The sequence below is a fragment of the Gossypium hirsutum genome, chromosome D08 (genome assembly GCF_007990345.1).
Source record: "Gossypium hirsutum isolate 1008001.06 chromosome D08, Gossypium_hirsutum_v2.1, whole genome shotgun sequence".
In the NCBI taxonomy this organism is placed as follows: domain Eukaryota; kingdom Viridiplantae; phylum Streptophyta; class Magnoliopsida; order Malvales; family Malvaceae; genus Gossypium; species Gossypium hirsutum.
This window is the reverse complement of record NC_053444.1, coordinates 9,008,187-9,152,365: the sequence shown is the minus strand read 5'-3', so window position 1 is coordinate 9,152,365 and position 144,179 is coordinate 9,008,187. Positions and strand designations below refer to the sequence as shown.

General features: G+C 33.6%; 6 protein-coding genes and 2 pseudogenes across 29 annotated transcripts; 3 read left to right on the top strand and 5 right to left on the bottom strand.

Annotated features, from left to right (window-relative positions):
• The first annotated feature begins 4,132 nt into the window (after positions 1-4,132).
• On the top strand, positions 4,133-9,064 carry LOC107915239 (uncharacterized). Of its 22 annotated transcripts, XR_005917481.1 has the most exons (7): positions 4,133-5,070; positions 5,156-5,348; positions 5,501-6,450; positions 6,539-6,594; positions 8,182-8,222; positions 8,725-8,846; positions 8,958-9,064. XR_005917481.1 is itself a non-coding variant. In XM_016844404.2 (3 exons), the coding sequence occupies exons 1-3, from the start codon at positions 4,648-4,650 to the stop codon at positions 6,109-6,111; spliced, it is 1,227 nt and encodes a 408-aa protein (XP_016699893.2). In that variant the 5' UTR covers positions 4,133-4,647; the 3' UTR covers positions 6,112-9,064. The 22 variants fall into 22 exon arrangements, 2 of the variants coding, with proteins under 2 accessions (XP_016699893.2, XP_016699914.2); XR_001689243.2 differs by having other exon boundaries at positions 8,725-9,064; XR_005917480.1 differs by having other exon boundaries at positions 5,501-6,594.
• A 22,332-nt stretch (positions 9,065-31,396) lies between these two features.
• On the bottom strand, positions 31,397-35,512 carry LOC107915229 (light-inducible protein CPRF2). Its single transcript, XM_016844397.2, has 6 exons — positions 35,052-35,512; positions 34,879-34,954; positions 33,467-33,668; positions 32,913-32,988; positions 32,699-32,824; positions 31,397-32,017 (listed from the first exon to the last, which is right to left on the bottom strand). The coding sequence occupies exons 1-6, from the start codon at positions 35,424-35,426 to the stop codon at positions 31,610-31,612; spliced, it is 1,263 nt and encodes a 420-aa protein (XP_016699886.2). The 5' UTR covers positions 35,427-35,512; the 3' UTR covers positions 31,397-31,609.
• A 22,374-nt stretch (positions 35,513-57,886) lies between these two features.
• Positions 57,887-59,143, top strand: LOC107915220 (splicing factor U2af small subunit B-like; annotated as a pseudogene).
• Positions 59,144-77,661: 18,518 nt separating this feature from the next.
• On the top strand, positions 77,662-82,206 carry LOC107915210 (transcription factor UNE12). The gene is made up of 6 exons (XM_016844378.2): positions 77,662-78,288; positions 79,519-79,638; positions 80,435-80,500; positions 81,078-81,143; positions 81,342-81,419; positions 81,502-82,206. The coding sequence occupies exons 1-6, from the start codon at positions 77,935-77,937 to the stop codon at positions 81,730-81,732; spliced, it is 915 nt and encodes a 304-aa protein (XP_016699867.2). The 5' UTR covers positions 77,662-77,934; the 3' UTR covers positions 81,733-82,206.
• A 2,041-nt stretch (positions 82,207-84,247) lies between these two features.
• LOC107915192 (calmodulin-binding transcription activator 5) lies at positions 84,248-89,684 on the bottom strand. Of its 3 annotated transcripts, none has more exons than XM_016844354.2 (9): positions 88,974-89,684; positions 88,458-88,583; positions 88,226-88,341; positions 88,050-88,138; positions 87,887-87,932; positions 87,654-87,759; positions 87,299-87,556; positions 85,445-85,530; positions 84,248-84,516 (listed from the first exon to the last, which is right to left on the bottom strand). In XM_016844354.2, the coding sequence occupies exons 2-7, from the start codon at positions 88,465-88,467 to the stop codon at positions 87,339-87,341; spliced, it is 585 nt and encodes a 194-aa protein (XP_016699843.2). In that variant the 5' UTR covers positions 88,468-88,583; positions 88,974-89,684; the 3' UTR covers positions 84,248-84,516; positions 85,445-85,530; positions 87,299-87,338. The 3 variants fall into 3 exon arrangements, with proteins under 3 accessions (XP_016699843.2, XP_040955736.1, XP_040955735.1); XM_041099802.1 differs by lacking the exon at positions 88,974-89,684 and having other exon boundaries at positions 87,299-87,357; positions 87,437-87,556; positions 88,458-88,947; XM_041099801.1 differs by lacking the exon at positions 88,974-89,684 and having other exon boundaries at positions 88,458-88,948.
• A 2,944-nt stretch (positions 89,685-92,628) lies between these two features.
• On the bottom strand, positions 92,629-94,045 carry LOC107915183 (auxin-induced protein 22D). The gene is made up of 4 exons (XM_016844345.2): positions 93,610-94,045; positions 93,323-93,528; positions 93,129-93,228; positions 92,629-93,035 (listed from the first exon to the last, which is right to left on the bottom strand). Exons 1-4 carry the CDS (start codon positions 93,831-93,833, stop codon positions 92,963-92,965), a joined length of 603 nt encoding a protein of 200 aa, XP_016699834.1. The 5' UTR covers positions 93,834-94,045; the 3' UTR covers positions 92,629-92,962.
• Positions 94,046-109,773: 15,728 nt separating this feature from the next.
• On the bottom strand, positions 109,774-111,636 carry LOC107908290 (uncharacterized). Its single transcript, XM_041099967.1, has 2 exons — positions 110,460-111,636; positions 109,774-110,381 (listed from the first exon to the last, which is right to left on the bottom strand). The coding sequence occupies exons 1-2, from the start codon at positions 111,634-111,636 to the stop codon at positions 109,774-109,776; spliced, it is 1,785 nt and encodes a 594-aa protein (XP_040955901.1).
• Positions 111,637-136,053: 24,417 nt separating this feature from the next.
• LOC121220682 (uncharacterized) lies at positions 136,054-136,244 on the bottom strand (annotated as a pseudogene).
• Positions 136,245-144,179: the final 7,935 nt, after the last annotated feature.

Here is a 144,179-nt window from a genome sequence, read left to right as displayed (position 1 = left end):
ATCCTACGTTCATTCGGCTCAAAACATATCATCATTTAACATCATTCGAAACAAATACTTACTCAATTCATAACCAATTTCACAATCAATATAACATTTCAAATTATACTAAACTAAACCGAACGAATTTACCAGAGCTAAACTATAGAGATAGTAAAGTTCAGGGGCTTGTCAGCAACTTTCCTTTTTCCTCGATTATCTACTAGTTCTTGATTTATAAAGTAATTTATCTCAATTCATTAGCCTCAATTTCATATAATATTCAATTTAATGCATTTGACTTCCTATTTACAATTTTTCACATTTGCCTCAAACTTTTACATTTTATACAATTTAGTCTCTAAACTCAAAACATTCAAATTTATCACAAATTTATAAATTTTTATGCTACCCAAATTTCCACTCATATTCGTATAGCCCATAATTATTCAAAATTCACAATAATTTCATGTCAATTTTAATATTTTATCAATTCAATCTTTTAACTAAAAACTAACTAAAATCACTTTACAAAATAGTCTTCATCAACAACCAAGATTAATATTCTACCATTAAACTTAAAAAAACACACCAAACTCATCAATGGTATCCTTCCAAAACATTTAACAGTTTTACAAATGAACCCCCGGGTTAGCTAGATTAAACTAAAACGATTACAAAAATATAAAAATTACTAAGAACGAGTGAAAATAAGCTTACATGCAAAGAAATGGACAAGACCAAAGCTTCCTTCTCCCTAACAATGGTGTTCGACGATGGAATGAGAGAAAGAAGAAGATGATACCACCTAATTTTTGTTTTCAACTTATATTCATTTTATTTTAACCTATTTAATTAATTCAAAACATATAAATTATAAAAACACTAAAGTTTAGCCGGTCATTAACCTTAACAATGGCATAATTTCCCTATGAAACCATCCACTTATACATTCATAACCAATTATCATACAATCCCTAATAACAATTACTATTTCAACTTTTACGATTTAGTCCTTTTTACTTAATTAACTATCTAAACGTTAAAAGTACCTAACCAAATTTTAATACAACAAATGACATTGTAAATATTAACTAATTAATTTTATGAACTCACGCATTGAAATTATGGCCCCGAAACCACTAGAAAACGGACTGTTACATGCCAGTAGCTTTAGAATTCCACATTGTTTCAATTTTTTTATTTTTCTTTTCAGAAGTGATAGGAACATAAGGGTGACTGGAATCATGGTAGGTTATAGTTAGACAAGCATATTTATATAAAAAGGGTTTGGAGGTAGATTTCCCTTGCACATAAAATTTATTGTTAAAATAATATATTGTATAATTATATATTTTATATAATCATTAAATTTAAACTTTATAAATTTGACTAATTATTAATTTTTCATATTTGTTATGCAAACATAATCCTTGTATTAAAATATATTTTATATTCATAATTAATATTATTTAAACGTATTTAAATTTATAATTTAACGTAAAAATTTCATATAAATACTTTTATTGTTAATAATTTTTAATATAATTATATAATATTTATAAATGCCTTTTTCATAAATTGAATAATTTTCATTTATTTATATTTTATTTTTAATTTAAATATTATCATATAATTATATTTATCCTCAATGTCTATTTAGTTATAAATTTGAGTATTTTGGGTTTAGGATCATAGCTATCTCAGACCTAAATCATTCTTTGCTTAAATTTTTATGGGCTCAACGTCGGTTTTCTTAGACTTTAATAAGCTAAAGCTCAAATTCTTTTAAGCTCTAATTTATTTAGCTCAAATTTTCTAGGAATTTCATCGTTATAAATTTAGATTTTTTTCGGACTCAAATTATTAAGGGTATACTTTTGGGCTTAATCCTATTTTGTCGACTTTACAATTGTGTTTGGAATTTTTTTTATTAAAAAATTATACATAAACATTTATAATTAAATTCAAATGATATTCACTATTATTAAATAGTAAATTTGGATTTGCCCAAATAAAACAATAAAGATAACAAAAATTTAAGCAATAAGCATATGGCATGGGGTTAAAGTAGCAAAAGATTTTAGAATTAGACCGATAATTAAATCAAATAAAATTAATTCGATTAGTTTATTCATTTTAGTTAAAAATTTATTTAAAAATATATTAAAAATAAAAAATCAATTTAATTATCGATTCAATCCACCTAATCTTTTATTTCAACATTAAGTGGTGGAATTTATATTCATTTGTCTACAAAGTCAAGTGAAGAAAAAGAAAATCCTAACTAGGGTGATAGGGTAAAACTAAGACCAAGGTTGGTGGATTGAAATAAAGAGTAGGCAGTTACCAAAATAATGATAATAAATTAATAATTATTTGCTTTTGTGGGTTGCCCTTTTTTCTCTTTTCCACTCCACACTCTCTAGACTTGGAATCGATATGATATCTGACCATGTTGTACAACCCAAATGTTGCGGAAGGCACATCAATATTATCGGCACTAAAATGCACATACCCTTGGCTTTCTTGTGGGGTCCACACTGTGAAACTCACACATCTTACCTCGGAGGTTTTTTTCAATTTCATTTGTAGCCCTTAAATTGAGGAGATATCATTTCTTAACAAGGCCCATAATGAGAGAGATGTGTGTTGGGATCAAAACACATGGCTCTCCTTTCTTCTCCTTGGAGCCCCCACACAATCATATATCAATGGCCCATCACATTCTCAATTACTCCCAACTAATCGATTTCATATCAAACATGTAGAAAGAAGATCAACAGTTTGTAAAGGTGGCAGATTGTCCTTCAAAACCAAATATATTTTAAACAATAATCAACCCAATTTTAATAAAATTCAATAACATTATTTTATAAGAAGATATATAAATATGAATACATGCATTTCACACCTATATTATTCATACAAATATAACAATTGATTTTCTTCTTTTCTAATAAAAAAAATGTGCCATTTAACCCCCAAATCACAATTTTTAAAATTAAAATGATTAAATTGTATTTTCTTTTATTTACTGACAACTTTTTAAGCAATTTTTTGTTTTGACTTTGAAAAAAAAAGAGAGAGAAAGATTAAATCGATTTGACTACATAAAATTTTAATAAAAATGTTACGTGTCATGTGGGACATCAAATAAAACTTATTTGCAAAAACTTGGAGAAAATATGTATGTATTATCCTATTAATATTATAATTTATACACAAACCCCCATCTCACTCCATCAAATACAATCCATGTGTTTTGATCAAGTTTGACATTAAGCCCATGTATTTAAAAAATTAAAAATTAATTTTTCAATTTTAAATTTTAAATTTTGAACTAACCATTAAAATTATTAATATTTTTTATCAAAATTTACCATAATAGCATGTTATTTAAACCATAATAAGGCATATGATGGTTAAAAAATAAATATAATATGATGACAATTTTTTTACAAAAAAAAAATACTAACTATTAGGATATTTAAATTGAAAAATAAATGACCTCTCATTCGTAACCCAAACAACTCGTGTCCACCTTAATCCGAAACGACATCAGGTAACTGGTTTAATGCATCAGAAGGAAAAGTCCACTGATTTCCCTATTTAGCCCCCCACAGTCTTCCCGTTTTACTTTAACACCCCCCTTTAATCCCAATAAAACCAACTGTCATTGATTTGTGGGCCTCACCTTTTCCCATGTACTTGTACTTTCCAGTTTTAACCTCCACTATCACTTTCCCATTACTTTACCATAATTTCCTGAAAAGACTATCCTACCCACACTCTCATTGCTTTTTCCTAGTCATGATGACTATTGACGTAACAAATTAACCACAACCTTTGAGGTCCAATTAGGTAATTTTATCTAAAGACTATATATTAAAATAACCCTATTAAATTAACTTCACTAATTCACAGCGCCTGAGTACCATGGGACTCCATCACGGAAACCGGTACCTTATCGTCACGCTCCTTTACGTGGCATCGTGTAAACACCACTAAAAACGAACCGGGTTCACGGTTCAACACGTAGCCCAAATTCAACGGATTAAATATTTCGCCACGTAGGTCTTCAAAAATTTGTCAACAGGTCCACGTCAGAGATCCCACCCCTCCACCCTTTATAAAGCCCTGGACCACTGCCCCTGCTAACAGTCTCATCTCGTTTCCATTTTCTGGCCTTTTCACCACCTCTTGTTTCATCGGTTTTTTTCTTAATTCTCGTTCTCTTCGCCGGCGAGTTGTTGCCGGAAAAATGGACTCGCTGGTCACTCACAATCTCGCTTGAATTCCCATGGCAATAACATTATGTTCTCGGGCTGTTGCGTGTTTCGGTAACTTTAACCGTATCTGAAAAAAAAAGGTGAAAAAGAAAAAGAAAAAAAAAACTCGTAAGCAAAGCGACTCTACTTAGCAGAGTTATGAAGTTATTCCATCCCTTGTTTGGCAAATGAGAAGCAAATAATTGTATATTATAATCAATGTTAAGACTTAAGAGTCTCGTGTCTTGATTAACTGCATTATTTTTTGTCTCTCCAACATGAATTTCTGTGTCAATTGCGTGTGCTGATCTCATCAGAAAGAGAAGAATCAACGAGAGTTTGAAGTGTTGCCGTAGTAAAGGTAGAAGCGGCTTTGTTTTTTTGAAGACTGAGAAACATGCCTTTCCCAATGAAGATCCAGCCGATCGATTTCAACACGCTAGAAGAGGCAGCGCTGCCGCGGTCGGAAACAGTAAAGCCGTTGGTGAAATCGCGGTTCAAGCGGCTGTTTGAACGGCCGTTCCCTAGCGTTCTAAGAAATTCCACGACGGATAAGATCGGTACCGTCGCCGCCGATGAGCTCCCTTTAAGCAAGGAATGCGCCGGTGAGTTCGAGCCGAGCTCTGTTTGCTTGGCTAAGATGGTTCAGAATTTCATAGAAGAAAACAACGAGAAACAACAATCTTGTGCAGTTAGATGCAGCCGTAACCGCTGTAACTGCTTCAACCGTAACTGCAGCGACAGCTCCGAAGACGATATGGATAGTTTCTTTGGTGACTCCAATCTTAATTCTCCCGCTGAAGCATCTGAAATCCTAAAGGTATTACAATATTTTCCGCCTTTTTCCTTAAATTGTAAAATTGTAGCTTATTTTTTAAATGTGTAGCTCATCTTTTATGGAACAGAATTTGATTTGTCCTATGAGTGTGAGTGAAAAGATTTTATTGGCGGATACGGCGAAGATTGTGGAGAAGAACAAGATCTGTAAGAGTAAAGATGATTTTTGCAGGAAAATGGTCACTGATGGATTACTGACCCTTGGATATGATGCTTCTATCTGCAAATCTTGCTGGGAAAAATCTCCCTCTTGCCCCGCCGGTACTTTCTTTCTCCCTTTTTATTTGTATTATTAACCCGTCTTCAAATTTGTCATACAGATATTTATGCTAGTATCCGATTCCTATGCTAATGGCTTGATTTCATTTTATTTTAACAATTTAGAAATAATAACACTTTCTATTTTTGTTTAGCAGGGGAGTACGAATACATAGACGTGATAATTGAGGGGGAACGATTGTTGATCGACACCGATTTCAGATCAGAGTTCGAACTCGCCCGATCAACGAAGACTTACAAATCAATCCTCCAAATGCTTCCCTTCATCTTCGTTGGCAAAGCTGATCGTCTCCAGAAGATAATTGTTACTGTTTCCGAGGCGGTAAAGCAATGCCTGAAGAAGAAGGGAATGCATATTCCTCCATGGCGAAAGGCCGAGTATATCAAGGCCAAATGGCTTTCTCCTTATAATCGAATCACGCCTTCACCTTCACCTTCACCTTCACCTTCACCTACTCCAACATCAACATCTATAACCGGAACGCTCAAAGCATTTGAGCTTGATCCCAAAGCTAAAGAACAATGCCAACCTTTGTTTGAATTGAATCCTGAGGGTAAAAACTCCGTGGACGATGCTGATTTGGGGGAACCCATATTTGCTTTGTCGGAGAGTTCTGAAGAAGAACGGAATGAAAAAAATGTGAAGAAAGAAGAAAGGAAGCCACCTCAGATAAATCCCAGGAGCTCACAGATTGGGGTTAAGATCGTGGCTGGTTTGGCTTCAGCAGTTGAAGATGAACAATAAATTTTGGACTATTTTTTTCTTTTCTTTTTTCTCTTTTACTTTTTTTCCCATTTGGGTTATTGGAAAATCGAATACACTATGGTACATGATTTAACTGTTTGAATCCCCTTCAGTTTTTTATGTAAGGGTTGATCTGATTTTTACTAATATGAATAATTTTTGTTATAAAAATAGTAAAGAACAAAGTGAAAAATATATATTATTTTCCCTTGGTGCCTCTGATTCTTTCTTCCATTTCAGGTTCATTTTTGTATTCTCATGTAATTGTATTCTTGTTGGGGTTTTTTTTAAATATATATATTATCTCTGCAGGTGTGGAACCAAAGCAAAGAGGAAAAGGTCATTTCGCCCCCTTCCATTTCATTTTATATTACAGAATTTATCATTTCCCGATCTTTATTTACTGTTCTTATCTTTAAAGGAGCAGAGGAACTAAATTTTATAATGATGGGAGCAGCATCGTGTGGTCTCGAGCTTTGTGAGGTTAGTCCTGACTCTTAAGCTATTTTTTATTTGCTTCTTCAACTGATTCTTTGCTCATTACATTTTTCTATGCATTATTTTATTTTATTGATGGCATGAAATAATTTTGCAATTATTTGTCTGGCTAGATGGTTTTCGATTAAGCTGCTCCTTTTACCTTACTTTCGCATCATTGGACTAAGTCCATTTCCTAATTACGTTTGCTTAGAAAGATAGATATGTGAACCTAACGGTCATTTGTGGCTGTGTTGGTCGGTGTTAAGATAAAGCGTTGAAATTTTAAAACTTCTATTGACGGTAATTAAAGTTTAAAGGGATATGATTTTGATAGTAATATTTCTTGCTTTAAAAGAATACAAGATAAGATATTCTAATTCCAGATTAATTTGGGTTCATTTCTTGTAGTACAAATTTAATATTTGGTTAATATTGGCTTCTGAATGAAGTTTTCTCATTTCTGTGTATCTAGTAGTTGGGGATTTTCTATATATTTATCCTGACTTTGATTTATTGCCAGATGCCCATATGAATGTGGCCTAGTGCCGGTTGTCTTACCTTTTTCTTTTTCCCTTTTTTTTTTCTTTTATTTTTTTGTCGCCCAATATGAAGGAAAGGATGTGAAACTGAAAACAGCATAATCTCCATTTGAATAATGGATTTTATCTATCAACTGAGTTCGAAGACCTGTGTTAGGTAGCTATTGAGGGGTGGAGCCACCTTGTGGCTTTGGTGGGTGTTATTGGTCCCCTACCTAGAGATTTTAGGAGTCGTGCTTCAGCTCCTACCTTTAGTTAACTGGTCCAAAGATATCCATAAGAATGTGAATTTCTGAAACTGCTTTTACCACAAGTTCCCTCGTTTTAACTTTTTGGATAATTCCCGAATTTAAGGACCTAATTTCACAGTGGGGATAGTGGGAGTGCTGCTTTTTGTAAAAACAAAATGTCTTTTACTTGCAAGTCGGGCAATCGGTTTGCAGTTCTGTGACTTGTGGAAGCTTCCCACCTGCAAGAACATATTAATTTTGTGATCCTGTAATTGTATGTAGTTATTGTTTCGGATATACTTGTTGACTTCTTTTTTCTTTTTCCCCCATATTTCTATAAATATATAAAATTAATTAATAAAATGGATGAAACTGAAACTACGCGCAATTCACAAAAGCAATTATAAATATATTACACAACTTCAACACTTTATATAAATCTATGGTTAATTTTCAAATTAAGCAAATAAAGAAATTAAAAAAAGAAAAGAAAAGAGAAGACATTAAATTTCAAAGCGGAGCAGAATTGGATCTTTCTTTGGTTTCAGTTATTAATTTATGTGCCTCGTACTGATGTAGGGGGAGGTCCACATAGTATCTTGGAAATTGCAGTAGAGGAAGGCCGTTTGATTATATATTTTATTTTAATTAAAAACTCCAGGATCAATCATTACGTTTGAGAAGTGAATGATATAAAGCTGTGTTATTTATTATGTACAAAGTTCGACATTATGCGACATATTATTTTATTTTACATTTATATCTGTGAAAGTAACCTCGCACCTACTCTCTATCTCTTTCTATATGTTGATATGCATCAGCTTTAGGCTGTCGTTGGATGCACAGTGGGTTGGTTTTGCAGGTGACTTTACTTCTTCTTCTTTTTTCTCTCTAAAATATAAAATATGGGATCATAACTAGTTTGTAAAAAGAAAAGACAAATCTGATTCCTTTTATTTTTGTCATAATATTGGTTTTTTATATCTGTCTTTGAGTGTCTTTTATTTGTGGCTCATTCTGTTTTTAGTATTTTAAAGCTTTCATTAAAGATGGAATTTAAAATAAATTAAATTATGATGAAAAAGTTACATTATAAATTAAATATCAAATGAAAAATTATGTTAATAACTTCACAAACACAATTAAAGCTTTACACATAATGTATATATATATTTTCTTTTATTTACTTAAAAGATGAGAATGATAGTGATATAATCCATAGCAAGTGTTGAAAATGAAACCAGAAAGTAGTAATTAAAAGAAGAAAAAAAAAGTATAGGATTAACGAAAATCTTAGCACAAAGTAGTTGGGTTTTAAAATTACTAATATTTTATTTGTTTATTTGGTTCTTGTCTATAAAAAGTCTGGAGTCCCTCCTTATTTTAAGTCAATAAGCAGACTTGCGGTTGTAAAGTCTGAAGAAGAAGATACTCCCTCAAAAAGCTTTCGCATGCAGTAGCAGCAGCGGCATCTGGAAGAAACAAGGTTATAATTTCTATAAATGTTTCTAAATTTTATGTTATTTTTATAAAGGAAATATTAAGTAAAAAAAGGGTACTGTTCTGAATGAATATATCACAATATTGTTTTAAACAGGTTGTATAAAATGAAGTGAAACGACTACTTGTATAGTTAGAAACAAATAATAAGAGAAAGGGTGGGTGGAAGTGTTGTGTCCACTCTCCCTCTCATTTAAGATTTCAGTCTTTCCATGAAGCTCATAAACTCACACTATAAGGTGAATCTCTCATGTTTGTCCTTTTTTGTTCTCACTGCATTTTATTGCTTAACGTTGCCTCCATTATTTTTTTGAAAAAACCCAGATTAACTGTAATATTCCTACTTAGAGCTTAATTATAGGATTACCTAAAAGTTACATACCTAATTATTCATAACATGAATGGTATGGGTCACCTACAACAAAGACTTTTATACTATTTTTTTATTTAATCATAGCCTGTAGTATTTATCACTAAAAGAACTAGAAAAATTAAGAATATTTTTAAAAAGAGGATGGATTTTCGAATATTTATAAATATAGTTTAGATTGGGTGAAAGAACCAAACCTTGACCTTGGCCTCATGCACAAGTAACCCACCTTCCAACCATTTTATTACTTTTTCTAACACGCAAATGTTTTGGCCAATTGGAATTTATTTTTCGATTCACATTACTTAACCTTCAAAATGTTTTTATACTCTACCCATTGGAATCCTTATATGTCGATCTCTTGTCGTAAGCAAATATATTTCAATTTTTTACATATTCATATTTCCTAATATATGAGCCTAAAGCATATGGTAAATAAATTTCCGTAGCTCTGTTACCTGTGTGTATTTACAATATATTGTGTTATATTAAAGTGATATGTTTGCTTAAAAATATTTATAATTTTTTTACGGGCACCACTAAACACAAGGAATTGCTATGTTTGCATAAAGAACAAACTGAACCCTACGTTTGGGAATTAATAATTGATATGATATGGCTTCCTTGAACTCATCAGTTGGTATTTATTGGACTATGATGATGGGTTTCGTCTCTAATAAAGGTGATTGCACACAGGAAACGCTTTTCAATGTTTATATATTTCATTTACTAGGTTATCTACAGTTTCACTAAGATCGGTTGAGTCTAGTTGCGAAAATGGCTCCCAACCAACCACTCCCAGCTCATAAATGACAAGGCTCAATGTTTGGTACTTCTAAATGACCCAGTTTATCAAACCAAATTCCTATTACGCTTAATCAAAGTATATTATTCTTTGAGGGGTACATCATGAAATTATTTGTTAAATTGCAGCCAATAACACCGTTTGTGATAATTTTTTTATTATAAAGTATGGGTGCATTTAGTAATTTAGTTTATTTTGGTATTAATATTTTTTTCACTTTTACTTAATATTAGTATGCATAAACTAAAACCATTACAAATCAGCTTGAAATGATGTGAGAAAGAAATCAGGGGTGAAGCCAGAAAATTTTTTTTAGGGGGTTCGAATAAAATTTTAACTTTTAATAGTCTATATCTTTATAATTTTGAAAGGATTAAATCAAATTTTTATAATTTTAGAGAGGGCAAAGTGTAATTTTACATTTACTAAGCCTAAATAGCAACTTTCTATTTTAGGGGGTCTGGGCCCCTACCAACCCCCTAGATTCGCCTCCAAAAAAAACAGTGAAGAATCATGCAAAATCTCTTCGCATATGCATTAACCTGCATTCAATGTTTTCTGTTTGTACTAACCAACTACGCATTAACAAACAAACTAACAATAACTGCTTGTAATTAACTATTTCTAATTGATTAACAATTGAATTATTTACACTCTTCCGGAGGGTGAAAAACATCTTTTACCCCCAACTTGGAAAGTAGATAACTGTGTTGTTGAACTCCTAGTGCTTTTGTCATAATGTGTGTTAATTGCTCCTTAGCACATGTTGCATTTGTGTCAATCCTTGTTATATCTTCTTTCTTATAAAATGACAATCTATTTTAATATGTTTTGTTCTTTTTCTTGGATATGATATCATATGAGAGAAAACCCACTTACAATAGCGACCCTCCAATACCTATTCATGTGAGAAAACTAGAAGAAGGCTTGCATTTGGTGCAAGCAGATGTGCGCCTAATGCGAGGTCAATTAGACCAAATTTTCCATATGCTACAAAGCAACGCTTCCTTTAGTATACCGAGCGATATTGAACTGAACCCGAAGAGGGAAAGGAAAGAACACGCTAAGGCCATTACCATTAGATGTGGAGTAATGGTTAAAAACCCTATTAAACTGGTGAGTGGAGAGGAGGAAGTAGAGAAGGAAGAGAGCACTTGCACTCTTAGTATTCGAGATGGGGTGGGAGAGAGAGTAGAAGCGGAAGTTGAAGCCAAACAACCCGAGCCTTAGGATAAGCCAGTCGTACTACCAAGTCAAGTGTCCGTAGCTTTTTCGACCCGTCTAGAGGAAAGAAAGAAACTAGAGAGTGAGGAATTTTTAAGTTTCCTCAACATGTTTAACGCATTGAACGTTAATCTCCCGTTATCAGAACTCCTAGAGAAAATGTCAAAATATGCTAAGTTCCTTAGGGAAGTTATGTCTAGAAGGAGAAAGATCGAGAGAGGAGAGCAAATAACTCTTAACTTCGAGTGTAGTGTGGTTGTGTTTAGAAAAGTTCCCCCAAAACTTAAAGACCCGGGTAACTTTAAAATCCCTATAGAAATAGGATGAGTGAACTTTGGGAAAGCCCTTTGCAATTTAAAGGCTAGTATCAACCTTATGCCATTATCGATTTATTAAAGGTTAGGATTAGGGGATCTTAAAGAGACCTCAGTGACTTTGAAACTTGTTGACCGCTCTTTAGTCTGTCCCAAGAGAATCCTTGAGGACGTATTAATGAGAGTTAGACAATTTATTCTCCCGGTGGACTTCATTATACTGGACTTCGAGGAAGATCTTGAGATTCTGATATTGCTAGGAATGTCATTTTTTGCCACCTATAGAGCTACTATAGACATAGGGAAAGGGGATTTGACCGTAGATATAGATAGTGAAGTGAAAATCTTTAAGTGCGTCGACCCTGAGTCTAGTTCTAGGGAAAGGTCACCTTATTGGGGACATGAGTGTCAAGTTGTCTATATACCATCTGATTATGCCACTAATCATGCAGTTGTTGTGAAATGGTGTAAACTTGCAGGTTTTAGCTCAATACGAAAAAGGAACCGAAAACTAAAGAAATTCACTAAGCCATGGCAATCCTCGAGTAGGCTCCGTCAAGTCATGAACGAGAGAAGCATCAAAGTATCGAGTACACCACATCAGTACCACTTCGGGGGCGTAACCGATCACCCCAAAGTTAATTTATAATTTTGTCGAGAAGGCAATTCAAACTAAAATTATAAATATTTGAATGATTCGAGCATTGACTCTGTTTACTTTTCTTGTTTAGTTTAGGTTTAAATTCATTGCAAGTTTAATTTTTGGACTTAGTAGGTTAGATTTTGTGTAATTGGGAGTTAAAGATGGAATTTTTAAAAGTTTTTGGGGTGTCATACAATGGTATCATGATATCCAAGTAGGGATATTGCGATATGATGACCAATTTCGATGGAAGGCCAAAAATTTTCTGGATATCGCAATACTGATCCCTTGGTATCACAATATCCTGAGTAATTTCAAAAATAAAAAAATTGGCAAAACACCCAGTGTATCGCGGTATTGACAGTGTCGCGCATGTGCACAAAAAAAATGATTTTCTAAAGCAATTTAAAAGTGCAATTTTAACTGTAAACAGACAGTGTCTGTTGTAATATTTATAGTTTTGATGGAACACGCAGTTTTCCAATGGGTCGAACCGAAAGGATTGCCAAGTGGGTAAATGTGTTTATCAAGTTAATTACAAGTTAAGCAATTACTAATCTAATCGAGTCAGAAATTATTATGCAAATCCAAATAAAATTGTTTATAAACTAAAATTGAACTATTAATTAAACTAACTAAGCGAAACTTTCTTCCTAATGTTTTAGAAAATGTAAATAATTAAATTATGGTCCACTGATTAGTTGAATATTATTTAAACTAATGAAGCTATACCGATTATATTAGTTGCCACTTTTAGTTAAGAATCTCTTTCCGGTCTCATCCTAGACTAAAAGATATCACCTAAGATTACCTCCCAGTCTCACCTAGGCATATAGATTACCTCTCGATCTCACTACTTGGCACAATCATATCGAACTATCTAAGGATAAACTCTCCTCTTGATCTCGTTTATCTAGGTTTTTCGTTAGAGGCATAAATTCTAATGTATTAAGCATTTCAATATAATCGAACAACCAATCAATTAAGAATAGACATTAACTTAAGCTAACAAACAACCAATCAACCAACCATCCAATTTTAGCACATACTCAAACTCAAATTCCAAACAAGCATTTTATCAAACATATTGTAAGCATAAAAAAAGTAAAAAGGTTTAAGAAAATGCTCATTCAATTGATGAAGTTCCATTGAAGCCCAAGAGTTTGTCCATCTTTGTTTACAAAATCATTAATAATAAGTAAAAAAGTAAACAAAAAAACTAAAATTTAACCTAAAAAGAAAATAGAAAACCTGATCTAAAAATGAAAAGAAAAAGAAAAGAAGCCCTAACCTTAACCTAAAACTAAGGAAAAAGATGATAGAAACAAAAGTGAAAAACACTTTCCTTTCATTTAGTCAAAAGTGGCTTTAAATAGATGGTTTTAACTACCCTAAACGCTTAATCTTGATTGGGTGGCCGTTGGAAAAAACTACCATTGCAGTCATTTTTTGTTGCATCAAGCTTTGATATCTCGATATCTTGTTTTGGATATCGCGATACCCAAGTAAGTATTAAAATTTGAAGCCTTAAGGTTCTCAGTATCACGATACCCATCCTCGGTATTGTGATACTACTATAGGTGGCCTCTATTCTCCTTATTTTAGCACTGTCACGGGTATCACGACTTCCATGTTTTCTCTCAATTTTTCTCTCAAATCTCCCTTTAATGTCTTCTCAAATTTTCTCCTTTTTGTTATTTTTGTTATCTTTTCTTCTTCTTTGCATATTTTATTTTTTCTTGCTTTGGGAACGACGAAGATACATTTTTCTCAATCCATTTTTCCATCACCTTCAACAAATTTTTACAGTTTAAAATTTATTCTCTTTTGTTTTCTTTGAAATTTTTGTTTTTGTTATTTCTATTTTTTATTGCATTGTTGTTGAATTGTTGGTTAGAGTTTTATTTTGATAATATTATTTGATTTAAGTTTGAGGAAATCTTATTGTTAAAATGCCGCCTAGACAAACTAAAAGAATAAGGTCCTAATCGGACCCTTCTTTGCCACCAACGGTGGTTCTGGAGCGATTTACAAATAAAGAAGTGGAAACTATTTTATATCAATCCAAGGGCAGATGTTCATTCTTGAATGTGGTTTCAACGGGGCTACCTCTTTTTCTAATGATATTTGGGACTTAGTTTATTACCACGGGTGGCTCGATTTTTGTCTAGTCCCAGAATCAACCATGGTTATCCCCATTGTTCTTGAGTTTTATGCAAACTTAAAAGTTTATGGTGGAAATTGTGTACCGATTTAGGGACAAGAGATTGACATTTCCCCAAGTGCTATTAGCGAGTACTATGGCGTTCCATGGTATTAACAAGATGATATTAAACAGATGGATTTAGAATTTTATAAAAATATTGACATAGACGTCATTCTTGCTTACTTAATGGAAGGTAGAGGGGAACGAAAGCGAGAACAATACAAAAAAATTCCTCTATCTTTTAATCAAGCAATAATGTTCTCGTTAGTAAAAATGTGGATGCAATTTATCTCGAGCCGTGTTAGTGTCATGCTCAACCCTAACACAGTTAACATTTTTTTAGCAATTTTATTTGTTTTCGATTTTGCAGTGAAAGCGGGTTTTTCTAAGGAGATAGATCCATTTCGATATGAAAAAGTGTGTTGGGTGAATCAAAGTCGGCATCTATTTCCCTCATCTGATTACAGACTTGTGTCGTAAGAAAGGGGTGAGAATGGGTGTGACTTTGTAGTTTCACCGCCCTACACAGAGTATTATAGGTGATACCAAGATGCTTCAATTTCGCAAGCTACAATAGAAACAAATTCAGAAGTGGAATCAAATGTGCAAACACAAAATGGAAATGCCTCCGACCCTAAAGAAAAAAACCACAACAAAGAAGGTCGACGAGTCATACAGTGGCAGCATAAGTTGTTCTGTGAGGTGAGCTACAACGCTCGACTGCTTGAGGGGATGAAACCATTCATGGACAGTTTTATGACAAGTCAGGGGATAAAGGGCCTACAGTTGCTCAAACAGTCGAGCGATGCATCCACTAGTGGTAAGGAAGAAGAAGAAGAAAGAGAAAAAAATGAAGCAGATGAAGATGATGAATAGACAGAGGACAAAGACCCCACACCGTATATTGACAATTTTGAGATGGTGTTTGCTCTCGAGTGACCCGCCATAACAAGGGTTGTCTTTAAAGGCCTGAGACCACCGACGCATCAACGCTACAAAAGTTTGGCTAACAATGGCAAAGGGAAAGGGATAACTAGACTGGAGTTGGGATCCATGATGATTAGTTATATGTTTTTGCATTTTTTATTTAATTTTATGTGGCATGTAATTATTAAACTACTGAATTATTATTTATTTGGATTTGAACTTGGTTTTGATTTTTATTTTCTTTTATTATTAGTATTTGTTTGTGTTTGTGTGTTTTTTCTTTTGTGCAGCCACTCACCCAGGGTTACACAAAACTTTCAAGCTTCAACGAGAAGAGGGACAACCCAGGCTAGTTTGATGCTCCTTTTGGGAAGTCTGGTACCTTCTAATTTTTTATTTTGGGCACTCATTAGGGACAATGTGTAACTTAAGTGTAGGGTGATGCACATTGTTTTTAATTATTTTGTTTTTGTGTGTTTAATTGCATGTTTTCCGTTTTTAGGTTAAATTTTCAAAAAAAATAAAAAATGTTGTTCTTTTGTTTCTTTGATTTTCTTGGTGATTGCATGGTGCTTGGACAATAATTGAGCAATAGGCCATTGGTTATAAATATTGAATAAGTACTTTTAGATTGTCGAGCATGTAAACTTTGAGAGATATTAGATAATTTGGCATTCTTAAAAGTAGACAAATTAGCTCAATAAGTTAATTTGCTTAATAGATTAGAGGCAACCGTTCTTAATGAAAAATGTGTAAATTGTGTCATAGGATAAATGGATTGTGTAGATACTTGTAGATAAATAAAGCTTGAATTGTTAATTGTTCATTCAAATAATTGTAAGCATGATAGAGAATGTAACTTGTGAAATATTTTGGGAAAGACTTTAGGCATTGTTTGATAAGCCTAGAGCCAAAAAGATTTACCCTTATACTCTTGACCATTAGTTCCCATAATTTGCGCCTCAAGTATCCATTTCTTGATGAGCCTTATCGTGGAAGCCTTGAGCCTAAATACACCCTTTTTGTCCCGTACTAAAATGCACTATGAAATGGACGGTAGACAATAGATATTAAAGGTAGGTAAGAACATTATAGTGGCTTCGAATTGTACATGAGAGAAAAAGAAAAGACTATATGATATGGTATGTATAAAACCTTGCTAAGAAAATTCGTATAAAATAATAATATAAATTGTTTAAATAAAAGCAATGTGAGAATAAAAGCATTGAGTGAAAGAGTGTAACAATTAGAAAAAAAAGAGCTCAGAAGAAAAGAAATCAAATTCGAGCTTCAAAAGAAACCTTTCATGACATAATGCATTAGTACTTGTATTTTACCATATGTGCCAATATAATGTAATATCTTATAAGTTTCTGGAGAGATAAGGAAGGCGGGAGAAGGAGAAATAAGGAGGTGAGATTTACGAATAATTTGGGGGCGAATGGGGGACAATGTAATATCCCAATTTTTAGTGGTAATGGAACAGTGGTTTCGAGACCACAAATTTTTGAAGTGTCGACTCGTAAATATTATTTTTAAAATATTTATAGTCATTAGAGTCATTAAAATTTGGTCAAGAAATTTTAACATTTAGATTGTTAATTAAAGAAAAAGGACTAATTTGAAAAAATGCAAAACTTAGTAATTATTCTATTTAGATGATTTCATAGATTAATTAATAAAGGTGGAAGGACCAATAAAGAATTTAAAGAAAAATTTAAAGAAAATTGGTTTGATGGCAATTTTGTAAATTATTCAAAATTAATAAAACAAATTGAATCAAAGGCTTTATTTTTTTTCATTTTTCTCTTCTTCTTAGCCGAACCTCACCATTGAAGACTTTGGAAGCTTTGTTCATCTCTTATCCTTGTATGGTATGGAGATTGACCAGTTTTATTGTAATTCTTATGTTTTTGAATTTATTAAAAATTTTAGAAGTTTCCATCGAAGAATCTTGAATTTTTTTATGATAACCATGTATTTAAAGCTTTGATTGTGTTGTTTGCTGATTTTGTAAAGTGATTTTCTTATATATTAATTTTAGGATTAAATTATGAAAATGTCAAATTTTCAATGTTTGATAGTGAATTTGATGTTTAATAGGGACTACATACGGGCTTGGTATATTTAGATATAATTTTAACTTGAGAAAAATAGTTAATTTGATATTTTTGGGTTAAGGGACTAAATTACAAAAATTATAAAAGTTTGGGGCAATTATATAAATTTAGAAATTAAAAGGAAATTAAATGTAAAATGAATTGGAATTTGAAATACAAGCTGATAATTGAGAAATTTTACATTTTAGACCAAGAACCAGTAGATACCCGTGGAAAAGGAAAAATTACAGAATAGTCCCTGAACTTCTATAACTACCACATTTCAATTCAGGTAAGTTCGTACAATTTAAAATTTAAAATATATATGAATTATTGAATAATTTAAGATGGTACAATAGATATATTTAATTGTTGTTAATGAAAGGTTAATTGAAAATTGTTATCAAATTTTGATGTTTAGATCGGATTGAACGCGGGGTAGAGTACTATCGAGATATTGTGTTATGGGGTTTGGAGTGGAGATTGTTGAGGAGACTGTTTCCCAAGTGGACCAAGATTCAGTATTTGTTGCGAACTCTCGTGTTATACTCTCTGTTTTCGTGTGATTCGATTGGACTAGCTCTTATGAGTATTGGTGTGTTTAGGAGGGACTAGCTCTTATGAGCATTGGTGTGTTCAGGAGGGATTAGCTCTTATCAGCATTGGTGTGTTTTAGAGGGATTAACTCTTATCAGCATGGTGTGTCGGACGGATTGGCTCTTGTAAGCATCTGGTGTGTTTTGGTTGGATTGTCGATGTACTCGTATCTGTAAGTCGTTCAACAAATTGAAAATCTTAGTACGGTAACTTTTTTTATGATTATGTTGTTTTTTCTATATATATTGGAGTATTGATTTGAACTTTTATGATTTATCGGTTGAGGTTGTGGATGTACAAGAAACATTCATGGTTGAATTATTATTATTTGAATTGTTGTACTTACTTCAGTAAGATTTATTGTTTTAACACGTCTAACTTACTAAGATTCATTGAGCTTACTTGTGTATTTATTGTTCTTATAGATAATCGAAAGGTTGGATGATCATATCAGCACACGAGTCATACTATTCATAAATCTCAGTAATTTTTGAAATGTTCATTTCGGATTATATGGCATGTAATAGGCTTTTGTGCTATTATTACTAATGTTTTGGGATATGTAAATATTAAGTATGATATTTTGTGTAAATTTCCAACTTATATGATACATGTGAATAAGGTAAGGTTCCAGTGCTAATATGAATGATATGTGTTAATGATATATTGTGATTGAGGTATTTATGATAGGTACATTGGTTTAGATGTTAGATTGGATGAATTGATAAGTTGTGTTTGAAGTTTTATTTTGATGTATAGTTGTATATACTTGTGGTATCTATAAGGATACATTGGTTAGGCATTTAAGATGTTGATTTGGCATGTTTTGGCTTGTGTAAAGTCACTTTGTATAGGTCTTTTGGCTGGTAAATGGATTGCCTAGAGTCCAAGTAAGCTTGAAATGGTAAACTTGTTGTTTAAGGTTCATTTTAGGTCCACATGGCCTGAGACACAGATGTGTGACTCAGCCGTTTATGACACACGGGCTAGCGACATGGCCGTGTATCCCCTGTAGGTTTTAATGCATGCAAGTCAGGCAATTACACGGCCTAGCACGCAAGCCTAGCATATGGCCGTTTGGGGCTATTTTTGGAGTTACACGACCTGGCACACGGGTGTGTGACACAACCATGTGACCCTACTCAATGAGTTACACAGGTGAGGACACGACCATGTGTCCCTAATTCGATTGTTACACGGCCTGAGACATGGCGTGTGTCTCAGCCGTGTGAGGCACACGGCCGTGTGACCCTTACAGTCAAATTTTTCTAACTTTTACATAAACTTTCCAAATGATTTCAAATTGGTCCCGAATTGTTTCTAAAGTAATTTTTGGGACTCTAGGGCTCGATTTAAGGACATTACGTATATGAATGATTGATTTATAATGTGTTTTGGATAATGTATGAAATGTACGTTTAAACATTTTGTTTGTACGGTAATGCTCTATAAGCCTAATTCGGTGACAGATATAGCTTAAGAATGTTACATTTAGTGGTATCAGAGCTACGTTTAGTCAGTTCTCAGACAGAACGTAATGTGTGAAATGTTTAAAATTACATGCCATATAACATGTGATAGTGTGACATGTTTGATCCGATCTAACATTTGTTTATCTTTTAGATCGTAAAGATGTTAGACGGATCTAATCGTGCTAACACTGATGAGATCAATAGTAATGTACCGACCTTTGATCATGGGACGAGTTATAATATACCGATTCCACAAGTATAGGAACATGAACTTAAAAACATGTTCTTTGGATTTATGAACCACTGGTTCAACGAATTTATGCAAATGAATACTCTTTCTCAACGACCTCCACCCCCTGTCATACCTCTTGTTATATCTCCGGTTGCACCTCCACCTCCTCTTTTGATTGAGCTTAGTCGACGTATTCCGATAGAGAAGCTTAGAAAGTGTGGTGCTGACGAATTTAGAGGTAAATCAGAAGATGGCTCGGTTAAAGTTGAGTATTGGCTTCAAAATATTTTGTGAGTTTTTGAAGAAATGGCGTGCCCTCCTGATGATTTTTTTTATATGTATCGTTTCATTATTAAAAGAGGAAGCATACAGTTGGTGGACTACGTTGGTAGTTGTAGTACCGAGAGAGAAAAATTCCTGGGATTTCTTTAAGACTGAGTTTAAAAAGAAGTATGTCGAGAAACGGTATCTGGACAAGAAAAAAAAAGAGAATTTCTTAATTTACGACAAGGAAATAAATCGGTTGCTGAATAGGAGAGAGAGTTTGTGTATGTTAGTAAATATGCTTGGGAGATTGTGCCTACTAAAGAAGAGATGTGTATCTAGTTTGAAGATGGCCTAAATGATGAAAGCCGAATGATGATTGGCGGTAATGAAATTCGAGAATTTATTTTTTTATTCGATCATGCACAAAAAATAGAAGAAGTGTACAACCGCAATATACAAAGGGATAGACGGATTAGAGAGTTTCACAAGAGAAGTTCTTCTAAGTAGTTTTCTGTATCACCAGCAAAGAAGACTAAATAAGATTTTAGTCAATCTACTTCAGTGTCTGAGTATCCGAAAAGAAATAAATCGATTCAGCATGATATTAAAACTCCTACTAAACCAGTTGATAGTGTGGGAAGTGTAAGAAATGCTCCAAAGCCCAGTTGTAGACATTGTGGAAAATATCATCCTAGAGAATGTATAGCTAAGTCGAGAGCCTATTATAGATGTGGGTCGACTGAACACTTTCTCCGGAATTGTTCTAAACAGTTAAAAGAAAATGAAAAATAGAATGAAAAACAAATGTCTACATCTCAGAAAAGTAAACGTCTGGGCTAGAACAGTACTACTGGGACTACTCGTACGGGAGCAATATATACCGTTGTTCGGTCAAAGGCTAGAACACCCACTTGTACATATGCTATTCAAGCCAGAGAGGAAGCTGCTTTACCTGATGTGATTGCTAGTATATTTCATCTATTTGATGTTACTGTGTATGCATTGATTGATCATGGATCAACTCATTCTTATATTTGCACTGCATTAGTAATGGAAAAGAAATTACCTGTTGAATTAACTGAATATGATATTCAAGTTACTAATTCGCTAGGTCAAAGTGTGATAGTTAACTTAGTTTATCATAAATGTCCGCTGAAAGTTAGAGGCCGTGAATTCCCTGCTGATTTGATGTTATCACCCTTTCGGGAATTTGATATTATTCTGGGTATGGATTGGTTATCATTGCATAATGCTATGGTAAACTGTAGACAAAAGCGGATTGATTTGAAATGTCAGACAGGAGAGATGATTTCAGTTGAATCTGATGGGCCGAATAGTGCTGTTAGAATCATTTCAGCTATTTCTGCACAGAGATTAATACGTAAAGGTAGTGAAGCATTTTTAGCATACATTCTTGATACCAGAGATTCAGAATCGAAGTTAGATGAGTTACCGATTGTTAGTGAGTTTATTGATGTGTTTCCTAAAGAGTTACCGGGTTTGCCTCCTGATCATAAAGTTAAGTTTGTGATTGATTTGGTTCCTAGAACTACATCGATACCGATACCATCGTATCGAATGGCACCAGCTGAATTAAAAGAGTTGAAAACACAATTGCAAGAGTTGTTAAACAGAGGGTTTATTCGACCCAGCATATCTTCCTGTGGTGCACCTGTGTTGTTTGTGAAAAAGAAATAAGGCTCTTTGAGATTGTGTATAGACTACAGATAATTGAACAAAGTCACGATAAAAAACAAGTACCCCTTGCCACGTATCGACGATTTGTTTGATCAATTAAAAGGTGTCACAATGCTCTCAAATATAGGTCTCAGATCTGAATATTATCAATTGAAGGTTAAAGACTGTGCTGTGTCAAAAACTACTTTTAAAACTCGTTACGGTCATTATGAGTTTCTGGTAATGCCATTTGGTTTGACAAATGCCCCTCTTACTTTTATGGATTTGATGAATCGGATTTTTAACCTCATTTGGACAGATTTGTGGTTGTGTTTATTGATGATATACTGATCTATTTTAAGACAGAATCTGAGCATGCTCAACACTTGAGAATCGTATTACAAACTTTGAGAGAAAAGCAATTGTATGCAAAGTTCAATAAATGTGAATTTTGGCTTTGTGAAGTTAGATTTTTGGCTCACATAGTATCATTTGACGGGATTCGAGTCGATCCGAGTAAAGTTTCTATTGTGATGAATTGGAAAACTTTGAAAAATATTTTTGAGGTGCGAAGTTTCCTTGGTTTGCAGGTTACTACCGTCATCTTGTTAAAAAAATTTCGTTCATTGCTTCACCGATTACTAGATTACTATAGAAAAATGTTGAGTTTGTTTGGTCTGATAAGTGCCAACAGAGTTTTGATCAGCTGACAAACATGTTGACAGAAGCCCCAGTGTTGACACAGCCTAAGTCTAAGGTAGCATATGCTGTCTATAATGATGCGTCTCTCAACGGTTTAAGTTGTGTGCTGATGCAGGCAGGAAAATTAGTAGCTTCTGCTTCTCAACAATTAAAGCCACATAAAAAGAATTATCCTACTCATGATCTCAAATTGGCCGTGATTGTATTCGCTTTGATAATTTGGAGACATTATTTATATGGTGAGAAATGTCACGTGTTTACAGATCAAAAGAGTTTAAAGTATTTGATGACTCAAAAAGAACTGAACTTGAGACAGAGACGTTGGTTAGAGCTACTAAAAAATTACGATATGGTTATTGATTATCATCTAGGAAAGGCTAATGCAGTTGCGGATGCACTCAGTCAAAATTCGTTATTATTTACACTTCGAGCGTTGAATGCTCATTTAGTTATGAATGAAGATGATTCTGTTATGGCAAAGTTGAGAACTAAACCCTTGCTTCTACAACGAATTCGGGAATTACAAAACGATGATTCCAAGTTGATGTTGAAATGACAACTGGTTCAGAATAATTTGAGTACTGAGTACAGTGTTGATGATAATGGTACATTGCGTTATCATGATAGGATTTGTGTTGCGAATAATCTAGATTTGAAACATGATATTCTGTCTGAAGCTCATAGTAGTACATATTCTATTCATCTAGGAAGCACGAAGATGTATTGTGATTTGAAACAGATGTATTGGTGGCCAAGTATGAAACGTGAAATTTGTGAGTTCGTAGCTAAATGTTTAATATATCAGCAGGTAAAAACAGAGCATCAAGTATCGTCAATTTTACTACAACCTATTATGATTCCTGAATGGAAGTGGGAGTGAGTCACGATAGATTTTGTGTCTAGTTTACCTATAAGTCTGGAAAAAAAAGATTCAATCTAGCTGATTATTGATAGATTGACTAAATCGGCAGACTTTATTCCAGTTAGAACAGATTTTTCTCTTGAGAGATTACCGGAATTATATATGTCTGAGATTATGAGATTGCATAGAGTTCTGACATCTATTATTTCTAATCGTGATCTGAGATTTACATCGAGATTTTAGAGTAAACTTTACGTTAATTTCAGCACAGCATTTCATCCTCAGACGGATGGGCAATCAGAACGAGTGATACAGATTATAGAAGATATGATGAGATGTTGTATACTCGAGTTTGAAGGTAGTTGGGAAAAGTATCTACCGTTAGCTAAATCCGCTTATAATAACAATTATCAGTCCAGTATAAAAATGGCACCATTAGAAGCTCTTTATGAGAGAAAGTGTAAAACATTTTTGTATTGGTCTGAATAGAGTGAATCTAAAATGGTGGGAATTGATTTGATCTAAGAAACTGAAGACAAAGTTTGAATTATTCGAGATTGTTTAAAACCTGCATCTAATCGTCAGAAATTGTACGCGAATCTAAAAAGAAAAGATATAGAATTTGCAGTTGGCGATTGAGTATTTCTAAAAGTTTCTCCATGAAAGAAAGTGTTATGTTTTGACAGGAAAAGAAAGTTGAGTCTGAGATTTATTGGACCGTACGAGATTTTGGCCCGGGAAGTTAAAAAACTGCGGCATAAACGAGTACCGTTAATAAAAGTCTTGTGGCATCGTCATGGAACAGAAGAAGTTAATTGGGAAACCAAGGAATCAATGAGACTATAGTATCCGAATCTACTCTCAGGTAACAATTTCAAGGACGAAATTCCCTAAAGGGGAGAGTTGTAACAGCCCAATTTTTAGTGGTAATGAAACAGTGGTTTCAAGACGATAAATTTTCGTAGTGTCTACTCGTAAATATTATTTTTAGAATATTTATAGGTAATTAGAGTTGTATTAAAATTTGGTCAATAAATTTTAACATTTAGATAGTTAATTAAAGAAAAAGGACTAATTTGAAAAAAAATGTAAAACTTAGTAATTATTGTATTTAGATTATTTAATATATTAATTAATGAATGTGAAAAGACCAATAAGGCAATTAGACCTTATTAGTTAGTAGTGGACGGTAATGGGGTTAATAATTAAAGAAAATTGGTTTGATGGCAATTTTGTACATTATTCAAAATTAATAAAATAAATTGAATCAAAGGCTTTATTTTTTTTCCATTTTTCTCTTCTTCTTGGCCGAACCTCACCATTGAAGACTTTGGAAGCTTTGCTCATCTCTTAAATTTGCATGGTATGGAGATTTACTTGTTTTATTATAATTTTTCTATTTTTGATATCGTTGCAACTAGGTCTAACTAGCCTGTACCTTTATTTTTGAATCTGTTAAAAGTTTTAGAAGTTGCAATTGATGAATCTTAATTTTTTTTTTATGATAACCATATATTTGAAGCTTTGATTGTGTTGTTTGATGATTTTGTAAAGTGATTTTTGTTATATTTTGATTTTAGGATTAAATTGTGAAAATGTCAAAATTTTAGGGTTTGATAGTGAATTTGATGTTTAGTAGGGACTGTATAAAGGCCTAGTATATTCGGCTATAATTTTGACTTGAGAAAAACAGTTAATTTGATGATTTTCGGGTTAAGGGATTAAATTATAAAAGTTTGGGGTAATTGTGTAAATTTAGAAATTAAAATGGTATTGAATGTAAAATAAATTGGAATGTGAAATGTAAGCTGATAATTGAGAAATTTTACATTTTAAATTAAGATCCAATAGGTACTCGTGGAAAAGGAAAAATTACAGAATAATCCCTACACTTTTACAACTACTACAATTCAGTCCAGGTAAGTTCGTACAGTTTAAAATTTAACATCTATATGAATCATTGAACAATTTAAGATGATACAATAGATATATATAATTGTTGTTGATGAAAGGTTAATTGAGAAATGTTATCGAATTTTGATGTTTGGATCGGATTAAACGCGGGGTAGAGTATTATCGAGATATGGTGTGTTATGGGGGTTTAGAGTGGAGATTTTTGTGGAGAATGTTTCCAGAGTGGATCGAGGTTCAACATTTGTTGTGAACTCTCGTATTATACTCTTTGTTTTCATATGATTAGGGTGGACTAGCTCTTATGAGTATTGGTGTATTTCGGAGGGATTAGCTTTTATGAGCATTGGTATGTTTCGAAGGAATTAGCTTTTATGAGCATTGCTATTTTTTAGAGGGATTAACTCTTATGAGCATTGTTGTGTCGGACGAATTGGCTCTTGTGAGCATCTGGTGTGTTTTGGTTAGATTATTAATGTACTCATATCCATAAGTTGTTCAACGAATTGAAAATTTTGGTAAGGTGACTTGTTTTATGATTATGATGTTTTTATTATATATATTGGAGTATTGATTTGAACTTTCATGATTTATCGATTGAGGTTGTGGATATACAGGAAACATTCATGGTTGAATTATTATTTGAATTGTTGTACTTACTTCGGTAAAATTTATTGTTTTAACACGTCTAACTTACTAAGCTTCATTGAGCTTACTTGTGTATTTATTGTTCTTATAGATACTCGGAAGGTTAGATGATTAGATCGATGCACGAGTCACACTATCCCTAAATCTTGGTAGTTTTTGAAATATTCATTTCGAATTATATGGCATGTAATAGGCTTTTGTGTTATTATTACTAATGTTTTGGGAAATGTAAATATTAAGTATGATCTTTTGTGTAAATTGCCAACTTATATGATACATGTGAATGAGGTAAGGTTCCAGCGCTAATATGAATGATATGTGTTAATGATATATTGTGATTGAGGTACCTATGATAGGTACATTGGTTAGATGTTAGATTGGATGAATTGATAAGTTGTGTTTGAAGTTTTATTTTGATGTATAGTTGTATATACTTGTGGTATCTATAAGGATACATTGGTTAGGCACTTAGAATGTTGATTTGGCATGTTTTGGCTTGTTTAAAGTCACTTTGAATAGGTCTTTTGGCTGGTAAGTGGATTACTTAGAGTCTAAGTAAGCTTGAAATGGTAAACTTGTTGTTTAAGGTTTATTTTGGATCCACACGGCCTCTGAGACATAGGTGTGTGACTCAGCCGTGTGTGATACACGACCTAACCACATGGTCGTGTGTCTTTTTTAGGTTTTAATGCATGCAAGTCAGGCAATTACACGGCCTAGCACATGGGGGTGTGGGGCTATTTTGGGAGTTACACGGCCTAGCACACGGGCGTGTGACACTACTCAGTGAGTTACATGGGTGATGACACGGGCTGGGACACAGTCATGTGTCCCTAATTCGATTGTTATACAGCCTGAGACACGAGCGTGTGTCTCAGTCATATGAGGCACATGGCTGAGTGACCTCTGCTGTCAAATTTTTCTAACTTTTGCATAAACTTTCCAAATGATTTCAAATTGGTCCCGAATTGTTTCTAAGGTAATTTTTGGGCCTCGAGGGCTCGATTTAAGGACATTACGTATGTGATTTATTAATTTATAATGTGTATTGGATAATGTATGAAATGTACATTTAAACGTTCTATTTGTATGGTAATACTCTATAACCCTAATCCGGCGACGAATACGGGTCAGAGGTGTTACAGACAATGTCATGTGTTTCACTGTTTCTAGTTCATAAAACTGTTTAGAGCGACATTTTGTTTGAATTTCGAGCCGTCCTATGCGTCTGAACATTACAAGCTTAGAAGACCTTTTTGGAACCTGAATATTCCACTAGCACGGTTCTCTTGACTTGTTGCATTATTTTGGATGAATGCTTTCAATTTGCTTTATGTATTGGTATTATATCCACATAGACCATTTTTATGGATAACACAATTGTACATATACTCATTTGGATTGCTTCTAGATTTTTTAGCCTTTTTAATTTTTTGAATTGATTTGTGTTTGCTTCAATGTGGGGAAGTTTGATCTACCGTAATTTGATATGTCAAATTAGGCTTCCCTGTTATACTTAAAGAGCTTTTTTTCGAGTAAATTAGTGTATTTTCTGTAGTTTAGCGTAGTTTTGAATTTTTCTATTTAATAAATGTTTAATGTGTTTTTGTACTCATTTCAAGACCCAAATTGGTCAAATGCATCATTTGGGCCCTAACAATTGATTGAGTGCTATAGAAATTCAATGGTGGCGTGGTTTTAAGCAAAAACATCACCAAGGAGGGGGTATCACGATATCAAAAACCAGGTATCATGATATTCTTAACAGTCTTGAAATGAAAAGAAGAATGAAGACCACCTATAGTGGTATCACGATATCTTCAAGTATCGCGATACCCAGCCTTCAAAGGAACTCCCAATTTTGAAACTACCAACGGTATTGCAATATCCAGACCATGGGTATCGTGATATCACTGTCATGGGAGGACAAAAATTAACATCAAAGGTAGTCTTTGTCCAACCGAAGCACCAATAAAAAAGACAGGTTGTGGGGCATTTTGGTCAAGAAAAATGAGTCAAAATTGTTGCTAAAAAGAGCCAAAAACTAGTTAGAGGGTGGGAAGAGGCATTAGACACAATTTTAGTTCATCTTTTTTGTTTCTCTCGTTTTTAGGGTTTTAGTTCTTCTCCTACATAGCTTAGGATTTTAATTTTATGCAATTTCCTTGTTCTTTTTTTTTGCATTTTTAGTGTTAGTTAAGTTAGTTAACATTGTAGCTTAGGTTTATTTGCATGTTTACTACCTTAAACTTGGTTGTAATCACATTTTAATCTCTAGTTTAATGTTATTTCAATTTGCTTTCTTTTCATCAGTCAAAAATCTTAACTTTAGTGTTCTTGGTTATTTATTTTGTTTCTAGTTGTTTGGCTTAACATTTTTCCAAGTAAAAATCAAAACTTTCATCTTTTTATTGAGTTTTATGTCAATGGATTTATTGGTTGCTTCCTTGATGTTTGTTAGCTTAAAAATGGGCATGGGTAACTAAACCCTATGGGGGTTGGTTGATGGAAATGTGGGTAACATAATTTCTAGGTTAGGAACTAAATTGCAATAAATTGGACTAAGTTGAATGAACCTCAAAACTTTGGATTGACGCCCCTAAAGGTAAATCAAGATAAGTTACCAAGAGGTAATCTTATTGGGCACCAATTCATTAGTCCCAGTTTAGTCAGGTGAGATCGAGAGATAATTTGTCTAATTTGGTAAAATTGAGACCAAGAGGTAAAATGGAGCCACTTTAGGAGTTCAAGCAATTTAGATCCCTAATTCGATTATTAATGAACCACATTGAAGTCAACCAACCACCGTTCATATTTGAATGGATAGTTTTATAACTTTGCATGCTTTACGATTTAGTCCTTTTGTTAAGTAGCTAATTAATTTGTTTAATTAAACTCAAATTCATGGTTTGTCGTACTATGCTATCTAGCGACTAGTTGTTTAAACTCTTTATTTGCATGTTTGTAGCTAGAATTCACCCAATCGCTGACTCCTATAAGTTTGATCCTCAGAGTATTCCTATACCCTGTTGTACAAATTATATTTTAACTGATTTGCCACACTTGTAGACACCGCACATAGTATTTCTTATTTGATTGTTGTATTAGTATTGATTCTCGCTCAGTCATGGTGTCCGCACGCTAGAGGCTGGCAAGGCGGTCAAACAATATAAAAGAAAATAAAATAATTAAAATATATATTTTTATAATTTTATATGAGAGATCGGTCTGTTATTGGTTGGAACTTTTTTTAATGGATATAACATTTTGGTGTAAAATGGGTAACGGAAGAATAGTTTAGGTATTACTTAGGACAAAAAAAAATTAAGGTACTAACTTGGAAAATGGTATAGTTTAAGTACTAATTTGTAGGTTAAGCATTTATTTTTAAAGTAGACTTAACAAGTTGACTAACATTGGACTATTGGAGATATTAGATTGCAAACAAAAAAAGTTGTTTTGGTCCCACTCACGACAAAAACAAAAAAAGTTTAGGTACCAAGATGAGAAAAAGGATATAGTTTAAGTACCAATTTATGGGTTAAGCTTCTTTTTCTTTTATCAGTTATGAATGTTAGCTTCTTCTTCTTTTCTTTTTTCTTTTTTTTTGAATAATCTCATTATAAGTACTGGCCATGTCTGTTCTTTTTGTTAGACAATACCTAAAACTACCCAAAGCCCCTCCCCAACCCATAAATAAGAGAATAATGCGCTTAAACGCACTCAAACTCACGTCCTCCTGCATTGGCAACAATGTCATGCCAATCGAGCTAAAACTAAATCGACATGAATGTTAGCTTTCAATCATGTTAAGATAGATTTTAAATATCACTTATGCTACGGCTGGTAGCAGTTTTTTTTTACATGTTTTAGTCACGAGTTAGGTATAAATTAATTACTATTGGTAATTTTTAGCAACACACATAACTTGTTTGTGATAAAGAGAAAAAGGTTTTATTTTTATTTTGAAGAGATCTTTTTTTTTTATTAAGAGTTCTTACTCATCATTCTAATTTCACATTTAAATTTTTATTCTTTATTTTATATCTAACTTTTTTAACACTTGTATTGAATAAGCCTTTTCCTTGTGTTATTATACTAGTAGCAAACTTCTTTATTTTTTAAAGAATTAATATACCATTTGGTATCTATATTCAGCTTCAATGTTCAATTTGATACTCAAACTAAACAATATCGTGTGACCCAATAAATATTTAACATATGTGTTCTGGTAAAAAATATAGATACTTAATTTGGACAAAAGCAAACTCAGGTACTAAATAAAACATTGAAGTCAAACTTAGGTACTTGTATAGGACAAAAAAAAACTCAATTACCAAATTAAACATTGAAGTCAAACTCGAGTACCAAATTAAAATAAAAAAAAACTTAAATGCCAAATTGAATATTAAAATTAGATATAAGTACGATATAGTATATTAACGTTGTTATTTATTTTTTTCATAATAGTTCAGATTCATTCTTTTAACCCTTTTTTCTTTCTTTATTTGTTTCTTGTCTTCCTTGCTTAATAATTAGAAATGGGTTTTCAGAGTTAATCATTAAATCCTATAACTTTACATGTTTTTACCTTTCATTTTCTTAAAATATGATTTTAGAAAAAAAAATTAAGTTGAAAAACTAATAAAATGCTCCAATTGACGTTTCTGTGACTTTACCATCTACAATTGTTTTTATTTCCTTCAATATTTCTTCATTTTTATTTTGCACCAACAGTTTTTCAATCACCAAATTGATACATTTTATTCGAAATATGCGCTGCCTGGCAGCAACTGTGGGGCTGCAGCAATGCTTCATGACCGAGCAGCAGTCTTGTTTCAAACTATTGGCATTGCTGCACTGCAATGCATTCAATCCCACGAGGTTGTTTAAACTGGTAAAATCAATTGGATTTTAGAGAGAAATTTTAAAACGGTTAATTCAAGAATCAGTCCGAATCGATTGAATCAAATAAAAGGTTAATTGAACTAAATTTTTAAATAATTTATTTAATTTTTAAAATTAATTAAATGCTGACATGTCATTCATATATATGTCATGTCAACAAAATTAATAAATATTAATTTTTTCATCCATTTTAAGGTGTTTAGACAAAAAAATACAAATTTAAATACTAAAAAAGCCAAAAAATAAATAAATAAATAGAGGGCTAAAATAAATTTTTATTTATAAAATTTGAAGGTAAAAAAAAATCATTATGCCTATATTAAATAATTTCACAAGCAAAATTGGGGTATGACAAGTTTACATACAATAAAAAAAATTAAAAATATAAAGATATTAAAAAATAGAATAGGTGGCAAATTTATAATTTTATTTATAGAATTAAAAGTAGTACATAGCTAATACTCACCCATAGAAAAATGGTGAAAATGTGAAATATGCCTTCCCCGCTTAAGAAAAAAAACCAAAGATATTAAGGTAAGAAGATACAATCTTACATTCACGTTTTCCGGGATTCAAATTTTGTCATCCCCTTTCCCTTTTTCAATACAATAATGATAAAAAGATTGCACTCGTGGATGATTTTTTAACTACTTAATAATTGAAACACTGGAGTGGAGTATGAACTTAATATGATTTTCATACATAATAATTTACCAAAATAAAGTTCACTGTCTGGACTGATAACTAAGTCGATGTTATGATGATGACAAGATGTTAATACAAAAATTTAGTCACTGGTTTTTTAACTAACACTACACCACCACCACCAGCTATGCTTCTTGAACCCCATCTCAGAAAACAGGACGGGAAGGACACCACCAACCTTCAATTTTGCTTCTTGTTCTTAGCAGCTGCATGTTGTTGAGGCTCCCACCCAGACATATGCTGACTGACACCAGGGCCGACCTGATCTTGAACGCGCTCCGACCTGGGTGTGTGCTGCAATGCAGATGTTTCATTGACATGTTTCACTCCCTCGGTTCGTGAATTCACGATAGGAGGAACCATGGTGTTCCCCATGAAACCGTTTTCCATTCTCTGATGATGCAAGGGAACTGGTTGGTGAAAAAACTGATTAGTGTTTGGCTGCAATGGAACAGGAGCAGTTGAAGATGTTTCCAATGGGCTGCTAACAAAAGGCATGCCAACACTTGCTACATTGTGCCTAGATAGAAGACCAGAGTTAAAGTTAATCCCCGTCACCCGCTTAACTGTTTCTTCAGCCATTTTTACCTGAAAATTTCAAGTATAACAATCAACATGATAGGCACGGAATTAAATTTGCATCAATCGGCATCAATAGTGATTCATAGAAAAAAAGTAAAATAGCTACAACCAATCGCAGCAGTTTCAGGCATCAAAGATGCAAGACTGTGCTTCACAGTTTGCAACGGTCCAAACACTGACATTAACATCTGATGTCCAACAAGGTAACTCCAGTGTATTAACACGACAGATCATGTCAGTATCCGTTATGTAAATTTCAGAGAGACATACAAATCATAAATAATTTCAAGTATATTAACAGTCGAACACACCATAGAACTGAGTGTGTCAGTACTGGACAAGTCCAGCAGATCCCTGAAATGGAGCACATACAGATCACCAAAACCAAATTAACCTCCCTTCACCGAGAGAATTTCAGCTACTAAATTCTGAAATCTCATTTTCTATTTAATCCTTTAATCCTAGATTAAGGAAAATGAATTACCCATGGCTTTTCAGAATTTGACCGACTAATCTTCACAAACTTCATGATGTCACAATAACATATTCTCCTGTCATTTATATGGAAGTAAATTTTGAACTTTCAGCAGGAACCATAAGCCAAACTAACTGAAGAATAACTGGACCAAAGTAAGAAAAGGCAACTTAGGCAATGGTGATGATGACGAACTGATGCTGATGGTTTACCTTTGCTCTTAATGTTTCAATATCAGCCTTCAGAATTCGATTGTCCACAGCAGCTTCATCATACTTGTGATTCGTGTCAGTGAGACTCTTGAGTAATGTAGAATGTTCAACTCTTAGTTGGCCAACCTAGAAAAAATCACTTACAGGATTAAAAATAACAATAAAACAAACTGCACCAGACCATTAAGGGGTTGGAGGAATGATGTAGTAAAACCTGCGTTTCAAGTTCATTCATATGTGCTTGCTTTCTTCTCCTTGAGCGTCTAGCTGATTCTCGATTTGACCGCATTCTGAGCCATCAACAATATACCAATTAATTCAGGGCAATTTTGTGATTTCATCACCAAATCAAAGATTGAATTTAGTGAGAATTTACTAATTCACATGTCTAGTAGTGAGATAAGTAATTACTGCTTAGAATGTTTGTGCTTTAAACCAATAATATTGATTTAAGAAAACACAAAAAGAAAAATCCCTGAGCCAAGAGCTGAGATTAATTCTTGAAAAAGACAACAGGACTATGTTCGACTAAGAGGTATAGAATTGAAAGTTCAAGATCTATTTGCAAAATAAATATTTGATCTTTTTAAAGATAAGAAATTAGTTCTTATAGCTGTTACTTAAAAGAGATGCTAGTCTTTTTAATTAGGATAAAAAGAAGAGAAAAGGAAATCAAACATGTTAAGCGAAAGAGAATAAATAACAGAAAGCATTTCAAACTCCTCAAAACAATCAATAATACAAGTCAAAAATAGAAAACATGATTACCTCCTTGCACGTTTTGCATCAGCCGGATCCATGTTATCAGTAGTTTCAGTATCTCTAAGTTCATCATCATCTGAATCTTCTCCTGATGACACACTTGTTGTTTGCCTCATTTGTACCTTTGATTTTGTCTGTGTAGTAGACATAGCCAAGACTTCACTAGGTGTAGCATCTAGTTCACCCTGTCCTTGAGCCTTTGAGGAACCTACAATGGTAGAATTTGTATCAGCTAGATATTATTATATGTAAAGCAGACATTGAAAAAGGAGAACGAAATTAATGCAAGAAGAGCTCCAAAGATCTTTACAATATTTTCTACAGATTAGATATTAGGAAATGTGAAGAAAAGAAGTAGGAAGGAAAATGGAGAAGTGGAGAAAAATGAAAAATAAACAGGATAATATTTCATTTCTTGTTTGAATGCCTATGTAAAGTTTATAAGAAACTAATAAAAATTATCAAATCTAGTAAAGAAAATTAATTCCATTTTTATGTATCCCTCCATCTTTCTTCTCATTTTCTTTCCCTTCACTCTTTCAGAACAAACATGAATTAAAGATTGAGTTACGTTGCACCTTGTGAAGACAGAAAACATTAGTAACTTGCAGTTATTATTTATTAGGAATAATCATGCATGATATGTGCAGGATGGCTCCAATAAAAACTAAATGAAAAACAATGCTTTCCTATAGTTCACCAAGAAGCAAAAAAAATCATTGATGTAGTTAACTTAAAGGATCCAAACTACAGAAACATTCATGTCATTCATTCTGCTACTATCTCACCCTCAACAAATCACAAACTAGATGAACTACATTTGATTCAAAACCATATAGACTTGTCATAGTATAGAAGGGCCTGACTGCCATCAGAAAAACTAAACCTGTTGAAGCAGTGCAGCCTCCTATTACAATGAAACATGCTTATGGGATAGAAACTGCTTATCTCCCAGTATAAGACTAGTGATCTTCCCAACTGCACTCCAACTCCAATTGAATTTGAGTAAGGCAAATGCCTTTATCAGTTTGCCGAAATACAAGTATTCAGAGCAAATTTTTACAGAAATCCTAGCTCTCCTTGGATAAGAAACACATATTACAAATAAAAATTGACTCCCTTAAAATCTAACTACTGCTCAGGAATAGAATTACCCCTTTGAACTAACATGAAATCGGCTCCTTAAAATTTGAAACGTACGGAAATAACTTAAATTAATTTACAGGGTTGCGTAAGTCGTATGCTTATATCACAGAAGTTGCATTCAAATATCAGAGTCAATAAGAAACGTGAACGGTCCTTCATCCTTACTCTAAACAAGTTCGATCTATTGCATTTGAGAAAAAAGGAAAGTCTAAAAAACTCGAATTCATTAAAAAGAACAAGTCAAATCAGAGGCATGCAAAGAAAAAGCTTACCTTGAACTTGGGATCTCGATTGAAGCGCTTGATCTTCAGCTTGCGCAGAGAAAACTTCTGCCTTCACAGATGATGCCTGAATAATATTTATTTTTCAGAAAAAATATCAAATATGACTTATAATATTTAATAATAAATCCAATTGGAAATAGAGATTGGAGAGAGAAGAATACACGAGAGAGAGCAACAGCTGCGCAGGCTTGATGGAGCTTGTCCTTGAGGATCGCGCGGTACTCATCCGAGTCAATCGAGAACGTCGGTGCCAGATCGGACGGCGGACTGTTATGATTCTGATTACCAGGTCTTTTGATCTCCACCACGTCACCTTCACCATCGGCTTCTTCAGATTTCGAAACGGACGGCCGAGGTTCCGCCAAGGATGGACCGATCACACTCTCGCCCGAACGCGACACTGGGATCGCCCCGCCCGAACCAGAAAACTCTTCAATAAAATTGTCAAAAGCCCACTCCGATTGGCTTCGGCTCATCCCCGGCGGAGCCGCCCAAAAGGAGTCCGAGAAATCGTCAACTGAGAACTCAGTATGCATCGTTTTCAGTGAAATCTTTTTTCCCTTCTTTTTCTCCACGATGCAATTAGCCTTCCTCTCTCTTTATTCCAGCTTGTTTTTATCATTTAAAATTATATGCGGAAACAAACAGAATATATCCACTAACATTCCACTGGTCAAATTTTGATTTTAGTCCTTTTACTATAATCAAACTAAAAATTCAGTTCATATATTATAATTCGATATTACTTTTTAATCTCTGTATTTTAGTAACACAATTAATTAATCCAAGTATTTATATATTTTAATTAATAAATTAGCGTAATAAGTTGAAAAATGTGTCTTCATTAAAAATAGAAGTCAATTAAACTAATTGATTAATAAAATCATAAAAGTATAAAGAAAATAAAACCCTTGAAGACTCGGATTTGAGTAGTTGTGATGTATGAGTCTCCTTTTTACTTTGTGGGTATGCCTTATATGAGTTGTGTTCGATTCGTTTTGAATTAGTCCTCATCCTCTTTGTATTGTATTGGTTGAAATCTATATTATTGTCCATGCAACATATATTTGTACCAATCTTGTGATGTTTTTGAACTAGTGAAACTTTAAAAAGAATATTCAGGGATAAAATCCTAAATTTGAGCACAATAAAAAGTACCAAAACCATAATTTGATCAGTTATTACAATTAATACACGTGTTAGTTAATAAATGGGTGGGGAGAGCGGCTATTTGAAGAAATTGGAACACTTGATGATGTGCGTGGGCTAAGACAGTAAAAAAGAGAAGATGGGAGCAAAAGGTGTAGCGTATGTATTAGGGAAAAGTTGAAAATAGGGCCCAATCGGTGGGGAGTTTTAACTTTCAACTTGGGTTTAGGCAAAAAGTAAATAAAAATTGTAGTTGTCATTGACGATAAAGAAAGAAAGCAAGACGATAGAACCAGTCATTTTACTGTACGGCTTCACACGTAATATCCGGCTATTTTATTAAAATAGTCCAAAAAATTATTATATTTATAAATATATTCCAGATTTAAAAACAATCACCAAAATAACCTGAAATGAACAGTAAAATGAGGTTGTGGCCTGTCAATGGCCGGAATCACCTCGCATTTTGTACCCATGATTGCCTGATAATTGTGTCAGACTTAAAAAAATAATTTTTTGGGTTTTGGTCTGTCAATGGCCGAAACCCGTGTATTTTTTTTAAATTGTATAATACTGATATACAAAAAAGAAAAAAATAAAAATTTTGGGTGCTGGCCTGTCAATGGTTGGCAACCCTGTACAGGAAAAAAATTTCAAATTTTGGTCTGTTAATGGCTGGCACCAGAGTAAGAAAAAAAAGAAAAAAAAAATTGGTGTTGGCCTATCAATAGCCGGCACCCCTGTACAGGAAAAAAAATTCGAGTTTTTTCGTATACTGATGCCTTCTATTGACAAGAAAAAAGTAAAAAAAAAAACAAAATTTCCCCCAAAAAAGGTGGTGCCGGCCATTAGCAGGCCACCACCAAAAAAAATTGTTTTTTTACTTTTTTCGTATACTGATACCTGCTATTGACACGAAAAAAGTAATAAAAAAATTTCCCCCAAAAAAGGTGGTGCCGGCCATTGGCAGGCCACCACCAAATTTTTTTTTCTTTTTTCGTATACTGATACCTGCTATTGACACGAAAAAAGTAAAAAAAAATTACCAAAAAAGGTGGTGCCGGCCATTGGCAGGCCACCACCAAAAAAATTTACTTTTTTCGTACTCTGGTTCCGGCCATTGACAGATCTAAACTCGAATTTTTTTACTGTACAGGGTACCGGCCATTGACAGGCCAGCACCCAAAAAAAATTTTTTTTCCTTTTTTTTGTACTCTGGTGCCGGCCATTGACAGACCAAAACTCGAATTTTTTTTCTGTACATGGGTGTCGGCTATTGACAGGCCAGCACTTAAAAAAAAATTCTTTTTTTCGTACTCTGGTGCTGACCATTGACAGACCAAAACTCGAATTTTTTTTCCTGTACAGGTGTGCCGGCCATTGACAGGCCAGCACCCAAAATTTTTTTTTCTTTTTTGTATATCAGTATTATACAATTTTTTTTAAAAAAATACACGGGTTCCGGCAATTAACAGGCCAAAACCCAAAAAATTATTTTTTTAAGTCTGACACAATTATCAGGCAATCATGGGTGCAAAATACGAGGTGATTCCGGCCATTGACAGGCCACAACCTCATTTCACTGTTCATTTCAGGTTATTTTGATGATTATTTTTAAATTTGGGTTATTTTTGTAAATATAATATTTTTTTGACTATTTTAGTAAAATAGCCGAAATAAAGATTTGGGCAAAAGGTGTAGCCTAAAAAGAGATGATGTGTGTGGGCTAAGATAGTAAAAAAGATAAGATGGGAGCAAAAGGTGTAGCGTACGTATTAGGGAAAAGTTGAAAATAGGGCCCAGTTGGTGGGGAGTTTCAACTTTCAACTTGGGTTTGGGCAAAAAGTAAATAAAGATTGTAGCTGTCATTGACGATAAAGAAATAAAGCAAGACAATAGACCTAGTCATTTTACTGTACGGCTTCACACATAATATCCTATTTCCCTATGTCTTAAGCAATGTATATTTTATCGTACCTTCGCTTTCAAACAAACATTTTTCCGTGCCTTCTTACCGCCATGCCGACACGTCCGGCCTTTGGGTTGCTCGTTGTCAACATATCTCCCTTTATTTCTCTTTTTCGCTTTTTTCCTACCCATTTCCATAAAATAACCCAAGCTCACTCCTTCCCTATGGCCTTTGGCGCCGGAAGGGAGGGAGAGAAACTCGACCACCTCGTGGCTTTCCACAACTTCTCTATGGAGTTGATACCTTTTCTTCGATCGAGGATTCCTTCGGCCTATTTTTGCTACTGCTCTTGACAAGATTAGTGGCTGTTGGGTAAAGCGTCGTCGCAGACAACTACCAGCCTTCGCAAGCTCGAATATGGTGAAGCCGATCTGGTGAAACCAAATCCTTGTAGTCTGGTGACTGATGCCGGTAACCAAGGTTGTGGCATCCTTTTTATTAGTGGTCCTGATGGTCTCCACGGTCATGACGGCGCTTCTTCTACCCAATCTTGCTGCAGTCTCAGCTTTCCCTTAGTGGTATTGGAGGCATGGCAACTTCCTTGTCTCTCAAGCATCTCCAATGGTCTTCTCTTCTCCCGCTGTGGCTACTGGCGGCAGGTGGTGGGCAATTCGGCTAGGGTTTGGGCTTGGGTTAAACCCATGTATTGACTGCTTGATCTCTTGAGCTTATTTAGCCCATCTGCTTGTAATCTTAACTAGAGAAATGAAGTTTATATTTCTTTGTAAAAAAAATTATATTTGAACCCCTTATACGGGTAAAATACTAATAAAAGCCCATTTTTTAAAAAATTTACTAAAATGGGCCCGATAAATAATTAATTATCGGAATGGCTTAATTCCTCGAAAGCGTGTCCATGTCAGCGCGATGTTAGGGAACGTAGCAGGAAAACACTTCTTCAAGGAAGCGCTTTGTCCACGTGGACAAAAAGCGCGCCCTCAAGGACGTGTTTTCCTGCCATGTCAGCGCTCCCCTGGGGACGCGTTTTGCCTGCGTGTCAATAGTAGCAACGGCTATTTTTTTACCGTTGGTGACCCCCAATGGTCAATTTTTTTCACAACTAAATCCTTTCTCTCAATTTCTCTCTAATATTCTCTCAAATTCCTATTTAAAAAAGCTTTAATTTTTTAATTATTTTTAAAAAAAATTTAAATTTTATTTTTTAAAATTTTTTTTAAATCGTAAAAATTTGATCGTGTTAGCAATGGTCAGAGAATTAATTCGTCTTGATGATATCCGTCGAACAAATGAAAATGGTAAGTGTTAAATTTAATTTTTAAATATTATTTAAGATATTTTTTATTTATGTAATTTTACATAATTATTACTTTATTATTTGTTATAAAAGTCTGCAGATCAGATATTGCAATGCTATATCTGAAATATTCATGGTCCTCCATCACCGTTGGTAGAGAATTACTTGCAGGAAGTGGGTTTTTGGCACGTGACGACGGTAGGCCGGGGATGCAAGTTGGACTCAAAACTCATCAGTGCGTTGATTGAGAAGTGGAAACCTGAGACGCACACATTCCATCTTCCATGTGGAGAGTGTACTATCACCTTGGAAGATGTCAATTTGCAATTGGGATTGTCAGTGGACGGGTACGCAGTCACCGGGTCTGTTTAATCTGGTGATTGGGGAGCGGTATGCTACGAGTTTTTGGGCGCTATTCCGGAGAATATTAACGGAGGTCGGATCGAGATGGGCTGGTTACGAGAAACATTCCCGGAACCAGATGATGATTCTACCGAACTAGAAAGAATCTTATATGTTCGAGCATACATTCTTCAGATAATTAGATGTTATCTCATGCCGGACTTGTCACGGAACCTTGAACATCTAAGATGGCTGCTGAAATTCGTTGATTTTAGAGCAGCTTGTAAATTTAGTTGGGGGTCTGCCGTTTTAGCCACATTGTACTGGGAGATGTGCAGGGAGACGCGACCGAATAAAGAGAAAATCGAAGGTTGCCTTTCACTACTGTAGTCATGGGCACGGTTTCGCTTTCTATTTTTACGTCGTCGAGTGGACCACCCATATACACTCCCACTCATAACGAGGTAAATTTTATATTAGATTTTACAATTATTACGTAGATTTAAAATATAATAGTATGCTAAAAATTTATTTAATTAGGTGGAACCATTCGGCAAGTTATGCTCGATTACCTACCTCTCTTGAAGATATACGGCTTCTATTAGACCAACAGTCGGAAGCACAAGTAAGTATTAAATAAAATAGATATTTCCTTCACGAGCTAGTCGATTGGTATTTAGTATTTAGTAGCTAGTCGATTGGTATTTAGTATTTAGTATTATGTATTATGTATATAACTAATATTTCCATCATGTTCATATAGTTTCAATGGACACCATACGAGGATCCGGTAATTCGGGTAGTAATTCCGGATGAGTACTTCCAAAATCCAAACGCTTGGCATGTGAAAGTCGCATTGGTCAACAATGCGACTGTGGAGATGCACTAGTCGGACAAAGTATTATGGCAATTTGAATTCCGACAACCGATCCCTGTGGCACCTGAGGTGTTAGATGATCATCACAAAATCGACCTACGACAATTGCATACGGATTGGCCGAGATTCTGGTCATACTACATCCAAATGTGGGAAGATCGGTATGATTATATACCTACTCGGGAACCGATCATCGTTCCAGAGTTAGCGTGCGTGTCGGAATACATGCCATGGTTTAGGATCCATGGCAAGTAGTATTTACTGTCGGCAGAGGAGAGGCAGTGAAAATTACGTGTCCAAAGGGAACGACGTGGCCCTTTAAATCCAAGAAGCAGGGACGACGACACAGTTTATCAACAAGGCCCAGACAATCACCCGGCCCATCATCAGCACCCATACAATCACCAGGCCCAGCAACAGCACCAATACAGTCACCCAACCCAGCAGTTCAATCGACAATACCCATGGCACAGCCTTTTCTGATGATGCCAGGTGCGTATCCTAACTCTTTTATGTATCCTAACCCTTATATGTTTCCTTTTTCCAGTCCTATTGCAGGTTAGAGTCCATGGCCCGGTTCATCTCCATTTTCGATTACGCCGAGTGGACCGCAGATGTATAGGCCAGTGCTGCACGAGGGATAGCAAGAGAGGCCGTCGGGGAGCTCTTCTTTTTACCAATCCACATCACCGTATGAGTTTCAAACAGCTTCGTCGTTGGTGATGAAAACACCTCCACAATTACTATTCTATCAGTGTGGCTCATCGTCCCAACACCGACAACCAGATCCTCTACCGGAAGAACCAGAATCCCTGCCGGAGTAACCACAACCCCTGTCGGAAGTTGGACAAAGGAGGAATCCAGCGTGTAACCGTCGACGGTCGTCATGTGGCACTGAATCCGGCGGGCAGGGAGATTGATTTTTATTTTAATATATTTGTAAAAACATTTTGAATATTTTGATATTATTTGATGTAATAAAATAAAATTTATTTTTACATTTTTAATATAATAGAAATTCTTTTAAATAAGGCAATATGTTGAATATTTCTATATTATTTCATTTAATAAAATAAAATGTTATTTTGAGTAAAGTAATTGTAATTTACTTTAATATTTTTAATGAAATAGATTTTCTTTTAAATAAGTCAATATTATGAATATTTGTACCAATTTTTGATTTAAAAAATATAAATAATACAAAGTTTTTTACAATAACGTTTAACTATTGCGATTTGGGCATGATCGGCTTGTATGGCTCGGGTTCCTACACCATCCGCACAACTTCTGTTGGCTGACTGTTTCTCGGATATCCACATTGTTACGTATTCTAGTGAGCAAGGTCGACCCTTTGGTTTGCGACGTAATTCTCTATCCGGTAACAGCTTAAAGGGAGCAAGCGATATAGACGGCCACTTACGTTCATTTGGGACCGGTGGGAATACGTATTTCCAAACGTTATACATGTTTTCTAATTTGTACACTTCGTCGACATAGCTCATCGGATCCAAACAGAGATTCTGACAAGCTGTAATTACGTGAGCGCATGGATAACGAAGTGCGTCAAACATCCCACAGTTGCAAGTCCTATTTCGCAAGTGTACACGATATTGCCCGCCAAGAACACCTTGGTGCGGTCTGTCAAACTCTGTCACGCGAAACCATAAGTTGTCTCGATCATGACAAACTGTGTGCATGGTGTTCGCCCGCGCCTTGGCCTTGTTAATTTCCCTGTTCGCTTTGGAAATAGTGCCGCTAAACGAAAATATGTCTCTCGCACAATCGATGTTATCGGTAGATGGCCTGTTCCTTTTAGAATAGAATTTATGCATTCAGCTAGGTTTGAGGTCATATGACCATATCATAGGCTGTCGTCGTATGCTTGTGACCACTGTTCGAAAGGTATGTTACAAAGGTAGTCCGCGCCTTCATCATTTATTGAACGCAAAATTGCCAACATCTCATAAAAACGATCTTTATTTATTTCATACCCATCCAATATAGAGTTCATAGCGAATATTACATACCACTCTTTTAATTAGAATCAATTACAACTAGTATGCCGATGCCCCGATCCGAAATAACACAGATATCAGGTTGGGGGCTCTTTGACCTAGATAGAAAGAAATCTCAGTCATCAGCTGACTCCTTCGGTATTATTGCAAATGCAATTGGAAGAATTCTCCCACTGCCATCTTATTCCACTGCTAGCAATAGCCGATGGGTATATCTATCAAACATAAAAGTACCGCCAATTTGTACCAATGGCTTGCAGTATGGAAATGCGACTCGGTATTGCTTAAAGGTCTAAAACAGAGGTTTGAACACTTGGCATCCACGTAGCAATCGGCTGATGTAGTACGCATGTTCCGTTTCAAGGTCTGTTATGCAACCTGGGACGTATCTCTCTAGCACTTGACACCACTGCTATATTTCATTATATGAAGTGTCCTACCCACTATGCATCTTCTCCAACGCTTTCTGCTTAGCTATCCAAGCCTTGCAGTAAGAGGGCGTGTACCCCATTTGGCTATGAATATTGGCAATTAAGACCGGCACTGAAATCCTAGGATTTGCCTTCACCTTGGGTAGTATCAAGCTAGCTAACATAGCTGGATTCATCTTGAGATGATCTTGTAAAATACCTATAAACGGAGTACATTAAATAATACAACAGTACATAAAAATAATATTATTCAGAAATCCTAAATACTGTACCTGTAGCACATGTATGTGGACTTTGTACTTTTTTATTTCCCACAACCCTGTCATTTTCCTCAACGAGGCGTAGATTTTCCATGAACATGTATCGTCCTGCACTGCACACTTCGCCTCAAACTTATCAGCTTTGGACTTAACGATGTGGTAGTTAACATTGTTAATGATGCTATGTTGTTTCAAAGCACCAATAAAACTATCCTTGTTGGAAAACTGATTACCAACTTCAAATTCACCCAAATCTAATACAAAGCTTGTACGATCACGCAAGCAGTATGGTAGATCTGAAAACTCCAACGCATCACCTATAGACAGATTGACATTATGTATGTAGGTTGAAGGTGAGTATGCCCTGAATCGTGGATCTTCTTCTTCATCTGAACCCCTTTCAACATCTTCAGGTTCGGTTGGAATAGGCTCCGGCTCAGAAAATAATGCAACTTCTGCACCATCGGGCCCGGGCTCTCGAGGTGGATCTACATCGGAGTCATCTTCTAACCCACCATCATCTGCAATGTACGAGGTCCCCTCACAAGTGGACGTCGTAGGGAGTACATCATTCATTCTTCTAGGCGTTTCATAACGTCTCCAATTGGATGTAGATTGCCACCACTAGAAGTTGATGTCGTTCCCCATTACGTATTTCCAGCATCAAACATCGACTCACCGAGGTGCATGTCCCATCCACCGACAGAGTGTCGTGTAGGGGATGTGTATTCCATACGTTACCAAACATGGGTTGTTCCGTGTTTTGTAATCCACTAACCGAGTGTCGAGCAGGGGTCGCGTATACCTCTCGAACACCAGTCGCAAGTGCATCATTTGGGGATGTAAATTGTACATATAACTCAATATAGGGTGCTCCATTAGCGAGATGAGTCTGCACCATTGCCTCCAAGCTACGAGCACCTTTTATGTCGAACGAGTCATAGTCACCGAATCAACAGAAGAACAAAATCGATACGTAATAGACAGAACTTTCATTGGCGTCGTTCTGAATATTTTACGCCTAATTCTTTTACGAAGTTCTGTCAAATCTATATTCTGATTAAAAACCAATCGCACTGTATTCTCCGATAAAAAAACACTGTTCTCGGTGTGGCAAACCTCACTATCATAGTAAATAACAACACTAATACGTTCACTCATCTTCAATTTCTATCCTTCTTAGCCTCTCTAAATTTTTTTGCTGTAACTTATGCAATCTAAGAAAAATTTTTGCCTCATTTATAGCCTTAGGCCAAACATGCGCTACTGTAGCAAAAACGCGTCCACGTGGGAGCTTCTTTCAGTACTTTTGCTGACAAAGCATCCTGCTTAAAGCATTTTTGACACTATTTTTCATAAACGTCTATTCGAAATTATTTTTTCAGGAGCTACTGTAACAAAAGTGCGTCCACGTAGGAGCTTCTTTCAGTGCTATTGCTGACAAAGCATCCTGCTTAAAGCGTTTTTGACACTATTTGCTCAGAAACGTCTACTCAAAATTATTTTTTCAGGAGCTACTGTAACAAAAGTGCATCCACGTAGGAGCTTCTTTCAGTACTATTGCTGACAAAGCATCTTGCTTAAAGCGTTTTTGACACTATTTGCTCAGAAACGTCTACTCAAAATTATTTTTTTAGGAGCTACTGTAGCAAAAGCGCGTCCACGTGAGAGCTTATTTAAATTAACAAATAATTTAATTAAGTAACCCTAAACCCCAAACCTTAATTTATTTGAGTTTTTAATTAAAAACCCTAAACACTAAACCCTAATCTAATTTTTTAAAAATTTATAATTAATTTACTCAAGTAACCCTAAACCCTAATTTATTTAATTTTTTCGTAAAAACCTTTAACTCTAAACCCTAATCTAATTTTTTTTAAAAATTAATTAAATTACTCAAGTAACCCTAAACCCTAATTTAATTGATTTTTTCTTAAAAAACAATAAACACGAAACCTAATCCAATTTTAAAAAATTTATAATTAATTTAATTGACAAACCTTAAATCCTAATGCCTTATTTATTTAATTTTTTTCTTTAAAACCCTAAACCTAAAAATATCAAAACCCTAACCCTAAACTAATAACCCAAAACCCTAACCGAAGGACACACGAGCAAATCGCGTCATTGAGGAAGCGTTTTGCCTACTTGGACATAAAGCGCACCCTTAAGGGAGCGATTTTTGTCCACGTAGGCAAAACGCTTCCTCAAGGACGCGTTTTCCTGCTTCGTCACCTAACAACGTGCTGACGTGGACGCGCTTTCGGGGAAATAAGGCCATTCCGATAAATAATTATTTATCGGGCCCATTTTGGTAAATTTTTAAAAAAATGGGCTTTTATATGTAATTTGCCCCCTCATACTTTATAAAAAAATCATTTTATTCTTTCATTTAATTTTAGTTGAAATATACTCATAGTCCCTATACTTTTCATAATTTAAAAATTTCATCCTCATATTTTTATTTTCAAAATTTTAACCCCTTTGTTAATTTAAAAATTCTTATCTAATTAGTAACTTATTAAAATTTTCTGTTATCTATTCTGACATGGAATTTATAAATAAAATAAGGCTTTTAGAAGGTAAAATTTTAAAAGAAAAAATATAAAAATCTAAAAAAGTAACAATGTTCTTCATCTTCTTCTTACACCTTCCACCATACAATCGAAACGACAACCCAAAGATACTCCATCTTCTTCTTCACTGATCCTAGGTGTAGAAAGCTTTGAAATCGAAACCTTAAAATTATAATAAAAAACATTAAACTCATTTCATTTTCCAAAAACCCAGACCAATGTTCTACATCGTCTTACATAATCTCTCTCATCTATTAAACCTGAAAAAATATAATACGTGGATGAACTTTCACAAATTTCGATTAAGGTAAGGAGGCTATAAATGGGGGATTTCGTGGGTTAAAGGTTCTGAAGGAAATTTTCGATTTCAAAGTTAGGAATTTCGTGGGCCGTAAGGGCAACTGGAAATGAGTTAGGGATTTCGATAATAAAAAACCCATAAAATTTATATTATCGATTTCAAGGATTCTTGCAAGGTTTCAAATTTCATGGGATAAGAAGATGGAGTAAAGACAAAGCGATTTTTCTGGATGAGATTAAAAGTATTGAACTGTTTGACTTTTATGTGATTACTTTTTAAAATTTTACATTTTAAATTCCACCTAACTTTTATTTTATCAGTAAATTTCATGTCAATATAGGTATCAGAATTTTTTTTTAAATATTAAATTAACAAAGTCAAATTTTTGAAAATCAAATTAGGATAACTAAATTCCTAAAACATGAAAAAGTATATTATAGAGATATTTGATTAATTAAAAAATTTGCATGTGATTAAAATATGTAAAAATACTTTAATTTTATACCGATATAAATAGATTTCTTCCCCCACAAACAAATTTCAATGAGGAAATAATTGCATACACTATATAAATATTACATAGAATACATTAGATTATAAATCAGCTTTTGATTTCTAAAATTATCTATTTAACCTTACTTATAATTCTAAATATGATTTTAAAAATAATATTAAAAGTCTAAAACTCTATATTAGTATCTTAAAATTTAAGACATAGTTTAGCATTACTTCTTAAAATTATTTTTGGGTAAAAGCTAAAATTTGTTATTTCTACTTTTGCATCGCATTTTTATCCCAAAAATATCTTGTTTAGCAATATTTTTATCTCAAAAATATTTCTTAGAAATAATACTAAACTGGCCCTTAGTCGGAGTTGTGATTATTATTGATACCTAAAATAAATTTTGATAATACAAATTTTCCAAATTGCATATTTTACGTTAAGATGTGGACTGTAACTTATATGATAACACAAGCCAATCCAATCCCTACACAAGAAGTAATCCATGTCAGTTGCGTTTCAATTAAGGCTTGGATTGCACGTGACGTAAATGCCATCAGCTTTTCTTTATTTTAAACAAAAGAAAAGTAACTACTCCGTTTTCGTATTTTACTTTGTTTTATTTCTCAGATATGATCTATTCATGTAACCTAAAGTACTAACATCCTTAAATTTATATGTCCACTTGATAGACGGATGTCACAAGGTTGGTTTTGGTATTGCATATAAGTGTTACCAGTCGACATGTAGACCTTTATTTCATGATTGCTTATTTTTAAAGTTCAATCTTAAGCTTAGTTTAAAGTATGGACCAAATATAACATCTTTAAATGTTTAACTCATTAAATAAGATTGGATTTTATGTAACAATTGTTTTTAATTGTGTCACGATTCGTCATGGCAATGCCTTGATAGTGTTACTATGATGTCCCTTAAACATTTGTCATGGTGTGGCATCCAGCATGGGAGGTATCCTAATGTAGGGGTATAATAATTGTCCTCTAATTGACGAGAAGTTTATAAAGTGAGCATCTTTGAGACTAATGATTTAGAGTGATAACGTGTCTTTTCTTTGTTAAAGATAGAGGTTGTTGTCGTTTGAGATACCAGTGTTGACGTGCATTGATTACTTGTGTGGTATTTTCAAAACTTTCAAAACGTCATCTTTAATGGGCATGATTGCTCGACTTTGATGTGGCACCCTTTAATTGGTCAACAATGACTTCTCTTTTGAGGCCTTTTTTTTTTCTTTTGTCGTTTCACCATCATGTTGCTCCTTTCTTTATAATAGACTTAGGGTTCTTTAGAAGGCATTTTCATTTCGTCATTCTTAATGAAAAACTAGCAACTTTTTCATAACCATCATCATAAACATGCATGAAATTTAATTCAAAATCCAACCATTCAAGCTCATAAAACGTTTCATTTACAATTGCTCATATCATTTCTCTAAATAATTAACAAATGGAATAATATAAAACGTATGAACTAAATCAATCTGAATAACCATAAAGTTCATTGGTTTGTTAACATAAATTTGCATACTAGATATGTTTTAATCAAATATATTATTTAATTATAAAACCTACTATAACGACATAAATAAATCAATTACTATTCATTTTCATGAACAAATGAAATGCTTAAAACAATATGTAATCCATGTAATCAAAACTTAAAAAGATGACTATCTCAAATCTTTAAACCATATATCAAGTTGATTTAATATTTAAAGATGTATCTTTTTTTGTTCTATGTTGAGTCTTGATGATAAGAAGTAAGCAAATTAAACTTCAGTAGTAGACTTTGAATTCAATCAAAATCTATTAATAGCAAACTTTGAGAGTGAATCTTATTTTTCAAGTGTACAATAGGTACATAACCAATGACTCTTCATAAATAAATTGTCTCTCTTCTTAAAAAGTTATTGGAAATTCTTGTTCTTTTCTTGCTTTCTTCATTTTCCACTTCTAGTGGTGAGAAAATTTATTATGACAATCCTCCATGACTATTATTATGGTCCAATTAACTACATCCACGTTAAAGATTATGTCTTTCGAATTATTACATATTGTTACATTCTCTTCAGGGAATGATTAGGTTTCGTGGTTAAAAACTTTTGTTCAATCATAAGTAAAATTTTTTTATGATATTACTACCGTAGGAGCACATTTGAATCATGAAAAGTTGAATAAGTTCTCTCTCGCAAGGTTCTCATCAATAATATTTTTCCACATAATTTTAATTAAGAACTTATTCTGAATACTGTAGAGTTATACTCGCAGTTTTAAAAAACTTGCAACTTCATATGCATCCAACCATAACGAGCTTTAGATAGAATTACTATATTTTATTGCTTATATGTAACAACCCGATTTTTAGTGGTATCGAAAACATTAATTTTGGGATCACAAATTCGATGAGTAAGTTCGTATAATTAATAGTTAAATTATACAAGTCAATAGTAACTTTTATATTGAATTTTGATTTGATGATTTTAAACAATTGAATTAAAGTTAGTATAAGTGATTTGATTCAAAAGTCAAGTGGTTATTGAAAACGAGGTATTATGACCTCATTTCTGTAATATAAAGTCGTAAATATTTTTATTAAATATTTACAGAGTCGTATTATATGTGAATTGAAGTTGGGTTTGGTAATTTTGATGATTTATTGCTTAACTTAGGTAAAAGGATTAAATTGTAAAAGATGTAAAAGCTAATTGCTATAGATTTAAAATAGTAAAAGGATCAAAATGGTAATTAAACCATGGTCAAAATGTCCAAGCATTGGTGGATAGGGATGAGCAAAATTCGATTCGATTCGAAAAACTCGATAAAATTTTCAAATTTTGAATTAAATAGTTTGAGTTATTTGAGTTAATCAAGTTATTTGGATCAACTCAAATAAAAAATTAAGTTTTTCGGTTTAACTCAAATATGAATTACACAATTTGAGTTATCTGAAAATCCGAATAAGAAAAGGTAAAACTACGCCATTTTGATAAATGTTTACCTTTTCTAAAGTTAAAAGTCAAAACCATTAAATTAAAAGGCAAAACTACGTTGTTTTGATAAATGTTTACTCATTAAGTTAAAAGGCAAAATCATTATATTGTTTATGTAGTTAAATAATTTTATACTGTAACACCCCTAACTCGTATCCGTCACTGAATTAGGATTACGAGGCATTACCGAACAAAACATAGTTCATCACGATCATTTATTACAATTCATGCACAAAATTATAATGACTTTTTTACGATAGTTATCAAATTCAAATAGCAACCATTCACTCATTCATATAAGTCAAATTCATATATATAAAGCACATAACCAATTAATTCAAACATGCATTATTAATCATATTACAAATACGAACCATGCTTCAAATTCAATCATATCAATATCCTATATTCAATCAAATTTTCAAACCAACTAACATGCATCAAAGTCATACAACACGTGCTTTATAAATATAATTTTCAAACCATATGAACATCACATTCATGGTATTCGACTATCTAAATTAAAACCAAGCATGTATCATTTCATATGTGGTACCTAGCACATACATTATGATCTTCAATTTTATAAATCTATTTCATTAGCAAATTGTCAAACGTACATTTTACATACCTATGCACATTCGAATTATTAAGTCAAAACAAAACACACTATACGGCTTAAATAACATCCGTACATGAGACATTATCAAATATTAACAAATGATTAAATATGATCTTGTACTTTACTAATTTATGCACAATTTACCATTTATGTCAATACCTAGACAACTATCCAATAAATTATAAAACATATTCGTACTTTGCCATCACAAACCGTACCTAAACAACCAATATGCAAGCAATCACTTATACATAACTTAGCTTATGGGAACATATGCATTATAGTAAAAACACATCCATAAACTAAATCGTTACTCAACCAAAACATATAACCAATACACCATACATATATACCATGAAACATACTTCCCAAAATGAGCTTATACCATGACCGATTATATACAAACATTAGCATCATTATCAAGCCATTTCCGTATGGCTATATATATACAAATCAAAATGAACTATATCGAAACTAGCCTATACATGTCATAAATCAAAAGTACAAACTTTTAAAGTATCAAAATAGCGCTTGATAGTGTGACGATGTTCCTAGACAATCCCCGAACTCGAGCTAGCTTTATATAACTATAAAACAGGAAAAAAAAATAGACAAAGTAAGCTTTGAAAGCTTAGTAAGTCATAAGCAAATAATTCATCACGAGAACATATATAATTCAATTTGAAATAAGCCAAAATTTAGTTAATCTCATACACATATACAGTCATTTTTCTCATATAATCCAAATTACCACATTAAGTAACTTCACTTACCTTATTTTTTTCAATGAACATATAAACCTCATACGTACTTGAGTCATTTAGCTCAAATTCATATTCGGACTCATTTTGACATTGCCCGTTGAACCATTCAGAATCGTTAAGGATACTCGAAAACACATATATCACATACAATGTCATATCCCATATATCGTCTTACATGTTATAATCATATACAATGCCAATGTCCCAGACATGGTCTTACACAAAATCTCATATTGATACCAATGTCCCAGACATGGTCTTACACGGAATCTCATATCGATGCCAATATCCCAGACATGGTCTTACATGAAATCATACCTTGGAAGTCCTAATGTCATGACATACGTATCATATACTATTCCTATGGTTCGTATGGGGCTTTCGGACGTCGTAATTCAATCAATTCAAGCTCGAAACAGATCATCCCATGCTCAGTTCAATTCGACAACATATATATTTGTACATACAATTGAATTTAAGAACATTTATTTACTTATGAACTTACCTCGTTTGGAAACGAACGGATTGGAACGACTATTCAACAACTTTCAACTTCCTTTGATCCAAATCCGATTTCTTCCTTTCTTGATCTAAATCAATTCAAATTTAACTTATTTAAAGACATATTCATCCAATTTCATCCAAAAACACATAAATGGACATTTTCACTTTAGCCCCTAACATTTCACATTTTCACAATTTAGTCTCTATTTCAAAACAACACAAAATACTCAAAATTTCATTTAACCCATGTTTTCCGAATATTCCTTAGGTCCCTAGCAGCCCATTAATTCCATTTATTTCACATTTTAACCCCTCAATTTACAAATTTCACAATTTAATCCTTAATAAGCATTTTTATCAAAAATCACTTAGTAAAACATGATAATCTAACATCAAATATTTATTTTTCATTATCAAACAACAAAAACATCAAGCTATCATCAATGGTAACTCACAAATTCATCAACCAATCCATAAATTAAGGCATGTGCTAGCTAGAATACGAAGCAACGATCTCAAAAACATAAAAATCATCAAAAAATCGAGTTCAAAACATACCTAAATCAAGCTCCCAAGTGTGTCGAACCTTAAAGCTTTTCAATCTTTTCTTTTTCTTTGAGTTTCGGCCAAACAATATGAATATGCATGTGTTTTTACTTTATGTTTTATTTTATTAACCATTTATTAATCATTTACCAAATTAACCTTTATAATTTAATTTGAAAGCCATATAATGCATGCCCAATACCGTCCACTCATATATTCAATGGCATAATTTAATTTTAAGGACTTTAAAATCAAGAAACCATAGCAAATAAGTACTTTAACAACTAGAAAGCCACTATTTTATTTTATGTGATTTAGTCCTTTTATCAAATTAACTAACCAATCGGTAAAATTAAGTCACGAAATTTTCACACATATCAAATAACATAGTGTAAATACCAAAAATAATATTAAAATAATTTTATGACATCAGATTTATGGTTCCGAAACCACTATTCTGATTTAGCTAAAATCGGGTTGTTACATATACTTTGTTTACTAGTTAAATAATTGGTTCATGTAAACGCAATATTGAGTATAAATAATAGGATTTGTTAACTCGACTCAACTTGACTCAAAATTTTTTGACTTGATTCAATCCGATTCGAAAAAAATTCAAATTGAGTTCGGTTACTAAAATAGGATTCGTCAACTCGACTAACTCGAAATTTTTTACTCGATTCGACTCGAATCGAATCAATCGAATACTCACCCCTAGTGGTGGATGTTAATCATTCCACTAACTTTTGGTTTATTTATTTATTTAGTCCTAATTAGTTTAAGGCCAAATTGTAAACAAGTTTATTTAATTGGAATATAATATAATTGAAGGACTAATGGTGTAATTGGACCCTCCTTAAATGACCTGATAGTAGAAATGATATGAATTCTCTAGATTTTGGTAAATTGCATTTAATTCTTAATTAATTCGTTTTCCTGTCTGATTGGAAATGATGGTTTCGAGGTCACAATTTTGATGTGTCAGATCATAAATATTAAATAATTAAAATATTAAATAATTAATATTTACAGGGTTTTTAATGTCGTGTTAAAATTTTATTATGAAATTTTATCATTTAGATAGTTAATTAAGTGAAAATGACTGAATTGTAAAAACTACAAAAGTGGAATTCTATAGATTAAAGGCATCAAATGATAATGGGAATGAAAGGCAAGGCCCCTAAATGGTAAATAAACCATTAGAAGAGGTAGTGGACAGTATTGGGCTTTAAAATGTTGAAATTAATGAGTAATTAAAAAGGACAATTTGGTAAATTAGGAATTAAGTTAAATGTAATAGATAAATAAGTTAAAAATCAATTTAATTTCATCTTCTTATTCATAAATGAAAGCCAAAACCCTAGATTAAGAAGAGTATTGCATTCAGACAACTTTGAATCCTCAATAGGTAAGTGAAATTTCATCCGTTTTGAGTAATTTTTATGTCTCTGAGATCGTATTAGCTTAATCTAGCTAAACAAAGGATTAATTTGTAAAACTGTCAAATGTTTAGGATTATTGCATTGATGAAATTGAGATGTTTATGAAGCTTTATGTTAGATTATTAAGCTTGGTTGTTAGATAGGACTATTTTGTAAAGTGATTTTTGATAATTTCAATGTTTAGTGACTAAATTGTTAAAGTGGTAAAATAACATATACTTGAGGATAAATAATTGAAAATTTGGAATGTTGGGTGGTCATAGATGATTTGGCTGAATTGGGTTTTAAGAAAAAATGGTTAAATTGCATGTTTGGGGCTTAGGGACTAAATTGAATAAAAATAAAATGTTGGAGGCAATTTTGTAAAAATGTCAAAAAGGACTTAATTACATAAATGAATTAATTTTTGATGTTAGAATTAGTGAATTGAATGAAATTATATTTTAGATCCTAAACGAGTGGAAAATCGAGGAAAAGAAAAAATAACCAAATAGCCCCTATACATTATCATTCCTGCAATATAGTCAGGTAAGTTCATACGGTTTAATTTTAGAACATTTTTAAATGTATTATAGGAACCTAATTGCATAATATTGGATTATATTGATGTGCGTAATTGGAAATGGAAATAATGAGTTGAAATAACATTGATCACTGAGTGAGATACTATGAGCTGTTATTGTGAATCAATCCTATATGTTCACACATTTATTTATGCTTCTAATAATCCTTATACTCTTTGTTTATATACTGTTATTAAATGTTATATTATATACCAAATGTTATTGAATGTTATATTATATACCAAATGAGATCAGCGACCATTGCCCACTAACATATTAATTGGTGCTCAAACGAGCGATACTTATTGAATCTACTGAAACATATGCGCTATTGAGCCATACCTACTGAATCTATTAAAAAGAACTCTCTATCGAGTAAAAGAATCTACTAATATACTAAATAAATCTCAAGGAACATTATCCACTGATATACTGAAGAAGCTCAGTCGAGTGAATCTACTAATTTACTGAGTAAAGTTCAAATGAGCATTATCCACTCAATTTACTGAACTACTATATTGGTTGTTAAATATTGATAAAGGTTGTGTTTTATAGAATTTTAACTTTTAATTTTAATTGATTTCTATGTTTAATTGGAAAGGTTTAACATTATATACAAACGAACTTACTAAGCTTTATTCAAGCTTACCTATATTTGTCTCATCTTGTAGATTAAGTTTTAAAGGCTTAGAAGATCGGACCAACACAAGAAATCCACTATCCAGGAGATCTTTGGTAGACTTTGTTTTAGTTTGGTATATATGGCATGTACTGGGACCTCTTTGTATGTATGATGTTGAATCCTAGTTTGAGCAAGTTTACTTAAGTTTGTGTTATGTGTCGTGACAAATGAAATTATGCATGTTTCATTTAAGTTTAAGTGTTAAGCATGATGTTAGAAAACATTGACAATATGTGAGATTATAGTTTGAAATGAATTGGTGTTTTGATGTGTAACTATATCTTGTATATGCAACCTTGAAGATGAAATGTTATGAAATGATTTGTGGTGTCAATGAGGGCACATTGGTTTGATATACAGGTTGAATCCATTGACATGTTTTGAATGTGTTTGAAGATGGTTTTTTTTAGCCTATGAAAGTGTGTATTTGAATGTGTTTAAGCTCCTAAGCAAATGGGTGAAAATTTAGCTTGAAATTGGTCATTTTTGGGCTCACATGGGCTTGTGCCCAGAACGTGTTTAAAAACAATATAGGTGCATTTCTCACACGGGCAGACACACAGCCTGCAACATGACCGTGTGAGGGTATTTTAAATGTTACATGCACGTGGGCGTATAGGTTAACCACATGACCATGTTTGGAGCCACACGGGCTGGACTCTGTCACACGGCCTGGACACAGTGCTGTGTAACCCCTGACTTGAAAATTTTAATTTTTTTTCTAAAAGTTCTTATTTGTTCCGACTTGGCCCCTAAATGTTTGTAACTTTTTTGTAGAGCTTCGAAAGTTTGATTTAATACTCGAAACTAAATGATCTCTTTCATATTAAATATTACTTGTAATTATGGAATTGAATTGATTATTGAATGTAAATCGTATTAACTATTTCAAATTGACTAGTAATATCAGGTATCCTATTTCGGCAACGAAAACGAGATATGGGTGTTACATCATAAGTAGATCTTTTATAGTCAAATATTTTGCTTTCAACGTCTTAACGGGAATGATGACAAAAGAAGATCACAAAGATAGTCACAATCAATTCAATTTAATAACAAGAATAATCAATAACTCAATCCTTCCTTTTTTTCATCATCTTTTCAAAATAGATATTTATAACAATAGTGATTCATATGAAATATAATTTTTTCTTCATTCATAATCTCAATATGAGAGCTATTACAATTAATATCTTTTAAAACCAATGCATTAACCATCACAAATTTTGTTCTTTTAGATATTGATATATTAGATCTTCTAGAGCTTTCAACTAATTTTGTACTATCAAATATTAGAATAATATTTTTTTGTTTCAATACCAAATAAGATAAATATTTTCTATCTGTAATGATAAAATTCATTATTACATTCTTATATCATTCCTCAAAAAATATTAACATAAACAAAATATTTAGAATACGCCACATATGTGACCAATAGTCTTTCATATCACATTGATAACATAAGTTATTTTTTCCCTTTAAAGAGTTATCTTGAGAACTCTCATTGTTCTCTTATTTATTACTATGTTCTCACTTTTAGTTATCCATGATTATATCTTTTATTTTCTTTATGTTTACATTCACTTCGAGGAATGCAACAAATCTGGTAAGACAAACTTCTAAACGCCTTCATTGATTCCTTATTTTATAATCACCATCATAAAACATACGTAGATTTCAAATCAAAATCTATGTATCATGATTAGTCTCAAATTATAATAAACATGATATAATAAATCATAGTAAAATATACTTGAGATTCTTTAACATCATTGTTATCATCTTGACTATTATCACGAGCACTATTACAAGTAGTAAAACAACTTTGTTTTCGTAATAACATTTATAATATAATAGTAAAAAATCATTTAATAAACAAAATCAAAATTTTTGTGTACGATGCTTGAAAATTATCCTATATACATTGTATCAAATTTCAATACCACATATATGTTATAAAATATTATGATGCTCTAATCAAATATTTATAAATTCAATTTAAAAGATATAATACAATAATTTTAAGCATATTTAATAACAATAATTTAATAATAAAAAATTTAATCATCCAAATATCATACATACTATAATTTAATAAAAAAATCTTAGTTTAAAAGAAACGTTAAAGTAATAATATTTTTCATAAAATAATTTTACCAAAAATCAATCAACAAAGAAAAACATACCATATAAGGATTATATAAATTTTTCTGCAATAACAGTTTGAGTAGTAAATTTTAGTGACAGACTACTGGTTTGGTTGTTGCTTGAAATGGGTAAGGCTTGGTGGAAGGGAAAATTTTTTGTGACTTATGGAGAAAAACAATTAAAAAAGAATCGTGCTGATAACATGTTAAAGAGAATAAAGTTTAAAGAGAATGAGAGCAAAGAGAGCGTATTTTTATTGATCAATCGGGATGTTTACAAAACTTCTCCAAACTCTTTATTTATAGGCATAAGAAGTATAAATGAAGTAGAGATCTACTTCTAATGACTATTAAAATTTAAAGTACATTAAAACTAATCTTGATCTTGATGGGCATCCACTTACTATATGTTTTTAATATTTTTTATAATTTTTAAATAATTTTTTAGTTGGTATGATTTTAGACAAATGAATCTATTTATCCATAGTGATATCAGATTTTAAATAATTCTTAAAATTTTTATTAATTTCAAAATTATTTTTGCTAAGATGACAAAATCCTACATTGTGACACAGCATTTGGCATCATCCTATGAAAATTTTGTATGAAAGTTTAATTCATTATTTTATATTTTTAATGAGGGTTTTCTTTAATCAATTTTGAAAAATTCAAAATTATTAGACAGTAATTAAAGAAAATGTTACCGAATTACAGTGACCTAGTTGTAAAATTTTAAAGATTCGAGTAACAACATTATAAAAATTAACCAAGTCTCCACAACCATTCAGATGGCTCCATCTGTCCATCGAGTATAGCGAAGTAAAATCAATTTTTTTAACTCACTGAAAATAGAAAGCTCTCACCGGCAAATCCTGAATCTAAAAGGGGAAACTGGAATTATCCAGAACCTTCCTCAATCTTCAACGCCCGAAGGCCCCCCCACCAAAAAAAAGTCCATTTGATATTTTCTAATCTTTTAAGGGTAAAATGGGAATTCAATTAAAATCTGAAATACTAAGAATAAATCTTAATTTCTCTTCTTTTTCATTTCCCCTTCTTCAACAAAACTAAAAGTCCAGAATTAGGGTTTCGATAACCCTAACCCCAGCATATCCCCTGCAACTCCGACATCTTTTGGGTCCCTTTGTCCTTCAATTAGATCACAGCTTTTCGTTCAAAAATATATTCCCCCTGTTATTGTTCTTAATTTCAAGCAACAATGGCGGAGCACTTGGCCTCAATCTTCGGTACGGAGAAGGACCGCGTGAATTGCCCCTTCTATTTCAAGATTGGAGCATGCCGGCACGGGGACAGGTGTTCACGGCTCCACAACCGGCCGACGATCTCTCCAACTCTCCTCCTTTCCAACATGTACCAGCGCCCGGACATGATCACTCCCGGAGTGGATGCCCAGGGCCAGCCCATCGATCCCCGCAAGATCCAGGAGCACTTCGAGGACTTCTACGAGGACATCTTCGAGGAGCTGAGCAAGTTTGGTGAGATCGAGAGCCTCAACGTTTGTGACAACCTCGCCGACCACATGATTGGAAACGTGTATGTTCAGTTCAGGGAGGAAGACCAGGCCGCAGCCGCCCTACAGGCTCTTCAAGGAAGGTTCTACTCTGGTCGTCCTATCATTGCGGATTTTTCCCCGGTCACCGATTTCCGCGAAGCAACTTGTCGGCAATACGAGGAGAATAGCTGTAACCGTGGGGATATTGTAACTTTATGCATGTCAAGGTAATTGGAAGGGAGCTGAGAAGGAAGCTGTTTGGGAGGCACCGCAGGTATAGAGGGAGTCGGAGCAGGAGTAGGAGCGCCAGTCCTCGCCACCGGCGTGAGAGGGAATATAGGGAAAAGTCTCGAGATCGAGACCGAGATGATCATCGTGATAGAAATGGGCGAAGACCGGATAGGGATAGGTATGACCGTGAAAGCGGGAGTAGGAGAAAGCATGGGAGTCCTAGGCGAAGCAGAAGCCCTCCACCTGCTAGGGAAGGAAGTGAGGAGCGGAGAGCCAGGATTGAACAATGGAACCGTGAGAGGGAAGAGAAGGTGTAAGAAAAGATTGTTGGGTATCATGTTTTTACTTTTGGGTAATCATTTCTAATTGTCATGTTTTTGTTATGTTTCTGCAATTTGGATTGAACTTAAATCTTCCTTTAGGATGAGTGGAACGATCTTAGCTGTTACAAGTGGTCTTTTTTTTCTTCTTAGTGTCAGCTTTTAATGCAGCGCTTGTATCTCTGTTGAATAGTTCTCTTTTGTTTTAGTCCATGGTTAGAGTTTCAAGCCACTTTCTTCTCACCTTTATCATGGATTATTGAGGTATTCATTCAGATTCTTGTGCTTTACATTATGTTCAACTTGTAAACCTGCTTTAGGCTGATTGTATGGTAGTGCTTATGGTTGCTGCTTGCTCAGTTTCACTGCTACTGCCTCGTAAAAAAATCTACTTTTCTGAACAACTTTTGTCCTTAAATTATGAATTATGTAATTATGTGCTTTGCTTTCCTTAATGTATTTAATCTTATGAATCAGTGTTTGAGGCTGCACTTAGTGGGGACGGTGAAGGGCTGCTACTATTTTTGCATTCTCTCACTCACTGCTACTGCTGTTAATTTATTACTTCCTATTACTTTGTTTTGCTATGAATTTCATTGGTTGCCATGGAATATCCAGGGAAGAGAGACCTTATGCAAAATTGTAGAACTATTTTCACTTGCCAAAAATATTTCCCTAGAACACCATCATATGATTATGTCTCCTATACAAGTTATGTCAAAGGGAAAAATCCCTTTTTTGACTCTATGGAAATTGCATCCCCCCCCTCTCTCTCTCTCTCTCTCTCTTATATTTCCTTCACATGTAGTCTCTCCCTAGGTTGTCTTCTAACTAGTCGAAGATACAACAGGATGGCTTTTTAAATTTGTTGCCAATGTTTGAAGCAAACTCTAATTGAATCATTATGTGACGGTTCATTGCTACTATGTAAAATTTCTTCTTCATAATTTGTTGCTTAGAGGTAAAAAGAGCTTCTTTGTCATTTAATGCTTCCACTAGAATGCGAAATGGTATTAGAGAATGTGTTTCTTCAACTGCTACTTGGTTTATTGGTACAATTCTAAGTTTCAGATTATGTGCTTAATATACATGCATCCATGCAATCTCTATTATGGCTTACAATTGTGGCTTTTGAACTATTCTTTACCATATCAGTTGTTATGTATGTATATAAAGAAGCAGCCTTTACTCTTTGATATCTTGTTCGTTTTCTAAACAGAGGATTGGAATTTGGTTGTATTTGCCCTTGACCTGCCAATAAGCATATAGCTTTTTGCTTGAATAAAAAAAGTTGAAATTATAGATTATGAATTTTATTTTAAAATATTTATAATATAATAGAACCTGAGTGTTTTTTTTTTTTAATTTTTTTTGGTGTATAGTAAAGATCATATCAATAGATCAAGTCAATTGACAATAGCAATTTAGGCCACACGATTCAGTCTTTTGGTTTGAGAAGGCTTTACGGCACATGAAAAGTGCACTTGGAAATTTACATATAGCAAATTAGAAAAACAATACAATAATGTATTTAAACAAACAAAATTAACAAAATAATATTGTATAGGTTTCTAAATTACTATATACGTTCTTCAAAATGTTTACATTAATTAAACGTGGCGTGACTGGCTTTTTATTTTTATTTTATTTTTATTTTATTTTTTAATACTATGTTTGATTTTATTAATAGCCACTGGCAAGGCGTCGGCCTTCGGCCTTGGTAGGTTGCTAGGACCGCCTCTTTTCTAATTTTAAGGTTAAGAGTAAAAACACATTTAAGTATGCATGAACTTACATTTTACTTGTCAATGGTACTTTGGTTTTTTTTTTTATTCAGATTGGTAATCGAATTTGATTTTTTTATGATATATTTAAGTAAATTTTTTTAATGCCGTTAAAATACGATGACATGAAAATTAATATATAATTAACAAAATATAATATTTTAATTCGTAATTAAATATTATTTAGGATTGAATTGGCTTTCGTATATATTTTTAAAATTTTTTTTGGATGAATAATGAAGTTCATTTATCCAAGAATGCAATTAAATTGCTACAAAAGAACAAAAAACATTGTACAATTATTTTAAGCTATATAAACAAATTAGCCAATAATACCCCAAAAAGTACAAAGTGAAGCATTAGTAGGATTAGTTCTATTGATTAAACTTCCTCCTAAGTGAACCCGCACAATCTCTTTAATCTGCACCAGGATAGTATCTTCAGTCAATAAAGATGCACCAAAATACTTCTTGTTCCTTTGTCTCCATACTACATACAAATATGCACTCCAAGCAAGCTTGAGTATAACAACAAGCAAGGACTTTCCTTTAAGTTTCAATATCGTCCAAGCTAACTCTTGCCTCCAAGTTCCCACAGCCCTATGAATGGAGCAAAGGCGCAAAACTGACTGCCACACCTTCTTTGAAAAATTGTATTCAAAGAAACTGTAATCACGTCTCTATGTAGCATCCATACAGAAAAAGCAACAAGTATCAACCAAAATCCCAAAAGTAAGTAAACGATCTCGGGTTGGTAGAAGAACGTAAAGGGAACCATAGAAAACAGTGCCATTCCACCTTTATACCACGAGTTCTAATTGCCTCCCACAATCGAGAAGTACTCACTTTAGCATTAGCAAACTGTTGAGAAGTGATAGCAACTAAAGGCTTTAACTTAAGCATCCTTCACCAATTTTAGGTACTCATTGAAATAGGAGCCACATCCAGAAAACTCCCACCCTTTAACATATATTCACTAACCCAAGCGATCCAAAGAGACTCCTCTCCTGCAAGCAAGACACGGATAAGTTGTAAAATACAAGCTTGATTCCATTCTACCACATTTTTAGTCCCAAGCCCCCCCTCAGATTTAGGTAAACAAATTGCCTTCCAACAAACACGAGCCCCTCGACTCGAGCCAACTTTCCCTTTTCAAAAGAAGCTAAAACGGTATTGATAAACCTTTTTAAGAACACTCTTAGGCATTAGAAATTAACGTAGACTTGCACACTAAAGATCATAGCCTTAATGAGTTGCAATCTACCAACATAACTCAAGTGCTTAGTAGACCACCTTTGAATCCTGTCCAGAATCCTATTTGATGCGGAAACCCCGGATCTAGACACAAGAGAAACACAAATTAGAAATAAAAACGAGAATAAATAAAATTAGTTAAATAATAATAATAATAATAATAAAAGGATAGATTTGCCCTATGGAACCCTTGGTTAACTTGCAACCAAAAATGCCAATGATTGAGCGGCTCCCTACGAAACCCCTAGAAGAAGAACCTCTAGAAACACCGATGAACGGGAAAGAAATTTGAATAATTGTAACTCCGAAATACCCTCGAAAGTAACAAACTCCAAACTAAATAGCAAGAGAAGAATCACTCTACTCTCAAAATTTTGCCTCACACAAATTTGGAAGAAAACAAATACTCTCTTTTTTATATCTTTCCAGTGTGTAGAAAACAAGCCTATTTATAGGCAAATTACAAGAGTAATTGAATCCTAATAAAAACTCTTTAAGAGTAATTGAATCCTAATAAAACTCTTTAAAATTATCTAAGAAAATAAATAAATAATAACCTAACCAATAAAATTACTTAACTCATAAATGATGTATCCCAACCAATGAGAATTAAGTAAATAATAATAATAAGATACATAAAAGATTAATCCACCAATTTATGGGCTTTCACTCTTCCAAGATTGGTCCTGTGAATTGCATTCTCGTATTTGTCAATGTCACGAACATGATGAATTAAATTTGTAGCAACAAAGTCTTGGACAAAAGCATTCATCTTTGATTTTAATTGTCGTGCCTTGCTTCGAGTGATTGGACCACTAGGAAAAACAACCCCTTGAGTGTCACCTCCTTGGCTCCTATCATTCTCCCCCTCTTTAAGAAGATTCGTCCTCGAATCTGAACCTACATCAAATTCAAAAGGAGAAAGATCAGAAACATTGAAAGTAGCACTAACACTATACTCACTAGGAAGATCAATGCGATAAGCATTGTCATTTATTTTCTCGAGTACTTGGAATGGTCCATCTCCTCGTGCATCAAGTTTATTCTTTCTCTTAGAAGGAAATCGTTCTTTCCTCATATGCACCCATACCTAATCTCCAGGTTCAAACAAGACTTGCTTTCGCCCTTTATTAACTCGATGTGCATTGGACTCATTCTTTTTCTCAATAGCTTTTTGAGCCTTCTCATGGATCTCTTTCACTAAATCATCTTTCCTTTCACCATCTAAATTAGCAATGTCATTCAAAGGTAAAGGAAGCAAATCTAAAACAGTAAGTGGATTAAAGCCATATACAATCTCAAAATGAGTAAAACCTGTGGAAGAATGAATAGAACGATTATAAGCAAACTCAACATAGGGTATCCATTCTTCCCAAGATTTAACATTCTTACCTATTATGGCTCTAAGCAAAGATCCCAAAACTCGATTTACCACTTTGGTTTGACCATCAGTTTGAGGGTGGCATGTAGTAGAGTAAAGTAGTTTAGTACCTAACTTACCCCATAATACCTTCCAAAAGTGACTAAGAAATTTTGCATCTCTATCGGAAATGATAGTCCTTGGGATTCCATGTAATCTCACAACTTCACGGAAAAATAGATCGGCAACATGGGTTGCATCATCAGTCTTATGGCATGGAATGAAATGAGCCATTTTAGAAAATCGATCCACAACCACAAAGATGCTATCTCGTCCACGCTTTGTCCTTGGTAAACCTATTACAAAATCCATTGAAATGTCAATCCAAGGTGAACTAGGAACAGGAAGAGGAGTATATAGACCATGAGGCATCACAGTGGATTTAGCTTGTTTACAAGTAATGCAAGTAGAGCAAATTTTCTCAACAAGTTTTCGCATGTTAGGCCAATAAAAAGGCTCATGTAAAACATCATAAGTCTTAGTGACTCCAAAATGACCCATAAGACTACCACTATGAGCCTCTCGAACAACAATTCTCGCATTGAACACTTTGGTAAGCATAGTCTATTATTTCGAAAAAGATAGCCATCATGCTTATAAAATTTGTGAAATGCACCATGTTCACATGCGTCATAAATGCTTGCAAAATCAGAATCAGTGGCATATAAATCTTTTAGATACTCAAAACCTAATAACTTAGTATGCAAAGTACTAAGTAAAGTGTACCTCCTTGATAGAGCATTAGCCACAATATTATCTTTACCTTTCTTATACCTTATAACATAAGGAAAATATTCAATAAATTCAACCCACCTCGCATGTCGCTTGTTCAACTTACCTTGTCCCTTTAAGTGCTTAAGTGATTCATAGTCTGTGTGAATCACAAACTCCTTTGGTAAAAGGTAATGTTGTCAAACTTCTAATGCCCTTACCAAGGCATACAACTCTTTATCATAGGTCGAATAGTTCAAATGTGCTCCACCAAGTTTCTCACTAAAGTAGGCTAGTGGTTTATTATCTTGCATGAGGACAGCACCTATACCTACACCAGAAGCATCACATTCAATCTCAAAGGTCTTTTCAAAATTAGGTAAAACAAGAATAGGAGCAGTACACAATTTATCTTTAAGTTCATTAAATGTTAATTCTTGTTTATCTGTCCAATGAAAAGATACATCCTTTTTAATAAGTGCAGTCAAAGGCGAAGCAATTGTGGAAAAGTTACGAACAAACCTGCGGTAGAAACCAGCTACCCCAAGGAAAGACCTTACCTTAGAAACAGTTTTAGGGATAGGCCATTCTTTAATTGCCTTTACCTTCTCCTCATCCACATGGATTCCTGTAGAACTTATCACAAAACCCAAAAAAACAAGCTTATCCATACAACAGGTGCATTTTTCAAGATTAGCAAAGAGTCGTTCATGCCTTAACACATCCAGTACTAATTTAACATGCCCAACATGATCATTCAAAGTTTTGCTATAAATCAGTATGTCATCAAAATACACAACGACAAATTTTCCTAAAAAAAGTCTAAGTATGTGGTTCATTAATCTCATGAATGTGCTAGGAGCATTAGTTAAGCCAAATGGCATGACTAACCACTCATACAGGCCATACTTAGTCTTAAAAGTAGTTTTCCATTCATCACATTATTTCATTCTTATTTGATGGTAACCACTTTTTAAGTCAATTTTAGAGAAAATGCATGCACCATTAAGCTCATCCAACATATCATCTAATTGAGGAATTGGATATCGATACTTTACCGTAATCTTGTTGACAACACGACAATCAACACACATTCTCCAAGAACCATCTTTTTTTGGGACGAGAAGTACAGGAACCGCACAAGGACTTAGACTCTCACGAATCAACCCTTTCTCTAAGAGATCTTCAACTTGCCTTTGCAACTCCTTAGTTTCTTCAGGATTGCTTCGATAAACTGGTCTATTCGGAATACTCGACCCAGGCACAAAGTCAATTTGATGTTCAATCCCTCGTAAAGGAGGTAATCTCTTAGTCATTTTAGAAGGAAATACATCCTCAAAATCCTACAAAAGATCAACAAAACAACTAGGCAAATGTGTATTAGGGTTAGTCAAAACAAAGTTTTCCCTAAACCTAATAATTACAAATGTTTATTTTGTACAAATAGCAAATTTGATATCTCGAAACCTTGCGAATAAACTCACTCTCTCATCTCGTGACTTGTGTGTGCAATCACTCATCAATGTTGGGCCTTTAAGTTGGCTTTTAACACTAAGGGTCTCTTTGCTCTCAGTCTTTTTCAATGATTTGACCTCACTTCCCTTACCCATCTCACTAGCAAGTTTGAGTTGATCATTGTAGACTTCTTGAGGAGGAAGTGGAGCCAAAGTAAACTTCTTTCCAAGGAACACAAAGGTATATTGGTTAAGGAAACCATCATGATTTACTCGTCGATCAAACTGCCATGGCCGTCCAAGTAATATGTGCCCAGCTTGCATTGGAACAACATCACACAAAACTTTATCAAAGTATCTACCAATGGAAAATGAAACTAAGCATCGTTTAGATACTTTTACCTCCCCACTATCATTCAGCCATTGCAAGAGGTATGGCCTTGGATGCTTCACACAAGGTAGGCCAAGTTTCTCAACAAGGGAAGAACTTACCACATTGGTGCAACTTCCACTATCGATGATCAATGAACTAGGTTGTCCACCAATCAAACAGCTCGTGTGGAAAATGTTATCTCTTTGTTCGCGCCCATTCTCTTTAAACTGGACATTTAAAGCCCTTCGAGCAACAAGTGCTTTCTCACCATACTCCAAGTATTCTTCATACTCATCATGAGTATGCACATCATCAGCATCTTCCAAAGGAGGCATCTCATCTTCGTTATCGGACTCAAAATCAACCTCGCCATCTTCTCGAATCACCAATGACTTTTTATTAGGGCATTCTTGAGCATAGTGACCCCTTCCTTGGCATTTGAAGCAGGTAATATCTTTTGGCTGCTTAATGGCACTAGGAGAAGTAGAAGAAGAAGATGGAGCTCGATTAGTAGAAGTAGAACCTTTAAATGAATTAGGCATACCTCTATCTTTGGAGTAAGTTTTAGGCTCATTTGGCTTGAACCGTGCATCTCTCCCATTCCACAATCTATCATCTTGTTTTTGCCAATTTCCTCTCCAAGCAGGATTAGAACCTGAACTAGCACCCCTCGGTGTCCCTTTCTTTTGTAATTACTTTTCAATGGTGAGTGCGGTTTGAAGCATCTCTTTAACATTCATGTAGTGTTGTAACTCAACTCGATTTGCAATCTCAGGCTTTAGGCCGGCAAGGAATCTAGCCATAGTCACCTCAGCCTCTTCAACAAGATTAGCTCTAATCTGAATAGTCTCCATCTCTTTGTAGTAGTCATCCACAGATCTATCTCCTTGAACAAGATGTTGGAGTCTTTGATGGAGTTCTAGATAATAGTATGGTGGAACAAACCGTTTTCGAAAGATGCGCTTCATTTCAACCCAAGTAGTAACAGGTTGCTCTCTATAAAGAATCCTGCTTTTACATAATTGATTCCACCATGTTAGTGCATAATTAATGAACTCAGTGACAGCGTATGTTACCTTTTTCTCATCAGAGTAATTGTAACAAGCAAAGACTGCTTCCATCTTTTCCTTCCAATCAAGGTAAGCATCAGGATCATTCTTCCCTGAAAAAGAAGGAAATTTTGGTTTGGGGGTGTCATTGTTTCGCTCCAATCTTTCTCTAGGTACATACTCAGACTCAAAGTCATCATAAAAAACATGGTCCTCCCTTCGTTTAAAAGTTCGATCTCGTGAATTTGATCGGCTTATAAAGGCTTCGTTCAACTTCTTGTAATTATCGGTAATGTATCTCTCTTGAGTTGTAAGTTTTGTATCAAGATACTCCCTTTGCTCTTGTAACATCTGGGTCATGCGATGTTCGAATTGAGTTTGCAACTTTTTCATCTCTTTTGTAACAACTCGACCAAAGGATCGTTCTCTCTTTTTTGCTCATCCTCTTCATTTTTACTAGTTTGGGATCTAGTGATCGGCATGGTATCTGTGAAAAAATCACACAAACAGGAACAAGAAAGAAAAAAATAATAATAACCTCACTCGTTAGCTCTCAAAAGAATAACTCTCTGAATGATTCAAAACTTGTAAATATGTTTGGAGAGGGTTACTAATCAAGATCAAATAACGGAGGTGCAAACTTCAAAGAAACAATGAAGATCCTAATTGCTTTAAGAGGCCAATAAACTTGACGAGGCAATTTGTAATGGAGGCTACACGGATGAAGGAATTGTGCATGCCTTTAATATCTGCTAACACAAGAAGAAACAAAGTGTTAGAAAGCGTAAGAGAAACAAAAAATGTAGACCTGCAACGATCCCTAACTCTAGAGTCAAAGAAAAGCTTTAATAAGAAGAAAACTTAAGAAAACTCTACCCAATTTAAAAAAAAAAACAAAAATCAGAAACGTTCGGTGTCTTAAGATTTTCAAAAAAAAATTGAAGCTTTAATTATACTTGAGTCAAGAAAAGATGAAGGAAAAGAAATTCAATTTTGGGAAAAATAAAAAATAATAACAATAATAGGAAAAGAAGAAACCTACGTATGAAAGGTAGGCAACTTTTTTTTGCGCTTTTTTTGTGCTTTTTGCTTCTTCTTTTTTTTTTCTTTTTATTTTTCTTTTTGCTGTTTCTTTTAAAGAATAAGAGGGGAATAAACACAAACTTCAAAAAAAAAAGAATCGACGAAACCAATGAAAAGTGTTTTTGGTATTTTGACTCGTTTCGGATTTGATTTTAGCTTAAAAAATAACACCGAATGGCTTGAAACTGATACCAACTGATGCGGAAACCCCGGATCTAGACACAAGAGAAACACAAATTAGAAATAAAAATGAGAATAAATAAAATTAGTTAAATAATAATAATAATAAAAGGATAGATTTGCCCTATGGAACCCTTGGTTAACTTGCAACCAAAAACGCCAATGATTGAGTGGCTCCCTACGAAACCCCTAGAAGAAGAACCTCTAGAAACACCGATGAACGGGAAAGAAATTTGAATAATTGTAACTCCGAAATACCCTCGAAAGTAACAAACTCCAAACTAAATAGCAAGAGAAGAATCACTTTACTCTCAAAAATTTGCCTCACACAAATTTGGAAGAAAACAAATACTCTTTTTTATATCTTTCCAATGTGTAGAAAACAAGCCTATTTATAGGCAAATTACAAGAGTAATTGAATCCTAATAAAAACTCTTTAAAGAGTAATTGAATCCTAATAAAACTCTTTAAAATTATCTAAGAAAATAAATAAATAATAACCTAACCAATAAAATTACTTAACTCATAAATGATGTGTCCCAACCAATGAGAATTAAGTAAATAATAATAATAATATACATAAAAGATTAATCCACCAATTTATGGTCTTTCACTATTCCAAGATTGGTCCAGTGAATTGCATTCCCGTATTTGTCAATGTCACGAACATGATGAATTAAATTTGTAGCAACAAAGTCTTGGACAAAAGCATTCATCTTTGATTTTAATTGTCGTGCCTTGCTTCGAGTGATTGGACCACTAGGAAAAATAACCCCTAGAGTGTCACCTCCTTGGCTCGTATCACTATTGATTAAAGTAGTACAGTCAGACCGAGATAACTTTCGAGAAACAAGAGGAACACCAAGGTACCTCATTGGTAGCCTACCAACTTTAAACCCTGTGCAAGTAGTCATGAGAGCCAACTTCTCTTAAGGCACCCCAACAACAAACAATTCACTTTTGGAGGCGTTGAGTTGCAACCCAAAAAGTAAGTAAAACTACTGGAGAACACAATAAACACCAGTCACCGAATCAGCAGTACCCTTAGAAAAATAAGAATATCATCAGCAAATATTAAATGAGTCAACCGCACTCGAAGGCACTTAGGATGATACTTAAAGAGAGCATTTATGGTAGCAACATTCAATAACCTGGATAACACATCCATTGCAAGCACAAAGAGGTAAGGAGAGAGGATCTCCCTGCCTAATACATTTCCTCATTCGAAAGAACCCCACAAGGCTTCCATTAAGGGAGACAAAGAACCGAAGAGTAGTTAAACAAACTTCAATCCACTTCAAGAACTTTTTAAAAAAACTATTGAGCTCTGAGTACTGAAAGCAAAAAGTCCCATAGTAAAAAATCAAATAGCTTTTAAAGATCAACCTTCAAGGTACATGTAGGAGAAATATTTTTTCTACCATACCCTAGCATTTGCTCATGAGCCAACATGGTATTATTGGTGATACTACACCCTCTAATAAAGGTACTTTGACTATTAGAAATTAAAGCAGACAGAAAATGAGTCATTTTATTAACCAAAACCTTCGTTATGCACTTATAATTGCACTGTAACAAGAAATAGGTTGAAAATATTTTACATAGCTAGAATTATCACAGTTGAGAACCAAGGAAATTGAAGTACTATTAAAGGCAGTCGAGAGAGTGGAGGATGCAAAAAAATACTAGACAGGCTCAAGAAAATCAGGTCCCACTGTACCCCATGCAGATTTGAAGAAGAAAGCTGTGAAACCGTTAGGACCAGGGGCTTTCTCATTCCCCTGTCCAAAACTAGTTGCTTTTATCTCCTCATTGTTAATAGGGCTAGTTAACATACGATAAGCATCGTTAGACAGTTTAAGCAGTAACTCTTGAAACAAAGAATTTGGGCATTCAACAACATTAGAATCAACTGCGTCAAGAAAATTCTAATAAAACCCCAAAATCTCTACAGAAATTTGATCAAAAGATTCCAACTGATTACCAGTTGGATTAAAAAGAGAAGTAATAGTGTGCTTATTCCTCTTAACTCCAACAATACTATGAAAAAAATTTAGTGCTTTGATCCTCCTCCTTGATCCACTGCACCCGAGCTTTTTGTTGATAAAAACATGTTTCGGCCTCTTGCAAAACCAAACGATCAGCTCTTACCTGATCAATATGACCATTTCTAACTAGATCACCTTGCAACAAAGCAAGCTGCAAGCTCTCCAACTCATCAACCTTAGCCTTAACTCGAGCAAATATTACCAAAAGTCTCAGTGTTAAGCATATTCAAGACAGGCTTAAGTCTTTTAAGCTTGGTAAATAACTTTAAAATAAGATCACCTACCACAGTAAGCTGCCAAGATTCAACAACAAGCTGTAAAAACCTATTATGCTTAGCCCAAAAATAAAAAAAATTGAAAAGGTTTTGGCAAGGATTGCACAAGCTGCTCCAACCAGACAATAGAGGATACTGATTTGAATGACAGGAACAACAAACTCAACCCGTGAATGAGGAAGAAACCCAACCAAACTGCATTAACAAGAACTCTGTCAAGCTTTTTTGCAATCGGCATATCCAGTTGATGATTAGACCAAGTGAAAATAGGAACAAAATAAGCATGATCAAAGACTTCAATCTCCTTAACTAAAGCTTGAAATCTTTCATATCAATAGTAAAAGATTAATAACTATTGAAAGAAGAACTTTCCTCAGGCAAAAGCGTGACATTAAAGTCACCACCCAACAACCATAGAGCATCACCAACTTGGCTATTCATAGAACACAAGTGGGACCATAGCTCTCAATGAGAAACACTATCATTACAAGCATAAAAGGCTAAAAAGAAGACATTCTGATATTGCACTTGCACACTGTATGTAATATATTGACTAAAAACATAAAACACATCTACAATACAAGCACTCTTCTAAATAAGCCAAATTCGACCATTAATAACATGATAATAATTGCAAACAAAGTTCCACCTCCGAAAATACTTCTCCAAAATAACCGAAGCATTGGTACACTTAACTCTAGTTTCCAACAAACAACAAACATTAATCTTCAATCTAACTAACCTATCAAATACAAGTTTTTTCTTTAGAGGATTATTAAACCCTTTAATATTCCAAAAGAGAATAATCATGAAACACGAGGAGAATGTGTACCTCTCTTACCACCTCCTTTTTCTCGCCTTTTAGTAGGAGAATTATTTATCTTCTGCTTACCTTTGTCAAGGTTCTCTTGCTTTGTAGTAATCAATGATCTCACAAGAAGAGCTACTACCAACGAGGCCAACCTAGGCTTCAAAGGAAAAAACTCAAGCTGTTCAGTTTCATTATCATCATTAACAATATCTTGCTCAACATTAATATCATCACCAATGACATCATTAGAATCCTTAAGCTCAACACTCAAAGTCTCAAATCTATTACTAGATCTCGCAAAACAAACAAGTTTCGGTTTAAGAGTAGGGAAAGATCCACAACCACGGCTTTACCCTTAGAGGAGACTTTAAAAGTTGAAGTCAAAGCTACACCACCATTAGGAGCACTCTCATTTCGAATCGCAACAGATTTTTCAAGAATAGAAATTTGAGTAGTGTCTACACCATCTTGCTTAACCCTTCAAACTTTCACCTCATTCTTCTTAGAACAGTACTTATCAGAGTGACTGAAAGATTGATACTGTAAACAACGCATCAGCAACCATGGTACTTCAACTCCAATAAAAACAAATGAACCATCACGTAATTCAACATTAATAAAATGAGAGAGTTCAAAATCAACAGTAACCTCAACAAACACCTTTACATAAGCAAGATGTTGCAAAGCTTTGATAATATCCATGTAAAGGGGAGTACCAAGTGCACTTGCAATGTAGTTAAACCCCTTTTGAGTAAAAAACTATAAAAGAACTCGACCTAATTGAACTCAAATAAGCATACTATTATGGGAGAAATCCAATTTTTTGAGATTAAGCTCCCACTTCCTCAGCACCATCGGCTTGTTCTGGATGTGCTAAGGGCTATGATCCAGAACCCAATCTTAAGCAGCAGGAGAAGAAAATTGAAAAATAAACAGATTTTCACCTACCATCTTAACTTTAACAGCCCACTGTTTACTCCAAAGCATATCGACCAACTTCTGCAGAGAATAAAATTGGGAGGCCGCCTAAAAAATTGAGCCATCAGTGAGTGCTGCCACTTTCAAATCATTTCTTTAAACACCTCAGTCGGAGGTTTGACAATAATAGAACCACCATGGACTTTTGGTGGAAAAAACTCCAAACTTTGTTCAGAAGACGGATAAAAAAACTTCATCCAATCCAGAACTTGTGTAGAGGACATAACACAAAATCAAAGCCAAGAAGCAACAAAAAACACAAATCAACAAGAAAATAAAGAAAATCAAGCCAACCTCCCCACCTCCCAAAAAAAATCAAGAAGAAACAACAAGGAACCAAGAGAACTCTTATGTGCCAAAAGGCAACTAATGTGCACCGAGAGGATTCTCTTAACGTAATCCCTAGCTCCGAGCACTAAGAAGAAGCTTTGTTTCTACTCTATTGGGAATTTCATCGAACACCTTTGAAGCACCTTTGGCTTAGAGAAAAAAGAGAGAGAACCAATTTTTTTTATATATATTTGAAATTTTAATTCCTAACAATTTATCAAAAGTTTTAAGGTTATACAAAAAATTCTAATGCTTCAACAATATTTCTAAGTGTTTACTAATATTCTAAATATTTTCTTAGTGTCTTAGACTTGATCAACTCAACAATTTGGCGTACCAGAATTTCTAACGCTTTATCAGTATTTTTAAAGATTTCTGTAGTGTCCTAGTGTCACAAACCTAATCAACTCAACATTTTGGCATACCAAAATTTTTAAATATTTACCGATATTTTTAAAGGTTTACCAAAATTTCTAAGGTTTTACCAAAATTTATAAGGATTTTCAAAAAATTTCTAAGGCTTTACCAAAATTTATAAGGATTTCAAAAAATTTCTAAGGTTGAATCAAAATATCTAGGGATTTACCAAAATTTCTAAGGGCATTTTGGTATAATCTTAAAAATTTTGGTAAATTATTAGATACTTTCATACAACCTTAGAAATTTTAGTAAATTCTTAGATTTTTTAATAGGCCAAAATATTGATGTGATTGAGTAAGGGACATTAGGAAAATCTTTAGAAACATCGGTAAACTTTTAGAAATATTGTTAAATCCTTAGAAATTTTGGTAATGCTTTCGAAATATTGATAAATACTTAGATATTTTGTTATAATCTTAGAAATTTTTGTAAATCCTTAGATATTAGTAAAACCTTAGAAATTTTGGTACATCTTTAAATTTTTTTGGTAGGCAAGCCAAAATATTAAGTTTATCAAGTTTGGGACATTAAGGAAATCTTTAAAAGTTTTGGTAAATCTTTAGCAATTTTGGTATGTCAAGATGTTAAGTTGATCGAGATTGAGACACTAAGGAAATTTTTAGAAATTTTGGTAAACCCTTTGAGATTTTGGTAAGGCTTTAGAAATTTTGATACTCTTATATATTTTGGTATAACCTTATAAATTTTGATAAATCTTTAAAATTTTTGGTAAAATCTTATAAATTTTGGTAAATCCTTAAAAAGATTATTATCCAAAATGTTGAGTTGATCGAGTTTGGGACACCAAAGAAATCTTTAGAAATATTAGTAAACTCTTGAAATTTGGTAGATCCTTAAAAATTCAAGTAAATCCTTAAATATTTTAGTATAACCTTATAGTAAATCTTTAGATATTTTAGTATAACCTAATAAATTATGGTAAATCCTTAGAATTTTTGGTGATCTTTACAAATTATGGTAAATCCTTAGATATTTTAGTATAAACTAAGAAATTTTGATAAATCCTCAAATATTTTTATAAATCTTTACAAATTTTAGTAAATCCTTAGAAATTTTGGTATGTCATAATGTTGAGTTGGTCGGGTTTGGCACATTAAGGAAATCTTTGGTAAACTCTTAAAAATATTGGTAAATCCATATACATTTTGAAATGGCAAAATGTTGAGTTAATTGGGTTTGGGACACTAAGGAAATCTTTGGTAGAGCCTTAGAAATATTGGTAAAGTTTTAGAAATTCTTGTATAACCTTATAAATTTCGATAAATTATTAGAAGTTTTGGTAACTACTTAGAAGTTTTGGTAAATATATTAAAATCTGGTATTTCGATAAATTTTTAGGAAATTTGGTAACTACTTAGAAATTTCTATAAATCCTTTTGGTATTATCGCCTTAGAAAATTTGAATATATACAAAAATTAGTTTTCAATCCTAAATAACATTTAATAAGATTAAATATATTGTGTTTATTTATTATTTATTAGTTTTCATGTCATCTTGTTTTAATGGTGTTAAGAAAATGGATCTAAATATGTGATATAATTCAAATTCGATTATCTGTACCAATTTGAAAATTGAAATAAAATTCAGATACTAAAATATATAATTTCTCTTTATTTTTTTTCTTTCCCGTTAACATTTAAAGGGAGCTCATGGAAAGCTGTTTGTAAGGAGTAAGGAGCGCTCCCTAGAACCCCGTGTTTCCTCCCACAAAGTATATATTCTATATTTTTATACTTGGTATAGAAGTGATTGTGTTAAATGGTTCGAAATTCAAATAGGATTAGACATGTCATGTTTTTTTTATTTTCTCAAATCAAAAAATAATTTTCTTTAATCTAAACAAATTAACATTAATATAAAAAATTTGAATGAGATTGTAAATAGAGTTGACCATGGGTTAGGTCAGATCCAATTTGGCTCGAGCTAAATATGATATTAACGCATTTTATATTTATCCAACTCTGATTTAACCTAAAATTTTTTCTAAGCATGTCCAAATTATTTTTTATTTTTATTTTGAAAAATATGTATATTATTTTTAATTTAACATTTAATAAATTTATATATGCTTCATTCATTAAAATTTTATAGATTGTCATTTAACATTTTTAATGTCTACATTATAATATTATATATTACTATAGATTTAATTTTTGTGTATTATAAATTACATAAAAATAACATAATATTAATATATTTTAAACTTAGAAACGAGTCAGCTCGGGTTCAAGTGTCTAACTCATATTTTATATGGGCATACTTTATTTTTTTTAAACTCATTTTTAAGTCTAATATTTTTATCTAAACTCTCAAATTTTAGTATAACTTTCGAACTTAGACACATAATTTAACTCCTGAATAAATTTAAATATAAATTAATGATAAAATTAAATGTTAAAACTAGAATTTTGAAATCTCAAATTCATATAATGCTCTTGTTTAGATTTTATTGGCAGCGACAGCTGTCCTTGTTTTTGTCATTTCAAGGTATGGTTTATTTTCAGTTTTGGTGGTTCTATTATGTTAAAATTTAAAATTTAGTCCTTACACTTTAATTTAATTTAGTTTGATCGCTTCACTTTTATAATGTCATTAATTTGCTAGCCCGAATAATTTTACTCTTTATAAGGTAATGGTCGACTTTCAGTTTTGTGCCTCTATCATGTTTAAATTTGAGATTTAGTCCTTATATTTTAATCTGACATAATTTAATTATCTTACTTTTATAATATCATTTGTCAGTTCAAATAGTTAATATCAGTAACTACTTCAGTTAGAATGCTAAAGTGAATTTCACTTAAAATACCATTCCAACACAAAAATTATATATTTCAACATGATGAGTTAGAATTTGTGATTTTAAGGAAAAAAAAATCTATGAAGCATTTTAATCGCAATAGTTAATTATTTGTACTAACTAATGATATTATAAAAATAGAGCGATAAAGTTTTGTCAACTTAAAATATAGTGACTGAATCCCAAATTTAGCAAGAGCAAAGAGACCGTAATGTAAATTTATTTATATTGAGAGATTATATATTTTTCTTTATACAAATGTATATAGAGTCATGATAAGTTCAATATTCAAATATTTGATTCATAATTTATATGAATCAAAGAATGATTACCCAAATTTATTTGGACTAAATCAAACATTTTAGATATTTAAATTCATTAGTAAAATATGATTTACTCATACAAAAAGGAATTTGATATTCTAATTGAGTATCATTTTATATATTTAAATTTATTGTTTAAACTTAAATTTTTATTTTCAAAAATTATAATATTTTCAAGAATTTAATTAATGATTTTTTTAGTTCTATAAGTGTAAGCAAAGTGTAATAACAATATTATTATTAAATATAACATTTATTTTTATTTTTTATTTATATATAAAATTTTGTTGAGAATTTGATAATGGTAATAAAAAATGAATAAATGAAATTTATTAAATCATTTAAAACTGATTATGGTTTAAAAATTAAGTTAGTTAAATTGAAATTCTTTTATAATTTTAATAATAATAATAATTATACAAATTTAATGATTAATATTCTTATTAGTGTTTATAATATTTTTTGCTTTAATTTTTTTTAGTTTCTAGAATAATATCTTAAAGGGAATGATTTTTTATGATATTTAATATGTTAGAAGCTGATCTAGGATCCAAGAAATAAGTAGATATTATTTTATTGATTATTTCAATTATTATTTTTAAATGATGTATTTAAAAATATTTATATGCAAAGTAATTTAAGAGTTTAATTTATTAATTGTTTTTAGCTAGAAAAAAAAGGCAAAGATTTGGGTTTATATAGAAATAAAAATTAACTGTTTTTTTTATGGCCGTTGAAAATTCGATCGTTGGAGAATTTGACCATAGGATGAAAACGCGTGATATGTTTTCTCTTCTCTCTTCAAAACCACTCTATTCCAATAAATATACTACAAATCGATTGTTGAATTAATTTTTAAAACCACCAATTTTATCTAATTTTAAATCCCATGATGGATACTATTTAAATTTAAAAAAAAACTACATCCTTTTTTGGTGATACAATAAATAGTTCTACATTGGATAAAATTGTGCTAATAGATAAATAAACTAAAATTAAATTTCTTTTTATTTTTTCAAGAATTTCGTTCATAAAATTGTTTTAATTTTTAATATTTTATTTATATTAATTTATTATTAGTATTTAAAATATAAAATATTTTAAAGACATTTTTTTATTTTAAAATCTTAGAATGATAAAAAATTCAAAATTCAAAATTCAAAATTCAAACAAGACATTATGATGATGTTATGTAGGATAAGTTTGGATGAACGATGCGTTTACCTGTATTTAATATAAAAATAGTAATGATAGTGAAATTAAATACTATAACAATACTGTAGCGTGGGAAAAAAAATAAGCTAAATATGTCACACCTCTATTCAATCTCAGTTAAAGCATTTGATTTACCAGAGAGAGAAAAAAGGGTTGCCACGTAATTTGGGTGAAACTCGAAGCCCTATTACAAAAAGCGTTATGCTTTTAACCACGATTCAAAGAGAGGAAAAGAAAAATAATATAAAAGCACTCTCCTTTTTACTTCCCTCTTTTTCTTTGTATATATTTGTCTTTTTCTGATTCTCTCCCAGAGCTGAAGAAAAAAAAGGAAGAGGAAAGCCAAAACTCCAAACTTTCTATTTTGCTTTTATATTATATTTTTTTTTGGTTCAATTCAGTTTCGCCATTTCCTTTGCATGTAGATGCTCTTTGGTTAGTCTCTAACGCCGCTACTTGGACTCACTTTCCGCTGCTATCTTTTTTTCGGCTTTCTCATGGCTAATAACACCAACGAGGCCCCCGCCGCCGATGATTTCCTCGAGCAAATCCTCGGCCTCCCTAACTTTGCGCCCTCTGAAACGGGCTTAGCTGGATCCGACGCTGGATTGGCTGCAACCGCTCCTGGAGCTGGAGCTCCAATGTTTTTGCAGCTCAGCTCCGGTGATGGCGCCGCTCATATCGGCGGAATCGGCGGCGGTGGAGGCGGTGCGTTTCATGGGCAGGTTTTCCCCTTGGGCTTGAGCTTGGAGCAAGGGAAAGGCGGGTTTTTGAAACCCGAGGAAGCTTCCGGTAGTGGGAAGCGGTTTCGGAACGGGGTCGTTGATGACCGGGCTTCTTCTGTAAAAAATGTAAGAAAAATAGTACTTTATCACTTAAAAAATTCTTTTTCCCTCTAAAAGTTTTTTCCCCTTTTTTATATATGAATTTCCTTTCAGGAGCTTGACTTAGAAGCTAGGTTTTATGGTGCTGATAACTAAATATAATTATCTTTAATAATTGTCAATTTTCTCCTCTGTAAATGGAGTATGTTCATTTGTCCTTTTTGGATTATTTTAAGTTTTAGATTGTCAAACTTGGGGTGACAGCATATTTGTCTGTTTGATCTTTTATCATGTTACTATCCCATGCCTGTTTCTGTCTGATAGCAGAGAAGACAAGGGAAGACATGACAGGGTTTGGTGGGAGTTACTATTGTGGGATGCCAAGTTTTGATATTTGACAAAGGATACAGTACATCAATGTCTTAGAGTTGCTTAAGTCATAAACTAACTGGCAGAGTAAGATTATTCAATCATTGAAGACCATTCAACTGCTGATTTGCTGTAAACCTGAATCCAAAATTAAACAAGAGTTGTGCTTCACAAGTTAATTTTTTTTTTCAAGAATTAAAGGGCATGTATTTGGAACTTGAAAGCTAGGGTCATAGTAGTGAAATAAAAATCTTCTGTAAAATTACTAGTAGTTGATTCCTTGATTTGTAGTTAAGTAAACCGGTCTTTGTTTAATGGCCCCATCTACCAGGAGAAACTGGTTTAATGTCTAGTAGGTTTCATGTTCATAGCTTCCAAAAATTGTCAACATCATATGAGTCAAGTTATTGGTGGAAGATGTCAAATTTCAGAACATTCTCTTGGTATTATCATAAAATATGTATGAAAGTTAAAATTATGACAGAAGAAAGATGGATCTGTGTTCTCATTTGTTGATTTACTATAGTTTTTAAAGTATCACTGTCTCAGCCGTGGTCAAGACATTCTATCAACTTGAGTAATTGCTTTTGTATTTGGTTATTTATGCCGTCAGGTTATTCAACAAATTGTATGGGAAGTGTTCTGCAAAAGTTTAAGACTCTAAAAGTCCAAATCTGGCAAGATTTCTGTTGTTTGTCCATTGCTGTATGCTTTGATTCCTAAAACTTGCTTTTATATAAAATCAAAACAATTATGGACTAAGTGATTTTTCTCCATTCACCGTTCTTTCCTTGTTATGGGTTGGCGGGAAAGAAAATGGTATTGAAGTTAGTTCTATCTTATCTATAAATTTGCATCATTGATGATGTGACTTATATAACTTTCCAGGTTTTCCATGGCCAACCTATGCAAGCAACTGTTTCTGCAGCACCACATCCACCGACAATGCGTCCAAGGGTGCGCGCTAGACGAGGACAGGCCACGGATCCTCACAGCATTGCTGAACGGGTATCCTTAATTTATTATAAATAACCATGCCAAACATGGGAATAAGTTTAATTTATTGAATGTCAGTAATCCAGATTTGTGTTTCTGGTCTAGAGTCAAAATGCATGAGTAAGTTTCTTAGCAAGGAAAAATTTGAAAAGATAGAAATCTGATAAATTGAATTGATTGTGACTGGTTCGTGCAATGTAGATCGTCATCTAATTGAGAAGAATCTTTTTTTTTTCTTTCAAAAAGAGCTATGGACTATAATAAGTTAAAAAGTACTATACTGCCTCTTGTGCATATCTAGAAAAGGCAAGAATATATAGAAATACGAAAACATATAGACCCCATGTAATCATCTTTTAGGAGGGGATCTAGCAGCTCATAAAGCTGCACTTGGTTGCCACCTCTCTGATACTTGGACCCTTCAAAAGTGGAGGAGTATCTGTGTCGGCATGACACAATCCTCAACACAGTATAGGATCTGTGTCAAACATGACAAATAATAATGTGGACACTTCACAGCAGAGGTTGCTCAATGCTGGTTTCAATTAATTTTTCTGTCAAATATTGTTTTTCGGCTAGATGCTAGAAATCCAAAAAGAAAAAAGAGAAGATAATAAAGATAAAAGTCAAAAGTTGTAAATCCCAAAAAAAAGAGAAGATGGGAAAAGAGAAAACATAGATGAACAGGAAGATGGGTGGGTGAGTTTGGTTGTTGTTGTTGTGAAGAGTAGGATAAAGGGAGTAGCTGTTGAACTATGTTGCAACTGTGTTAACATTCTGAGTCATTCAATTTTCTCCTTTGCTACAGTTGCGCAGGGAGAGAATTACTGAAAGAATCAGGGCATTGCAGGAACTTGTTCCTAGTGTCAACAAGGTGAGTCCTTTTTTTATCACTTCGTAAGTTAAGTTGTGAAATGACTTGCATATTCCAGTATGTTTTTCTGGAATGGTCAGATATTACTATTAACTGGTTATTCTTTAAACTAACATTGCAAGGAGCTCGCTCCTACTGACAGCAGGGATCTATTAATGCCATTTGTCACTTATCTTATCAGCCCCTAATCGCTGATCTGCACAATCTTCTTGTCCAACGTTGCAATAGTTTTATGACTAACCTTTAAACGTGAAGGCTGAAAAATTAGTTTACACTATCATTGTCTGAGGGTTTGTATGCTTCCTTAATCCCAAGCTAACTTTATTGTCTGTTAAATAGCGTGCATATATTGAATGGATTGATGTCCTAAATCCTCAGCTATTAACTTAATAATGTTATAGTAGACTATTGTTGTTTAACCTAGCTAAGCTCAATTGATTATTGTTATAGGGGTCTCATTGAGACATGGGTGACTTTATGGTAGATTTGTCTGTCTTGGGGTGTAAACCATGAGAAAGTTTAACCATGTATGATGCATGTAACTTCATTTTGTACTGACATACATTTCTGTTTGCAGACTGATAGGGCAGTCATGCTTGATGAAATTGTAGATTATGTCAAGTTCCTGAGGCTCCAAGTTAAGGTATCATTAACTCTGTTCAACTGTTTGATTTTCATATTTCACTGCAAATCGTGGTGCTGCTCATGTTTATCAAACCAGTATGCAATCTCTCTATAGTTTCCTGTCAATATATTCAGGGCATGTTGCTTTTAAGGAGATAATATACGATTGTTTCATTTGATATATTCTCCCCTAATAATGAATTTGATTATTTAACAGGTTTTGAGCATGAGTAGGTTGGGCGGAGCTGGTGCAGTGGCACCGCTTGTAACAGACATTCCACTATCATCAGTAGAGGTAATAAATAAGTAATCATGCATATGTTGCACATTTTTATATTCAATATTCTATTCATTAATACAAATTGAGCTTCCATCAGTATGAAAGCGGTGAGGGTGGAAGAAGCCAGCCAGCATGGGAGAAGTGGTCAAATGATGGCACAGAGCAACAGGTAGCTAAGCTGATGGAAGAAAACGTTGGAGCTGCCATGCAATTCCTCCAATCAAAGTCTCTTTGCATTATGCCTATCTCACTAGCCACTGCAATTTACCACACACAGGTACCAGATACCTCCTCTGTTGTTAAGCCAGAAACAAATCCTCCTGCATAGACCTGAGGGGAAAAAAAGGGTAGGCATCCCACAGTCCATCCTTCATCCCGCCTTTTATTTGTCCTATTCTAACACACCCACTCCCTCCCTCTCTGGCTTGAAAATGCCATCAAAGTCAGATGCCATAGCTCTTGCTTTTTGCCTTCCTTTCCAGCTCTTTTTCGATTTTTCAAAACAGGGTTTGATGTCAATGCCTTAAAAAAATCAGAGACAGGCAATTGATGTCTCGACAAGTTCGAGTAAAGGGGAAGAATTGTCAAATTTCACTTGATATGCTCTTCTTTTTTGTATCAAAAGGGGGATAGTGGACAATGATGGGAGCACTTTTGTAGTGGGGCTCTGATTTTGTGGTTAGTGGATTGTGGGACCTGCAAAGAAAAAAAAAGGATAGAGATGATCCAGAGTATAATATTGTTATTGTAACAATGTATTTTGAAGATAAAATCGAATGCAAAAGTAGAAGAATTGATATTATATTGTTATAATAACAATATATATATGTTTCTAAAATGCTTGTTGCTATACATAGTCCAACTCATACTTGATAGTGTGCTTGTTTATAATTTTTAGTGGGGGAGCGTGAGTTATATTTCGTCAGGTAACTTGACTTTCTAACCTTACTGACTCATTTATTGGATATTTAAGTCATTTTGACAATGATGAGAAAGATAATGGGCAGGTGGCTGAGGGCTTAGGGCTGGGTTTCACATTTTCTTTTTTGGCAACATGAAATCAATACTAGTATGAACGATGATTGAGGTTGAAAAATATTTTTCAATTTAAATTATGATTAATATTGTTGGAGATTGACCTAATTAAGCAACGAAAAAAATGAAAATAGTAAAATAAATTGAGAAATTGAACACACAAATTTAATCATGGGCAAAGATAATTTAAATATAATGGCAAAATAACTAAAAGTACAAAAGATAGATATAAAACTAAACCTTGAAACCTAAAAATAAAGAATTCTTAAAACATAAACACAAAATTCGTAAAAGAGCTTATTTATAGGTTAAATTTGTAGGTCAAATAAATTATGCTAATAAATGCTAAATATATTATATTAATAAATACTAAATCTTCTAGAAAGAAAATATATTTTGTTTAACTTGACTTGCAAGCAATTTCTTATTTGACTGAAATATGAGACATATTGAACAAATCTTCACATTGACTCGTATTTTCACAACGCCATCTTTGTCAAAGCCCACCACGGGCCTATCTTGAACTATGCAGGAAATTAATTGAGTCAAACTTGTGCTTAGAAGCTGGAAGACTTCTAGCCTTCAACTTGTGCATTGCTAAATCAAAACTAACTCAGGTCTAATTTTCACAAACACAATGCCCTAACTTTTCAAAACCTGCATCTAAAAGAGAACCTCTTTTCAACGAAATAGTCATACCTTTTTCCCTCCTATGACCAAGTTGCCTCTGCTCTAAACAAGTTGACTTCGACTCCATAACGGATGAGGGACGTTCGATTTCACTAGCCACTGTAGAGCCTTTTAGAATATAAAGACTGCCGGTCATTTTACCTTTTAACAAAAAATAGCCCCACGAGACACCTTAATGCCACTCGACTCGATATTGATTATGCAACCTTTCAAGTTTAAAATACTTAAAGAGATGAGATTCTTTCATAAATCAGGTACATACCTAACATCTGAAAGCGTCCTAATCATCCCATCGTGCATCTTAATTTTAATAGTACCAATAACAATTACCTTACTGGATGAATCGTTTCCCATGCGCACAACTCCACCTTCAACCGAACTATTTGTGGAGAATCATTCTCTATTGGGACACATGTGGAAAGAACATCTCGAATCTAGGATCCATTTAGACGTAAGCTCGAAGCTTTTACTCATTGACACTAACAAGAAATAATCACTGCTTTCGTCAGCCAAATTAACATTAACTACATCTTCCTCGTTACTCTTAGCAACCCTTTTATTTCGTAGTTTATAACGATTTGCTTTGACGTGACCTAACTTCTTACAATAGTGACACATTTTGTCTCGCTTCTTTGATGCTACCAAAACGGAAGCTTACCTATCTGCCTTGTTGTAACACCCCTAACCCGTGTCCGTCATCGGAACAAGGTTATGAAGCATTACTAGACCTATCGGACAATTTACAATTAATATACAAATAATTATCAAATATAATATAAAATAATCTTAAAGTCCCTTAAATAAACCCTCGAGGTCCATAATACGAGTTAGGAGTGATTCGGGACTAATTCGGAAACTCGAGGAATTTTTTTTTTGCAATTTTTTTGCGAACTCAATATAACCCCTTTATAAATATCTAACCTTCCCTGCAATCTCAACCGCAACCAATTTACAATCAATATGAAAACCAACCCATTTTCACATTCAAACATATTTAAATCATACCTAAAACATTTACTTATCAAATTGATCAACAACATTCATAATACTATATAAAAGTTAACTAATAAACTTCGTTCATTTCATTTCAATTTTAGTACCAAACTAACTCAAAAGTATATCAATTTAGCTTATTATAACCATCAATTCATCTTAAGTTCAAACATGCATTTTCTCAACACTTAAACAATCAATTCATATGGCCAAATACACACCAACCTTTAAAAGCCAAATCTCATGGCTAATATCATAACTCAAAACATACCAAGATGACACTAGCCTATACATGCCATATATCATATATATACAATTCAAAAGTACCAATTTAGATGTCCGATAGCGTGATGATGTTCTCGACGATTTTTGGATCCGAGCTAGCCTTGATTCTCTATAAAACATAAGAAAATAACACGAAGTAAGCTTCATAGCTTAGTAAGCTCGTAAGTGAATAATTCAATACATCAAATACATACAATTCAACTAATTGTACATAACATCACCATATATACAATTACAAAAAACCTTTCTCATGTCTTAAAACATGATCAAATGCCATTTCATTATCTTTCTCTATTAAATACTCGAATAAGTTCTGTACGTACCTGTATTGTCTCGTACTAACCTCTTTCTTAATCATCTCAATGATATTTATAATTCAATTCAACTAGGTTGAATTCAAATAAATCTCAAACACATAAACATTTAACTAACTCATATAATTGCATATTATCACATTAAGTATTAAACTTACCTTAATATTGCATGAACATATAACTTCACACATACCTGAACCTTTCAACTCAAATTCACATTCGGAATTGTTAAGATCATATGGAAATCATATAAAACTCGTATAATGCCATATCCCGGACATGGTCTTACATGTTAACGAATATCGATGCCACTGTCCCAGACAGGGTCTTATACGAATCATATACGATGCCAATGTCCCAGACATGGTTTTACATGAAATCACACATCGGAAGTCCTAATATCATAACATCAATATCCAATACATTTACTAAGGTTCATTCGGAGCTTTCGACTTCGTAATTAAATCAATTCATGCACGAAACCAGCAATCCAATGCTGAAATCAATTCGACAATATATATCCATAAACGAATCAAATTTGGCAATGTATATCTATATACAAATCAAAATCAGCAATGAATATCCATATACAAATCAAATTCGGCAATGTATAACCATATACAAATCAAATTTGGCAATGTATATCTATATACGAATCAAATTCGGCAATGTATAAAACATATACATTTTAATTCAAAAACATTTATTTACTTATGAACTTACCTCGTACTCGAAATTGACGAATCGGATCGATTACTCGATAATTTTGCTTTTCCCCGGATTTAATTCTAGATTCCTCTTTTCTTGATCTATATGTATTCAAAATTAACTCATTTAATCATATAATCATTCAATTCAGTCCAAAAACACATATTTAAGCCAATTTACACTTTGGACCTAAACTTTCACATTTCTAACAATTTAGTCCCTATTTCACAAATACACAAAATTCATAAAATTCAACAAGACCCATGCTTGGCCAAATTACCATAGTGCCCCTAGCAGCCCATACTTCACATTTATTCACACTTTTAACCCCAAATTTTCATCTTTTCACAATTTAATCCCTAATTTGCATTTTCATCAAAAATCACTTTATAAAATATGAAAATCTAACATCAAATATTCATATTTCACCATTAAACATCAAAGAACACACAAGTTCATCAATGGAAACTATCAAAATCTTTAACAATTTTGAAATCGAAGACGCGGGCTAGCTAGTACTAGTTGCAACGATCACAAAAACATAAAAATAATTAAAAACAGATTAAAAATACATACCAAATAAATGTGGTTTTATTTATTATTAACTTTAATTACCTAATTACTTAATTAACCTTTATAAACTTTAAAAATTACACAAATGCCAAGCCATTAAAATCCACTATCAACTCTAATGGACTAATCATATAAGGACTTCCACTTTAAAGCCCTATAGCTATTTAATACCTTTAGCTATTAGAACTCAACTTTTACGCTTTACGCAATTTAGTCCTTTTTATCAAATTAAGCATTTAAACAGTAAAATTTCTTTACGAAACTTTCACCTAATAATTCTATCATGCTGTAAACTTTAATATAATAATAAAATTAATATTTTAATTTTAGATTTGTGGTCCCAAAACCACTGTTCTGATTTGACACAAAAATGGGCTGTTACACTGTTATCCGAACCAAACTCATTGTTGAGTTTGTCTTTACTCAACATATTACCCTTTACATCCTTGAAAAAAAAATTTTTCTCTGCCATAAATCAGGGTCTCATTGAAAGACTTGTATAAATGGGGTAAAGAATACAATAATAACATAACTTGATCTTCATCGTCAATCTAAACATCAACATTATTTAAATCATTTAAAAGGGTAATGAATTGACTGCTATGATCTCTAAGAAGCTCACCTTCGTTCATGCTAAACGTAAATAGATGTTGTTTCAACACTAAATGATTAACCAGAAACTTAGGGTCCGTTTGATTGCCAGTAAAATGTTTTCCGTAAAATGATTTCTGGAAAATGTTTTACTTTTCTGTAAAATGATTTACTGGAAAATATTTTCTGGTGTTTGATTGAATCAGTGTAAAATATTTTCTGCTGTTTGACAGATTTCCTGAAAATATTTTTCGGAAAAGTTGTTTTTACATATGTTAATATATATTAATAAATTTTTATATTTTAAATTGTTTTTACATATATTGCAATGATTTATTTATAATACTATTCAATTATTAAGCTACAATATTAATAGTTAAATTGAAAAGAAGAAGATGAACACACAAAAATAAGGATGAAAATGAAGACACCCGAGCAGATGTAAGAAAGTACACATATTTATAGCAAAGGGTAGCCTAAATCATAAATGCCAAGGAGGTCTAAAAATTTAGTTTAAAGTCCATATTTTCAGTTTCTGCCTTCTACACAACATGCATAAAGTCTTTCAGTATTACAGGCATGCAAAGAAGCTATTAGCCAACATACAACCCTAACAGGTTGCCTGATAAGAAAAGAAAAGAAAAACTAACAAAAGCAAATTTAAAATATATAAGAACTTAAGAGCTATGAAATGGTTCTGCTTACATAATTTGAGAAGTCATTTACTGCCATTTGGTTCTGTTGGTCAAAGTAAGAAACATTGTCTGCTATCACAACCAAAATATGTCAACAATTCAGCAACTAAATAAGTGTTACTGCTTATACTGGAAACTAATACAATACCTCCTCTAGATGCAATCGAATTATTAGCATCATTTGCCACCAAAAGCTCATCCCATTCAAGTGTATTAATCTCAAGAAGCTTCATTTCATGATTTCTAACATTAACACTCTCACCTGGTTCTGTTCACTTTCCACAATAGCATTTAATGAGAACATGATGTATTTGTTCACATGATTAATCTCTGGAAAATTTCAACATCACCTAGACTCCTCTCACCTTCAGAATATGTATTAGCAATTCCAGAATCAAACTCTTCTGTAACAAGCAAAAGAGTAGACTGATTTGTTAACAAACTTGAATTTGAATGTGTGGCTAGTGAAACCTGCAATTGTTTGCAGCACAAATCCACAAACATCATTCACAAACTGGTTCTGAGTAGGAAGAAACATAAAAGACTGCTTTATTCGGGAATGGTATCTCAAAGTTTTTTGTTTGTAGTAAACACCAACCTCCTTTGTTTCACGATAATGAACAAGAACTATTTGCTCCAAAGACCTGAAACAAGAAGTTAATCATGATCAGAGATTAACATAATGCAACTTGGGTTAAAAGAGAACAAGTAGGGACAAGATATGTGAGGTTAACTGTAAATGTAAAATACATCATACATACTTATCTAGCAGCCAATAACACCTGCGAACAAAGGTTGAGTTATCTTCACCATGTGCATAATATACATAAATCCTTTCTTTATCACCAACCTGGTTCATGAAATAAAATACAATTGTAATCACATTTTGGCCAAATCAAAATAATATAATATAAGTTATACGAAAAGCAAAACCTACTTTTAAGTGTTCATGAGCTTCTTTAATAGTCTTCCCGTCCTTTTTCTTTTTCCAATTATAACCATCTTTTCGAAAGTTCCTCAGCATCTTTCGATCAAACAATACAATAGTACCAACTATAATGACAAGGGAGTTATATTCATTAGTAAGTAGTAAACTTCTTCTGTGTTCACTCATGTGGGGGCGTAAATATGAGGGGAACAAACAGAATTTAATTTTTATCTATAGTTACTTTTTGGCATGTTCACTGGCTTCGCTTAAATGGAGAAATATCTATGGTTGCATAGTATAGCATGAATCTCATTTGGGCGTAACCATCTTGACTTGGCTTCTTCCAACATGTTTTTAACATCCAAATCTGTCCATATCCAACAGAAACAAATTTAAAAAATAAAATGAAAAAAAATTAGCAAAACAGAGAGATTTGCATAATTGCAGTCCAAAGCACGATATGAACAAAATTTAACAGTCCCTGAAGCTCAACTAACACTTCACAAGCAAATTTTTATGTGAATTTGATATTTGCTTGAAACAAAATCAACCACTTCTCTAGCTTTCAAAGAGCAAAAACTCCCACAAAAAGAGTAAGAAATTACTCACGAAAAAGCTAACAAGTAAATACCATGGACCATTTACAACGATCAAACAATTTTCAGCACATTAAATTCTAACACACGTTATAAGATTAATTCATAGAATAAAAAAAAAGAGATTAAAACTAATAAAAACAAATTATATATAATATAACTTGCAATGTATGAAATCCATGAATCTCAGCTCCGACGAGACTCGCACAACCACCATCCTCCATCGACAAAATCAAACGCCTGAAAACGATTTTTTTAAACTCAAGTAACTAAACAATTAAAATAAAAACCGAAATTAATTTTAAAAAAAAGTTAAACGCGTAATTAACAGAAGAAAAAAGAACGAAAACTCAGTAATAAATAAATAAATAAATAAATAAAACCCAGCTTAGTCTAACATATAACCTTCTTCAAAACAAAGCTTCTTTTGGAACTTTAAAAATGAAGTTCAAAAGAGAAAACAAGAATTTTTTTTAATATTATATATTAGACCAAAATGGACTTAACCTCATATTAAAAATTCATTGGAAGTCAATTATTTGTAATTTAATGATTAAATTAAAAAATTTCAATTCCCACTCCTTCCCTTCCAGGCTTCCATTCAACTATAGGAAAATTGAGACAAAAGAAAAGAATGGATAGAAGAAAACTCGAAAATGGGGAGGTAAATCAACTGGAACCACTCTTAGCAGAGGGCCGAATCTTTTGCGATATGCCGGCCTTAGCAGATAGAGATAACAGAAGAAGGTTGAAAAAGGTTGAAGAAGAGAAAGGAGAAAGGGAAAATGTCTTACGGTAGAGAAATGGGTAAGACAATTTCCAAAAAAAAAAAGCTTTGGATTTTACCCGTGTTTGTAAAATGTTTTCCTATGGGAATTCATTTTCCAACAAACAAACACCAGAAAATGTGGAAAACCAATTCCGAAAAATATTTTCCCCTATCAACAGACTCTTAGTCGTATAAAGAGTTTCTAATCTTTTTCACAAGGCGAATGAGGTATTCTCCATCAATACCTCTTGCAATACCTTATTAACGAGGCACAACTGGATTGCAGACAAGGCATTTTCATCAAGCTCTTCCCATTTTGACTGATCTAGATTCTCGAGTTTTTTCTCGGTAACGATATTTTTCAGCTCAGTCTGAACTAGAATTTCCATCATTCGAACTTTCCACAAATTAAAATTTGTGACATCATAATTTCTCAATGTCAAACCTTGTTGCCATCTTTGAACGGGCTGATCTGTAGAAATTAAATTAACTCTGATACCACTTGTTAAATATTGACTCGATTAAGCAATAAACAAGTAAAAATAGCGAAGAAATTGAACGCAAATTTAACGTGGAAAAACCCTCCAAAGAGGATAAAAAACCACAGGCAAATATAATTTTACTATAATGGCAAAAGAACGAAGAGTACAAAAGATGGAGAAAAAACTAAACTCCGAAACCCAAAAATAAAGAACCCAAAACAACGAACCCTCAAAACATAAACACAAAATTCTTCAAAAGTGTTATGAGTTCTAATATCTAATAGATGTATTTTCTAAGGTTATAAAATAGTCTATTTATAGGCTAAATTCGTAGGTCAAATAAATTATGCTAATAAATGCTAAATATATTATACTAATAAATACTAAATCTTCTAGAAAGAAAATATATTTTGTTTAACTTGATTTGCAGGCAATCTCTTATTTGACTGAAATATGAAGCATACTCAACAAAAATAAATAAATAAACAAGTAGCTTTTCAAATCAAATTTTAATTTTAAACTGAGATTTTATGTCATGTTAAAAGTTTTTTTTGGAAAAGTATTTTTCAATAAAATTATCGTTTTATCCTCTCGTTAAATATTTTATTTTATAATATTATGTCTAAAATTAACATTTTATCTTTTCAAAAGCATTTGTGGACAATAATGATAAACACTATAATTTTTTTTTTAAAAACACTTTCAAATTTCAATGGTAAACTTGTCTTCAAGGCTTAAATAGAGAAGTCCAAAATGCTGCGGCCTACAATTGTTCATCAAGCAAAACAACGAACCAAAAAACCCGAGACTAATCTAGCAAAGAACATAAAAAATAATTGGTAAAATTTTTTTTTCTATCCCTCTCAATTTTGAAATTGAGCAAATTGGTCTTTTAAAAAAATAGAGTAATTTAACCCCTACTAATTTCGAAAGTGAACAACTAAGGACAACATTAATATCTTCCGTCAATTGAACATAATTTTGATTGGTATAGTAACAAATTTAGCCTTCGATGTTTACATATTTTTGTCATTTTGACCTTAATTTTGAAAAATTCAACAAATTCAACCTCAACATTTACATAGTTACACAAATCTTGCAGTAGCAATTTGTTAAATGAGGACCAACTTGACAGAATGTGTAAATTTTGAGAGCTAAAGTTATTATTATACCAATCAAAATTGCCTTTATTTGTTCACTTTCAAAATTGACAAAGATTAAATAATTTTAAATATTTTTTGAAAGGAAACAATTGCTTAATTTCAAAGTTAAGAGGGATTGGGGAGATAAATTTACCAAAATAATTGCAGTTGCCGAAGCGAAACAGGGTCCAATTCTCAAAACAGAGGCAAAGTATGAAGTAGCAGCAACCTCTTAAGGCTGGAGTTTCAACATGTTTTCAATAGTGGGAAGAGCAGCTATTCCAGCTTATAGTCATGCCGATTGTGTCAGTTCAGCCATCAGCAGTGTATTGATGCGTTGAGCCCCCTCGGTATGTATGTGGAAGCGAGGTTATGGGTTTATCGAGCTAGATATTGTTCCTTATAGGCTGTAGTAGTCACCTGATGACTACTTTTTATACCAAAAAAATCTAGTATGGGATATATTAGATATTAATTTTATTAATGAAGTAAATACTCTTAATAGATAAAACTCTTTAGTAAATAATATTTTTTTGGTGATATGAGTAGAGTTTTATTCCAAAAAGAAGTAAGGTAGAGCTAATCTTTTAAGGTTTTTTTCCAAGAAAAATATCTGTCAAAGCAAAAGTAGTCGAAATATTTATAAAAAAAATTTTAGTTGCCAATTGAGTTTTAGTTTAATTGGTATTAACATTATTATCAATGCAGAAATATGTGAATTCGAGTGCGCTGAGATGTATTATCCTCCTATTTATGGGTTATATGGTATTAGTTATGCTAAGCATTAATAGGCGTGAGACATGTTTTTACCCTTTTCTCACAGCTTCAATAGGCGTTTCGATGCTACAATTATGGCCTTCTTACATGCAAGTCACAATCCAAAAAATGGTCATTAATCATCCGGTACAAAGCAACTTGGGTCAATCTCATAACTTACACCACAGTTGAAATTGTATGGAATCCACTAAACATCATCCATGTTGGCATTAAATACAGAAAATGATGAGGTTTTCAACAACGAGATACATTCTAGAGAAGCCTACAGCAACATCCAAGCTTTGCATTATTAGACACAAAATCATGCCTTTATTTAATTGCTCGACTTTTTAAATTATGCCATCAGTTGGTAAAGAACCAAATTCTGCCGACTGTTCAAAGGTTGCTTTCGCACTGAACCTTATTATTTGACAGTATTGATAATTTCAACTTAAACATGATGAATTCAAGATGGAACCTGCCCTTGTCCTTGTTCTCAACCTTCCGCTTTTTTTTTTTTTGCTGTAAATCTTACTTTTAGATGATATGGTTTCTCTACTCCACAAAAAGAATACGTGGATGTCACGAGTTAAAAGAACTAAGCCAGTTTGATTTCATACAAACAACCATAGTATGTTTGCTCTAAATTTCTAATCAAAACAGTAAATGCATAAACTGTATTCTATTGCCTTTTTATTTAATCTTCTTCGTATACTGGAAAAAATGATAAAGCAATAGTGTATGTCGTTTTGTACAATTGGATTGGATCTTAACTATTCTTTAATATCGTGCCTTTTTGGTTTTGTGCTATAAAACAAGTATAGATATTTGACATGCATAGAGGAGGCTAAAAAGGCCAGCCATGTCGTCAAATCTTTGAGAAATTTTGCTCTAGCAAATAGCCCCCTCACTTTCCAGGAAGACCAAATTGATCTTCCTTGCAGAATTTGGATTATCCAAAGCCAAAGAAAACTTTCTTTCTTGTTAAATAATTTGGTGGCTCATACACAGCCCAACCCTCTAGCTTCTGATCCTTTCATGATTCTCAGCCTCTTGCAGGAGGAAATGAACATCCTGTAAACAAATGAGAGAATAAAAAAATGAGTTTATTGGTAATTATAACCAAAGGAATTCAATATATATTTAAGTATGGAGAAAAAAACTTACTCCCAGGGAACATCTCCAACAAGCATCCAGTCACCATCTTTGTCTTCATAAGTAGGAGCATAGTCAGATCCATTGTAGCCTTCCCTCTTTGAGTATGCACCTTTAAAATTGCAGATCAATAAGCCAATCAGAACTATAGCTTTTTTATCATAGGGTTGATTTAATTTAATTTAATTTGTCAAGGGAAATCTTACCAATGGTGAGCTTGAACATATTTTCCAAAGCTTTGAGGAGTTGAGGATAGCTCCTATAAACCTTGAGATCAATCTTTCTGAGATAAGGAGCTCCATCAACGCTTACTTTCACATACATCCCCATCCCTTCAACTTCATTTCTCTTCGAACTTTGTAAGCAATTTTTCCTGTATGATCGGATTGGTGGCCATCCTACGACTTGTTCCCTGCATTAATCCATGGAATTTTACGTTAAAATTCTGTTATCAGCCTTACCCTATAGTCTTCACCGGTAAATATATACTTACTTGGCAGGAGGGGGACTGTCTTGATCATCACTCCCAGACATTGTAATGCTAGAACTGCTCTCAGAACTCGATACCTCAGAAATCTCAGGTGCAGTTCTTTTATTATTTCTGATACTGGGATTTGTTTTTCTTTGGGGCTCATCATCACCACAACCAGGCAATCCCAATCTTAGCTCAGTTGCCATGAGATTGAGATCATTCTCGTAATTCACTCTCCTTTCCATTGCTATACCCTTCAATGTTGCTCCAAATCTTGTACAAGTTGACGAATTTTCTTTTGCAGATTCCTTTTAAAAACTCTTTTAACTCTCCTTTTTTTGTGGTTGCTGTAACTGTATGTTGATGAGGATGAAGATGGGGAGGGCAGGGTAACTAGTTTTATAGGGGGGCTTGAAAGGGACAATTTCTGAGCTGTAGGTGACTTTGCTTTCTCCTGCATGTATTTCATTGATGAGAAATGATAAATGGTATCCTGCGAACGCGGTGTACTACGCGCTTCCTCCACGACACAATGACTTGGGATTCGGGGACACGTTGAGCAAAGCGCGTGGATTGGGATCCCAGACAACTATAGATATGGCTGCCTGTTACATGTGGGGCAGTGTCGAGTTTGGTGCACCAAATGAAGGGGACAAAGGAGGGACAACCACACCCGATGACATTGAAGAATGTGGACCGAATTGGACGGCTGAGATTGGGGGTCTGAGGGTGAGGATTTCATTGGAGAGTCTAATTACGAAATTAGCCCTTTGATTTTCCTTTATATCTGAAAATTGAGAAGTTAATTCAGTTGTTGATTTTTAGGTCAACGATTTGACAGTAAGAATTAACAATGTTATTCAATTAGACTACTTCCAAAGTATGAAGATCAAATTGTAAGGGACTAAATGATTAATTTTCATAGAATAGGGATGAAATTCAAAATAACAAAAATTTGGTAGGATCACGAGGGGGGGTTGGGAACAGCAACATGTGAAAAGGGGGTCCCACGTAGATGTGATTTGATAGTTAAGGCAATTACATGTGGGGTTGACAACAGTGAGACCGTTCTTTAATTGATGACTTGTAAAATGTAACATGTCATGCGGCACTGCCAATGCTGCTACCTCTTTGTTGTTGTGTCTCTAAGGTTAGAAATTGCCGGCTTGTCCAGTTCACAAATTTTGATCTTCAAATATCTCAATGAGTGATTGGATTGGAAATAGAAGGAGATCCCCCAAATCTCATCCTCTTCTCCACAAATTAAAATATAACTTAAGTCTTGCTTTTGAAAAATACATTTTTTAGAAATTTAGTCCTTTATTTTTTTTAAATTTAAAATTTAATTGTTAACACTGTTAAAATTATTTTGTTAATTTTATGTTCATTACAAAATTATTTTTTATAAGGCTACCAAGTGAGTTTTTTTTTAAAATTTCAAAATGTCTCACTAACAAATTTAACAAAAAAAAAGAAGAAAATGTTAATAATGTTAATAATTGAATTTAAATTTTGAAATTTTAAAAGTAAAGAAAATAAATTCTTGAAAACAAAAGTATAGGGACTAAATTTTAAAATTTAGAAGAGTACATGGACCTATGCAAATTCTAACCTCAAAAGTATTTTTGAGGTCATAAGCAACGTTAAATAAATAACTTTTGAAGTCAAAAATAGTTTTGGACTCAAATGCAAAAGATATAATTATTAGCTTTTGCATTTGAAAAAACACTTTTGAAGTCAAACCACATTTTTAACCTTGGTTTATAATCCAATATATTTTATGTAATATTTATATGGGTATACAATTTTTTTTATTAAAATTTGTTTCAAATGTATAATATTATATACTTGAATTTGTAATAATTATATTTTAATATTTAAAATATAGTTTATACATCCAAATTAAATTTTACAAGCAATTAACATTAATAGCTTAAAGATATTTAAATTTATATTTTACATATTAAAATATTAATAATGAGTTATAATAAATTATTTTTTTATATTTTATTAAAATACTACAATGTTAACAAATTTAAATATCATTTAAACATTTTTTTTACTTTACAACGTTATATCTATAGTGAGTATTTTTATTTCTCAAAAACACTTTTTGATAACAATACTCAACACTTAAATGTTAAATTAAAATTTTATAATTGGGGAGGAAATGAAGTTGCTTGATATCAAACCCAAACTCTCATACTTACAACATACTGCTCTTGTCACTGAGTCACGAAATTATCGACATTAAATCAAACTTTTTAAATATAACTTTTTACAGGATTTTTAAAAAAACATTTTTTAAATAATGCTAAATTGGACCTCAAATTTAAAAACTTATTAGAGAGATAAAATAAGATTCTCCATTATCCTAAAATTCTCTCAAGATTCCACATATTTACAGAAGAATAGCAATAAATTTAAGAATGCAATACTCTACTACCAAATCACATGATATTTTTTATACTAATTCTATTTTTTTTTATAAATTTCAAATTTAATCTACTTTCTACTCCTAAATGGAATGGCACAAACTGCTTTAAAGCATCTTAAAGTGGAAACAAAGACCAAACTATGTTTAATTGTTGTAGCACCGGTTGGCGTTGCCCCAATATAGATGGCACAAGAACTAACCAAGCCATCCCTTAACTTTGGAATTATCTCAAACTGCCTTGTTGGATAATGGGGCAGCTTTGATTGCCATGTACTCAAACACAAAATTTCTTTAGCCTACCATAACATATCCTCACTCAAATCAATATGCATCTCACATATTGTGATATCAATTTTATTTTTTAATGGGATAAATCTCGAAACTATATATGAGTTTTAGTTTAATGTGTAATTTTATACATGAAATTTTGATTTGGTCTAATTCTTACAAATTATTAATGCAATTGTTAATATAACATCATTTTATGTTTATATATTGTATACACAAGTAATTATATCCATCCAATTTTAAAATAAATTGATGTATTTGTTTCTTTAAATGTGTATGATTGAATCGAAATTAATGTTTCATGTATGCATTTGAACTACAATCAAAGTTTCATGTGTATAATTGCACCAATTTAAAGTTTATGCATAAAATTACACATTGAATTAGAATTAAAGTTCATGTATAATTTTGAGATTTGTTCCTTTTTAAAAAATAAATGTTCATTTTATTCCATAAAAAAGAGAAATGAATTACAAATAAATTAATGAGGACAATTGGCTTTTATAAACAAAGGCTAACAGCTCCACAAATCCGGTTACACAACGAAGAAAGCAGTTGAGACCTTAGCCTTGTACAAGAGAAAGCCTCAAAAGGCATGTAAAACCTAATACAAGTGAGCCTACATTACGTGAATCAAGTCTCCCTGTTGATAAGTGGGAGCAAGGAGAAACCCTGACACGTACTCATGACCCTCTCATCGATCAAAGAAGCAAAACCTTGATGCGGTGAGTCTCTATGAAAATTATCGTTGCTGTAGTAGTGGGAACATCTCTAACTTGAAACAAAAAATGCAATGAAAATCCATCAAAAAATGAGTTTCACTGGAAACTCAAGAAACCAAGTCATTAATGACTAGAGAAATCAAGCCATCAAAGAAATCGAGCTCCACAACTATCACCAAGTGAAGCCTAAGCACGACCCAACACATGGACCAAAGTTATTATTCCGACGACATGTGTACTTTTTGCCGAGAAATTGGTTGGAGATCGACATCAAGACAAGGCTAGGATCGTTAGGTGATGGCGACCAACTATTCAATGATCAAACTTCTAGCCATCATGAAACAACTAGGGAAACATTGGCATTTAGTAAAAAAATATGAAACACAGAAAACGTGAAAGAAAAATATATTGGAAGCACATTATAATTTGTTGTATTGTTCAGATTATATAGCCAAAAAAAAAAATAGAAACCTGTTAAACTTACTCCTAAAATCATGTGACAAAAAATTAAAAATTAAAAATCCCTAAAGACTTGGCTTACAGACCTATTATTAAGCAAGTCTAAGGCACATTCTCAACACTCTTTATTGCCTTAGTAATTGCAAAAGCCTAATTTACTTTTTAAAACTTTAAATCTAACTTTTGGAAGGGCTTTGGTTAACATATTTGCTATTTGATCTTCAGTCTTGCAAAAAACAGACTTGATTTCACCAATCTTCTGTTCTTCCAAATGATATTCATCAATCCTACTGTACCAGGACCTAGAAGTTTGTTTAAGACTATATAAGGCCTTGTTTAACATGCTAACCTTCTCCTTCGGTTCCTTGACTTGGAATGCCTCAAGCTTATTTTCTCTCATTGCTTCAATCCGCTTGTTATCTTTCTCAGCTTCTTTAAATTTAGCAGACTCAAATACAACAACATTGCACCTTTCATAAATTTTAGATAAAGATCTTGTGTCACAAATTGGAACATCATCATGTTGTCATCAAAGTACTGAGGAGTCTCTAGCAATTGCTTCATTGTTGGTTTCTCCTCCATTAGATTTAAAGCAACGCTTTTTGCTTTCATTTTTACTTTGAATACATCTCTACCTTTTGAGTCTTTGATCAAGCACCTTTTATATTCAAATATGACCTTAAAATTTTTTTCAATTAATTGCCCAACACTAAGAAGATTTTGATCAATGTTAGGCACATATAGCACATTAGTTATGTGTTTCAAACTTGTTAAACTTTCAATAGCCACTGTTCCTTTTCCCTTAACTGGAATAAACTCACCATTTCCAACTTTTATTTTGGAAATGATAATTTTATCAAGTTCTTTGTAAAGTGTTGGGTCATTGGTCATGCGACTTGTGCAACCGCTATTGATCAACCAAGAATAACTGGATCTATTACTTGTAGAGAAACGTGTCGCCACAAAAAGGAACTCATCTTGTTGTTGCTCAATAGATGCTTTTTCCTCTTCACGTTGTTGAGACTTATAGACACGTTTTATGTGCCCAATATTGCCACATTTCCTGCATTTGATATCAGGCTTCCACTAACACTTCTTTGGCAAGTGATTTGTCTTTCTTACAATATGGACATGGTGGACATGTCTCATTGTTGTTATTTTTGCTGGTCTTATTTTTTAATTTTCTTGTCTTTACCTCCCGAATTTTTAAACTTTAGCTCGAAAAACACCCTCTACTGATGCTTCTTGTCTTATCTTTCTCCTTTGTTCTGGAGCTTGGAATGCATTCATTAATTCTGCCCAGGATATACTTGAAAAATCCTTAGATTCTTCTAATGAAGAAATTTTAGACTCATATTTTTCAGGCAAAGTGACAAGAATTTTTTGCACTATTCGATCATCAAAAAAATCCTTACCTAACAATCTTACCTTGTTTACTATGCCTTCCAACATGTCAGAATAGTCTTTAATGGTTTCTGTCTCATTCATTTTCATCAATTTAAACTTTCTGATCTGATTGAGCACTTGCATATTTTTTGTTCTTTCATTGCCCTGGTATTCTTTCTTGAAGTAGTCCCAAATTTCTTTTGCTGACCCCAAATTCATGATTCTTGTAAATATCTTGCTTGAAACAGCAGAGAAAAGGCATGCTTTAGTTTTGGACTTCCTTGTCTTCTCTTTATGAGTCTTCAGTTGATTCATCGTTGGATTTGTTGGCAAAGACGAAACATCATAGTCTTCTTCTATTACTTCCCAAAGATTCATCGCATCAAGATAGACTGTCATTCTAACAGCCCAAGCTTGATAGTTGTCACCATAAAAAATTGGTGGAACAATATGATAAAATGTTGTGTCAACTTCCATGTCTAAAGCTTATACGTTTTTCTCAACTCATAGGTCCCTTAAGATAAAAGCTCAGATAGCAATTGTTGGTTTTAGTAAAAAAAATATGAAACACAAAAAATGTGAAAGAAAGATATATTGGAAGTACATTATAATCTATTGTATTGTTTAGATTATATAGGAAAAAAATAGAAATATGTTAAACTTACTCCTAAAATCATGCCACAAACACTTAACTTACTCCTAAAATCATGTGACAAAAAATTAAAAAATTAAAAATCCCTAAAGACTTGGCCTACAAGATCTATTATTAAGCAAGTCTAAATTGTGTCACTTGGGACCTCCAATTGGAGATCCAAGTGGTCAAACACCATAATTGGCCAAGAAAGCTAGTGCCTAAAGGCTTGTGATGATTGACCGATGAACTGCCTGTTAACGGGTAGTTCCTTTAAGCCTGAGAGTAAAGATCTGATAGACTCTAGTTAGATACAAGGGTGAAATACCTAGAAATACAATAGAAGGTAATGGCTAGAATCGCTAGATGGTTGATGCCTGTGAAGACTTCATCAAGAGAGAGAAGAGAAAGTAAGAGATGGAAAAGTAAAAGGTTAAAATCTGTTGTTAGTCCCTGTACTTTGATAAAATTTAAGATTTAGTCCCTATACTTAAAAAGTTACCTGTCCTATTTTTTTTTTAATTTAAAAATCTCAGTCCAGTCATTAAAAGTGTAAGCATTTTCTATCAAAATTTGTAAGCTTGAAATTTTGATTAGACTATTCTCATATGACGTAACATATGATTGACAAAATAAACATGTTAAATTGACATTTTTTTTATAGAAACCACCAACGACAATAATGATTGGACTAGAATTTTTAATTTGGAAAAATAATAGGATTAAATTTTTAACTTTTAAAATATAGAGACCAAACCTCAAATTCTATACAAGTATAAGGACTAGCAACAGATTTTAACCAATTATTATAGTTTTTGACTTTTACCAACTATTAATTTTGCTATTGGAAGACTGCAAGGCATAGCATACGGCATGCCCCACTCTGATCACAACTAAGATATCTTGGAATTGCATTGTAATATAAGGATCACATACATACAGGAAAATGGGTCCATAGCCATTTATAATTTCCATACCAATACTAAAATTCCATTCCATCAGTTTAGACCCCACAATCCAACAATTGTGTAGTTGTATGTACCCTTTAATTGTTCCTTGCTTTGTTACCAAAATAAATTCCCAATATTAAAGAGAAAGTCCTTAGAACAAAGAAATCCACATACTAAAAACATAAATCACTGCTCTCTTTCATTGGTGTTCCTTAAACATTGATAGCTTTTGACATTAAATTTTAGAGGGTCTAATTAAAATTTTCAAAAAATTTGTGAAGTTAATAATAATTTCCAAAAAAATATAAAAGGTCTAATTTAATTTTTTAAAAATTTTAAAAAGCTTAATAAATTTTTTTTTAAAATTTTAAAATATTCTTGTCGAAACCATTTTTTTTGAAAACAAAAAAATTTTAGGTTGTCGACTTTTTTAAAAAAAATGAAAATTGGGAGTCGCCACCAATCTTTTATTAAGGTGTGATTGGGTCACCTAAAACGACTTTGGTCTACGAATTTAAAAAAAAAGGGTTCGGAAGTCAGTTACGTATGAGGAAGGATCAGCACCCCCATTACGCCCAAAAATTGGTACCTAATTAATTAATTAATGTCTTAAGGTCGAAAATTTTAAAAATTTAATCTTTAAAAACTTAAAACGTTGCAAATTAAGACCCTTTTCAATTCAGAGAAGCAAAAATGCCACACCCAATACGTTAGGGCACAACATTCTAATTTCCCCCAAAATGAATTAGGTCAGAATATAAAAATTTTAAAAGAGCATCCACTCATCCAAGATTTAAGAAACCACACCCAATACGTTAGGCCACGATCCCTTTAGAATCCCAAACTCGGAATATTTCCTTTAATTTAAAAGAACATCCACTTATCCAAGATTTAAGAAATCACACCCAATACGTTAGGGCACAATTCCTTTAGAATCTCAAACTCGGAATATTCCCTTCATGATTTTTTTAAAAAAAATCTTCATTTCAAGAAATCAATGCACCACATCCAATACGTTAGGACACAACGTGTTGAATTCCCAATAATGAGATTTTATTTTAATTAAAAGAATATTCATTTTGAAAAAGTTTGATTTAAAAAAAAATCGAGTGGAAAAATGTAATGTTATGCTACATTAAATATATAATGCAATAATAATACTACAATAGCATAAAAAATAATACAAATATATGAACAAATAAATAAAATAATGGCCTGCAGAATATTAAATAGATGGACAAGATAAAAATATGCAAACCTAAATTAATAAACCAATGATTGAAACAAAAAACATAAATTTAAAACAATTAAAATAACATCAAAATTAAATAAATTAAGCATGTGAATATAAAATATGTTTTTAGTAGAAATATATATACATAAAACTATATATATAATAATAATTATTTATGGAAGTTTAAAAAAACATTATTAAAATATTGATTTTAAGGGAAATATATAAAAAGGACTAAATCGAATCGCTAGTAAAAATAAAGGGGGTAAATCCGTAAATAAATAAAGCCAAGAGAACTTAATTGAACGCGCGAATTACATAGAGGGGCTAGAAGGGTAATTTTCCCTTCTCCTCTAAAACGGTGTCGTTCAAGAAGGGTTAAATTGAAATTAAAATAAATTAAAGAGCGAATTAAAAAAATAAAAAAATAAAAAAAACCTAATTGTAAGATATTTAAAGGCGGAGGGACTAAAAGTGCAATTTGCCCCTCCGTGTAAAAACACGCGGATCCTGGGTCCGGGTCAGGTCAACGTGCGGATCCTCCCCCACCAAAACGGCGCCGTTTTCAATTGGCTATTTAAGCCCAAAATTAAACCCCAAATTTCATTTTATTCATTTAAAAAAAACAAATCTATCAATAAAAAAAACTTCTCAATTCTTCAGTCATCCGGCCATCGGCCGGTCATCGGACGGTCACCGGCCACCACGCCAGTTGCCGTTATCCGGCGCCGGTGCCGCCGTTTGTGGTGGCCGAAAAAGGGGAAATTTCCCCATTCAGTTCCTTTGGCCTTCCTAAACCCGAATCAGGGTTCAGAGTTTTCAAAATATCAACGAAAAACGCCAAAAAAGTCAAGGAAACGCTTCGGTTTCCAGCCACCGATCCTTAGCGTGGCTCCCTCGAACGCTCCAGAATCAAAGAAAGGTTGTCTCTTTCCTTTTACTCAGTTTATTTGCATGCAAATAAGTAAATGAAACATATAATCTAACAAGAAAATAATAAACTGTTAATAGCAACCTTTGAATCGATTCTGCTTTCTTACTTGAACTCTGTTTTGGTTGTGAAAGTAATAGTATATTTTATTTCTGATTTCGAAAATCCGATCCCTTTTACAGCATGTTTGTGGCTTTTTTATAGCCGTATGAAATAAATCTAAAAAAGAAAGAAATTTGCTCTTGATTTGGTTTTCAAATATTCTTGATTCCCTTTCCATTTTTGTGTTTTCTTGCTATGCAGGTGAACCCATGGAGATTCGGCCAAGATTTGGAGTTGCGGCAGTTGGAGGCTTTCTCAGAAACCCTAGGGTTTCTGCCACTGTTTTTTTGGGCTACTAAGTTTCGGGCCTTGTGGCCTGTCATTTGTTTTGGTTTGGGCCTTGTGGCCCGTTTGTAATGTTGTTGTAATTGGACTGGTATCTATTTGGGCCCCTTTTATTATTTGTACTCGGGAAAAATCTGTTATTACAGCTGCCCCTCTTTGCTTGTTGTCGAGTAACAAGAACATATCAAAGACCAAAACAATTTTGCCCGGTCGTACTGGACTTTGGTATTCCTTCCTACTGCATCTTCAGAGGTATAGGAACTAGTGCCTCAATCTACTTCTCTGCAATTTCAAGAAGATAAGACTTGTCATCTTCGATCTGCTCCACTATTGCTTAGGGAGATAAGATCTATAATCTTCAACCTATTCCACTGCTGCTAAGGGAGACAAGGCTTGGTGGCTTAAATCTGCTTCCCACTATCTTGGAAAGATAAGATTCGCCGTCTTCGATCCGCTCCACTACTGCTTAGGGAGATAAGATCTATAATCTTCAACCTACTCTACTGCTGCTCAGGGAGATAAGGCTTGGTGGCTTAAATCTGCTTCCCACTATCTTGGAAAGATAAGATTCGCCGTCTTCGATCTGCTCCACTACTGCTTAGGGAGATAAGATCTATAATCTTCAACCTACTCCACTACTGCTCAGGGAGATAAGGCTTGGTGGTTTAAATCTGCTTCCTACTCTTGGAAAGATAAGATTCGCCGTCTTCGATCTGCTCCACTACTGCTTAGGGAGATAAGATCTATAATCTTCAACCTACTCCATTGCTGCTCAGGGAGATAAGGCTTGGTGGCTTAAATTTGCTTCCCACTATCTTGAAAAGATAAGATTCGCCGTCTTCGATCTGCTCCACTACTGCTTAGGGAGATAAGATCTATAATCTTTAACCTACTCCACTGCTGCTCAAGGAGACAAGGCTTGGTGGCTTAAATCTGCTTCCCACTCTTGGAAAGATAAGATTCGCCGTCTTCGATCTGCTCCACTACTGCTTAGGAAGATAAGATCTATAATCTTCAACCTACTCCGCTGCTGCTCAGGAAGATAAGGCTTGGTGGCTTAAATCTGCTTCCCACTATCTTGGAAAGATAAGATTCGCCGTCTTCGATCTGCTCCACTACTGCTTAGGGAGATAAGATCTATAATCTTCAACCTACTCCACTGCTGCTCAGGGAGACAAGGCTTGGTGGCTTAAATCTGTTTCCCACTATCTTGAAAAGATAAGATTCGCCGTCTTCGATCTGCTCCACTACTGCTTAGGGAGATAAGATCTATAATCTTCAACCTACTCCACTATTATTCAGGGAGACAAGGCTTGGTGGCTTAAATCTGCTTCCCACTATCTTGGAAAGATAAGATTCACCGTCTTCGATCTGCTCCACTGTCAATGCAGGAAGGCAAGATCTGCTCTTTCACTGATCTGTTCTTTGTGGAACATGACCTGTATAATGAACCTAACTATGCCTAATGATTAGGATGGCATGATCAAAATGCATCAAATGCTCCTAACTAGACATGTGTGAATTTTGCATAAATGTGAAATTTATTTTTCCGAGAATGATCCCTCTTAGGTTGTCATTACTCGAAGTTTATTAAGGCTTTGTGACTGACGTGCCACAACGCCTTCTTGCTTCACTGGCTTTTCTGAAGAAACATTTAGCCAAGCTGTCCCCCACTATGAACCTCCAAGTTTAATCCATTGGGATGCAAAATTTGTACCCTCTTTCTTCTACTGTGACCCAAGGGTATATGGCTTTTCTTCAATCCTCTCCTTTCACAATTCAAGGATACAGATTATGGAATTTGTTTTCTCCGCTCTTAGGGTATCTTATCAAATACTTATACCCAAATGAGAAACTTTCTATCCATAAGGGACTTCTTCCTACCCCATCAAAACCTCCTGCTGTCTCATTCGTTATTTAGACAACCGACTCAATTTTAATTTAGACTTTTTCCTCTTTAGTCTCCTTATCTTTTGACCTCGGAGTGTTCTAAATAATAGTCCTGTTTTAAGTTACTAAATGATTTAAAAATTCCCAGAGTAATACACCAAACTTCTTTTGTAAAAGTTAATTAGTCCATCAATCATTATTCTAATGCAACATGCTTGCGCGGAGATCAAAAATACTGAATAAGAGATGAATTAATTTAGGAATTTATTGATAGTAAGTGTCTTGAAAAGAAAAAATATTCAAGAACAGTAAAGAATGAAGTATTTACAAGAACCAACAAACTTGGTAGAAATAATATGAAGACTAGGTGCTTTGGATATCGCCGCTTGAATTTCTCCATACAAGTCAAGAACTATTCTGAATTTAACATGTGTTTAGGGGATCTACAGTACTTTGTTAATGCCCCAAAGACGTCGTACATCCCTTTATTGTTGACTTTAGTAAGGTCACCATATGCCCCAATCTGACAATGTTTGAGCCGCCTTTTTCGAGTTTTCAACTCAAACCCCCTTTGGTCTCAAGGCGCCCTTTTCGGGTTTTCACCTTAGCCTCTCTTTTTTTTTAGAAATCAGAGCGCTCTTTGCGGGTTTTCACTTTGATTTCTCCCTTTCTTCAAGTGAAATATTTCTTAACCGAGTCTGAATTTACAGGATTCGGAAGATTTTTTCCATCCATTTCACTCAAAATCAAAGCGCCTCCAGAAAAAGCCTTCTTCACAACATAATGTCCTTCCCAGTTTGGCATCCATTTCCCTCTGAAATCCTTTTGTAGAGGGAGGATCTTTTTCAGAACCAAATCCCCTTCATGAAATTCTCTGGGACGAACCTTCTTATTGTAAGCTCGCATCATTCGTTTCTGATACATTTGGCCATGACAAATGGCTTTTAATCTTTTCTCTTCAATCAGGTTCAGCTGATCATACCGAGATTGGATCCATTCGGCTTCATCCAATTTTAACTCAGCTAATACCCGAAGAGAAGGAATTTCAACCTCAATGGGTAACACTGCCTCCATTCCATAAACCAAAGAAAAAGGTGTTGCCCCAGTAGAAGTCCTGATAGATGTTCGGTAAGCAAGAAGAGCGAAAGGTAACTTCTCATGCCAATCTTTGTAAGTTTCAGCCATTTTCGCTACGATTTTCTTGATATTTTTGTTCGTCATTTCCACCGCACCATTCATTTTCGGGCGATACGGTGATGAATTATGGTGTCGAATATTGAATTGATCGCAGACTTTCGCTATTGTGCTGTTATTCAAATTCAACGCATTGTCAGATATGATCCTTTCAGGCATTCCATATCGACATATAATTTCCTTCTTCAGAAACTTACTGACTGCTGACTTCGTGACATTAGCATATGAGGCTGCCTCTACCCACTTAGTAAAGTAGTCAATCACCACAAAAATGAAACGATGTCCATTAGAAGCCTTTAGTGATATTGGTCCAATGACATCCATACTCCACATGGAGAAAGGCTATGGAGAAGTCATAACATGAAGAGGAGAAGGAGGCGCGTGTATTTTATCTCCATAAATTTGACATTTATGGCATTTCTTGGCATGATTGATGCAATCTCCTTCCATAGTGGACCAGTAATACCCGAATCTCATAATCTGTCTAGCCATGGTGAATCCATTAGCGTGTGTTCCACAAACACCCTCATGGACTTCTTCTAAAATTTCCTTAGCCTCTACAGCGTCCACGCATCTCAGCAGTACTCGATCTTTTCCCCTTTTGTATAGGATCTCCCCATCCAAGACATAGTCAATAGCTAGCCTCTTCAATGTCCTCTTATCATTCTCTGTTGCCTGATCCGGATATTCGCGATTCTTCACATATTGCAATATATCTCGGTACCAGGGAGGATTATTAATCTCCGCCTCCTCAATGCTGTAACAGTGGGCTGGGATCTCATAAATACTAATTTGAATGGGCTTCATGTCCTCTAACTGATTCACTTTAATTATGGAAACTAGAGTAGCAAGAGCATCAACCATCTGATTTTCTTCCCGTGGAAGATAACAGAAGGTAATATTGTCAAACTCCTCAATCAGTTCCAAAACCAATTTCTGATAACGGATCAACTTGGGGTCCCTTGTCTCTCATTCCCCTCTTAGCTGATATATTACCAATGCAGAGTCTCCGTACACCTCTAATGTCTTGATTTTCCATTCTATGGCTGCCCGTATACCCATGATGTAAGCTTCATACTCAGCCATGTTATTGGTGCAATCAAAGTTTAATTTACTGGTGAAAGGATGATAGTCTCCATTCGGAGACACCAGGACTGCCCCAATCCCATTGCCTAGCGCATTCGATGCTCCATCAAAGTTCAATCTCTAATAATGATTTTCTTGGAGATCATTTTCAACATTTGCCACATACATCAAATCTTCATTTGGAAAATCAAAATCTAGAGGCTCATAATCTTCCAGAGCTCTGCTAGCCAAGAAATTTGCTATCGCACTCCCCTTTACGGCCTTCTGACTTACGTATACGATATCAAACTCAGAGAGCAGGATTTGCCATCTAGCCATTCTTCCATTCAATGCTGTTGACTCCATCATATACTTTAAAGGGTCTAATTTTGAGATTAGCCAAGTCGTATGATAAAGTAAGTATTGCCTCAACCTCTTGGTCGTTCAAATTAGGGCGCAACACAATTTTTTGATAGGCGAATATCTCATCTCACAATCAGTGAATTTCTTGCTGAGATAATAAATCGCCTTTTCCTTCTTTCCAGTCGCATCATGTTGACCTAGCACGCATCCTATGGAGTTGTTAAACACTGTTAAATACAAAATCAAGGGTCTATCCGGCCTGGGTGGTGACAGAATTGGGGTATTGGATAAGTATTGCTTTATCTTTTCAAAAGATTTTTGACATTTTTCATTCCAAACATCAGGATTATGTTTCTTTAAAAGGTGAAATATGAGATCACATTTTTCGGTCAACTGTGAAATAAACCGAGCAATGTAATTCAGTCTTCCTAAGAAACCTCGAACTTCTTTCTGGGTACGTGGTGGCGATAAATCTCGTATTGCTTTGACTTTGTCTTGGTCAATCTCAATTCCCTTTTTGCTGACTACGAAGCCTAATAGCTTTCCTGATCTGGCTCCAAAAGTGCACTTTGTCGGATTAAGCTTGAGTTGGAACTTCCTTAATCTTAAGAACAATCTTCTCAAAACTTGCACATGTTCTTCCTCTGTTCTGGATTTGGCAATCATATCATCAACATACACCTCAATTTCTTTGTGCATCATGTCATGGAACAAGGTTACCATGGCCCTCTGATATGTTGCTCCCGCATTCTTTAATCCAAATGGCATCACCTTATAGCAAAACGTTCCCCACAAAGTAATGAACGTAGTCTTTCTCATATCTTCTGGATGCATTTTTATCTGATTATATCCCGAGAACCCATCCATAAAAGAAAACAACAAAAATCCTGCTGTATTATCCACCAGCGTATCAATATGTGGCAATGGAAAGTTATCCTTTGGGCTTGCTTTGTTCAAATCCCTGTAATCGACGCATATTCGTACTTTTCCATCTTTCTTAGGGACTGGGACGATATTAGCTACCCACTCAGAATATTTGACTTCCTGCAAAAAACTGGCCTCAAACTGTTTCTTAACGACCTCTTTTATTTTGAGCACAATATCAGGCTTCATTCTTCTAAGTTTCTGTTGAACTGGTTTGCAATCCTCTTTTATAGGTAAGTGATGCACTACAACGTCAGCACTCAATCCCGGCATATCCTGGTATGACCATACGAAGACATATTTGAATTCATGAAGTAATCCAATGAGGTCTCGTCTTGTTTTTGCGAGGATTTCAGTTCCAATTTTCAAATCTTTCCCTTCTTCCAGGCTCACAACTTCTACTGTCTCTTTGTGAGGTAGGATTTGCTTTTCCTCTTGTTCCACCATCCTCAGCAAATCCAAAGATGGACCAACCTCTTCATTATCCTCACAGTCGTGCAATCCCTCTAAACACACGTCTCGTTTAAAGGGCACTTTGAGCTCGTAGCAGTATCGTTCACGTCATTGATACACAGAGACCTATTATGGTTACAAAAGAATGTATGAATTTATGTACAATTTATTTATGTAATGAAAGAATATATTTTAGGCGTATGAAAGAATGAAAGAATATTTACTCGAAATAATTGCAAAGATGTATTTTATTAAAATAATGATTTCTAAACATAAGCCTATTTCACAAAAGAATTCTTGTTATTTCTAGGCTAAAACAACAAGTTTGTTCTGAATATTACTCTGAGACAGTTCTAAAGACTTTAGGTATTTCTTCCGTAGTCCAATTGTCTAGAACACTCCCAGGCTCATAAGGACGAATGTCTAGCCAACTTCTCTCTTCATTCTCAAGTTCATGAATGGCGTTAATGTACATATTTCCCAATGTCTTCTCGATGCTTTCCTCAATCGATTTCTTTCTCTCCTGATGAATGATCCCTCCGGATACGAATGTTTTGGATATGTGGGGAATTATCATTGGCTCCCACTTAGCTTCCTCCCCTTTCAAACGCGCCCTTCTTCTTTCCTGCCTTTTTTCTATCTCCTTCCTTATTTGTCTTCTATCCGGCTTGTATCCTAAGCCAAAATGATCTTGCTTTTCTTTCATCATTGGAGCCTCAGTCTTCCCTTGCAGATATCTCCCCAACCCTCTTCCGGGTAAAGCTTCTTTTCCTACCAACAATTGTAAACCCATCTCTGTTGTTTTGGATAATTTTGGAGCCGTAATTTTGCTCCCTTTAGGAACAAATGCCGCATTTACAAACTCCAAAGATCAAAATGAGCATTCAATTGACTCGTCATTGGACTCCACATACGGCATCTCATTGGATACAGTTGCTATTATATCCTCTTCGGCTTTTATTGTCACTAGCCGACCATCTGACACTAACTTCAACATCTGATATAATGATGACGGAACTGCCCCTACCGAATGTATCCATAGTCTTCCTAATAAGCAGTTATAGGAAGGTTTGATGTCCATCACAATAAAATCTACCTCATAAACTGTTGGACCAATCAGTAAGGGTACCTCAGTTCTTCCCATGACCTTCCTTTCTGTGCCGTCAAATGCCCTCACTACATTTTGACACGTTTTCATGTGCGAACTGTCTATAGGTAGCCTGTTCAGTGTAATTAACGGCAAAACGTTTAAAGCTGATCCATTGTCAATCAGTACTCCTAGCAAAATACGCCCCTTGCATCGTGTAGTGATATGCAAAGCTTTGGTAGATCCCATGCCCCCCGAAGGTATTTCATCATCATTGAAAAATATGAAATTATCAGCACTGATATTATTGACCAACCGATCTAGCTTACTGATAGAAATATCCTTGGACACATAGGTCTCATTTAGCATCTTCATCAACGTATTTCGATGTACTTCAGAATTCAAGAGTAAGGACAATACAGATATACGGACCGGTTGTTTATGCAACTGCTCAACGACATTATACTCACTATGTTTTAAAATTTTAAGGAATTCCACAGCTTCTTCCTCCTTCACTGGCTCAACTACTTTCCCTTTTTGCTCCCCTATTATAGCCTCTTTCATAGACTCTGGATCAGTACTCACACACCGACTCTTTGCCGCCTCACTTCCTGGGACAGTCGTATTGCACTCGTAGTTCCATGGGACCTTCTTACTGTCTTGATAAGGAAATGTTGCAGGTTTCTTTATTATGATTTTTGGCATTGCTGGTGCTCTCACCTCATCCTTCTTGGGTCGCGAGATAATGACCACAGGTTGCACTATTCTTGGAACCTTCGAAGCCTCTGATGTGCAAATGCTCCCCTCCTCCTTAACTTCTTCATAAAATTCCATCTCCTTGTTATCCATCAGTTCTTGAACCAAGGCTCTAAATTCTGCACATTCCTGGATTTTATGTCCCCCCTCGTGATGGAACTCACAGTAATTTTCCACCCCTTCGACATTTCTCTCTGAACTCGGGATGATCAATCCCCTTTTCACCATATTTTCCCAGATCCACCTCAAAGGAATTTTCACTTCTGATATGTCTTCCTTGATCTTTCTACCCATGCTCCCACCTATCATGTTCACTCCGTTGTGATCAGGTAATGGATTTTCTGTATTGGGTGAATCATCTAATTTTACCACGCCCATGCTTATAAGCCTTTCTACCAGCTTCTTGAATGCCGTACAATGTTCTATAGAATGCCCCACAATTCCCGCATGATAATCGCACTGTGCGTTTGCATCGTACCACTTGGGATATGGAGGTTGCAGGGGTTTTAAATGGTGAGGGGCAACCACGTGTGTATTGAATAGATTCTGATACAGCTCCCTATACGACATTGAGATTGGCGTAAATTGAAGCTTCTCTGTGTTTTGTCTTGTGTCAGATCTCTGTTTTGATGATCCCTGCTGGTTAACAGCCGTCTTCCCCGATTGACTTACTGTAACTGTCTTCGAATACGAACTTGTGTTGTTGACCTCGTTCTCTTTCTTCTTCGAAACTGGCCTTCTGCTACTTTCTCCAACATCTATTTTCCCACTTCTGATGGCATTTTCTATCATTTCCCTGTTCATAATTATATCAAAAAAGCTTTTAGAAGCACTCCCTAACAGATGCGTAATAAATGGGGCCTTCAATGTATTAACGAAAAGCATCGTCATTTCTCTTTTTAGAAGAGATGGCTGAACTTAAACAGCAACTTCCCTCCATCTCTGTGCGTACTTCCTGAAACTTTTACCAGGCTTCTTTTCCATGTTCTGCAGAGTAATTCTATCAGGTACCATGTCAGTTACATGGTTGTACTGTTTTAAGAATGCCTGTGCTAGATCTCTCCATGAATTAATATGGGTACGGCTTAGTTGATTGTACCATTTAGATGCAGCCCCTGCGAGGCTATCTTGGAAGCAATGTATCAGCAGCTGGTCATTATTAACATATCCAGTCATCCTTCTGCAGAACATAGTAATATGAGCTTCGGGGCTACTAGTCCCGTTGTATTTCTCGAATTCTGGCATTTTGAACTTGTGAGAAAGTACTAGACCTGGAACCAAGCTTAATTCTCTAGCATCAATTCCATGGTAGCTCTCAGTACCTTCTATCGCTCTAAAATTTTCTTTAGCCATTTATACTTTTCCTCGAGCTGTTTCGGCAATTCATCATTCATTTTCTCGATTGTCTCATCGAAGTCTAGGATAACAGGATTAGCAAGATTGTCTCTAGCTTGGAAGTTTATCGGTGTTTCAGTACCTTCCTGAGGTTTGATAGTAACAGAGGATTTGCACGGATATATCCCCGCTTGTTGAGAAGTAAGTCCTGAGGAATGAACAGGTCCCTCGTTGTCTCCTTCTTCATTGTTGAGTACCAACCCCTTTCCTTTGTCAACTCCTCCAGCCAATAACTGAGTCAACTTAGCCATCATACTCCCTTGAGATTCCATTATTTTTTCCATCATCTTTTGTTGAATCTTCTCTAATTGCTTATTCATTTGCTCTTGCATTTCTTTCTGGAACTGTTCTAGCCTTTGGTCCATGTCTCTAGTTTTGGATCGAGTTTCGTAGCAGTGTTTGATGGCTTGATTGGTTTCCAGATTAACTGATGAGTAATTTAGATTAATTAGAATCCCTTAATGTATTTATTAATGCATATGAAACAATGCAATGCATGAAATGAATGCAGAAAAATGCGTCAATTTGAATTCAATTCCATATAAGAAAACTTTACTAGAAATTAAATTCCTTTACATAAAATGAATTACAAATACGACCTTGCCCTAGTACCCAGAACTCTAATCTTTCTAAGTAACAAAGCCAATTCTTGCCCCCGATCTGACTCTAATTCATACTTCACACTCAGCGTGTCAGCTTGTACTGCTAAAGTCTGTATATGGTCAGCTACTTCTCGAATCTGGACTACAGCTTCCTCAATAAGATGATCTCTGCTTCTAACTTGATTTTGAAAATGGTGAAGCTTTTCATTACTATGACTCTCGTTTGCTTTTAAGTACTTGATCTGGATCTCATAATTTTGCAGCTCTATCTCTAACTCTTCAATTCTTTTCTCCATTTCTTCAATCTTGCTCAAGCTAGCTTTTAACTCTATCGTAGAATTTCAGCTTCGATACTGACGAAGGGATCTTTCCAATACAATCACCCTATCCTTTAACTCCCCATTTTCCTTCTGACTTTCTGACAAACTCTTCTCTAAGGCCTCATTTCGCCTTTGCATCTCTTGGAATCTCTGTTCCCACTTATTGGCCTTGTCCTTTTCTCCTTGGATTTCTACTCGCCACTGTTCTGATGTCTTTCCCAGCCCAGCAGTTCTTATTGACAAGCGCAGCTTTTTATAATCCGTCTTTAGACTGCCCAGTTCCTCATCAGCTTTGTTCTTTTCTTTCTTCAACCTCTCATTCTCAAGCTTCTGAACGTCTATGTCCAATCTCAAGTTCGTTTTTTCCGCCTCCATTTGCTCTATTCTTTTCTCCAAATCCGCATTCTTCCTCTCAAAATCTTGTCTTACCATTTCCAACTCAGAAGGAATGACTCGCAAATTCTATTCTATTGACTGGCTTTCTTCCTGATTTAACTTAGGTGTATTATCATTTATCCTTTTAGCCCACTATTGATGATACCCAGGAGTTGTCATTGGACCCACAGCTAGCCTCTTCATTCGGTGAGTTTGTTTCCACGCACTAACCATCTCTTGAATCTTCTTTCTATAACCATCATCCTTGTACGAAAATTCACAATCAGCTAACCCTTGGGTCGCAGGTATAAATTGCCTTGACCTATATTGCCTTAGCACCACTAATGGGGCGTATCCAGTAGCTCCCCAAACCCCTAGCAAATGAACCCAATCAAAACTATCACACCTATACATGATCTCGTCTGGAAGTAACCAAGGAGCTCTCCACTCAATGTCCTCCTCTCGAAGATTTTGAAGAATTGCTATCCACTTCTCCTTCAAAATGTCGTCTCTCCTGGGCGTAGCGACTATCTCCTTTAGTGGTGAATAATTTTTAGAGAAAACCCGATACGACACTTTATCCACCTTCCAAAAGTGACTGTGAAACCACACGAGTAGAAGTTGTGCACATCCGATGAATCTACCTTTACCAGTCTTCCGACATGCACTCAACGACCTGAAAGTCTCTGCCAAGATTACTGGAATCGGTGTAACTTTCTTATCGAGCCAGTCGAATAAATCAGTGACTGTTTCATCTACATATCCCAAGGCCTTAGGGAAGACAACCAAGCCATATATACTTAAAGCAAAAACATCTAACCTTTTCCTGACATCTGGGTGTGTGAGGATTGCATCTTTCAAGCCCCTCCAAGGAATGCACTTACTGTCTCCCTTTTGCTTAATTCGTGCGACAACCCACTGCTCACTCATTCCTGTTACACTCATCAGCTTTTTGGAAAAGGTTGGCACATTTACCGCTCTCGAATAGACCCTGTCCACTTGAAACTTTAAACAACAGAGTAAAGCCATATACTCCTCTATCGTAGGCACTAAATCGACCTTCCCGAATGTAAAGCAACTGTAGGTAGGATTCCAGAATTGGGCGAGGGCTTGAAACAAACGCTTGTCTACCTTCACATCAAGCAAATAAGGCAAATCCCCATAATTATCATAAAAGAGCTGTCTAACCTCGTCACTCCACTGACCCCAGATTTCCTTCAATTCTTGCAAATTGTTTTGAGTTGCATTGATATGCGTAAAGTCCCATAACTCCGATACATGCCCATCAGCCAAACTATCACCCTTTTCTTGCTGCGTTGTCTCAAACCAAGTTCGAACAGCCACATTGTCCTCCACTTTATCAAGAAACCCGCTTTCCATGTTAAGCCTTCTATCTAGCAACTGAATTTGAATTGACACCTTTTATGATGAAATGAAATGCCATGTCATGCAAATAAAACACCAAAAGTCAGTATAACATAGAAACACAAGATATAATCAAGAAATAATAAAGATCCCAAATTGGTTATCTACTAGGGTTTAGTATGATTTTACTTAAGGTGGATTCCTAAGGGTCATTATATGAGGCTTGGCTTCTAGAGTAAAGGTACCCGAAACAGCAGATTCCTCCATCCTCACCCATTATAGGCTCATATGGATCGAGTTCGGTTCAGGGGAATACATTTCCCTATGGCTGCACGGAGATGAAAATCTCACGAAGACATAGGTACGGATGTATCCCGAAAGCAATCCACTACCCTACACGGAGGTGAAAACCTCACGAAGGCATAGCTCCTCACTCCCACTTAAAAGGGTAACATTGTTCAACTCATGAAATGTATAATGCAAACAATGTTTGAACAAGAAGATAATGAATGCAAAAGGATGTCATGAGTTTTTTTTTAAAAATATTTTCTCGACCATAAGACAAAAATTAATCAACTTTGTGGCTCAACTCTCTTTTTAAAAAAAATTCCCCAGTGGAGTCGCCAAGCTGTCAAAACCATTTTTTTTGAAAACAAAAAAATTTAGGTTGTCGACTTTAAAAAATGAAAATTGGGAGTCGCCACCAATCTTTTATTAAGGTGTGATTGGATCACCTAAAACGACTTTGGTCTAGGAATTTTAGAAAAACGGGTCCGGAAGTCGGTTACGTATGAGGAAGGATTAGCACCCTCATTACGCCCAAAAATTGGTACCTAGTTAATTAATTAATGTCTTAAGGTCGAAAATTTTAAAATATAATCTTTAAAAACTTAAAACGTTGCATATTAAGACCCTTTTCAATTCAGAGAAGCAAAAATGCCACACCCAATACGTTAGGGCACAACATTCTAATTTCCCCCAAAATGAATTAGGTCAGAATATTTATACAATAAAACTTTAAAAGAACATCCACTCATCCAATATTTAAGAAATCACACCCAATACGTTAGGGCACGATCCCTTTAGAATCCCAAACCCGAAATATTTCCTTTACTTTAAAAGAACATCCACTTATCCAAGATTTAAGAAATCACACCCAATACGTTAGGGCACAATTCCTTTAGAATCTCAAACTCGGAATATTTCCTTCATGATTTTTTAAAAAAAATCTTCATTTCGAGAAATCAATGCGTCACATCCAATACGTTAGGACACAACGTGTTGAATTCCTAATAATGAGTTTTTATTTTTTTGATTGAAGAGAAATGCTCGATTGTCGGATTTAACTAAGAAAATCGGAACCCAATACGTTAGGGCTCAATTCTCTTGAAAATCCTAAATACGAACATTATCTCAATTTTAAAAAATTTCTATCTTTAAATTTGAGTAAAAAAATGATGTAACGTGATTTTATACATACAAATGCTATAATAATAACAATAATAAATACATCATCGACATAAAAATAATATAAGCAAATGAATAAACGAAATAATAAAAAAAAGGTAATCCATGACATGCAAAATATTAAATGTAAACACAATTATACAATGGATGGGATAGCAAACAAATAAATAATGATCAAAAGACGTATAATATACACATGAAAATTATGAAGATTAAAAATATACATATAATTTACAAATAAAATTTTGGGTTATAGAATTTATATATAAATACAATACATAATATACTTATGCAAATAAAGAAAAAATATAATTATACGTACATATATAAAATAATAAAAAATTGGTATATTTTAAAAAAGAAAAAGTGAGTATTTAATCATTAAAAAAACGTAAATATATACATATAAATATGAAAATATTCATTAACAAATATAGGAAAATATTCGTTTTAAAAAATATATATACATGTACATATAAGAGGAATATACATAGATAAAAAAATTAAATAATGAGTACATTATCAAAATTAATTTTTTAAAAAATAAATATACATATATATATGCATATATAAATGTGAGAAAAATATAAGTTAAAAATATGTGCATAAAATATACATGTATAGATTTTAAAAAAATAAAAATAAAAAAATGATTACGTTATTAATTAATAAAATAAATGAAAAGAACAAAAAAAAGAAAAGAAAAACTAAATTGAATTGCAATAAAAAAACTGGGGTAAATCCGCAAAAAATAAAAGTAAAAGGATTAATTTGAACGCGCGAATTACATAGAGGGGCTGGAAGGGAAATTTTCCCTTCTCCTCTAAAACGACGCCGTTCAACTTAGACCCAATTGAAATAAAAATAAATAAAAGGGTAAATTAAGAAAAATAAAAAAACTTAATTACAAAAACATTAAAAGGAGGAGGGGCTAAATAAAATTCGCAATGGTATCACCTTCTCCACTTTTTTAAAATCATAAATAAGTAAAAAAATAATCGAAACAAAAAAATAGTAAGCCACCTTTAAAAAAACTGTCAATCGTTCTCTTTTTTATTCCTCTTCCCCTTTTCTCCTTCTTTTTTTTTAATGAAGGGAGAGGCCTCTATTTATAGTTGAGCCTCCCCAAATCCAACGGTACAGATCAATTACATCAACGGCTGAGATTAAAGGGTATCTACAAATTAAATCTCTAAGATTACAAAATCATATATTCTAAGATTGCATATCATATCTAAGATTATATATCATCTCTAAGATTGCATATCCTATCTAAGATTGCATATATCATATCTTAGATTGCATATCATATCTAAGATTGCATATCCTCAAAAATTATGTTTCCATATGTGAGTCCGGGCTAAAATTGGGTATTACAATTCTCAAAGTTTTAAATTTTTTTTTGGAAATTTGGATTTTTCCACTTCGGGAAGCATTTAATAAATAGGGGACCATTGGACACATAATATATAAAGCATTGTTGTAAAATGGATGTCGATATAACTCCCATAACCCTAAGAATTCATTTTCTTGTTGCTCTTGTAATCCCTAAAAATTTATAGGGTACCTTAATTATATGTTTGTAACCTATGGTGATTGAGGCCCTATAAATAGAGGGCATGTATAAACTTTTTGATATCCCAAGTGAAAGTTGAATCATCCTTTTATTTCTTTGTCTTTCTTTTTCTTTTAATCTTTGTATTCTTTTTTTTAATTTTATAATACATTATTAGCACGATTTTATTCAAGAATAATATGTTTTTAGTTGGTGTCAAAATTTTGTTGGGATTCAAGCATTGAAATTTAATTGTTTGGTTTAAAAATCATTAGAATCATGGCTATTTGATATTTACTTGGGATAATCACTTTCTCTTCATTACAAATGATGCTTATAATCACTACGTCTCATCCATGGTAACATAAGTCAGTCTAATCAACTTCTTTTGAAATTTGATTTGATTTTTATTAAAAAGAAAATTCAATTTATATAATTCTCTATTTGTATCTCTATGATTTATAAAATCTTTCATGTATTTAGTTATTGAGATTTTTATGTGGAGATAAATATTTTTATTTTTTATTTGGTTCATTTTTAATAAAAGTGATTGATTTAATTTTAATTTTGATTAAGATATATGATTATTGCAGAATGAGAGTAAAAGTACTTGTCATGAACTTTGGATATTCACTCTGTCTGGATAGTTTCATGATTATTATAAAATTTGAAATGAACTTTGGTTAGAAAATGTTTATGTTTAAACCTTTATAGCTGTAAAGTTACTTTAATATGACATTATAATATTTTATATTTTGCTGCGTTATGGTATATAAAAAAATATTATCTAACCATAGCGATTTATTAATAACATGAATTTATAAGTTTGTTATGCTTAATATATGTTTTATTTATACCTATTCATTTTATTTTTATAAATTTATTATTTGTTATGTTTAATATATGTTTTTATTTATACCTATTCATTTTATTTTATATGAATAAATAAATTTTTTAAAGATCAAAATTTTTTATCATTCATGTTGAAAAGAAGTGAAAAAGTGTATATTATTTAAAATAAATTAAGCGTTCATTAATGTTATATAAAAAAATGATTACATGCTCTTGAAGAGCTAATATGACATCAAACTGTAAAAAGCTCTTTAAGAGCTAATATTTTACCTCCTTGTGATGCAAAAGTTTGTAAAATATAATATTATTTCTTAGATTAAGAAGATATATGTTGAAGGAATACATTACACTTATATGATTGAAATATCTAATGTGCTCTTGCAGTAGCAATATTGTGAAAAAGACTTTAAAAAGTATTTTGAAACGATCTCATACCTTTTAGTGGCTAAAGAAAAACAATAAGTTACTGATGAAAAAAGATGAAATTTTTCCCATTAGTTCTGCTCCATTCCCTGAAGTTGAATGTTGTACATAACAATTATGAAAAATGAAAACATAGAAATTGTGGTTGTCGTTATAATTGAGGATGTGGTTGGAGACATACTAATAATTGGTATCATGGTGGTTCTAATAATGGTACTTCTAACCACTAGAAAAAGAATAATAATAAAGAACAAGAAAATGGTGATCAAAATATTTGAAGGTTATCGAAAATTCAAGATACCGATGTGGTATGAAAATCATTGATCACATACATGTCGTACATTTAAGCATCTAGTAAAAAATTATCCAAGCATCTATTAAAAAAGAAGAAGAAGGGACACAATATTGAGACAAATTTCGTTATCCAAAATAATAAAATGGAAGATAATTTTTTGACAAAAGATGAAAATTTGTATTAAGCTAACCATGCATACAAGGATGATGCTTTTAAAAGTCTTAATGATATAGCTCATTTGTATGTTTTTAATTTTCCTTCATAAGAAATAGTTTTATATATATATTCTTATGACTATTTGCAATATTTTTTAAACAATGTTTTCTTTTTTAAGGAAAAATATGAAAATTTTTTGTTTTTTCGTTAAACCTAAGAATAAAGACATATGTCACGTAGATTTTGCTACTACATATTCTATATTTAAAGGTAAAAGATTTTTCTCATTTAATATCATATTAGGTAAACACCAAAGTAATATAAGGCTCTAGAAGAACTATGATAATATTATTTCAAGGGTAAAATATATTATAGATGATGCATTGTTTTCATCTAAGTCTCAAATAAATTTAGCTTTATAGATATTCACTGAAATGGATATCATATCGAGACTATAAATGAGAAAAAATATTGAATATCTATATATTGAATGTGAAAAGAAATATGTATTAGAAAGACTACCTGCTTTTTCATCAGATTTAGATTATACACATATTAGTGAAAGTAAGACACATGTTACTACAAACTAGATGTTTGTAGAACCACATACTTTTACTCTTTGGCATGACCAGTTAAGCCATCTAAGATCATATATGATGCAAAAATTAATTGAGAATTCATATGGATTTTCATTAAAAAACCAAAAGATTCTTTAATTTAAAAGAATTATCCTATGTTGCTTGTTCTCAATGAAAATTGATTATTAGAAACTCACTAGCTAACGTTTAGATTTAATGTCTAGCATTTTTGAAATGAATATGGGTCCATTCATCCACCATGTGGATGATTTTGATATTATATGATTTTGGTAGATGAATCTGCAAAATAATTACATATGCGATATCAACTTGCAACTTGTCGTTTGTGAGGTTACTTGTTTAAATAATTAATTTCAGATTATACAATTAAGACAATTCATTTTGCTAATGCTGGTGAGTTTACATCCCAGGTTTTTAATGATTATTGTATTTCAATTGGGATAAAAATTGAACATCCTGTAGCTTATTTTTACACACAAAATTGTTTAGCTAAATCATTTATTAAACGCCTCCAACTAATAGCTAGGTCATTACTTATGAGAACAAAACTCCCTGTTACAGCTTGGGGATGTGTTATTTTGCATGCAACAACACTTGTGTGTATCAGACTAATAGTTTATAATAAATACTTCCCATTACAATTGACTTTTGGCTAGGAGCCAAATAATTTCCATCTTAGAATTTTTTGGATATGCGGTATATGTTCCAATTGTTCCACCACAACACACAATGATGAGTGAGTCCACATAGGAGGTTGGGAATGTATATTGATATAAATCTCCTTCTATTAATAAAATATCTTTGCGATATTAATTGGAGATTTAGTTATGACATAACTTGTCAATTATTATAAGATAATTTTTCCCAACACTAGAGGGAGAGAATAAAGCTAGATGAATAAAATACTTGGAATGAATTATCATTATCTAAGATCATCGTAAAAATAATGTGAACTAGAAGTTCAATAGATAATTTATTTTACAAATAAACTGCCAGATTCATTTATTGACCTAAAGAGAATTACAAAATCTCACATACCAGCTAAAAATACTTTAATACAAATTGATGTTCCAATAGGGCCAAATGTTAGTGTAAAAGAAAGTAATCCACACTTGAAGCGTGGAAGACCAATCAGTTCCAAATATAAAAATCCTTGTAAAAGAAAATGAGAAAACATTCAAAATAGCCATATTGTGGAGGCAAGTGCCCAAGAAGAGGCCAAAGATGTAAATAATAACCCCTGAAGAGGTTCAAGTACCTGAAAATGGTGAAAACAAAGAGATCTCGATATGTTATGTTACTTCAAGAAAATGATGGAACCAGAAAAATATAGTTGCTGATAATAATTTTACTTTTAATGTTGCTATTGAAATAGCAAAAGAAAATAAGGATTCTGAGTTTAAATCTATTTTTGCAAAGGCCCTACATTGATTATGAAGAGATATATTCTCCTGTGGTGGATGCAATCACGTTTAGATACCTTATTAGTCAGGAAGTATGTGAAAAACTTGACATGCATCTAATGTATGTTGTTACAACCTATTTGTATGGTACAATTGATAGTGAAATTTATATGAAAATCCTTGAAGGATTTAAAATCCAGAAAGATATAGAGTTTCTCAGGTAATTAGATTAAAGAAAAAATTATATAGATTAAAACAATCTGGATGTATGTGGTACAATCATCTTAATGAATATTTATTAAAAGAAGGTTATAAAATGATCAAATTTGTTCATGTGTTTTTATAAAAGGTCTGGATCGGATTTTGTGATAATTTCTATTTATGTTGATGATCTAAATATTATTGGAACTCCTAAAGAGCTTCAAAATGCGTTAAATTATTTAAAAAAAGAATTTGAGATGAAAGATCTTGGAAAAACAAAGTTTTGTCTTATCTTGCAGATTGAACATTTAAAAGATGGAATTTATGTTCATCAGTCAACTTATAAGAAAAAGATCTTAAAGAAATTTTACATGGGTAAAGAACATCCATTGAGTACCCTGATGGTTGTATGATCGTTAGATGTGAATAAAGATCAATTTTGTCTTTGTGAGAATGATGAAGAGTTTTTTGACCCTGAAGTACCATATCTAAATGCCATAAGGGCATTGATGCATCTTGCAAACAACACAAGACCTGATATAGCTTTCGCTATAAGCTTGTTAGCAAGATTTAGTTATTCTCCAACACATAGACATTGAAATGCATCGACTCAAAAATGTAATGTGATGTTGTCATTAGGTTGTGTCAAATACATATTGCTCTCTTTTCCTTTAACCAAGGTTTTGTCCCACTGGGTTTTTCTAGTAAAGGTTTTTAATGAGACAACTTGTAATAGGAGATTGTGTACTCTTTTTCCTTCATTAGGTTTTTATCCCACAAGATTTTTCCTAATGAGGTTTTAACGAGGCACACTTTCATTGATGGACATCCAAGGGGGAGCGTTGTAAAATGGATGTTCAAATAAGCTATTTAATCACTCCTTGAATGGTTTAATTACCATTTAAGTCTCTTTTCCTTTATTCAATAAGCTATTTAATCACTCAAATTATATAGTGATCAAATTTTACATCTTTTACGATTTAGTCCTTTTTAATAAATTAACTATCGAAACGTTAAAATTTCTTAACAAAAATTTAATACAACCTTAATGACACTCCATAAATATTTATAAAAATATTTACAGCTCAGTTTATAGAAACGAGATTCCGATACCTCATTTTCTAGCACCACTTGAACTTAATAAACCGTTTATAAAACATAAATTATCAATCAAAAACTTTTTAAAAATCATATTTGAATCGTAAATATTAAATAATAATATTTACAAACTTACTCCTTAAATTTGGTGGCCCCAAAACCACTGTTTCCAACACCACTAAAAAATGAGCTTTTACATAAGTGGTCTTAAAGCATGCTTCTAACTCGTTATAAGGTCATTTAATGTATGTTTAGTAATTTTTAACATCACCTAGGGTATTTTGGACGTAAAACTCCTATAATTGTTTAAATATGATGATGTTTGTATACGAATGAGACGTGGTGTAATGTGTGATGATGTGATGTTGGTGTAATAGGGTGTTACAATACATTAACTTATTCTTATATTAGAAAAGTATAATTATTTGTGTATATAATATGTAAAAAAAATGGTGTTATATCAATAATAATATTAGTAATTTGTGAAATTTGAATCAAATTAAAATGTCATGTATAAAATTACACAGAATTAAAGTTCATCTATAATATTGCATGTTAAACCAAAGTTCATTTGTAGTTTTGAGATTTATCTATATTAAAAAATGTTATTTTACTAAATTATAATTACATTATAATGTTTAACATATCAAACATTATAATTAACATTCACTAATAATTTTGTATGATAATTTATTTTTAATTTTATATAATGAATATAAAATATCCTTAATTTAGTAAAATAATAGTGTTTAATATATCATTATTAGTAGGCCTGTTCATGGATTGAACTAGATCCTAATAAAATTTTAAGCTCGTTTGATAGGTCTAGGCCCGATTCAACCCAAAAAATGGGCCCAACTTTTTGCCCAAACTTGGCTCGGATTATAGATATTAAACTCGGGCTCGATCAGTATAAAAAAGTTTTATATTATTTTTTTATATATAAAAATTTTAAAAATATATTACATCAAAAACACTAAAAAAATATTTCTCAACAAATTGAAAATAAATTTAAAAAAGTCTTTATACTTATATAACTAAGATATGTGCAACTTAATATACAAATGCCTCTAAAATAGTAGCAAAATTAACAATAAAATAAGAGTTATACAATATTCAAACAATAACAACAAAATAGTGAAATGACAACAAAACAGTGGGAAAAACAGCAACAAAATAGTGAGAAATTAACATTTTTTTAAATTCGGGTCGGGCCAGGCCCGAGCCAAAAAACCTTACTCAAGGCCCAGTCTGTCTTTTAAACGGGCCTTATTTTTTTGCCTAAGCCCATTTTTCGAGCTTATATTTTTGTTCAAACTCTCCCAGTTTTCGAACGAACCTTTGGGCCGTATGGCTTGGCCATGAACAAGTCTAATTATTAATAATATTTGAAATTTTAATATACATATAATAATTAATGGGAAAAATATAAGAATGATCACTATATTATTGACTTGATTCTATTTTAGTCTCTTAACTATTTTTTTATTTAATTACTCAAAACAAAAATCTAATAAATCGACTAATTCAAAATTTTAAATTAACGATTTTTTGATTCCAAATATCTAACTCACCAATTAATTCTTTATAACGTCTTTGATAAATAAGATAGCAGTCGTTGACATTTTCCTAGAATTTTGAGACTTGAAGATAAAAATGTTAACTTTTTAGTGTTTAATTCATCAAATCAATCCTAATACCTAAATTAAATCACATTCATTAGATTGTATTTGACAAATTAAACACAAAATTAAATAAAGTTACAATTAACACTAAATTTATTCTATTAAAAATATAAAAAATTCAAACCTAATAATATTATTAATTATTTTAATCAAATAAGCCATAAAACCCTAATCAAGCACTTCACTGGATAGTGGGGGATTGACAGTTTAGCTAATTTCTATAAGCTATACACCAACTTAGGAATTTTCTAGACGCCTGTAAGTCATACACCAACTCAAAATACCTTTACCTTGATAACCATCTTACTTGTGGCCGTTAGATCCATTGGCAACTGAAATAGGTTATTGAACTCCATTAACTAAAGAGTTTTTAACCACTACTTCTTTGCAATTTATTTTAGCAATTACTTGCAAAAGTATTTTTACGGTGTTAGTAGTTAGATTAGTTTTAGTATTACTCTTTTATTATTTTTGTAGGTAGTTAGTTAATATATAAATTTAATATTTAGTTAGCTTAATTAGTTAAGTAAGTTTTATATTTCGAGTTACAAATCTCTTTATGGGTTCGATCTTCAGAATACTTTTTTTCAACAAAATCATTTTGTGTTAATTTATTACTTGACATCAATCTTATGCACTTGCGACTAGTTGGAGAAAGTGGTAACTATTTTTAGCTTTAAAATTATTTATCATATTTGTTACTATTTTCATCACCACCTTTCGCAACACCGCTTATGTAACGACCTGATTTTTAGTGGTATCAAAAAATATGATTTCGGGACCCCATTTTCATAAATTGAGTTCGTAAATATTAATATAAAAATATATTAAAGATTGGTTGAGCAATTTTGTCAATTAAATAGTTAATTAAGGCCCAGGGGCTAAATTGTAAAAGTTCAATTACTATAGGTTTTAATTTGGCCAAAAGCTTAGGGAGTTAAATAGAAATTAGCCAAAAGTTTAAAATGACAATTAAACCATTTTGCTATAGGAATTGGTGGATGATGATGAAAGATTCCATTAAACTTGATTAAAGATGGATTAAGTTAATTAAAAGATGATTAAATTAACTAAGTTAAGCAATTAAGGATTAATTAAGGTGTAAAAGACAAAAGATAGTGGAGTGTTACCATCTTATTCACTTCTCTTAACCGTACAAGCATAGAAAACCTAAAGAAGAAACCATTTTTGAAGCTTCCATATTTGGCCATCAATTAGTAAGTGATTTCAAGTCCTTTTCTTGTAATTTTTATAGATTTGAGGTAATGAGAACTTAATTTAGCTAGGTCATGGTAACTTAGAAATTTATCATTTTGATTCTTGAAGAATTACGCTTGAAATTGATAGATTTTAAGCTTAGAATATGAAAAGGATTAGATTGTAAAGTTAATTTCGCTTATTGTTAACTTTGTTACATTAGGAATCAAATTGAATAAATGTAAAACTTGTCATGAAATTATGTTAGAAATAGAAAGTATAAGGTCCTTAATGAAAATATATGAAATCGGATTTTAATCCGAAGCTAGGAACTGGAAGTTATGCTTATCCTGAGTTCAGGGACTGAATTGAATAAAATGTAAATTTTGAGGGAAATCAAAAAATAAATTTCTATAAGATCATGCATATCATAGCATAGTATGGAAATATTTGGAATTCATTGACGATATAAAATAACTGTATAGATCAAGAATGGATCGAAGTGAAGTTAATCGGGAAAAAACTAAAATTACAAAATAGTCCCTAAAGTATCCTCTTTTCAAATTTTAAACAGGTAAGTTCATATAGAAGTTACCATCTTGTTTTATATTATGTGTGAATTGTATTTGGTTTCATCTATATGTTTAGTTATAAGTAGAATTTAGTGAATTTGGCATGTGGCTTAAAATGGATTGAATTGAAAAGTCATGTGAATATTGACTATTATGAAATAATACATCGTGCAAAATGTAAAAGTTGATTGATTATAGAACTTGTAAATGAAATAAGAAATTATGTATCGGGATTAGTAATGATATATGTACGAAGATAATACCCGTATGAATTTAGTAAAAAGTTGCATGTGCTCGTCCAAATATAGATTAGGTGCACTATATTAATACATATTATTAGGAATCACCATTCAACGAGTATGGTCGAATACAGAATACTGAATGGTGCTAGATATCGATGCTGTGATAGGCTCGTATAGATCATCCAAAGGTACATTTAGATTGATACTCAACTCGCACACTATCATATCCTCTGAGACGTTGATGGTATGTCTATGTGGGGTTCTTGAATTTCAACTTCATGACGCATTGTTGGGGAATTATTCACAGGTAGTCTTGATGAATCGGGAGCTTCAACTATCGCATTTCTGTGCTCCGCATTGTTGCAATATTTCCGGTTCTATGATGAACTATTGTAATTGTTTGGACATCTTCAACATTGATAAGCTCAAGTTAGTTATGCATGACAGGAATTGACCACGTCATAAATCTATAAAAGATTACGGATAATATCCACCCACGTAGAGCTACAATTTTAGTCACAATCTTCAATTTGACTCATGAAGTTAGATACCCTTTTTAAGCTTTATACTAATTTTACATCTCAATTCGAATACAATGCCAATTTTAGTGCAATGAATTTATTCATTTTAAGGTAAGTTTAGATGGATGGTATGTTTACCTATGATTAGTGTAAAAATAACAGTGGCAGTGAGATTAGATACTGTAACGATATTGTAGCGTGAGACAAAAAATAAGTTAAACGCACCGTACCCTATCACCCATCCAAACCCACCTTTAATAGACAATAACAATAAAATAATTACTCATCTTTATATTTCTTTTATAAAATATAATAAATTTAAAAATTATATAGAGAAGTAGGCTAACTTTTTTATTATTTAGAAAATTAAGGTAGTTTAATTCAAATTTCATTTTTGGAAAAAAAAAAGAACTACACAATTTTTTTGATAATAAAAAGGTTATCCTTAAATAATATTTTATTTACAATATTCTTTTTAAGAAGCCTAAAGGGGTCAACCAGCTTTTCTTCCAAGATAAATGCCAACTGCCAAGTTATCATATCATCGAAACACACGAGTGGTGGTGTATTGATTGCTGATGTTGATAGTAAGGCTGAAGACAATTAAGAGCAGTCCCCACCCTGCCCCTTCTTGTGTTGCTGTAATTATTATTGGGTTTGGTATTTGCTTTTCATGCCCACCCACCATTTCAACCCATTCTGACAAATTTAGTTTTGATATTTATATATTTTATTAATTTAATATTTATCTTTTAATTAAATTCGTTTATTTTTTTAAAATTAATCTTTTAATGGAAATAATAAATAAAAAATTAATTTTTTAACATTGTTGGCTTGACAATTCGCATGATCATTCATGTGCACGTCATATTAACCTAATATCATTTGTTTTATATTTAATGCCAATAAATAATTTAAAATTTATAAAAAAATTAAAATTAAAAGTAAAAAATATATAAAAAGTTCATAATTTTTTTAAAAAAATTAGCATGAAATATATGTTAATTGTTGCCTTATTTAAAAATTTAACATTTTAATTAGTATTTTCATTAAAGAAAAATTATTTTCTCTCCAAAATTGATGATCAATTTTAATTCTTTTTAAAAGGTTAAAAATTTGAATTTATCTTTAAGAAATAATTAAGCTTTCATTATCTTAAAAAAGAATTCTAATTTTATGGACTTAAATATTCATAAATGTCGATTTTTTAAAAAATTTATGTGAATAAACTGATTTTTGAAAAAATTAAGGTAACAAGTCAATTTTACAAAAACACGTTCAGCTGGAAGTAATTTTCTACCCTTCCACTTGGACACATTTTCAGCGTATTGATAGAAAAAAACTTCTTTTTGCCACATCAATATTAAAAGTGGCAACACCAATATTTTTTCTTATTTTTTGGAGCCACCTATTAATGTGGGAATAAAACTTACAAAATAGGTCTTTATATAGACTCAAAGTCTCATTTCTATTATTTTCTTAAACTGTTGTGCGGAAGCGTGTAAAAGAGTAAAATTATTGTACTAAAAAATCACACTAAGTTCAATTCCCAGGAAAGAGAGGTGGATCACAAGAATCGCTTAAGTACCAGGTCTTTCCTAGCCAGAATATCTCTCAATCGTAATTTAATAGCACAATAAATCACTACAATCACATACACAATTCATGCAGAATAATACAATAAAGAACACAAGAATTTAACGAGGTTCAGCAAATTTTGCCTACGTCCTCGGGCACTACCAAATATATTTCACTCCAAAATACAAGTGAGAATTTACAAAGAGAGAGAGAGAAAACAATGCCTTAAGTAGAGAATGGCAAGTTTGAGATACAGAATGAGAGATGGTTATGCCTATTTATAGTTGAGGTTCAGGGATCAACTTGCAAAGTCACTTTACAATTAGGGACCATATATTGCAAATATCTCAGATTTTATTATGCCAATATCTCGATACCCATATCTTTGACTTTCCAATATTTGATACCCATATCTTTGACTTTCCAATATTTGATACCCATATCTTTGACTTTCTATTATTTGATACCCATATCTTTGATTTTCCATAAATATGGATAATTCTCAATAATCTCCACCTTGAAGATTTGATTCGAGTAATCTTATCTTCACACAATTCTCTCTGCCTTTGTCAACAACACTTGATAGTGCCTTTTTCAACTGTTAAACATGCAGAATATTGATCAAGTTCAAACAATGTTCGAACTTGATTGTTGTTACCACATTGGTCATCATATCTGCGGGATTATCTGCAGTCTTAATCTTCTGAAGGTGAATTTTCCCCTCATCAATAATTTCCCGCACAAAGTGGAAACGTACATCGATATGCTTTGTACGTGCATGATAGACTTGATTCTTTGCTAAATGAATAGCACTTTGACTATCACAATACACATTAATATGCTCCTGGACCAATCCCAAGGTTTTAACCATACCTTGTAACCAAATAGCTTCCTTTACAGCCTCTGTTACAGCCATGTATTCAGCTTCTGTGGTTGACAACGCAACTGTAGACTGCAGTGTAGACTTCCAACTTATTGGTCCTCCAGCAAGAGTAAATACATAACCAGTGGTTGATCTTCATTTGTCCAAATCACTGGCATAATCAGAATCAACGTACCCAACAACACCTTTACCAAGTGTAGTATCCTGCTTGAACAGTAATCCAATATCCATGGTCTTATGAATATACCGTAGAATCCATTTCACAGCTTGCCAATGTCCTTTTCCAGGATTATGCATATACCTGCTCACTATACTAATTGCCTGTGAAATGTCGGGTCTTGTACACACCATTGCATACATCAAGCTACCTACTGCATTAGAATACGGAACTTGTAACATGTATTCTTGTTCCGTATTTGTCGAAGGAGATAGTTGTGCAGAAAGCTTGAAATGAGAAGCCAACGGGGTACTTACAGCTTTAGTCTGCTCGTTCATGCCAAACTTCTGTAGTATCTTCTTTAAATATTGCTTCTGAGATAAACTAACTCTGCCATGAGCTCTATCCCTACATATTTCCATGCCAAGGATCTTCTTAGCTTCACCTAGATCTTTCATCTCAAACTCAAGGTTGAGTTGAGTCTTCAATCTCTCAATTTCAACTTTACTCTTAGATGCTATCAACATATCATCAACATATAAGAGCAAGTATACGAAAAATTCTTCTTGTAGCTTCTGAAAATACACGCAATGATCAAATTTACTTCTTGTATACCTTTGCCCTTTCATGAACTGATCAAATCACTTGTACCACTGCCTTGGAGATTGTTTCAATCCATAAAGCGACTTTGTCAGTTTGCAAACCCAATTTTCTTTATCAGCAACCTTGAATCCATCTGGCTGAGTCATATAGATTTCCTCTTCCAAAACACCGTGTAAAAATGCGGTTTTCACATCGAGCTGAACTAGTTCAAGATCATATTGCGCAACCAAGGCTAGCAAAATTCGAATAGACGAATGCTTCACAACTGGAGAAAATACTTCATTGTAGTCTATTCCTTCTTTCTGAGCGTAACCCTTTGCTACCAATCTAGCCTTGTATCGAACTTCATTTTTATCAGGAAATCCTTCCTTCTTTGCATATACCCATTTGCATCCAATTGCCTTCTTTCCTTTAGGTAGTGTCACCAACTCCCAAGTCCTATTTTTATGAAGAGACTGCATTTCTTCATTCATAGCTTGCTTCCACTTTACACTATCAGAGTTACTTCTTGCTTCTGTGTAAGTAGAAGGAACATCATCATCTGCAATTGGAAGTGCATAGGCCACCATATCATCAAAGCGAGCAGGCATACGAATCTCTCTTCTTGGCCTTCTATATGCAATTGAATCATGTTGTTGTAGAAGTTCTTGGGTCGAAACTTCTTCATCATTTGTTCCTTCAATATTAGCTGGATCATCATTAACCTTTTCAAGCTCCACCTGCTGCAAAGTGCCACTGGTTGTGTTATCCTTTTGTGAATCATTGTTCTTCATCATGGTTGATTCATCAAAAGTCACATCTCTACTGAAAATTATTTTCCTTGTATCAGGACACCAGAGACGGTATCCTTTTACTCCACCAGTTATACCCATGAATAATGCTTTCTTTGCTCTTGGGTCTAACTTAGATTCTTTTACATGATAATATGCAGTGGAACAAAAAATATGTAAAGAATCATAATCAATAGCAGGTTTACCAGCCCACCTCTCCATAGGAGTTTTTCCATTTATTGCAGCTGATGGCAACCGATTAATTAGATGGCACGCATATGTAACTGCCTCAGCCCAAAATTATTTGCCCAATCCAGCATTGGACAACATACATCGAACTTTCTCCAGTATAGTCTGATTCATACGTTCTGCCACCCCATTCTGTTGTGGTGTATCTCGAACAGTGAAGTGTCGTACAATACCTTCATCGTGACATACTTGTAGAAATGGATCATTCTTGTACTCAGTACCATTGTTTGATCGAAGTCGTTTGACTTTTCGACCAGCCTGGGTCTCCACCATCTTCTTCCATTTCAGAAATACATCCAAAACTTCATTTTTCCTTTTCATTAGATACACCCATACTTTTCTTGAATAATCATCAACAAAAGTAACAAAATAGTGCATACCTCCCAAAGAAGCCACTTTAGTAGGTCCCCACACATCACTGTGAACGTAGTCCAGAATTTCTTTTGTATTGTGAATTGCTGAACCAAATTTTATCCTCGTCTGCTTGCCCAGAACACAATGTTCACAAAATTCCAATTTGCAAGAATTTGCACCTTTCAACAAGCCTTGCTTCGCCAAACTCTACAAAGCTTTTTCACCAGCATGTCCCAATCGCATATGCCATAACCTGGTAGCCTCTGAATCTGCATCTTTCGTAAAAGCTGTTGATGTTGATCCAATAACTGTACTTCCATTTAAATAGTACAGATTATTCCTTCTTGTGCCTTTCATCACCGTCAATACCCCAGCTACTACCTTTAGTAATCCATCTCTCAAAGTGATTGTGAGCCCTTTAGATTCTAGGACCCCTAATGAGATAAGATTTTTCTTCAAGCTAGGTATATAGCGAACATCTGTCAAGACTTGAATTGAGCCGTCGTGATTCTTCAATTGGATTGTACCTACTCCCATTGTCTTACAAGCGCTATCATTGCCCATAAAAACAACTCCACCTTCTAGTTCTTTAAGACTAGAAAACCAGTCCTTATTAGGACACATATGGTAAGTACATCCCGAATCCAAAATCCACTCATCTGTATGACATGCCATTGCCATGCCAACCAAGCTAAAGTCTGACTCCTCATCATGCTCCGCTACACATGCATCAGAAATAGCTTTACCCTTTTGTAACTTAGGACAATTCTTTTTCCAATGCCCTTCCTCACGACAAAAAGCACATTCATCTTTGGCAGGTCTCCCTTTGGACTTACTCCTTCTACCAGATTTGTTGCTGCGCGAACGACTTCTTACTGTTAAGACTTCTGTAGTTGTATCTCTGTGATCTTTTTTATCTTTCTTTCGAGTCTCAGATCTATACAACGCACTGCAGACTGCATCAAATGTGATTGTATCCTTCCCATGAAGCAATGTGGTGGTAAGATGATCATATTCATCAGGAAGAGAATTCAACAACAGTAATGCCTTGTCTTCATCTTCAAATTTCTCATCCAAATTTAGCAAGTCTGCTAAAATTTTATTGAATGAGTTCACATGGTCATTCATCGACATACCGGGTGCATACGTGAATCGATAAAGTTTCTTTTTCATATAAAGCCTATTTTCAAGACTTTTTGTTAGAAACTTTTCTTCCAGTGTATCCCACAACTTCTTCGCTGATGTCTCCCTCATGACAGAGTACTTCTGCTCTTTGGCCAAACATAGGCGAATTGTTCCACATGCCTGTCTATTGATCTTGGCCCACTCCTTGTCATCCATCTTGTCAGGTTTTTCTTCAAGGGCTATATCCAGCTCTTGCTGACATAAGACATCCAGGATCTCACATTGCCACATACCAAAATTATTGGTACCATCAAATTTCTCTACTTCAAATTTCGCATTGGTCACAGTAGTCTTTGACGATGACTTTTCCATTTTTTTCTCCTCAATCCCAACTACAGTACGTGAACAGTGCCGTGAACGATCGTATTCCCCAAGTACGAATCTAGCTCTGATACCAATTGTTGTGTGGAAGCGTGTAAAAGAGTAAAATTATTGTACTAAAAAATCACACTAAGTTCAATTCCCAGGAAAGAGAGGTGGATCACAAGAATCGCTTAAGTACCAGGTCTTTCCTAGCCAGAATATCCCTCAATCGTAATTTAATAGCACAATAAATCACTACAATCACACACACAATTCATGCAGAATAATACAATAAAGAACACAAGAATTTAACGAGGTTCAGCAAATTTTGCCTACGTCCTTGGCACTACCAAATATATTTCACTCCAAAATACAAGTGAGAATTTACAAAGAGAGAGAGAGAAAATAATGCCTTAAGTAAAGAATGGCAAGTTTGAGATACAGAATGAGAGATGGTTATGCCTATTTATAGTTGAGGTTCAGGGATCAACTTGCAAAGTCACTTTACAATTAGGGACCATATATTGCAAATATCTCAGATTTTATTATGCCAATATCTCGATACCCATATCTTTGACTTTCCAATATTTGATATCCATATCTTTGACTTTCTATTATTTGATACCCATATCTTTGATTTTCCATAAATATGGATAATTCCCAATATAAACGATGTGTGATATGTGTATATATTGACTCGTAATCCATTAGTAGCTTGGTCCTAGATTAATGTGGGATTGCTTACTTTTTTAACTAACATAAGATTAAATACTACACTATATTTTATAAATTTTTATTTTCTTTCATTTTTTTTATCATAAAAATTTTATACATTCCTACCGCATTTGTGTTATTTTTCGTTTTATAAACATGTATTAATTTATAATTAAAAGTATTATTTACACTTGCAAATTTTTTATCTTTTTTTAATATTTAGAAATAACAATATAAGATTGAAGGTTATGCAAATTTGTTTTCTCTATAGAAATATAGAGAGTATTCTAGAATATATATTAAATTGAAAATAAAAAGATAAGAATGTTGAGTGTTGTATTTTTTTTATATTGAAATTTTATTTATTTTTGTTGAGTTCATTTCACTTAATTCATGACCAATTTTGAAGTTTTAGTATCTTTTGAATTATATTTTTATACTATTGTTGTATAAAATAAAAGTTGGAATAAGTAACCTTTAAATTATATATTTTTTGGTTAGATATTTAAATTTATTTTTTTGTCAAAAAATGATATAATTTCATAACTATTATGGCCTATATTATTATACTTGCTAGAAAATTCTTTCAACTAATTAAGAAATGATACATGACATTTTTAAAAATATTAAAAAATTAAATTAAATTATTATTTAATAATATCTCTAATACACACATCTTCACTTCTTTCTCCCTTTATTCACAACACCAAACATGAGAAAAGATGTTGGTATAAGAGTAACCAATCCCAAATTGTCTAGGAACAAGATGCAAACAGATTATGAATTTATATGTATTTATATCACATATCCACATCGCTTAAGAAAACAAGAGAAATGAGACTTCAAGTTTATATAATGACCTGTTTTGTAAATTTTATTTTCACATTAATAGGTGACACTAGGAAATAAAAAAAAATAGTGGTCACTTTTAGTGCTGATGTGTTAGAAAGCGCTTTCAGATGAAAGCGATTTTATGTATTTCACTTGAAAATACTTCTAACTAGACGCGTTTTCGTAAAATCAACCTATTCTTGTAATTTTTTCAAAAAGTTCTATTCACGTAATTTTTTTTAAAAATCGACATTGATAAGTATTTAAATCAAATTTATGACTAATCAAATCAAATAATTAACCACCTTTTAGAAAAGCTTATCTAATTTAAAAGTTGGGAAATCAAAGTCATCAAATTTTCGTCAAAATATTCTCAAATCTCAAGTACACGTGATGCTTAATTAATTAATAGCGGAAACTGGGTTACCATTCATGCTTATATTTGGCCCAAATTAGCACTTCAACAGCTCCTCCATGAGAGTTTAATCAGCCTGGACCAAATTTGCCGCCTCGTTACCTTTACGATAAATGTGTTGCTTCCATCGATCATGATTCGAAAGAAGCCACTCTTCCAAAGCAGAGAAAGTCTGTTATAAACGGCCCAAAGTTCGGACTGTTAAACAATGCAGCAGCCGATGCGACCCAGTTTTCATGCCCATCTCTTGCTAAATCCCCTGTCGATGCAAGCCCTGTTTCAGTCTGGCAGTTCCCATTGTATCTGTTGACATGCATGACCAGAAATTCTTCTATTTTTCTGTCTTGTAATTTTTGGTTCTTTGATCATTGTTTGGTTCATATATTTATGATTTTTGTTATAAATTTTAGTTTTGTGATTGTTGGCATATTATGGGTACTATGGGAACGATGTTTGGGAGGCTATTCCTTGCGGCGTTGAATTGTTCGTTCTGAGTGGGGAGGCCCTAATGGCTATTACAGCCATACTCCTGTTTTGCACGTAATAGACAATTCCACCCAAATTACTGTACATTACCGTTTCAGCCCGGAATAAATTGGCTATTCGTGCCCACCAAACATACCGCAAAGGAACTAACAATCTCAGAGATATTGTAGTAAGACTGCAAATTCAAATGGAAAAAGCAGAAGAAGTAAGAAGTCTGTCAGACAACTGTGTGACCTTCCCAGCAGCACAAGGCAAGCTGAGAACGATCCTCTGCGGTCGAGGAGAGCCAGCAAGGGCATCACCAGGGATTTAAATAGCGGTCCGTTACCGAAATAGCGGCCGTTATATAGCGGTAACGGCACCGTCCGAAACCGTTACTGCCGAAACCCGCTATACCCGCAATACACAATAAGTAATGTAAAATTCACGACCGCGATACCCGCAGTGACCGCAATAGCGTCCGTTATGTCCGCGACCGCGACAAACGCGACGCGACCGCAATTTAAATCCCTGGGCATCACCGGACCGGTAATCACGCTCAGATCACACAGTCGTGTTTCATCAACCAGACTTAGAATCCTGTCTCCTTTGAACTTATGGACACAGAGGTACGAGCCTATAGAACAGATCCTGTTCAAGTAAGGTCGTGCCCATGCAGGCCTTGGTTCCAACTTAAATACCATCTACACCAGTATTTCCTTTGGAATGTGGGATACTGATCAGCTTCTGACAAAACCAATCCGTGTTGTTAAGAAATGGCTTAAAATTGGTAGTGGATTGTTGTTGTTGGTAGTGGGTTGTTGGTGGTAGTGGATTAGTGGATGGTTGTTGGTGTCCATTTTCAACCACAAATCTTTGCCAAAGTTTTGGACAATTATGTCCTTGAACTCTCTTATAAATAGAGAGGTTCATTAGCCATATTCATCATCCCAAACCAAGAGAGAGCAAAGCTTGTTCTTTGAAAGCTAGGATTTTAGCTTTCGGGTTTTCTATAGGGGTTGAGAGTTGTGAGGTTCTCGGGTTGTGTCTTGAGTGTAAAACACTTGTAATCTTCATCTTGTTATAGTGAAATTTCTTTTCGCCTCTGCCCGTGGACGTAGGCATTAAAGCCGAACCACGTAAATCCTTGTGTTCACTTTATTTTTCGTTCCGGTCAATTTACTTGTAGTCATATCGGAGTTCTCGAATCGATCCTTTCCGCAACAAATTGGTATCAGAGCGTAGTTGAAGGAGTGATAATATTTTCTGAATTGCCCTGTGACTGCAGCTTTGTCTGATCTTTCACATCAGGAAGAAAATATTATCATTCATTCAAAGGTTCCAAATTATGGCTACAAGTGTTTCATCGACTAAGTATGATGTCGAGAAATTTACCGGGAAAAATAGTTTCAGTTTATGGCGCATCAAGATGCGGGCAGTGCTGGTTCAACAAGGATTGCTAAAAGCATTGTCTGGTAAAGATAAATTACCAAGCACGCTTTCGGAAGAGCAAAAGGATGACATGCTAGAAAGAGCACATAGTGCTATTCTGCTATGTCTAGGAGATGAAGTGCTACGAGAAGTAGCGGATGAGAAAACCGCGTCCGGTTTGTGGCTCCGGTTAGAGAGCAAGTACATGACGAAGTCATTGACGAACCGGCTCTACCTCAAGCAAAGACTCTATGCCCTGAAGATGGAGGAAGGTACACCTGTTTCCCAGCACCTGGATAAATTCAATTCCATTATCATGGATTTGAATAATATCGATAACAAAATCGATGATGAGGACCAAGCAATAATTGTTTTGTGTTCTTTGCCTCCCTCGTATGAGAATTTTGTTGATACAATGATGTACGGTCGTGATGACCTGACTCTAGAGGAGGTGAAAAATGCCTTAAGTTCCAGTGAGTTGAGGAAGAAAATCACTGGTAAGGTGGTCGAAAACAATGAAGGCGAAGGCTTGGTTGCTCGAGGAAGATCCAAGGCAAAGGGTGGAAGTTCAAGTAAAAGCCATCCTAGATCGCAGTCCAAGAAGAGAATACAGTGCTACTACTGTAAGAAGTACGGGCACATGAAGGTAGATTGTCCGAAAAAGAAGGAGAAATCAGAATCACAGGAGCAACAAAATGATCGTGCGAATGTAGCTGATGCAGATTCTTCAAGTGATGCCGAGATCGTTCTTGCAGTATCCGACTCTTACGCTGGTGGGAGATGGATTCTTGATACGGGAGCTACATTTCATATAAGTACTTCGAAAGATGCATTCTCAACATACGAGAAGCATTCTGGTTCAGTACTAATGGGAAATGACCACGCATGTCAAGTCATGGGGATTGGCACAGTTCGTATAAAGATGTTTGACGGTATTGTTAGAACTCTAACTGATGTTCGGCACATTCCAGAAATGAAGAAAAATTTGATCTCTTTGAGTACGTTGGACAAGAAAGGCTTTCGGTACTCTGCTGAAGGTGGAGTTCTCAAGGTATTCTCGGGTGCTTTGACTGTGATACGTGGTAATTTGGAGCGGGGCCTTTACTTCCTCGATGGTTCCTCGGTTACAGGTGTTGCGGGAGTGTCATCATCAGATGATCTAGATTCTGACACCACGAAGTTATGGCATATGCGGCTCGGGCATATGAGCGAGAGAGGCTTATCGGTGCTAAGCAAACGAGGATTATTGTCTGGGCAGTGTACAGGAAAGTTGAATTTCTGTGAGCACTGCGTCTTCGGTAAGCAGACTCGGGTAAAGTTCAGCACTGGGATTCACAAGACAAAAGGCACAGTGGATTACTTCCATTCTGACCTTTGGGGGCCTTCTCCGACAATTTCTAAAGGTGGTTACAGATATCTGCTTACCTTTATCGATGATTACTCGAGAAAGGTTTGGGTGTATTTTCTGAAGAGCAAGTATGAGGTTCTCATCAACTTCAAGCAATTTAAAGCTTTGATCGAAAATCAAACAGGAAAGAAGATCAAGCGATTCCGGACGGATAATGGCTTGGAGTTTTGCTCAGGTGAATTCAATGAGTTCTGCAAAAATGAAGGAATAGTGAGACACCGCACTGTTCGTCGAACACCACAACAAAATGGAGTTGCAGAACGCATGAATAGAACTCTCTTGGAGCGAGCTCGTTGCATGCGATCAAATGCTGGGCTCGGTGAAGAATTTTGGGCTGAAGCTGTTAATACTGCTTGTTATTTGGTTAACAGATCTCCGTCAACAGCTATTGAGCTGAAGACTCCTGAGGAAGTATGGTCTGGTTCTCCTGCTGATTACTCTGGTTTAAGAGTGTTTGGCTGCCCTGCGTATGCTCATGTAAATGAGGGAAAACTCAAACCGAGGGCGAAGAAATGCATATTTCTTGGATACGGCCAAGGGGTGAAAGGATACAGGTTGTGGTGTCCTGATCCGGTTTCGTCCAAGTTCATCATCATCAGAGATGTGACTTTTGATGAGTCATCCATGCTTCGATCCACCACAAATTCCCGGGAAAAGGAGGAGTCAGATAGAATGGGAGATCACGGTGTTGAGAAGCAGGTGGAGTGTCAGGTGGACGCTCCAATTCCTACGGAAGGTACTTCAGTCCAGGATGATCAAGTTGAGGTGCAAGATTCCGATGAAGATGAGTCACCTCAAGAAAAACCATATAGCATTGCCACTGGAAGAACGAAGAGACAAATCAAACCAAATCCGCGTTACGCTAATCTGGTGTCTTTCGCGCTCAGTGTGGCGGAGTCCATTGGTATAGAACCTTCCAGTTATAATGAGGCTGTCACGTGTGATGAGTCGGCACAGTGGGCAATTGCTATGAGTGAGGAGATAGAATCTCTTCACAAGAACCATACTTGGGAGTTGGTTAAGCCGCCAAGTAACCAGAAGATAGTTGGTTGCAAATGGGTCTTCAAGAAAAAGGAAGGCATCCTAGGGGTTGAAGCAACTAGATTCAAGGCACGATTGGTTGCTAAAGGCTTCACTCAGAAAGAGGGGACTGACTACAATGAAGTTTTCTCCCCAGTCGTAAAGCATTCTTCCATTCGTGTATTACTTGCCATGGTGGCCAAGTCTGATCTAGAACTTGAGCAGCTTGACGTAAAAACGGCGTTCTTGCATGGTGAGCTCGAGGAAACAATCTACATGCGTCAACCAGAGGGTTTTACAGTTCCTGGTAAAGAAGACCATGTCTGTCTATTAAAGAAGTCTTTATATGGATTGAAACAATCCCCAAGGCAGTGGTACAAGCGGTTTGATAGCTTCATGATTCAGCATGGTTACACAAGATGTGACTATGATGCTTGTGTCTATCATCGGAAGCTCTCAGATGGTTCGCACATTTATTTGTTGCTGTATGTTGATGACATGTTAATTGCTTCCAAAAACATGTCGGAAATCAACAAGTTAAAGTCGCAGTTGAGTGGTGAGTTCGAGATGAAGGATCTGGGTGCTGCCAAGAAAATTTTGGGCATGGATATTCACAGAGATCGCAAGGCGGGCAAGCTTCGTGTGTCGCAGAAGAACTACATTGAAAAGGTTCTTCAACGCTTCGGCATGGATAAAGCGAAAACTGTGAGTACTCCGTTGGCACCACATTTCAAACTCTCTGCAGAGTTGTCACCACAATCTGATGAAGAAAAGCAGCAAATGTCTCACATTCCATACTCGAGTGCAGTTGGAAGCGTGATGTATGCAATGGTTTGCACTCGTCCAGACATTTCACATGCAGTTAGTGTGGTCAGCAGATACATGAGTTGTCCTGGCAAGGAACACTGGCAGGCCGTGAAATGGATTCTCAGGTACTTGAGAGGTTCTGCAGATTTATGCTTGGTATATGATCAGAGTGACTGCACTAGCAGTGTCACGGGCTATGTGGACTCTGATTATGCTGGAGATCTGGACAAAAGAAGATCTCTGACGGGTTATGTTTTCACTTATTCTGGAGGAGCCATTAGTTGGAAAGCTGTGTTACAGTCTACCGTAGCCTTATCTACGACTGAGGCGGAATATATGGCGTTAGCAGAAGCAGTGAAAGAAGCATTGTGGATGAAAGGTCTAGTAAGCAGTTTGGGTTTACAACAGGATTTCACTGTTGTATTTTGCGATAGCCAGAGTGCCATACATCTGACTAAAAATCAGATGTTTCATGAACGGACCAAACACATTGATGTCAGATATCATTTTGTTCGGGAACATGTTACGCAAGGTGACATTGTTATCAGCAAGGTTGCTACCGAGAAGAATCCTGCAGATATGTTAACTAAGGTGATCCCTGCATATAAGTTCAAGCATTGCTTGGACTTGATAGGTATTCGGGATTGATTAGCGCCAGAGAGGCGTTTGGAAGAGGTGATCCAGTTCGAGGAATTCACTATGATGTTCAGCTTGGTAAATTTCAAGCCAAGGTGGAGATTTGTTAAGAAATGGCTTAAAATTGGTAGTGGATTGTTGTTGTTGGTAGTGGGTTGTTGGTGGTAGTGGATTAGTGGATGGTTGTTGGTGTCCATTTTCAACCACAAATCTTTGCCAAAGTTTTGGACAATTATGTCCTTGAACTCTCTTATAAATAGAGAGGTTCATTAGCCATATTCATCATCCCAAACCAAGAGAGAGCAAAGCTTGTTCTTTGAAAGCTAGGATTTTAGCTTTCGGGTTTTCTATAGGGGTTGAGAGTTGTGAGGTTCTCGGGTTGTGTCTTGAGTGTAAAACACTTGTAATCTTCATCTTGTTATAGTGAAATTTATTTTCGCCTCTGCCCGTGGACGTAGGCATTAAAGCCGAACCACGTAAATCCTTGTGTTCACTTTATTTTTCGTTCCGGTCAATTTACTTGTAGTCATATCGGAGTTCTCGAATCGATCCTTTCCGCAACACGTGTTTTGTCTCTTCCGTAATTTCTCGCCGCCATCCATTCAACAAAGTTAGATATATCTCTATTCAGCCCTAACTAGAATATAGTTTATATATATATCATCCCAGCTATTACATTAACTTGATTTACTGGAGTCTGTTCATGGCTCATTAGCCTGTTTCATGCTTTCTTCATAGTTTTCTCTTTAGAAAATGCTTATCTATCGACTAAGCTAATAAAACAATTTACTTGGACCAAATAGAAATAATTTTTAAGGACTCTGCAGCAGAGGATGTAGTTGTTAGCAATGTGTAGGTCTTCACTCAACTGATGGGAAGTGAATACAGTCGATGATGATGGTAATTTGCTGTGTTGGTTTGGAGATTGGAAGGTAGAATGATAATTTCTGTTTTATGTATTAATCTAAAACTCAGTTGACAACCAATCAAACACTTTATCTGCCACTCTTCGATTAAGATAATGGTTTGGGCTTTTTCTTTTACCGGCATTTTAGGAGTAGGAAAACAGGGGAAGCGTAATTGAGTTTTTGTATTTGATTTGGATTTGCATTTGCAGTATTTGTCACTCATTCACTGATTTAAATTGCGATCAAATATATATTAGTCATCTTGTGTTTCCTACGGTTGTGATCATGATAAATATTATTTATTTATTTATAATAATTAATGTTTACAAAAATATTTATATGCATGTAATTTTTTTATGATAAATTTGATTATTATTTAGTCATATTGAGGGGTTAAAAAGTTGACATTTATCTTTTATTTTTTTAAATATAAATTAAAGATATTGTGAAGTTAAAAAATTTCACCACAAATGTATAAAAGAACATGGTGTTTTGATGTTTAACTAACTTTTCGTTTTCAATTTGACCTATTATTGGTTCCAAGAAGTGATGAAAATGGAAAATGTATGGGGATGTTCGGTAAAATGAGGAAGGTCCTACCTTGTTTAATTTGGGTAGTAATTTAGAATACCCATAGGTAACCGATTTATGTTCTGTGGATTCGAATAATATTTGAGTTCAAATTTTAAAATTATTATAGGTAATGGTTCACAATAGAAGTTTTTATCCATAAAGACAATTTGGTATGTATTTCGCTTACTATGCGAATTAATCTTTTAAGTATGACTTCTTTATGTCCACGAAACTAATTAAAAATTTGATTAAAGCAAGTGTACCTATCAATTAATAGTATAGCTATGGTGAGCAAAGATATTGTTCCCACGGAGACTAAAAGTGCCAGTAATTACTGTATTTCTATTATTTAACCGAATAATTGGAGTGATTGATTAAAAACTAAAATTAATTAAATTAATTAACTAACGAACACGACAAAGAATAAATCACGAAAATAAACAAGTAACAACCAATAAGCGAAATAATACCCATAAAAGAATTCACCTAAATTTCATCTGTCACTATCAATCTAAATTACGCAATTTCTTTATTTAGTAACTTGATCCGTAGAAATCTTTAAATTATGCTAATATCTATTTCAAGAGTAAGAGCAACTGGGTTGATTAATTAAATTTTTTTCCTAATTAAAATCCCTATTATCGCATTAACTCATCCTATGAATTCTCCTATTAGATTTGACCCTAATTCTGTAGATTTATATTGTCCTATTTTTAGGATTACATACAACTCCATTAAATTATGCAAGATTTACTCTTAAACAAAATTTATTCAACCTCCGATAACTAAATTTTGCAGGTGTTAGTTAAGAAAATTCCATGTCCATTCTCTTCTCGTCAACCATGTCAAATACATAAATTTTATTGTTTACATTAGCTAATTTAGCACAATGATTTTCCAAATGACCCAAGTCAGTGATCCATACATCTAAAACTTGACACTTTTACCATCTCCAATTGACCAACATAAGTTATCACATAAGAGGAGCCGAACCTTTTCCAAAGATCTCCACAAAAATGAGCATTTCGACCTCTCTATGTTCACTGGGCATTTTTCAACTATCTTGTTCTTCGATCTTATAACTCGTACCTAGAGCATCTCCTTATATGCCACGAAGTAAACTGCCATCTTCATTAAGAATGATTTATTCTGCTCGTAAAGACTTCTAACTCGACAACCCTATCTTATTATTATTAGAGAAGTAAACTTGCACCTTCAGCGCATTATCTATGTGTCCAGAAAGGCGACCAAACTGATTAAGTAGTCTTTTAGCTATGTTTGCTTATGGTAAATCAGCCTTCCAAGATAAGACAATATCACTTGCAAAAACAAATGCAATATTGGTGGCCTCTTCCTTGCCAAGACAACTGGACTCTAGTGCTTATCCTTTACTGCTTTACGTACACTCTCCCAAGTCATTCCATGCTAGACGTGAACAAATAAAGGGATAAGGTGTATCCTTGATAAATACCCCTAAAAGGTTTGAGATCCTTAGTCATACTACTGTTCCATAAAATTTGCATAGAAGAGGCAGTGATACAATTCGTTATTATCCTAATCAAGTTCCTCGAGCAGATTGTATCAATTAAAGAATCTTGTGTGAATTCCCATAAGCTTTTTCTAAGTCCACTTTTATTGCCATCCAACATTCCTTATCTCATTTCATTCTCATCAAATGTATGAACTCTTGAGCAACTAAAATATTATCGGTGATGTTCCTACCAGCCATAAAATCTACTTAGTTAAGTGCAATCAATTTCAGAACCACAATTTTAAAGTGGTTAGCAATCAACATTTTGTACAATATCGTACAAAGACTCA

What these genes read in the sequence shown, in the direction of transcription:
- LOC107908290 (XM_041099967.1), bottom strand. Translation starts at nt 111,636, where the DNA reads ATGACGATGCTTTTCGTTAATACATTGAAGGCCCCATTTATTACGCAT. An exon ending in CCTTAAAATTTTAAAACATA is followed by an intron (nt 110,382 to 110,459) that starts GTGAGTATAATG and finishes TGAATTCTGAAG; the next exon opens with TACATCGAAATACGTTGATG.
- LOC107915210 (XM_016844378.2), top strand. Translation starts at nt 77,935, where the DNA reads ATGGCTAATAACACCAACGAGGCCCCCGCCGCCGATGATTTCCTCGAG. An exon ending in CTCACAGCATTGCTGAACGG is followed by an intron (nt 79,639 to 80,434) that starts GTATCCTTAATT and finishes CCTTTGCTACAG; the next exon opens with TTGCGCAGGGAGAGAATTAC. An exon ending in TTGTTCCTAGTGTCAACAAG is followed by an intron (nt 80,501 to 81,077) that starts GTGAGTCCTTTT and finishes TTCTGTTTGCAG; the next exon opens with ACTGATAGGGCAGTCATGCT.
- LOC107915192 (XM_016844354.2), bottom strand. An exon ending in AAGCTCATGAACACTTAAAA is followed by an intron (nt 88,139 to 88,225) that starts GTAGGTTTTGCT and finishes TTCATGAACCAG; the next exon opens with GTTGGTGATAAAGAAAGGAT. An exon ending in TGTTATTGGCTGCTAGATAA is followed by an intron (nt 87,933 to 88,049) that starts GTATGTATGATG and finishes TTCTTGTTTCAG; the next exon opens with GTCTTTGGAGCAAATAGTTC.
- LOC107915229 (XM_016844397.2), bottom strand. Translation starts at nt 35,426, where the DNA reads ATGCATACTGAGTTCTCAGTTGACGATTTCTCGGACTCCTTTTGGGCG. An exon ending in ATCGAGATCCCAAGTTCAAG is followed by an intron (nt 33,669 to 34,878) that starts GTAAGCTTTTTC and finishes CTACCATTGTAG; the next exon opens with GTTCCTCAAAGGCTCAAGGA. An exon ending in TTGAAACATTAAGAGCAAAG is followed by an intron (nt 32,018 to 32,698) that starts GTAAACCATCAG and finishes TGAAATTTTCAG; the next exon opens with GTAAAAATGGCTGAAGAAAC.
- LOC107915183 (XM_016844345.2), bottom strand. Translation starts at nt 93,833, where the DNA reads ATGGAAAGGAGAGTGAATTACGAGAATGATCTCAATCTCATGGCAACT. An exon ending in GACAGTCCCCCTCCTGCCAA is followed by an intron (nt 93,529 to 93,609) that starts GTAAGTATATAT and finishes GGATTAATGCAG; the next exon opens with GGAACAAGTCGTAGGATGGC. An exon ending in TATGTTCAAGCTCACCATTG is followed by an intron (nt 93,229 to 93,322) that starts GTAAGATTTCCC and finishes GCAATTTTAAAG; the next exon opens with GTGCATACTCAAAGAGGGAA.
- LOC107915239 (XM_016844404.2), top strand. Translation starts at nt 4,648, where the DNA reads ATGCCTTTCCCAATGAAGATCCAGCCGATCGATTTCAACACGCTAGAA. An exon ending in AAGCATCTGAAATCCTAAAG is followed by an intron (nt 5,071 to 5,155) that starts GTATTACAATAT and finishes TTTATGGAACAG; the next exon opens with AATTTGATTTGTCCTATGAG. An exon ending in ATCTCCCTCTTGCCCCGCCG is followed by an intron (nt 5,349 to 5,500) that starts GTACTTTCTTTC and finishes ATTTTTGTTTAG; the next exon opens with CAGGGGAGTACGAATACATA.